Source organism: Convolutriloba macropyga, chromosome 12 (genome assembly GCF_964194025.1).
Source record: "Convolutriloba macropyga chromosome 12, txConMacr16.3, whole genome shotgun sequence".
Lineage (NCBI taxonomy): Eukaryota > Metazoa > Xenacoelomorpha > Acoela > Convolutidae > Convolutriloba > Convolutriloba macropyga.
The window spans coordinates 44,897,381-45,041,559 of record NC_134479.1 but is presented as its reverse complement, the minus strand read 5'-3'; the positions used below and the strand labels follow the sequence as shown (position 1 = coordinate 45,041,559).

Below are 144,179 nucleotides of genomic sequence, written 5' to 3'. Positions count from 1 at the left end.
AAGCTGTGTAAAGCTCTCCACTGAAGTTGTCACGCGGTGTGCACAACGTCTTTTATGTCACGAAGGCTTCCTTCAAATGTTGAACACTAGCCCCATCTCAGGTCCAAAAACACACGAACAGTTTCGGATGTTGTTTGCCTGAAACAGTTGTCACAGATGTCGTTTGCCTGAAACCCAAGCAGAGCTCGATTCTATTGAAACAATAAAATTTCCTAATTGTTCTTTTCTGATAGCACCGTTGCAGTTATGAAAAGTTAACAATGTTTTTTCGGGTGAAATTAAACATCTTTAATACTTCTTTTCTCAGGCTGTGGAAAGCTCTCCACCGAAGTTGTCACGCGGTGTGCACAACGTCCTTTATGTCACGAAGGCTTCCTTCAAATGTTGAACACTAGCCAAATCTCAGGTCCAAAAACACACGAACAGTTTCGGATCATCACATTCTGTTGACCGTCTCTTCGATTATAATCTGTCTGTCAGTGTTTCACAAAAAGTGGTTTTTAGAAGTAGATGGCGTCCATATTCTCTCATTCGGACAACATGAAGCTGTGGGCTATGGAATTGATGATATTGACCGTGAAAACGCAGATGTTGAATGGGTTCACAGCAGTTTCGATTCAAATCCATTTTTGAGTTCCGCTCCACAATGGAATCATAATTTTGTTTTCTCACAAACATCCTCAAATGCTGCACAAAATTGCTGCTCAGGCAGTTACAGAATCTGATATCGATATTGACTATTTGATCAATTTTAATGCTGGTTATGAAAAAAATTTCCGTGCTAGTAACCCATTTACAAATCTTGAGGCCAAAGAAGCGAGTAGTAGTAAAATTTGAGAGCCTCCGCAAAACTTTTCAAGTTGCTAATGTTAATAATTCTCCCCTTGATTTGCAGTTCTTTGTACTAATTATTAAAAATGCCGTAGTTGAGTGTTCACTTTTGATGTTTAATTTTTTGGAGTTTCGGTGTTTAACATGGAACAATTTTTTTCCTTGGATCAACCTAGCTTTCTACAAAATTTTTCCGTGTTAATTTAAATTCTGTTGATAAGTTCGAGTTTCTTGACTTTGTCTGCAATATTTGTCATATGTTTGGGTTTAACGTGACGTGAAGAAAAATGTGTTTCTTTTAATATTTTACTGTCGGCAATATTGCATTACTCTAAAAAAATCTTTATTATTTTCAAACGAATGGAAAGCTGACAAACACAGAAAGAGAAGAGGCTGAAGTTTTGTAACAGTTCTTTAGTTTTGACTTCATCAAAGGAAAACAAGATAGCCGAAAACTTGAAGAGATAATCGAATCAGAAAATGACGACAACATCATGCTCAACATTTAAAAACCCTGACGTTTTGACCCAACTTGATACAAAGAAATCTCATGTTGCGGATGTAATATCTTTGAATAACTGATATAAACTAGACAAAAAATAACCAAAGCTTCTAGACAAAAAATAACCAAAATTAGACAAAAAAATAACCAAATAACCAATGAATGGACAAAATCCGTGGACAAAGGAAACGAAACGGATGTAAACTACTTATACGTCAGTTAATCTACTTCGAAATATAAGTTGTCAGCGTTTCTAAGCGTAGATAATTTTAACTTGGCGTTCCTAAGACTAGATTTTACTCAAATCTCAAAATTGTGTGCAAATTTAATACTTGTTTCAGTATTACATAATATTTTAAACCCCCAAAAATTTTGAGTTTGCACAATTCAGTGTTCAAAAACTTCAAGAATCATTTTACAATTCAAATAGGGCTTGTTATCAAATTACCGTTGCTAATAAAGGCCAATCTGTGTCAGAGTTTTTTTGCAGACATGGACATTGGGTTTACAAAACTCTTATACCCGTGCCCGGATCGAGGTGTCACCGCCATTCAACGCAAAATATGTAAGATAGGCGGTGAATGCGGAAAATTTTGTAAGGTAAGCGGCAAATGCTGTGAAATTACATAAATAAGGCGGTGAATGCGGTGAAAAAAACTTTATCGCCTGCCACCGCTTTGAAAAAAAGTGTCCAATTTATGTAAGATAAGCGGTGAATGCAATGAAATTACATAAATTCACCGCTTAAGTTAGTGGACTTACATAAATTCACCGCTCAGAAAAAGTGTTAAAATTGTGCGAGCACAGAAGTGAAAGCGGTAAAATTACAGAAATTCACCACTTAGAGAAAAGTTTTAAAATTTTGTGAGAACAGCAGTTAATATGGTGAAATTACATAAATTTACCGATTAACTTAGTGGTGAAATTACATAAACTCACCGCTTAAAACAAGTGCTAAAATTTTGTGAGATCAGCAGTGAATGCAATGAAATTACACAAATTCAATTCACAGCTTAACGTAGTGGTTAAAAAACATAAATTCACCGCTTAGAAAACTCTTAGAATTATTTTTTGTTCAACTAAGTTAAGATACATTTATTAAAAGAGGCACGGAAAATTTACCCTCGAATGATCATAAATCTTTTTAAAACTTTTTCAGGCGGTAAATTTATATAATTTCACCACTAGTGTAAGCGGTGAACTCAAAAAGAATCACCACATTTCACCGTTAGAATTTGTAATTTCACTGCTAATCTTTCGAACGATTAATGAGGAGTGGCACAGTGGAAGAAGAAGTGGCTAACATGCTGGAGGTCAGAGGTTCGAATTCGCGCAAGAACGGTATCTTGTAGTAAGCGGTGAAATGTGCTGCAATTTTGTAAGTTCACCGCGCACACACATTCACCGCATTTCACTGCAGAATTATGTACGAAATTTGCGGTGAAGAAAAACAACTTTTCACCGCTTATCTTACACATTTTTCCATTTTTTTCGACCCAGGTATAAATTTAACACAATTCAGCTAACAAAATAAGAAAATAGTTGGAGCTAATGCCTACTTTATGTGCAGAAATCAATTTATGCGATCACTTCTGCGGCCCATCTAAGCTCTTCACTGAAAAGATTTAGGAATAAAACACCGAACATGAACCTAACAACAAGTACGTTTTCTGTCTCCAAATGCAGTAAGAAAATCTTTTTTTGTTTTGATTGTGCGTGTACTGTTGAGAAATGAACTAAAAAGTACTGTTGTTGATTGTTCACAGGTTATGATATCTCGGTTTGTAGCCGGAATGGTCCCCTGGTACGTTAAATCCGTTTTAATTCGAACTTATAGAACTATTAAATTCAAACTAATGGAACACTGACAATCACAGGAAAAGAAAAGGCTGAAATTTTGTCACATTTCTTTTGTTTTCACCCAAGAAACAGGAGATATCCGGAAACTTAACGAGACAATCGAAATTGAAACTGACAACAACATTAACCGCAACATTGAGAAACCCTGAGTTTTTGTTCCAACTAGTTACAACGAAATCTCCTGTTGATGTAATACACCCTCAAGTATTGAAAAAAATTAGCCAAAATACAACTGAAGCTTTGAACAACATCTTTATTTAATGATTTTATTCGGGTGAAAGTCCCCACGATTTGAAACGGACTGACTTAAACAACTATCACCCTGTCGGCTTGACATTAGTATGCCGTAAAATTATGAGAACTGAAATAACGCAAAAAAATTGTTGATTACAAAGGAGAAAAGAGAATAAAGAGCAACCGTCAATTTGTTCTTCTAAAACTACGTGAATTCTTCTACAGCTTTTGAAGGTTGTATGTATGATGGTAGAGGAGCCCTGGACGAAGGAAACGAAACGGACTTAATCTTTTCAGACCTCAAAAAGCATTCGCGCCTGCTCCTCACAACAAACTGATCAACTTTTTGAAACAATACGACCTTGCCGGCAAGATCCTGCTTTTGATCCAAAACTTTGTGAAAAGAAAAGATTATAGAGTAATAGATATTGGATCAAAGTCAATCTGGATGGAGGTGAAAAATGAATCTCTCAGGATCAATTCTTGTTCTGTTCTCTTTACTCCCTAGATCAATTGCATAAGTCAACTCACACAATCTGCGCTATTCTTCTTCGCCGAAGACGCCAAATTGTATCTGACAACCTGCGGACCAAACGACATAAAATGCCTTCAGATGAATTTAGATCTTTTTGAGAGATTGGATAAGAGATAGTCAAATTGAATTAATCCGAAAGAGATGCATCCAAATTACCATCACAAAGAGAAGGGCTAGGGAAGAACCAAATTCATACAATCTCAATGGTGAAAAACTAGAGAAAAAAAGCATTCGAAAAATATCATGGTATGATAAATGACAAAAATCTTATGTTCAACCAATATTTTGCACCAAACGTGAAAAAGGCGAAGATTGTACCGGCAGCTATGAAGAAAACGTTCAAAAAACCAAACCAGTAATGTCTAATCTTTCTTAAGGGCTCTTCAGACCACATTTAAAATATTGCGATCAAATTTGCAGACAACATTTTGTGAGACAGAAGAAACTGAAGGATAATTGACAGGGCAGAGCAATGCCATCGATACAGTCGCCTAGTATCTTACACGGAATGACTTAAAGTCGCTTGAGTACAAAAAAGGGCTTGGAGCGATGATTGAAACGTTCAAATTTTTGACAATGATTTATGATACATCTGCTTATGGAGAAATTTTTTAACTCAGCAAAAGAGAACATCGGGGTAACAACTTAGATTAAATTCCCCAGATCGGAGTAGAGTGTTACAAAGTTGTGTGGCGGTGCGTAATCGACTACCTGATTGTAGTTATGAGTGAATCTAAAACTCGACAAATCTTGGATACACCAGAAGTTTGTCTCAACGTACACAGGCACAGGAAAGGCCCAAAATTGATGAGCTGGTCATGAGAGGCTATCCCGCCTGTCAACCAGAAATAACTCAAAAAACAATTATTACAAACTCCATTTGTTTCATAATTGTTTTTGAAAAAAGTTTTGCAAGGCTGCCATCTTCATTTTGTGGCAAACCGTGTTTTTCACAAGTTATTTAAAAATTCTTATTTCCTTTGTAATGAATCTTTAGCTTCTATATTTATAAACAATCCTTGTCTGTTTAGATAGCAGGCCTGAATTTATCGATGTCAGAACATCAAAACACATTGCTCAAAATGATCGTCATATTGGAGTAGAATCTAGTGCTTTAGTGTTTTTAGGGGGGCGGGGGGAGGGGCACATGCACAAGTCAATATAGTGATTTGACCATCTTCAAAAATCATTGCATCTCCCTAATGCTGCATGGGCTTTTTTGGAGAAATTTTTGCAGAATGTTTGACTTTTTTGTGGCCAAAACACTCCCTTCACCTGAGTCAAATCTGGCGGACACCCTTAACTTCATCTTCGCTGAAACACTTGTAACCAATCCGTTGAAGAAGGCGGCTGAATTTGTAGAATCAGATTTACTCATCTAACTCTTACTATGCGAGATCAAGAAACTACTGAGATAAATCTTATTACTATTACCAATTATAAAGTGAATGAACATCAAGCTTTTGACGATCAAACATTAGCAAGTAGTATATGGAGTGCCTTAAGACGACTATCTGAAGAAAAGGGAATTCCGTTTAAGTGCTGTTTTATAAAAAAAAGAGGTTTGGTGTGATTAATTGTGGTTTCTGCGTAATCGCAGCGGAACAGCATTAGGCCTACAGTAGCCTGTTTTCAGCTGCCCTTTTTCTGATTATTCCCCACATTTCAGACTGATCTTTTTATGAGCAGCATTGCTCTTTTTTTGGTGACTATAGCCACTTTTTTTTGCGTCTGAAACTTTAACGTGGTACCATCATTGCAGCCAACATTGGTCAGGCTATGGTCAACCTGACGCTATGGCTAAGTAAGAGCTCAACCTCACACAGACAGCTTCACGGAGGCAGGGGATTGAACTCTCAATCATTGCCGTGTGAACCACACACCTTACCTCTCGGCTATTACTTGCCTTAATTGCCTGCTTTATCCGACTGTTAGCATTCATTGCTCTCAAGAATAATTACAAACTCCAATCTCAAACTCACTAACAAGTAAATTACCCGTCTAAGTCTTTCGGTTCGATGTGTTTTTTGTTTCTTATACTGTTTTATAAGGCTTGCCATTTAAGGGTACGTTCTATGTGATCCAGATCCAGTCCAGTTGGTTTAGGTGAGACGTTAAAGAGAATAATTAGTACAATTTCTTCAAAATCTGTAAAAGCTGATCTCTAAATTTTTACCGGAAATATTAAACCATGCTTGGGAAAAATGTCTTATTAATTATACGGATGTAAAGCATGTCTTTTTATAGTACGTTCTAAGTGTTCCAGATCTAGTCCAGTTTGTTTAGCTGAGAAGTTAAGGAGAATATTTAGTCGAATTTCTTCAAATACTGTAAAGGCTGATCTCTAATTTTTTACCCCGAAATAAAACTATGCTTGGAAAAATTGTCTTGTTAAGCATCCATTTTATGCGCCTGTGTCCTTGTTTTCACGAAAACCATTCGGAAGATGTTTTCTGTATCGATGAAAAGAATCCACCTCAAAAATTTGTCGACAAAACGCCGACCTGACAAATTCTGCCAGTCACTTTATACGTTAATCAGGAACTCTTATAAAACAACCTGAGAAAATGTCATTTAGAAAAAGTAGTCAGTAGACATTGAAAATTGTGTTAGATCAAATCATTTCGAAAAGGTTCGCTGCTTCAAAGTAATTAAGTGTAATCTCATAATGATAAAATCAGTGCAGAAATAATTCAAGTGAAAGTCCTAGCTCTGCCATTGGCTCCGATGAGTCGCGTGAAAAGTTCGTTAAAGTTAAACTAAAAATCTATCCAAATCATAATGAACGAAAAGTTTGAAATTTCCTTGAAATACGTCCCAGGTGCAGGTGCCAGACGGAAGTGACCTCTGATCAGAGAGCCAAGTCCAACGCACACGGTGTGTTTCTAGACCAAAATTACAGGGTCTGGGATTTGGTTCGATCTCAAAATAGTATGATCAGAGGTCACTTCGGTGTGGGGATGTTCTGATCACAGGCGGATTCAAGAGCACATTTGTCTGATCAGAGAAGATTTCGAGCGCAATTGGGTCTGATCAGCTATAATTTCGAGCGCAATTTTTGGCATTCGATTTTAGTGTTTTTTTTTACTGAAATATGTTAGCTCTGCCAAGAGGCAATAAAATAGCAGCATTCTGATCAGAGACAATCCGGAGTCTGATGGCTCTGATCAGAACAAAAAGAGTTCAGCCGATAAAAAATGCCGGTCCCGTTAAGGGGAAAGTTTTATTAACACTATTATTATGTACAATCAATTGCAATAAATTTAAAGGATCACTAAAAGTTTGATTTCGGAATGATGAGTTAGTTTTCCTTTTTTTTACATTTTTTCCTTAAACCAGTTGATTGCTCTTGTTACTGGGAGCCAATTCGAACGCCGAGGACGGCTTCTGCTGGCTCTGCTTGCTTTAAATCTTATTCCATGTGTTCTTTCTAGCCTCGTAGTTTTTCCATGCGTGTTAAGATAACATATAATATTTTTTTAGTCATAAGAAAAAAATTTTATATTGAGCTTAATAATTCAAGAGGTAAGGGATGACAAGAAGTTATAAATAGAAAGTGAATGAAGAGAAAAAAACGAAAAAAGGGCTGTGCTCGTGGTGGTGATTGAACTACTGCGCCCCGTTTGATCAAAGGATTAGAGCACTCCGCTACAACTCGATGCTTTAGTAGTAAAAAGTGTAATGATGTTTATGAAGTTAAGCGTTAAGACACGTTAAAATAATTTCAAGGAAAGCAGTGCAACAGTCAATGACTGAACTTAAAGAAAAAAAAAGTAACAATCAGAAAAATAAATAAATTAGAGCAGGAAGTATAAAAAGCAATTAAAAGTCCCATACTAACAAATACCTTAATACCACTGACAAAATCTGCGCATAGCACTAAACGATGTCGATTGTTGTATATTTATAACTTAAATGTGGTAAAGATAGAAATTGAGTGAATGTGAAAAACAAAAAAGTTGTCTCGGTTGAAAATGATGCCAACCGATTAATTTTTGAATATTTTTGATGTTGAGATTTACCAATAGATAAAAGCTGTGTAACCTGCTGGTGTTTTCCCACGTGTTTCTCCCAGCTAAGCCCCGAATTAATAGGTGAGCGGCTGGTATAGCTGCAGGATTAGGACAGGACTTGGTTTTTGTTTGATTCTTTACCCCGAATAAACTAAGCAAGCAGCAAGCAATAATTCATTGGTTGATAGACAATTAGGAACTGGAATAAAGACAAAAAAATACGAACACAAGACTGCAAGCTATTGTTCTGACTCGAACCACCTTCCACTGCTTCATTCGTTTCGTTCAAAAACTGGTAACCGCTTGGCCAACGTACTCTGACACTTGTTGATATTGGCAGTGTTTTGTCATCAGTAGTATGTATAGCAATCATGTCAGAACTTAATGTAAAGATTAAAAATGATGGAATCAGGGGGCTGCTTTCGCTGTGACTCAAAATATCGCTTTATATGTCATGTCAGTTATTGCACTAGCTTGTCCTAGCTACTGACCCAATATGTATTTTTTGGAGTTCCTTGCGTGGCCGCTTCTGATCTGTCCTAAATTGGCGGAACACATGGTCCAGTGTGCTTTGTTAATTTTTTTCGGACATTTCCTCGTTTTCTAGATGTGTTCAATTACTGATTTGATCTCGTTTTTTTTGCGGGATTCAGGTAATCATTTGCTAATCTGAGCTGAATGTCTTTTACAACAGGTATATTGGCCTCTTCATGGAGTTTTCGACAATGTACTAGTGCGGTTTTCTCATAAAAATTCTTAATGCTCTTTGGTGGTTATTTTTATGTTATTTTTATGTTGTGATAATTGAACTAAATTGGTCAATCCAGCAGGCATTCGCAAAGAGAAATAGAGGTCGAACCCATGATCTATACAGAGTCAGCAAGCACTCGTAATCAATGTTGATCTGACTGAGCCGCCACAGTTTGTAGATTCTTCATTTTGCTCTTGCCAGAATACATTTTCAGCGTTCCTTCCAGTTTAGATGTGGGGTAAGGGTTGCGCCAAGAATACTGATTGAGCTTGCGCCTTTAATTATTTTACCATCGAAGAAAAGATCTAAACTGGAAGCGTTTTTTTAACGTGAAAAACATGTAGTTTGTTTTGCAAAAATTTATTCTTATTTACAGTTTTTTGCTCTATTTGATCAATCTGTCTAGTGAATATTGAACTTTCTCTTGAATTCATCTACTGTAGCGCTACTTGTAGTAAGGGGCAAATTCATTACTATATTGAGAAATTTGTGCAGGTATATTAGGAGTGCCACTGACATAAACCAGGAAGAGTATTTGTGCAATGACGCTGCCCTGAGGTAATTCAGCTAGTGTTGATAATGTGCTACCTTTTGAGTTACTGATTTTACAGCGATTCTTTTCTGAGGGAGGAAAAAATTAAACCAGTTTTATGCACAACAATTGCTTGCAGTTTGTTTTCAAGTCCTAGTCTCTACACTGCATCAAACGCTTTTTCAACATCTAGGCAGACAAGTAACACCATTTGGAAAAATTGAAAGGCTTCGCTAAAATGCTTAGTTAGTTTGAGCAGGTTATTAGTTGTGCAGCGGTTCCTTCTATACGCATATTGCATTTAACCGAAGACACCATTGTTTTTACATTGAGTTAGGACATTATTCTTTTCTACAGTTTCACAAATTTTTTCAATGCAATTAATTAGGCTGATTGGTCGGTAGTTTTCTGCATCTCTTTTTAGTAACATGTTGACTTGTGATTCTTTCCATGTAGTTAGAGCATAATAAACGTTCATAGAGCTAGGTATCAGGATGCAAATATTTGTTTTTGAGGCACTTAGTTTAATTTCAGGATGTTACAGCTGATTTTGTTTCAGCTGGTCACGGACTTCATCTAATTGTTTTGTTCAGAGTTTCATCATATTGGTTTACACAGTAGTTAGTTGGTTTATTATCTTTGTTTTGGAGAAACAAAATTGTCTCATTTTTGAACTTCTGGAAGTGCTAACTCAGTTCCAAGCTTTTGTATTTATAATTATTTAATGTACACTGTAGAAGAGTTTTCAACAGTTTGGGTTCTTCATTGTCTTTTGCTGCTCTGAGTTGTTTATAAACCATTTCAACACTTTGCTCAGTCTCAGTTGGTTTTGTCGGATCACCAAATAATGCTTCAACTGCTCTCTAAAAGCTTTCGTTTACCTTATTTTGGCCGCTTGTGGTCAATGTTGATTGTTTAATTTTTTTCCCATTGTTTCACTGATCTCTTTATTTCTTTTTGAAGGAATTTTTTTGTTTTTTCAAGGTTTCGTAATGTTCTACGTTTAGTCATTTTAGCTCTCCTCTTTTTTCTTTTTCTGGCGGATAAGAAGAGTGGTTAAGAGTGGTTTCATGTCCAAATGGAAATTTTTTGTAAGATACACAATTTCTCTAGCGAGAATTGAATGATCTCTACGAGTATTTGAATAAATTGATTCAGTTTCGCTGATTTTGGATAGATTGGGGTATTGAGCACTGCGTTCTCTTTTTCCTCTTTTACAATCTGTTTGAATTTTTTGAGGTTAATTTTTGCCTTTAAATCGAATCTGTTCCGCATTACTATAATCAATGTTTTAATGGTTGAGATGTGATCGCTACCAAAGTCATCGGAAACAAAAAATGCGACTCAAAATTTGAAGACAGATTGATGAATGACGTGTGATGTGATTCTTGATGTGATTGATGTGTGAAAACCATTGTTTAAAAGCTTAAAAGTTCCCGTTTCAATCGTGTCAAGGAAATTTTCATAAACTGTAGACCACAAGGTTTCTTACGGCAAGCTGTCTGAGTTGATCCATTGAGACTGAAACATGCTTTCACTGTGTACTAATTCTTTTTTTCTCAGCTGTTGGGTTTTTGTTTCATTAGCAATACTTTTAGAATTGGTTTTTCTTTAGATGAATTAAATGCTGCAAACATCAATTTTTATGAAATGAATATATTTTAACAAATTAAGGTAATTCGTTCATGGCGAAAAACATTGATTGATCACAGACGAAATCGAGCGCACAATAGTCTGATCAGGGGTTACTTTCGAGAGCACAATAGTCCGATCAGAAGTAAATTTGAGCAAATAATTGTCTGGACAATGGTCTCATTTTGATCTGATCAGAGGCCCTTTCCGTTTGACAAGGTCTGATCAGAGGCAACGATTGCACTCCAAGCGCAAACGGTGTTTTGAGCGCACTTCGGTCTGATAAGTAGACACTTTGGTCTGGGATGGTCTGATCAGAGTTTACATTTGTCTGGCATGGTCTGATCAAAGGGCACATCCAGATAGCACCTCAAACTGGGGTTCAACAAATGCACATCTTTGCCGAGTTAACCATCACAAAATCATTAAAGTTATTAAATGCTGAGAACGTAATGAAAACATATTTTTCAGCTAACGTTGAATTGTCTATCTGATAGGAAACTGCTAGTGCGGGGTGTAAAATTGCTCTGAAGATTGAAAAAGACATCAACAGAGAGTTGCTTGATATGAAGAAGAGCTCTTTATTAAGCGAAGAAGTCTGGCGAAACTTGCGTTCAACTGGAGCACAACCCGCGAGAATTTATGGCCTAGCAAAACTGCACAAGTATGGATTTCCTTTACGCCCAGTGTTGTCTATACCGGGAAGTAGTTTTTACAATTTGAATGAATTCCTCACGCCACTTTTTGATATAGTACCTGGTGCTAAAGTTGAGACGTCAACGCTCGATGCACGGAGAAAATTAGAATCCACAAAACTGGAGCCTGAAGAGAACATCGTTTCTTTGGATGTGAAGAGCCTATATACAAATGTCCCTGTTAATTACGCAATTGATATAGACTTGAGGAGCCTGTACTCCAGTGACAACGCCCCTGAGATGTCAAGATCAACTTTGAAAACATCTTGAAGCTAGCTGTGACAAATGTTTAGTTTAAATGCAATGAAAGATGGTTTTTTGTCAGGTGGATGGCTTAGCAAAAGGAGCAGCACTTGCAGTAACTCTGGCTAACATTTAGATAAAATCCTTTAAACATCAGATCAAGTCAACGAAGGAGATCATCAATAAGATCCCTGAAAATGATCTTGACGCTTACTCTGAATGCAACCGTAGAGGAAAAGGAGTCGAATGTGAGAAATGTGAGAATGGATTCCTTTGCCAGAAGATTAACAAATTAGATAGTGAACCGGAAACTGAAAGACAATTTTTCGAAAGATATTTAGACGATATTATATGCACGGTAAATGATGAAACGGACATTTTGCTCAGAAAAGTCAACACCCCTCAAATGAAATTGGATTTCACAATGGCAAGCCCTGACGAAAAAGCTATTTTAGTCTTTTAGACTTGAAAATTCAGGTAATTAGCTGTAAAGAAATTAATTGCGAGTGGTACAAGAAACCAACCGATACGAGGGTTGTCTTGAATTTCTGTAGCTCTGCACTAATCCAACGTAGGAAGAATATTGTAGAGGGGACCGTTCACCGCGTTTTTACAAGTACTAGCACATGGCGAATATTTGACAAAGTTCTGAAGGAAAATTAAAGTATTTGGCTAAAAATTCAATACCCTGAAGGTTGGACTTCCGGATTATCAACGATGCTTTACAGAAAAATATAAGCCAACCTCAATTGAAAACTGAAGGCGAGAAAGTACAACTGAGGGTACAAAAAAGCCAGCGAAAGATGTTAAACCATTATTTTTCCTGAAAAATCGAGGTAGCATCAGCCTGCAATTGAAGCAATATTTGGGAAAAACATGCGAATTGACAACCATATTCACAACGCTAAAACTACTTACTTGCCTATCATACCTGAATTCTAGTTTTGATAGCAATCTCAAGTCTCATGTAGTCTACGAACTCAGTTGTTGTTGATGCAATTCCACCTATGTCGGTCAAACGTGTCGACATATGTCCACGAGAATTTCTGAGCATAGACAACCTATTCACCGGTGGGACAAAATGTAGTGGAACACTGTGGGGCTCTAACAGCTTTTAATTATAAGATAATTGATCAGTGCCAGGATAGCGAAGAACTTATGACCATAGAAGCTCTACACATTAGTAGACGCAAGCCACATCTGAATACGCGTGACGAGTACAAAAGTAGGGAACTAAAGCTGAAAAATTAAGTGCAGAAAGCATGTTCGGCCTAAAAATTTTCGAATTGCCATGCAAGCCACATTATTTTGTGGATGAAAACGAAACTCTCCTATTCAAAACTCATGCAGAAAAAGACTCATATTAAAAGTTTTAAGGTTCTATTTACATTTTAACAAACTTTAAGGCTGAAACCTGTAGGAACCTTAGAAAAATTCAAAAATATAAGTAGATAACCAAGACACGTTGCTTTAAATAATCACTCATCAAATTTTAAACTCCTGACGATGCAAGTTATTGCGAAAACGTCCGAGTAACCTAACAATTTTATATCGTGTATTAAGACTTTTTAGAATGTTTTTGTTAGAGTTGATTTTAGAATCGTTCAATGAAAACAATAGGATTATTTTTGCTCTGGTGGAAGAAATATAGATTACCTTATTTTTCTACTACATTATAACAGGCAAACAAATATAAGAAATTGATTGTTATCCACGCCACCTTTTGATTCTGGAGTTATGGACTCAAAAATTATGTAAGTTTACCGTAAAAATTTTGCTTATGCAATGATTTACTAGGAAGCGACATTGGAATAAAGAAGTGTTGTTAGCTCACAGCTCCTACCTCAACGAGATTGAATTTTTATCTAATCTAGGGAGAATTTGATGGTGGAACCCACTGGGACGGATGTGAACCCAATAAAATCTCATCAATTCGAGCATGGGGAGAAGTTCTGAATGTAATTCAAGATCCACATTGTCGTGTGCTGTTATTCAGGACGACCCTCGAGATACTTTTTTCAACATCATCAATCAAGATATATATAATAATAATAATATTAATAATGCCACAGGCTTTAGAGACAATCAATGGTTTTCAACATTTTGCAGTATTTCAATTTTTTTATCTTGTTCAGAAAGTTACAGTTGGCACATCAGCATATAACGCTCCAGGTACATTTATTTCTTCAGAGTTTTTTTTTCTTCTTTGGAGAATTCATTATACGAGATTTCAACAACTGAAGTTCGCCTTGGTTGTTTTGTTGAGTTGTTCAACTAACTGATGTCAAAATTGAGCCATGTCTCAAATCTAATGGATTAATTCACTACCGCTCCAGCAACACCTTCCTTGATCGTATGTTTCTACGATTAGACCAATGGATAACGTGGTACATAGTTTCCCTGTTTGATGAAGCAAAAGCTATCCAGTAAACTATGAGCAGAACAAAAGCAACACGATCTGTTGATGAACACAAAGAATGGGATAAATACAAGTCAACAGGAAAATTTTGCAACACCATTGGAAACTTTACTGAAGAAGCGATGGGTGGTGTCCTTTCTTTAACTGCCAAAGTTGACATGAGAACAGTCTTTGGTGTCTTACGCGACAGACATCAAGGTCCATGCCAAACAATTTTGAGTTATCTAGTGGGCAATGATATCCAAAGTTGTTGCCATACAATCAGTCCATATTTGAAAACATTAATGCCTCAAGGGTCAGAAAATTCACCAAGAAGACGCATAGAAACCCCGGCCCTTCCTGCCTGGATACAACAAATAGCGAAGGTTTCTGACATCTTTAAAGGCGTCTTTGACTGATCTATGCAAAACGAGAGCTAAACTGGCAATATGCATTGCAACTTTTTTGTTGACTATAGTTCTGCGTTGAATTTTATGTACGTTGATAGCTCTTAATAAGTATTCCGGTGTACGATCATTGAAAATTGAGGAATTATTAGGGCCAATTATCGGATGAACTATTGTCATCTGTGTTAAAACCATGCTTAAGATAATTAGCGGTGATCAACAACTATGTATATGTAAAATGGGAGGAATATAAATGCATTTGTTTTTTGATTTGCATTTAAAAACACAGATTGAGTAGCGATTTGCAATAGTTTCAACCGTCATCTTGCTCTAAGAGACATCGAGAAATTATGCCTTTGTCACTATCATTCCAGTTGCAGTTCATATCGTGAGGAATCAAATTTGTGTATTAACAAAAAACATACTGTCTCAAAAAGGTGTAACCAGTGTTACGGTCTTGCAATTTCATTTTATGGAATCACCTTTATTAAACTTAATAAATTGAATCTGTACAAATTTACAAACTGTAAATCTTCAGATAAAATTGAGCTAGGGACTTGAACAAAACATATGTGCCTGCATTGGTTCCAAAGGATTATATTCCCAGGATCCGTCGTTCATAGCTTGACGGGAACTTATTGTTGCTGTGTATTCTCAAATGTGTTATCCCGTTCTCAAGAGTTCGAGCTCAAAAAACATAATTCTCGGAGACTCCCAAATTCCTTCTTTCCTTTCTCTGTCGTCGGTGCCAGTATTGGTTCCATAGACACCTAGCCTTTTCATCTACTTAAGCCGTCGGTGCCATAATTGGCTCCATAGGCTACTTGTTAAATAAAATCACTTGCTAAGCTTGCCGTCGGTGCCAGCATTGGTTCCAAATACTCCTTAAATTTTTGATTTCCATTCTTCATCACACTTCTTCTTTTCAACGTCTTTGGTGCCAGAATTGGTCCCATAGACACTACCAGTTTGTATACTTTGGTAAATTTATAGTTGATGTCTGCCGGTTGTGCCAGTATTGGTCCAATAGGCTGTACATTGCAAAAAAAGCGTTGTCCCTCTCTATTTTACTATGTTCACTGCAAACCCCAAAAACTTAAACAGTGCTTACCCAAAAATGTCAACCAGAGAATCACAATTTTGTAAATCCTGCAACGAAAAACTGAAAAAGCTTAAATTCACGTGCTTTTTTGTCACAAAGTTGTGCATATGTTTTCCAAATGCACGGGTTTCATTAAGACCGACATTGACGTCCTGATCAAATTAAATAAAAAATTCCTTCACATCTGCAATGACTGCAACGATAACAAAGACAATGCCATTGAAAACAAGACCTCTAAAAATGACGATCACCTCTTTGAAATCAAAGAACAAAAGAAAATCTTTGCACAAGGTATCGAAAAAATCAAACCAAATGATAGAGACCGTAAAAATTGACCTTGCTGAACTGAAAAAAACCCAAAAAGTTAAGCCCAGTTCCTCGGAAATGTAACAAAAGTTTTGGCTAAAACAGTATTTTTTATCACAAAATCAAATGACGGCTCGGTACTCGCGTCTGTGGAGTACCTGAGCTCACGTCAAAATCCGCCGATGAAAGAATTCACGTTGAAATAGCGGCTGTAGAAGAGATGACAGACTTTCTCAACATCGAAGACAAGAACCGAAGCAAAATTCACCGCATTGGAAGATATGAGTCCACAAAGACAGTCCCACGCACCCTTTTGATACATCTAGATAACCCATTCAGTAACGACCTAGCTAGTACCTAAATCTGCTTATTGCTTAAAGGATTTCAACAAGCAAGTCTTCGTAAGCCCTGAGTTGTCACCAGTCAATGCTAGAAAAGAAACGAATATCTGAAAACCCGCTGAAAGCCAATAGAAGAAAAAAAACTTGATCGCAAAGAAATTCGCATTCGAAATCTAACAGTTGAAGTAAAGTTAAATGGTGCATGGATGACCAACACCGATTCCAAGATTCTGTTCTTCAACACTCGAGATTCTTCTTCCGAAGATGAAGATGTGTCTTAACTAACCTCAATCAAAAAGCTAACATTTAACGTCTGAAGGCTTCTAGGCCTAGAAAGACGAATAGCTTTCTCAAACGCAATGGCAACTTTGAAATGCAATCTCCTTTGTCTCACAGAAACTTGACTCACACCACACGTGCCAAACACTGCATTGTTCTTGCCAATTCATAGCAAATATCGATAAGATAGAGATCCTGATATTTTCACTTCTGAACATGGCGTTGTTGTAATAGGAATCCGAAATTCGATTGAACATGGGCAAGTAAATCTAAGCATAGTACATGCAAGTTATGTGGCAATCAAAATCTTCATCAAACCAAAACCTATACTATTTTGTTTTGTCTACAATCCACCGCCCGGAAGTCCATTTATATGGTCATCTGGACAGCTATCAAACTTACTTAATGAAATTCAATTAAAACGCTTAAATCAGATCTGTGAAAACTTGATGATGGCGGGAGACTTAAACTTTTTCAAAACTGAATGGGAATCAATGAGCTCAAGTGATGATTATTAGAATGCATCCATTGAAAAGTTTTTTGAATGATATTTTTCAAACCCTGCTGAGAGACAACTTGATGTAGTCCTAGTCAACACACGCAACCCCATTATAAGCTGCGACTTAGACAATAATCTTTTTTCTAAATACTTCACAAATCAAAAACTTTGCTCAGATCACATTCCAATCTGCACTTACTTGAGCACGTTCATCCACCCCCACGCCTCTTCTGATGATATAAAATTGGCTTTCAAAAGAGCAATCTGGGAGCAACAAATTGAGCAAAAAACTAAATCACTTTTTGTTCCGTACTGCTACACCAATGTGAACGTCCTGGTTCAAGAATGGTACCAATGGTTGAACAAGATCCTCGAAGCAAACATTCCTAAAGTCACGCGGTGTCGAGCCTCACTTCCCTCGTGGGTAGCACCATCAACATCCCATCTATTCAAGAAACACGAAACTGAAAAAAACAGCGGCAGACAATGAATCTGAGCAGGAGCCCTAAAAAAGGAAACTTGAGAAACAAATATCAATTGAAATGGAGAACGATCAGTAAAAATTTGAATCCGAAATTTTTGCGGGGCGACGGTTCAGTAATATAGAGGAAACTTCTTAGGGCAATAAGAAAGAATACTTCCTTACCATCCGTTGTAAACGGTGCCAATACGAGCACTAGAACCGTTCAACACAAAACAGAACCTTTTAACTCATTCATCTAAAAAGTGAACAGTAACAAAATTGATTACGAACCAGCAGTATCGAGGGGAAAACTTAATTCTCTGCATATAACAGAAAAATTAATAACAACTATATCAAGTAAACTACAACTCAACAAGTCAAACGGACCCGATAACATTGGTAACATAATTTTTCAATTTTGTTCAGCAACTTTGAGCAAGTCACTCATAGTTCTTTTTCAAACAATGACCAATAAAAAATCCTTCTTTCTGGAATTAAGTCAGATAACTCCCAGCTATAAGGAGGGAAGCAAAGCAGAAGTGAATTGCTACAGACCCATAAGTCTACTCTGTTGTGTGTACAATATTTTTGAGAAAGTGATTTTTGACGGAATATATTCACATTGTCCTCACAGATTAAACGAAAGTCAATTCCGCTTTCGAAAGAACAGATGGGCGACCAATCAGCTTCTACTATTTCTCGACACACCATGTCAAAACTTTGACACAATTTCATCGGACGATATTAGTATCCTCTTTTTAGATTTTGCAAACGCTTTTGATAAAGTACCACATCACCTTCTCATTAGGAAATTCAAAAATTTTGGAGTAGGAGAGAAAATATTATTACTTTTTTACTCATACTTAGAAGATAGAAAACAATTTGTCAAAATTGTAAACTGTTGTTAGAGTGTGGAGAACGTTAGTGGGGTCCCTAAAAGTTCCACACTTGGACCACTATTGGTCTTAATTTTTATCAATGACTTGCCAAATGCAAACCCCGATATTGAAGACTTTGGATATGCAGACGACTATAAGGTCATTGTTCATGTACATGCAAAACAGGACAGAAGCGCAAAAAATATTGAAGAGTGGTGGCGAGAGAATGGAATGGATTTAAAAGCGAACAAATGCAATTGTTAAGTGTTAGGGGTAAGCTCACGACATCTATGTGTGGCGAGGAAATAAAATCAATTAAATTCTAGAGAGACTTTGGTATAATAACTACATAAAACCTCTCATGGCAAGGCAACTGCAACCACAGAATGCAAAAAACGCTAGTGCTTTTTTCCAAATGAAACGAAATATATCAGCAATCAGCTCAACGTCAAAAAAAAGAACTGTTATACGGTTTTTATTGTTCCAATTCTGACGTGCTGCTCACAAGCATGATTTCCAAACCGCACCAACAAGTAAAAAATTTAAAAAGTGCAGATCCTGGCCACTAATTGGATTCTAGGGAATTCACTTCAAACTTACAAAGAACGTCTTATTAGCCTAAAACTCTTCCCATACTGTCACTACGCTGAACTGCATGATCTCTTTTTCCTCCTAGCTATTCCACGTAATGAATTTGATTTTCCCAAATATTTTAAAACCCTTCAGAGGACAGAGCAACACTGTTGAGATGAAGTGATCATTGAAAATCTTTGAAAAACCCGACTAGTCAAATCCGACGAAAACTTCTTCCAACGAACGAAACAACTGTACAACGTTGTAAATTGAAATATTCAAAGATTTGGAGGCAAATTAAAGAAAAACACTATGACTAAAGAACACTGGCACTTTTTCACAACTCATTTAAGCCTAACAAGCAAATGCTCTTGGCGTATATTTTGCAAATGTGATAATTGTAACACTTGAAAAAAAAACTTGACAAACGGAATTAGAGAGACACAGGGGCACAAATTGAAAACCCGCGAAAACTTACCGAATACTCTTCTACTACTACTATTACTACTACTACTACTACTACTACTACTACTACTACTACTACTACCACTACTACTACTACTACTACTACTACTACTACTATTACTACTACTACTACTACTACTACTACTACTACTGCTACTACTACTACTACTACTACTACTACTACTACTACTACTACTACTACATTATGCCCTATATTAAAATTCTTGACAATTGTTTCATATTTAAATTTTATTCTGGCGATAGTAACGACGTCGGCTCACTTAACAACCTGAAAACTCTTTTTGACTCATTGCAAAAACCTAGTTCTGGTTTCAGTTATCATCTTACCAAGTACCATGAAATTACCAGATAATATCTCTTCGAAACTCAGATTAGAAACTCTCAGATTTTTGTTCACGAAGAAGGGGAAACAGTTGCTGGTTTTTCAGTACTTGGTCTGTTGATAGAGAAGAATTATGTAGATATCGCTAACACAGCAAAATTTGTTAACAAATAATGGCCTTTCAAGCCAATGTTTCTCGTAAAAATGCTTAGAAGTCGTTCTTTTTGTTAGTTCAAATTAAATTAATCTTCTTGGCTCAAACAATATCTAATTTCGAAGACCTGTTAATAGAAAGTGAGAAATCAACCAATGATGAGCTAATAACTATTCTACTAGCTAATTCTCTTTAGCCACAATGAAGAAAACCGAATATCTTCTCGTTGCCCATAAGGGAGGGTTACCTGAACATCCTCAAATTTGAAGACAACTTTAAGGAATATGAACGATCAGTTCGACTGTCAAGTGCTTTATTCTATCTCTACCCGAAGCCGAACTAAAGCAACAACAAATCATACATGAAAAAAATTGCAAGAAATCGATATCAAATCGGAAAGGACGATATTTAAGTGCGAGTTTAAAAGAACGAGATTAGTTCACTTGAATTAGCTGGTGAAAATGGAGCATCAATTTGGCGGAGCGCTATGCCAATGAAGCGATATCACTCTGAACTAACGCGATTTTTGTGAAGGCATTTCCCTTCACAGTGGTTGTGACCCAGTAGGGATGCCGTCATTATGCGAATAAAAAGAAAACTTCAATGCGGCTCATGCCCCTCACTGTCTCCGAAATGAGGATACACCAACATGAGACATAATGAACTTCGTGGGTACTTTGGGAATTTGTTGAGTAATGTCTTTCATGATGTTTTAGGTCTACGACAACTGACGGTGATGATGCAAGTTAGATATCAAGGCCAACGGACTTTGGGAATTTAGGTCCAACAAAGCATATTTTGGTGTACAAAATTTGTGAAAGCGACATTTTGTATACCTGTCTTTGCATGCACAGCTGGAGCTTGGCCCATCAGCTTCAAAACCGCTGAAAAATTTGGCGTGGAAGCTTTGCGCAAAAAGAGGGCAGCTACGCTGAGTTCGGCAGTATTATCGGAAATGAAGACGATTTCATAAATCTGATTGCTCTAAGAACCCGAATTACAAAGCTCATGAAAAATCGCCAAAAGATGTTGTCAGAGTGAAACGTCTGTTCTTGGCAGCTGGCATGTGATTGCTACCTATGCCGAGATCAGTGGTCAAGATTCTTATCCAACAACAGCGAGAAATCACCTCAGAACAACCTGAAAATCGACAACAACAACAACAGTATCCTATCTAAGGATAAAAGTCAGCTTTAATCTCCTCTTCCAAGAAGATCCATCCTCTGCATGCGAGGCTCAAGGACATTTATGTGGAGCGAATTTAATGATGCTTCAATGGGAGCTGTGGTTGAAGACGGAAGATGTTAGATTGGCTCATCTAATTTCGCAATTAGTTGTTTTTGTTCTAACGCTGTAGTAGTAAGAGTAGTAGTATCAGTAGTAGATAAGGAATTTGAGCAATCAACTCAAGGGTTTGCACCATTTACAAGATCCAAATTAATTTAGTTTTATCGAGTGCATTGCCGTGTCCACATCTGCACATGATTTTCCATCTGCACTTGTTGTCTACGTTGAAGAATTTTTCAAATAAACAATTGTAGATTCTTTTCAGTGTAATTTCATTCAGGATGGTTCCGTAGTCCTTGTACACTCGCAAGACGTAGCTGAACTGTATTTTGGTTCGTCGAAAAAGTTGTCGTTGGTTCTACGGAGTTGACTTTTCGGAACTTTGAATTCCCCTCTCTGCGCTTTTCGCGTCGTTTCAGCAGATTCATTAGATTCAAGTTGAAATCTTAAAAATTCCTGAAAAATGGAGGCCAGTAAAAATTTCCTGAAAGATGCAGAAATGAAATACATAAAAAGTTTGGACAGACTTGGTCAATTTGCTCTTACCTCTCCCCAGAATGCCTATGCATGTTTGACGAAGGGGGATAAACTGAAGTTGAGCTTCCTCTCGCGTACTACACCCTCCATGGACGGGGTTCTGGACAAGGTAGAGGAGCGGCTGGGCCGAGTCATACCGAATATCGTCGGCAAAGAAATAATCCAAGAGGAAAGAGAACTTTTTTCTCTCCTTGAGAAATCAATTGAACTCTCAACTCCGTTGGCGTCATTAAATAATGATTCATTCAAAATTCAACAATGTGAATTAGAACAGACCAAGATCAGTCTCGGAAAGAAACTAGACATGCAACGTGAACTCATCTCGAAAAAATCCAGAATCGAAAACAATCTACCAGAAATGAAGTATATCATCCAGCTGGCTTCGGAGAAAGGAGAATCTAGCTGTCTTAACTTGCTTCCATTATCAAAATATGGTTTCGACCTCCCGAAGACTGAGTTCCGTGTTGGAATAGCACTTCGCTACACATGGGAAGCAACAAACACGCCAGCTATATGCCCATGCGGGAAAGAATTTAGCCTCACCCATGCCCTTCATTGCGCCAAAGGGGGTATACGCACCTACGGCACAACGGAATCAGAGATGGGTTTGCAAACCTGATGGATGACGTTTGCCACGATGTCAAGATAGAGCCAAAACTTCAGTCGCCCGATGGAGAAATTTTCTGGAGTAATTCCACTACTACTGATGATGACGCTCGACTGGACATCAAGGCAAACGGACTGTGGGGCTCCCGCTTTAATCGCACTTTCTTCGATGTGAAGATTTTCAACCCTCACGCGAAGAGCTGCCCTAGGACCATAAAAGATGCATACAATTATCACTAGAGCATGAAGCGAATTAAGTACTAAGAGCGAATCCGCGAAACCGAACACAGGAATTTCAACGCAGTGGTTTTTGCTTGCTCGGGGGTGCTGGGCCATCAGCATCGCGCGTTATGAAACAACTCGCAACTAAGATCAGCGAAAAACTCGGAGAGCCGTACGCCGACACTATAAGCTACAACCTAACGAAAATGAGCTTCGCACTTCTGAGGAGCTGTGTTCTCTGCTTGAGGGGATGTCGCGCCCTCAAGCCTCGTGTTCTCAGTGAGACTTCGATTAGCGCCGCCGGGAAGGCTGCACAGAGTGTATGGCTGCTTAACTTTATTCCTTTGCTCCTTCCTTGATATCCTATTTTTATTTTAATCCTTCCTTCCCAGTTATGTGTGCTATTTATATATATATATATATATATATATATATATATATATATATATATATATATATATATATATATATATATTGGTGCTTTCCTCTCCACTTGTTTGTTATTTTTGTGACTGGGCCGTCTTTACACTGTTTGGAGGGGAACAGCTTGGAGTGCAGCATCCGGCTAAGTGCTACTCATCATCCCTTATGTTCCGACCTACATCCATCGTTGCCGGATGTTGTACACGGTCCTTTTTATATTTTTTTCGTAACAATAAAAAAAATGAATTCTTACGTCATACTGGTTTCTGAGGTGCGCCAGTAAGAAAAATAAGTCGTGCATTTCGATGTAAAGACAGAGGGGGAGTAAATTAAGCTCTAGGAGTCGGTCTTTGTATGCTGCATTTGTATCCAAGATCCATTTGGTTGCCACTTTTTGGATATGTTCAATTTCCTGAAGGTTTTGCCTGTTTGGGCACCACGCTTGAGAGGCATAGGTAACAATTGGAACGATGTAGCCAGTGTATGCGTCGGGTTTTGTTTTAACGGCTATAATGGTAGATTTTAAAATCTTACCGCTGTTAGGCCCATTTACTTGAGATAAAAGACAATTGCACCAAAGAAGATGAGACTTCAATTGCTTCGAGCATGTTTGTAAGTTTTGCTGTCGCGATAAGTTTGATCTGAAGGTCCACGAGACCGTCATTTGTCCCCAACATTGGTTATTTGCGAATTTACCATCCCCGTTTGCATTGCTGTGCAAACCTTATTCTCGTTTTAACACTTTTCCTTGGATGTGCCCAGAGAGCAATTTTATAAGCAATTTTTTCCCTTTTAGATCACGTAATGCACAACTTGTAGCTCGATGCACATGACGACACTCGATATTTATCCTTTCGTATAGCAGCTCATCCGTTAGTTGGAAATAACGATATCCCAATGCTTATATAAGATGTAATTTAACGTCATATCTTGATTTTTGTTCTGATTTTGTCCTTGTTTGGTATAATTAATCTATTTGAGACCAGCTTTTTGATTATTTTGATGGCAACAACCACACACTGCGTAATTATTATATCATTACGTTACAGCCATTGTTTTTGAAATGACGTCAATCGTGTGAAACTTAATTGGTTACCATTATAATCATACTATTTCTATATGGCATATATATCGTGCCTTTGCAACCAAGTCCGAACATTAATCTCTAATAATCCGAAATTTAGAAGCTAGAATTTATTACTTTGAAGTTCTTTCCATTGATGGTTAACTTTTCTCTCAAATTTGTGAACCTTCTCTAATAGAACAAGGTTATAGTGTACAGCTTGACGTCAGTTTGTGCGTTTTATTATTAATAATAGTTAAGCTTGAGCACAAATGTGCTTCGTAATCTGAATGGTGAGACGTTTAACTTGTAAAAACAGATATAGACTTCTATGTACTAAATACAGTCATTTGCAGACATTTCTTGGTGAAGCAGTTCTCACAAACTGAAACTCATACATACCTTTGTGTTGATTCAGTCAACATAAGATTGTTATTATCAATTAACGACAAAAAATTTGAATTAAACGTCTGATTTGGCAAGTTCCAGTAATTGCCGAAATCAATCTCAGCTGCCAATCTTTGTAGCATTCATGCTCAGAGATTCAACAGAGATATTTGAAATCAAAGACAAAAACCTTATTTGATTTCCGGGATCATTACTAATTCAATTATTTCCTTAACAAATACTTGAAGCGCCTTAGAAATAACTCGCGGCATCGGCTGTTTACACACTTGTACAGTTGCTTGATTTATTTTTTTATCAAGAGCACGCTGTTTACCTTTTCCAACGTTGAGATATAGTTACTAGTCTGAAAAAGATTGCAACGTCTAGTTGTATCTTTTCACGCTTGACCTGATTTCACCTCGAGTATAGTTAGTGCTTCTGGTTTATTACCTCATTATTACTAATATTACCGTCATTTCTACCCGCAGTATCGTGCAGATTGTACTTTCCCTATAACACGGTTATAGTTATACGTACAACTGCTGCTGATTTTATTGTTGCTGAGAAAGAAAAAAAGGAAGGCGATAAACCGGATTTTATCGATTTTTGTTATTTTTGCGTTGAAGTGTGTGTTATTTTATAACTCGGTGTGAAATAAAATGGCACAAATGGGCAGTTTCTCGCCTGGAACTGCGAACCCACAGAGTGATGTGGAAATCAGTATATCATGCAGGTATGTAACATTAAATAACAGTTGCACTACTCGTGTATATCATTCTACTGATTGTGGACGTATCAAATTGAAACAAGGCCTTAAATTTTATTAATTTACAAATATGCTTGAATTTTGTATCTGTTAATACACCAGTACTACGAGCAAAGTGGTCATTTATACAGACAATTATGTTAAAAATCCAATAATGTACGTGCCTGTTACGTATCTGTCCAATAATGCTCGCTATTACGTGAACTGTCCAATGATAGGTAGTGTTAATAGAACAGTCGACGTATTTTTTAGTATCAATGAACAGTTTTGTTCGTAGTACAACTTCATTAGAGCATGTATAAATCGCTCACATCGTAAATCAAGCACATTAAGGTACACCAACACTCGCTATGTGAGAACGTCTGAGTATTTATCGAGATGCCTAGTCAGAATTTCGAAGACTTCTGCTGAGTCACGTAATCTTGCTTAATCGAGAAAAATTGTCTTGTAACCCCTTATCTTAAATGAAGTCTATTAGAACTCATTGTGTAATAGAAAGAAATTAATGTCAGTTCTCATTAAATGATGAGTTATTGTTAGTTAGATTTGTCACCGGTCTCGGGGTTCTTGGACATCGATTGTTTGCATTGCTGTTATCCCTGCTTATGCGAGGGCGTGAACAGACTGTAGAGTTAATTAATAAAAGAAGATGCTCGGTAATGTGCGTTTGCAGATATTGTTCCAACCCCGCTAATCCCTACTTTTGGCTCAATTGTCTACCAAATGAGGAAGAGATAGGAAACTGGTCGAAAGTTCAAATATTATTCAAAAATATTTGGTGTATGAATAAAAATTTCTGTCACTGAAATCATTAAGTTGAATAATGCCACATTAGAAGGCCGATGATACCTGCTCTTACTGAGACTACGAAACAAACATCAAAATAAAATAACAACAAACATTATTTACATCCAAAATTCAATGTGTTTTAAAAAGAAACTAAATAAATGAGTCAATACAGCGTCAAAGAGAACCTAAGCTAAAATAATATACTTCACTAAAACATAGGACCAGTCCTTGATGCGACTCGGTAACAAGTGGTCACGAAAGAACGAAAATAGCGATCTTAAAAATTGCATTCTGAAAACAAATAATTTAAAATAATGAAAACCATTAGATGCCAACTGAAATCCTTTAAAAATTTTATGTTCGTTCATACGTCCATACGAAAACATTAAAACCTGTAGTTATCCAGTGAAAGACATACATATGCAAAAGCAAACAAAAAATATTGACGAAAAAAAATTCAATTAAATTTTTCGAGAACACAAATTTGTGTCGGAGACGTTGAAACCATAATCTATTCATTAAAAAATGATAATCTAATGCGCCTTCTTTGAACACCAATATTGTGATATCTAACCACTGTATAACGAGCTGGCTGAAAAAGCGCCACAAAAACAAAAAATATGTTAAAAAATACATTTCAATGTTAAAAACACAAAAAAATTCAATGTCAAAAACATTATCTATATACTGAAATTATTAAATAGATTCATTTTTTTCTCCAAATAAAGCCATTGAAATGCTATTATTCAGAATATGCCATTATTCAGAATGTGCGCTTTTTTTACAAAAAGAAGACAAGATTTAAATTAATTTTTTGCAAAAAAACCTGTGTCGAAGCCTTTAAGCAATTCACTGAAATCTGACATGTTTAATTGTGCATTTCCTCACAAATAATGGGATATGCGATCTGTAACTAACGGGACTAGGTAAAAAGTGGATGAAGGGGAACAGCAAAATGAAAAGTTCGTTTAGTTTAAACATCTGATTCCTTAGCCTGCTTAACCTTCAAGTTGACCAAAATAAAGAAAAAGTGGCAAAGCTCAATAATCCTTTGTTTATTTTGAAAAGAAGGGATTTCAAAAGTCAAAACGACCATATGCTTTTGACTATAATAAAAATAGATAGATTTCTTTGAAACTCCCTGGGAAATCAATTGGACTTGTTATTAATAAGTCTTGGTTTGAATTGTTGTGTTCTTGAATTAAATAAAGGAGCAAAAAAATGCAAATTTTAAAAAAAGACAGTATAATTAATTGCTCTCAAACGAAGTTTGTAGCAATTATATTAGTCCTGTCGGTCTTTTTTTATGCGATTTTTCGCTTGACCAATTTTTCGTCTGACGCTTTTGACTTTTCGTCCTCAAAAACGGGATAAACAGGTAGCGCCCAGCGGGCATTAAGTGCTCTTAGAGCCTTTCAGCTCTGTTTCAGCTCAAACTGTTCTGGAGACTTATACTTATACTTATAGTGTGAAGGGCGGATCTTAGAGGTTGAGACACCCCCCCCCCCCCCCTGTTGACCCCCCACCCCACTATTGCCCCCCCCACCGCGCTGTTGCCCCCCAACCCAGTGTTGCCCCCCATAAGCCCCCCGGTGCACCCCCGTGGCTAGCTACTGACGAAGCCAACCGCTCGCCGGTCGTTTGAGAGCAATTCGCCCGACGTTAGTCGGTTATGTTCTGAGTTATTCTTGGACTGTAAAATTAACTATTAGACAAAAGCTAGCCTTGCTATTGCTGTTCGTCGATTATAGGTACACTTATTTGTTCTGAATACGAGGATATGGCTGGTTCTGAATACTATAGATATGGATACTTTGACAAAAAGGTCAATATATCAAAAATGAGTGATGCATTTTGTGTAGTTTTCGAATTAAATTAGCAAATTTTTAATTCTTGAAAACTCCCAAAAGGAAGCGCAATTAAAATTAGCGCTCGTTGGAGTTAACGAAAATTGTGTCAGCAATTGTTTTAGGCAAATTTAAGGAAATTAGACTAAAGAAGCTTATTTTGTGCCGTTTTTGATGAAAAACGTCTTTCTATTTTTAGAGGTAAAACCAACAACACTATTGTTAACAATTTTTCAGCATAGTTGGCGAAAAAATTGAGTAAAAGTACGGAAATTGTGAGCAAAAACGACGAAAATCAGTCAAATACTCACAAAACTTTGAACCTCTAACTCTTTGAAACAGACGAAATTCAAAAAATTCTAAATTCTACACTGGACGAGTTTTCTAATGATACCACTCAAAACCCTCTACAATACATCGACCGGCCTACTTAAGTGGGTCGGAACATTATTGGAGAAGTGTATTGTGAGAAGTGTCTAAATAAGGATCTCTGATGTCACGTTATTTCTAATTCTTGATGCTAAAATGGTTTTTATGAAAGATAGGAGCGCTGTTTGGTTGTAGCAAAAATGAAGGATTAGTCTTCTCATTGAAGCAACTGTATCTCAAAAGTCTCGATAGGTATTCATTAGAATAATAAAATTGTCAGGAGTTTTCAAAAGTCGTGGACTGTCCTGTCCGTTGATCATTCTGATAAACTACCTCAAAGACTTGCACTTCTTTCACGAGAATCTAAATCCCAAATTTTATGTCGCTACCCAATGATTTTTCTATCCTCTATGATACAGTATCCACAACAGGAGATAATTGAAACAAATAACCTCCCGTGTAGTTGGAGATTAATTTAAAAAGTTTATCGCTGCTGCCCTGAGGCTCAAAGTTGAGCTGGATAAATCATGAATGGCGTCATTCTATGATGACTCTATACTCAATTCACAAGAAAGAGCGTATTGTGATTTCTTTCAACAGCAAGATAATTTTTTGGAACTTTTCTGAAAAATGGGCTATCATTTCAACGATAGATATTCTGCATGTCGAGGTGACATCAACGACAATGATCTTGCCTTTGTTTTCAGTTCTCGCGTTGATAGTATTTTTGAACTTGAATCGTTTCAGGAACCTCAAAGATGCAGACTTGTTCTCAAAGTCCGATCCAATGGTTGTCGTGTTTGTCCAGGAGTTTGGGAAAGAATCTTGGCGAGAGGTAAATATACCCTAACGAAGATTTTTCGTAATTAACAAAAAATTTAAAAATCGTTACAAAAATTCAGTTTCTTGTTTGACCAAGGCTAGTAGTGTGGCATGCCGGGTGCTAGGAATTTTGAAACAGTGAATTGGACAGGAAATAATGTAATTGATCAGATCAAAGTTTTTATACTAGTCTCGTTGGCTAAGTTCTGACATCGGTCCAGAACACTGTCCCATCGCTATTTGATTACATTAATTTAAATTGTATTTTCTTAGTCTCATTAATAGCGGCCGTCAGCCTCTCAGCGGCTATTATTCAGGCGCTCTCCTTTGTTTTTTAATTCGCTTTGCCTTTTGATCATGTTTTTGTTTTACATAGGTCGCAATTTTCAAATTTGACTTCTGACTTACTTCACTCACTGTTTTTAATGAATGCATTTTTACGCATTGATTTAGACAATGTGGTGAATACGGTCAATGTGAAAAGAGGAAAATCAAAAGAGACAGGATAAACCGATAAAGTCCGGTCATTAAGTCACAGTGCATTAGGTTATCAAAGTGCATTAAAGCGATTGCTAGCTGGCGTTAGTATTATGCTTTATAGCGTACAGTTTAGAAGCTGGATAAAGTGTAATTTTAGAGTTTTTCCGGATTTGCTCACCAAATAAAAAAAATGACACTTTGAAAAGTTCGGTCAATTTCTATCTCTATTTTAGCAATTATATTAGTCCTGTCGGACTTTATGCGATTTTTCGCTTGACCGATTATTCGTCTGACTCATTTGATTTTTCGTCCTCAAAACAGGATAAACAGATAGCGCCCAGCGTGCATTAAGTGGTCTTAGAGCCTTTCAGCCGACTAGTCTCCAAGTATGCGATTACAGAAACTGTTTTGGTGACTTATACGTATGGTGTGAATTCTTTGTAATTCATCCCACACTTCCACCCACCGCCCCCATCTCAGTCCATCCAATCCACTTCTGCACCCCGCTGCGGTGCACCCCCGCTGCGCTCACCTTACGCCCCTTTAATTAAGCTAAAGCTGGCCTCACTAAACCGTGGCTAGCTACTCACAAAGCCAGCCGGTCGTTTGAGAGCGTTTCGCCCGACGTTATTCGGTTTTGTTTAATAGCCGCCCTTATCTTCTCAGCCGGCTATTATAGCGCTCCTGTATATTTTTTCGTCGTCGAACTTCTTTTTCGCTTACCCATTTTGCCGCTTTTTCGACATTTTGCGTGAAATCTTTTTGACTTCTCTAGGCTAGTTTCACTCTTCTGTCATTCTGCTCAAAGTCTTTGTAAACATAAGCTGCTCAGCAAAGCAAAAGACCCTGTAGCTTCTCACTGGGAGACAGGAGTATGTTCAATTACGAAATGACGTCAAAATGCACTTAAATGTTTTTATACAAAAATCAATTTTTGTTGATATTTTTTAGAGTTATGGGAATCAACGGCGGCTATTTTCCGGCAATTAGCCGGCTATGTTTAGCTTTGCGTTTTAACTTTGAGTAAGATCGAGTACTGTTTAATTGCTCTCAAGTGAAGTTTGTAGCAATTATGTTAGTCCTGCGGTCTTTTTATGACTCGAAGAGGAGTATTGGAATTCTATTTTTTTAAAGCTGAAGCAAGTTCGTTCGTGGCATGATTTTTGACATATTTGTTTTCAAACAATGACTCTGTTTTAGAACGTTGACTTCTTTTTTCGAAATTGGACTTAATCAGTAGCTTGGTTTCTAATATTTAGTAATTAGGAAGTGCTAGTTAGATTCAAGGTGGAAAGGTCATTTTGAGAAGTTTTCTTCCCATAATAGTCCTCCTCCCTATTAAACTACAGACGCCCCCCCCCCACCAACCTGGCGGCCCTACTTATCCCCCCCCAACCTATGACCTACCCATGCCCCAGCTGCGCAACCACCCTCTCCACCCACCAACATCCCCTCTCCCCCACCACCGCACCTAGGCTCCTGTATCCCGTTTCCGGCATTTTACCGGCTATATTTATGCGATTTCGACTGGTTTTTCTCTTGACTGATTTTTCGTCTGACAATTATGTCTTTTCGTCCTCATAAACGTTATAAAGAGGTAACGCTGGAGGGCATTTCTCTTATAACCTTTCGGCTTTCAAGTTGCTAAACTCTATGTGATTCACAAAACTGTTTTGGAGAAGTAAATGCATGATGTGAAGGGCTGATCTTAGAGTTTGACCCCTTCCCCCACATCAACGCCCCTTTCACTCCCATCCTCACCTGCACATTGTTCCACGCGCGCTTGACTCCGCCCGCCGTTTAGAGCAATTAGCTGGACATTAGTTGGTTATGTTTTAATTTTACTGTCCTATTTGTAAAGCAGTTAGCTAGCTGTTCGTCCCGGCAACTGTTCACCACCAGCCGTGAAGTTCACACACCGTGAATTTCACTGCGCCAGTATGCGGCCTGACTTGTCAGCTAAAATCAAACAACTCATCCTTCTGGCTTAGATAGTATTGTTTTAGCTGGGTCGAACGGAACGTATTGACAACAACCTCAATCCAGACTTCGTCAGAAAGTTCCAGATGACATACTATTTTGAGCAACGCCAGAACCTGAAATTTGAAGTGTAGGTATATGTTCAGACAATTAAATTACACCAGTAAATAAACCGTGTTCCTTACAATCGTGTCTTAGCCATTAAAAGAACACTGTCATGCTTAATAGATTTTCTATAGAAAACTTGAGCGAAAAAGAACGGGTCAACAGAAAGAGCCAAATTTGAGAACAGAAAACTAGTTATTATTATAATTTGCGCTCCAGATCGCAAGTTAAGCGAGACTTTTTCAAACAAAGTATTAAGGTTGTGTTGCAATCGATCCCTGCCCCCCCCCCCATTTTAGGCTTTAGGTTTTTTGCAGTTCCTTTTCTACCGCCGAGATGTTAAAATCGGTTTGTGTTGTAACCCTTTCAAACCAATTTGACCATTTACTGGACAATTGATCGGGCAGTTTAGTTAACTTTTTGGATAAGTTGGTTGTAAATTTTTTGATGTCTCTATTAACTATGGCTTGTTGTGTACCAATTAATGTGGTGATTTTTTAATGTTCCAGGTACGACATTGATTCCAATAGCCGAAAATTATCTGATCACGTAAGTTTTATTAAATTACTTTTCTAATCAAATTCTCGGCGCAATCTGGAATCTGCTTCCATCAATTGGTCTTGGAGCTATTGAAACCGAGATTTTTAACAGCTGGAATTTAATTGAAAAGGGGGTTTCTAAATGTGTATTTACTTTACGTTCTTTTGATGCGAGCTTAGAAACTTCATGCTTAGCTTTGTATGCGAAAAAGCTCAAGCTGCTCTAAGATAAGATGTTAGCACAAGCGTCTTGAAGTGTATAATTGTGCTGTAGTCAATTTCTCAGGGCAGTTCCCGAATCCTCTATATCCTACCTCGGACGGTGTTTTAGGATTTTGCAGGGAAAGCAGAGTTCCTCTTAGGGGAAATTCTGGCGTCCCCGGGTAGCATCATGCAGAAGAAACTGAGGTTTGTAACACAATGTCATAAAAGTTATCAGAAGAAAAAGTACATTTGATAGTTGTGCTGTGATCCTTCATTCCTTCTTTTCCCTTTATGTGTAGTGTGTCCTGAAAAAGTTGCAGCCAAAGCAAGCTTTTGAAAAACTCTATGAACATGATCATCAATGCTTTTTCTGTTCGGCTTCCTTCGACGGAATGCTAAATTTGTACAAGTGTGCATTGGACTGCTACATTATGACGAATCAAATTATTAGCGCAATGAAACGAAGCTACTTGAGTGAAATCGTGAATGAAGATTTTGAACACGAAGTTTGAAGCTATTATTGTTATGCGTGTCTTTTTGATGCAAAGTTTTTGCTCGACAGTTTTGCAGTTTTGATTAAGAATATTTTTTTTGCTCGCATGAGCATTTGACCTTTCATTGCGAGATAAACTGGGAAAGCCCGAGAACATTAAGCTGTTCTGTAGCTCTCTTTAAGTTTTAAGCAACATCCTGATGTGAAGGGTTTTTGATTACTCTCAATAGATGTTGGTAGAAGTAATATCAGTCATGCTGGTCTTTTATATGTAATTTTTTGTACTGCCAATTTTTCTTCTGACCTGGTTTTCTATCCTACGAAGGCTCTAAGTCTACGTTTCATCAAAGCTCCTATTTATCGAAGCTCCCCGCTATCATTTTAATGGTATCACAAGAGTTGCTGTCTTGATAACTTGAAAAACTCATTCATTTTTCTTTGTCATTTTTGTATTTTTTAGCATGCAGGTCACAGATGGAGCTCAATGAACATGAAGTATAATGCCATAAAACGGAATTAAAATTACAAATTTTCCTTTGTTCTGGTTGGTCAAATTTAAACGTATTACGTCTAAGGCAGTTTTCGTCCTACAAAATGCTGTTAGAACGCAACGAAGTTCTATCCAGAATCGCAACCTCTTCAACCCGTCAGGATTGAGGAAAACAACTTGGCAAAAACAAATGTCCATCGGACGAATTGCTCTCGAAAAACAAACGAGGGGACGGGTAATCTATTTTAGGCCGGGTTTGGTTTTAGCTATTTTAGGCAAAAGGAGGCAAACTGCAATGGGTAAGGCTGCAGAAATGGGGATAAAGACGCTTCTGAGGGGATGAAAGAAGCAGGTGTGCGGGGGAGTGATTCATATCTACCAAAATACAAAAAATGTAAAAAAAGTCTGGTGAATTGCTCTCAAGCGATTGGCGAGTTGAAGGATTCGATGGGGTTTGAAGGCTTCCATAGCTTAGGGGCGTTTAAACCCCCCTAAGCTGCAGCCAGCTACTGATGATGTCAACAGCTCGCCTTTCGTTTGAGAGCAATTTGCCCAATGTTAGTCGTTTTTTTTGTAAATATGAATCACTCCCTTCACACATCTGCTTCTTTAACCCCCCTCAGTTGCGTCTCTATCCACCATTTCTGCAGCCTTACCCATTTCGGCTTGCCTCCTTTAGCTTAAAATAGCTACATCTTAACTCGGCCTTAATTAGCTTACCTGTTCCATCATTTCGAGAGCAATTCCTCCAATGGTTATCTGTTTTTGCCAAATTAGGTTTTCCTAAGTCCTGACGGGTTGAAGAGGTTGCGATTATGGATAGAATTTTGTTGCATTTTAACAGCACTCTGTAAAACAAAAACTGCTTTAAACGTAATATCTTTCTATTTGACTAACCAGAGCACGGGAAAATTTGTGATTTTAGTTCTTTTTAGGGCATTCTTTTTACGCTCATTGAGCTCCATCTGTGTCATGCACGCTAAAGAATACAAAATGACAAACGTCTTAAAATAAGTGGAATATTCAATTCCTTTTTAAGAGTTTGTTAAGACTGCAAATCTTGTGATACCACAAAAATGATAAGTGATCTCTACTTTTGCTGAGCAGTGATAATTTGACATTTGTTATTTCTCTAAATCTACTAGTGTACTTCCAAGATCTTGTTTTCAAAGACATGTTTTCTGCCCTTTTTAGTGCAAGTTTTAGTTCAAGTTATGAATTGTCAGCGCACTGATTGTGAAAATTATAGAAAAAGCGAATCCAGTTGTGTGATTTGAAAGTAAACCGCTGATTTTCAAAAATTACCGTTTTAGAACTGATTTTTTGTCTATTTTTGCAGAGAACAATTTTGGCCTGCGTGGATGCTGAGGGATTGAAAAAGCGTGAAATTACGTTTTCGATAAAAAAAAGCAATAAACTGCAGCGATAAAATTATTAATTAAAGCATGTTGCCAATGCATCGATATTAGATTTCTTTAATGCACGGGTTTTTTAGATATTCCATTAGTATCGCTTAAAGTTGACCAATTGTAGGAAGCTTGCTAATTACGAACTTGAGCCGAATTAATGAAGTTGTATGCATGTAGTTGTTTTTGATTAAGTGCTGGTAATGAAAAATTTGTTCATGTTTTTGGCACATTTCGCCTTTTGATTTCGTCTCATGTTTCGAAATCACTACTCTTAGTTGTCGAACTTACTTATTCTAGTACTCTAGAATAATTTTTGTTCTCCGAGGTCTTTCGTTCTGCTACCTATACATGTGTTCTTGTTTCGGTGATTCGGCTTCTCGAATGACTTTTCACGCCTGTATTATTGATCTGTGTTGATCTGAAATAGTCTTGGAGTTTTCATGAGGCCAAAATCTGCCGTGGGCACTAATTTGCGGTCCAACAATTCCGGAAATTTTTTGTTCGCTGAGCTTGTGTTGCAACTTTATGGACATTCTATACCATGCAAGCTAACTTTGATAGTTTTTTAATTGGCAAATTGTTAAGAATTTGAATTATCATACTAAGGAATGCACCAAAGTAGTATTGATCAAATCTTGGTTCTGTCTTTCAGAACCAGGTAGTTATGCAATGAGAGCCCCACTCGCCAAAAAGTCAATATGGACTAATTCTTAACTTGTCATATTGCGAACATCTCATTATCGTCATCATTCTTTGTCTTAAAATTTCCAAAAATTGACATGTTGGTGATAGAAACTTAAATAGCCTGAAGTTGCCTATTTTGTCCCCTTTGTTTGTTCCCAACAAGATGTTCTGATTAATTTGCTGAAATGTATGAACGAAAAAGCATAGACTGTTAATGGTTAATGAAAAAAACCTGGTTCATTTTGATTGAGCATGAATTTTTGTGTGAGCAGTGATTGATAGTTATTGTCTTAAGCTGCGCGCTGTCAAGTTTTGATGTTTGTAGATTTAATTCTGTCTCCCCAAAACTTATCGTATTTTGTATAAGTTTGTGATCAGGATTCTGTCATAACCAAATAGTTGATGACTTAAAATCTAGTGGTACTTTAAAGTCATTGGTAAAGTTTATTTAAACTTCACAGAATGAAAATTGTTTGTTTGTTTTACGGGTCACCTATCGAAACAAAAATGATAAATATAAAAAAATTCTTTTAAAGGTCGGAGTTTTCCGCAAAAATATCCAACCCACGGATGTACGCAATGTATGTACTTGATTCAAACAGATTTAGTTAGTTGAATTTTAATGGTTATGACAGAGTCGTGGGTATAGAAGGGATGTACAAACCTCAGTTGCTTCTGCTGTGCCTCGGGGGAACCCCTTTCAACGATTAAGAGAAATCCTTCAAGAAAATTAATAATTTTTTATAACAATAATTGTTCGCATTCTATCATAGTGATTTAGAAAAATGCATGCTTTGAGGTAAGGCAACTTCAAAATATTCAAATTGCTGAGAGTGAAACTTACGTAATTTTTTAAATTCAAAGTTTGCTGCCCTTTTTCTATATATCTATCTTAGCTGGTTCCTAGGATTTCCTGGGTCGCGCCTATACGGATCTAGGACAGATAGTGACTAACACGAAAGGATGGACCATGCTCAAACTTGGGTTAGTATCGCAATTTCAGAAAGATGTTATGGTTGCCATCTCGGAATCATTGCGCTATTTGAAAACCAAATATGCTAAAAATCAACCAATGCTAAGTTAGTTTTGTTTGATTCTTATAATGAAAGCGAAGTGATTTGAACCGATAACCATTAATTTGGAATCCAATGTTTTCGTGTGACCGTTCATCCGGCAAAGTGTCTTTTTCTCTTATTTCTTTCGAAACTGTAAGAGCACAAGCGTTTCAGTTTGTAAAGCTACCTGCTGTGAAATCTGAATATGCGAGTGGTTGTGATTGTTCTGTTCTTTTTTAGTATCTAAAGCGTAAATCGGTGATATAAAGCCACGCAAAAGAGCATGATTTCAAAAATTATAAAAGTTTTCTTTATTACATCAATGAAAATTTTTCCGATTTTACGTTTTCGTCTAACTTTATAATTTTTGCGTGTTAAACTACTCTCATTCAGAATTTAAATAGGCCTATCTTAATGGATGGAAATTTTCTACTAAAAATCAAGTGGAAAGTGCACCGAAAATGTTTTCTCAATTTATTCGATCTTTTAATCAAGTTCTCAATCTTTTAATGTAATAAAATTTGCACCATTAAAAATATTTTCAAACCTTTAGGTTATGGCCCTGCTGCTGAAGAAGTATTTAAGCACTCTCAAACAAACTTTGTGGCAAATATATTGGACCGGTTGGTCTTTTTATGCAATGTTGACTGATTCATTTGTGGTCTGATTACTTGATTTTTCGAGTGTCCTTTCGCACTTGACTTCTTTGCTTAGGCATGATAAATAGCCGCCGACAGCATCTCAATGGCTATTATTTAGATGCTCTGCTTCCATTCTGTAGGATCTGTTCTCACTTTTTTCGTCTTTTTCATGTCAATGAAATGTCAAGAGCTGATTTTAATCACCTGAGAGTAGTTGAGGAAACGAAAAAACGAGAATATCTGAAGCGTGATTTAAAAAAAAATTGCTTAAAATTAGAGATAGAAATTGGTTTTTGAACAAATCATCGGTTTTGTTGCAATTTGATTTCTATTTTTCTGTTTTTTTTTTTTTGATTTTATAACTGATAGTCCCAAGAGGTCATGCATGTGTTATGATAATGCATAGTTGTTTTTTAAATTCATCACAGGACATAATGAATGGTTTATTTGACCATAATGGTTTGTGTTTATTTTAATAATATATTTTGTTGTTCTGTTTCGTAGTATCTCCAATGACTAATCTCATTGGTAAACTAATGCAGCGTAATAGAGGCTAAGTAATAGTCTCTGTAGTAACCACTTTTCGAAAAAGAAATATAACTCTTTTGACTTTTGCCCAGTCTCCTAATTCTTTGTTTAATAGCCGCGAAGCGGAAGCGGCTATTATTGGAGACATCGTGGTTTTTACAATTCAAAGAATTTGAATTGTATTGGGGAGCTGTGTTTTTTTTAAGATGTGTTTACACATTTTACAATGACTTTGATCTTTCAAAATGGGATAAACAAGTAAAGCCCAGCAGGCATTAAGTTTCATTAGAGGCCCAAAGTGGACGTTGGTAGTCCTTCAAGTGCTTAGAGTGTTGCAGCTGCTGGGATGGCCTCAATTCAAGGTTAAAAGGTCATTTTTAGGAGTTTTTGGGCTCAAAATGGTGCAATTCTTCATGTTCTTTGTAATTTTTTGCTTGATTAGTCTGAGGTTGAAGTTTTTAAAAGTTGATGAAGGCCTTTTGCCAAAGAAAAGTGCCTGTTATGGCCATTTTATGAGCTATATGTTTTGGTACTACAAACACAGACACACAAAATGATACTAGTTTTTCCAATTTTTTTAAGTTTTTTGAAAATTTGTCATTTTTTGCGTTTTTGCAGCTTCAGGTTACAGGGAATCTCATTTAAGGTTTGATTATAGGGCACTGTATGGTGTCTAGTAATAATGGAGTTGTTTTCAACATTTTAATCTCTCGAACTATAGCATTTTTTTTGGTAAAATCTGCAATTTTTTTGAGGTGTCCTAAAGTTTTTGTCATTTTTTGATATTTGTCCACTCTCAAGTGCCAGGAAACCTATTCCTGAGTCTGAAAAACTTTACTGCATAGTTGTTAGTTTCAGAAACAAAATTTGGTTTTGAACATTTTTTTGAAATATGTATATTTAAAGGGATCAAATTTTGCCTTAGGTCAAAGTTTTATCAATGATTGTATATTTGTTTAGTTTGTTTGTTTGTTTCTCAATTTTTGGAGATGATTTTGTTTGTGTTTTGGTTGGCATCGTTGAATTGACTTGCTGGTCAGGTAGAGTATTTCTAAGTTTTCCATTCAATTCTTTGAATTGTATTTCAGAACTTGTCCTGCTATGTTTTTATAATTCGTCGTCACCATCGATGATTCTTGCGACTTGACTTCTTGGATTTGACTTTTTCAATTTCTGACTTCTACTGCTTTGCAGTTAAAATTTGTGTATGTGACGTCATTTGTTCTGCTTTTAGATCAAATGCGTGACTTACCTCACTCAAAAAATTGACTTTCGAAATCACTTGAATAACTTTAAATTTTATGAACATTTACTAGTTAAAGATCAATAGTGTGCATCCAAATAGTGCCAAAGTATATGCCCTAATTCGTGAGTATTAGAGTCTTGAGTTTTGATTTTGAATAATAATTTTGAAAAAGCTCTTAAGGTTTTTTTCCTTGTAGAGCGTATGTGTCTCATAAAAATGACAGTCTGAATCTAATCAAAAAAGTCTAGTGGTCTATTTAAGGACTGGTGGTGAATCTGTCTATCTTCTTTTAGTTGTTTCAATTCCGTGGAAGGTCACAAGCGTCTATCGCGGCTATTTTCCGGCAATCTGCTGGTTATGTTCCCTTGTTACCAAGAATCTTTAATGACAGATCTCTTCGTTTGCTGTAGAAGCGCAAATGAATCTAATTAATGTTTTGAGGTCATATTTAGTGTTTTCTTAATTTTGACAAAATTTGTATCCAAAAGCTTTTAGCAATTTATTGGGTTTTTCTAGTATTTTTTAAAACTATTTGTTGTCTTATCTTTCAATCTCATTAACGACAGGTCATATCAGTTCCTAATTAAGTTAAATTAATTGAAATAATTGCCCGAGTTCATAGTTTTCTGAATTTGACACATTGTTTTTAAAAACTAATTGCAATTTTAGTTTTTGACCTATTGTATTGCTCATTTAAGCCGTCTAACAACTTAGTCTCACTAATTACAAGTATCATCGGTTGCTAATGAGGCTTGAATGAATGTTAGTAATAAGTTTAGTCCATAATGGTGATTTTTTTAAAAAAAATTTTAATCTATTCTTTTCGTACTCGTTGATTTTTTTTAGTCTTGCTTGTTTTGTTGCTTTTTTGTAGTCTTATCGCTTAGTGTCAAAAATAAAGTTATCATAGGCCTTCTAGTTTGGCCTAGTTGTCACCTTGTTCGCTTCAGTTTTTAGCTATTGGTTTTATTGGCTTGTATGTCATTTGTTTATTTTGTGAAGGTTTTTGTGAATTGCTGAGTGTTGCCTTATCTGTTGTTCTTCTTGTCATTGTTTCACCTAACGGAATTTCAAACGGTTGTTTTATAGATTTTAAATTTATTTTGCTGTGATTGAGGATTTTAATGTTTAGTTCTGGTTTTTTCTTACGTAACACTTTTGATTTCGAAAAGTTGTTGTGTGCACTCATTCTAAGGACGCGTAATGTCATTTTTTTAAAGTTTTGTTATTTTTTATTGTTTTTCGAACTCCAGTTCTTTTGCATAGAAAATTTATAAATTCTTTAGATTTTTTGTTTTTGCATATAGGATCATGTGCTTTGTTGATTTTCATGATTTCTTGTTGCTTGGAAAACATCAATTGTTCATTAGTTGATTCAATTCTTTAAATTATAATTCAGAACTCGTCCTGCTTTTCAAGTTTTTTTTAATTGGTTCAACCTTTTGATCACGTTTTTCGTTTTACGTAAGTCACGACTTTCACGTTTGACTTCCGACCTACCACTCTGTTTGGAATTTAATTTTTTCCACTCACGGAATTCAGCAATTTAGTGAATACGGTTAACGTTAGAAGTGCGCAAAATCAAAAGAAATGGGTTAAACCAATAGATCTCGGTCATTAAGTCATAGTGCATTAGTTTGTCGAAATTTATTAGAGCGATTGCTAGGTTCTTTAGTATCCAGCTGATTAACCTTCTTTAAAGCCGAATTAATTGTAATTTCCGATTATATCTGACAATGCTCGCAAAATTCTAACACTGTCTAAGGCTTAGAAAAGAATTCTGCCAATTTCGGTATCGTTTTCTGTTGCGACCCGTCTTTGGGTGCTCACCGAGAACCGCGAATGGCGCAAGTTTTTAAGCCATTGATTGAAAGTTACTTCTGCATAGTCACCCAACCTTGATTAAAAGACATCCGCGCACGTTATAAAATGCCAATAATCAGCAATGCGAGAAGTCACAATGTCAGAAATTGCTAAATACATAGCCAGAAGTCAGCCTTCTTGATTTTAAAATGATCAGGTTGCGTGTTTTAAGCAAGGTTAACATAACTCTGTAAAAGTCACTTCAAAATTCTAGCTGAACATCTCTGGTACGCGGGTCCCGATAAACGCCAGATGTTTTCAGTGACTTCGCAAGGTCACGTATCCTTTAGATAAAACACGCAACTTCTCAATATGTATATAGCAGTTTCTGGCACTGCCGACTTGTGGCATTTTATAACGTGCACGTGCGTGTTTTAAGAATAATTAAAGTGAAGGCCTTAAAACTCTGTAAAATTGCTTAATTTGAGAAAAAAATGTAATCGGTGCAATATCCCTAGCATTCTGTCAATCAATGAATTTTGTTTTTTTTATGTTAATGTATTTAATCCAATTCAATGAAGCTGAATTTGCTCCAATATTTCCTTTCAATAAATATAGTTTTAAATGTAAATTTAAGTTGTTAAGGAAAATGTCGAAGTGCAGCTTTTTGTTTCAGAACACGTTTAGAAAATTTTATTCAAGATTTTTTATAAAAAAATGAAATTTGCTAATTGTAATATTCTATTTTTGCGTTCGCTCTGATTTTGACAATAGTTATGAATTACGAAAATGTATTAACATGCAGTAGTCTCTTAAAAAAAATGTGGATAATTTGTTTTGAAAAACGTGTTCCGTTAATTTTGTGTGCAAACTTTTCTGAACTGTAGGTGTTCATGATAATCAAGAGTTTTGAAAAATACGGAAAATCTATTAGCCAAATATATTCAACGGATGTACGATTTGTGGAGTAAAAAAGCGATTGATGTTAGCATTTAAAAACTGACCTTTATTTCAACGGAACACAACTTCTGCTCAATCATCTAGGCAAGTTTTTAGCTCAAATTGAATCCTTAACTCAAAGAAGAAGCGAGGAATAGTCAAGTCTCCCCATGGACTTTTCAGTCAGAAATTAATTTCGGTTTTATAACTTGAGTATATTGGTTAGCGGTTTGATCAAGATAAGTGTTTAATAGCCGCGTCCTCAATTCCAGGCGGCTATTATAGCGCTCCTAATTTTTTTTAACAATTCAAAGAATTTGAATTGTATTGGGGCGCTGTTTTTTTTAATAGCCGCACAGCGATAGCTGGGGCTATTATTGGCCTTCTCTTGGTTTTTTTATTTTGTCGTCGCGATTTTTGTTACAATCATAGGAGGTCACAACCACTTCAAATCTGCTTCAAATCTAGAGTGCGTGCGTGACATCATTTGTTGCTCTTAGTGGAGCGAGTTTTTTTCTTCATTCGCATGGTTAAATTTTTAGTCACACTTGACTTACCTCACTCTCAAAAATGACTTCCTCACTTTGAAATTGACTTTTTACTTTTATTCAAAGAGATAAGGTCAAATGGGTGTGTGTCACTCTAAATGAAGGTTATTTGAGATCAGCTAATAGAGGCAGCAATAACTTATACAGATTTTTAATCAAAATATAACAGATCAGCCTTCAATGAAAAGACGAATTTTTTTGGTCTGTCTTTACTGTTTTTTTGAGACTGCAGATCTACGAATCTATTGTGGCTATTTTCTGGCAATCTGCCAGCTACGTTAGTTTTATTGTAAGCGTTAGTTCCGAGCTGGCTTCCATAATTTTATCAATTTTCTGCCATCTTAAATAGCTGATTAACCTTTGATTTAACTCTGTTGATAGTTTCTCCGACGTGCAGCAGAAGCAACCAACTATAAATGACCTAAGCTACTTTTTGTAAGTCTTATCTTTATTATGAACTCAATGTTGTCTTGTCATGTCCGACTGTATAGCTCTGCATGCGTAACTGTGATTGTCTTGTGTTGTCAGAGTAGTAGTTCTTACAACTGCAATGCAAGATTTTGTGACATACATAAACCGAAAGTATCTAATTTGAAATCAGGAAATTTAATTCCAAATGAATTTCTGATAATGGCTTGGGTTAAAAGTACTGAATTTTAGCTAGTATAAATTCAGATTCAGATGCCTTTAGTTATTGTGTTGCAGAACTTTGCTTTGATACTAGAAATATTGCATGTTGCAAACTTCACATCCCCCCTATGCTGGAATATAAATTTGACATATTTGACATATGTATACTGTAGAGGGATATGTATCAATTGGTATTGCTAGATGCACCTGTTAAATGGCTATTTAGACCACTTTTAATCAAAAAAGATTAGTTTTACGTATTTTTTAATGGGGAAAAGAAACAGTTCCATGTTTCTTAATGTTGAAGGGTTTCTAAAATTCTAAATTCTTAAAAGTCTTCTCATTAACCAGTGTCATTGAAGCCGAGTATTGTGCGCCAGTGCTTCGAGCTCAGACCCAATTTTCCCTCTTGGGTCGGTTTTCAGCGAGTGCGTTGTTGTCTACTCTTTTGCACCACGACCGGATTATCAATTATGGAGTTTGTGAATATCATCCATTTTTATACTAGTCAACACAAAAGATCAAATTTTTCCACAAATAATAAAAATACTGGTGTTCCTATTGTTTTTAATTGCTCTCGAACGAAGTTCAGTTCAATTTCGATTTCTGTTCTTGAGTGACTTGATGAATCGATGAACATACACCGCCCATGTGGCGCAGAGGACCCCTCCCCGGTCTGAAATTTTTGCACCATAGAAATTTCTCTAGCATGTGAACGCTTCTAAATTGTTTGCCTCGCCAGTCGTTCGTGAGCAATTCGTCCGACATAAGTCGGGTTGTTGTTTATTAATTGGTCTCAAACGAAGTTTGCAGCAATTATATTAGTCCTGTGGTTTTTGTGCGATTTTTTTGCTTGACCGATTTGTCGTTTGACGCATTATGACTTTTCGTCCTCAAAAACGGGATAAACTCGTAGCTTTCAGAGGGCATTAAGTGGCCGCGCCGCTCTTTTAGAGCCCTACGCCTTACTAGTCTCTAAGTATCCGATTCACCGAAACTGTTTCGAGGAGAACAATTTCCGGGTGTGAGGTGGCGGTTCTTAGTCATAAAAGTTCCACCCCCCCCCCCCCAACCGCTCACCCGTCATTTGGGAGCATTTCGCCGTTATGTTTCTTTTTTCTCCATTTTCAGTGGTTTTCTTGGTATCTTTTTGTGCTAGTATTTTGTTTTAGACAGTGTTTAATTTCTCATAACTGATGTCTTCATTCGTGTTGATAATTGAGGTAACTGTCTGGTGATCACAATGTTTCTCTCGTTTTCTTTCATAGCTTCTGTGCAGTTGTTAAACCCTTCGATCTTTCGTGCCGTCTTGCAGCATTTTGCTGGATACCCAAGAAGTATTTTGCTCTAAATTTTGGCTCAGCGTTTGATTCTGTCGAGATTTCATTTCTTATTTGATAATTCGAATGGTCCAAGTTGGTGATCTTGATGTCATTTCTTATTCAATTGTTCATTTGTCTTTTATTTTCTAAATTTGGTGATTTTTGAGGATTGATATATCTTGCTAGATTTTTTTTGGAATTTGTGATAAAAAAATTTTAGAAGCTGCTGAGTCTTCAATTCTTTTCCGGAGGTCATCAGAATGATATCTAGTTATTCTGCGTCGGCAGTTATGTTACGAATATTTGATTACGCATCAGAAGATGATGGCAGAAAATTTTCGGTGACCTTTATAACTCAGCATCTGCATTTGCTTGCGTCAGCTGTTATATTCCTTGGCGTGAGCTTTTAGTTTACTTTTAAAATAATTATTTGATCCTACTTTTAATTGCTCTTGAGCGAACTTCATAGCAATTATTGTAAACGTGTGTCTTTTTTATGCAAAATTTTCGCTTGACAAATTTGACTTTTCGAGTGAATTTTACGCCCTTGACTTTTTTGCGTTTCGCTTGATCTAAAATTCTCTCTCAAGCACAATTTCAAGCAGCTGAACTCAATTGGCGGCAATTCAATACTAAAAGTCAAATGAAAAATGCGCCGAAATTGGTGCCATTTTTTACTTTAAATCTTAATAGTGGTACCTCTGATGTGGTAATTTGAAGCGCACTATTGAACTTCTTAGTCTAATTTGGGCTCCCCTCCCCTCCCCCCCGGACTGAAGCAGGCTGCAATTCATTAGAGCTCCCACTAGTCGTTCGAGAGCAATTCTTCCGACGTTTAGTTGGTTATGTTTATCTTACCGCTTTGAAAGTGACTTATGCTTTCACTTAATGAGCTTAAATTTAAAATATAATCTCTAATTAAAACCAAAAGGGTGCGTGTTATCTCTAAAGGGTTATAAAGCTTGTTTACTTGACAGCTTTAAATATTAAAGAAGTGTTTTCAAAAATTGACAACAGATTTGAACATCAGTTTAATTTTTTGTGCAGCGCGGTGGTTTATTTGTGTTCTCTCAATTAGGGTGGTGTAGTTCATTTTTTTGCTATTAAGTTTTAATTTACTGTATATGTGTTCTGTACGCATCAAAATTTCGTGCTACTGGTATGATTGAAAAGCTTTTCGTTGTTATGTTTTTATGCCATTTCATGCAATTTTTCTTTGTATGGGAAAAGATATTTAAAACAAGGTTTTTTTCTGCTGAAAACAACCGTTCGGATGCTTTCAAGCGAGAAAGTGGTCTGACAGTAGTCGAATTGGTTGATGAAAATTCTGAATTTGAGAGCTGATTTGGAAATCAGAATTTCAGTTTTTTTGTAATACTAATTAAATTGCGTGTGGCGTCTCTCTTAACGATGGTAATCTATGTGACGGCTTTCCTCCAATATGTTTTTTGTCACAATTTATTATATTTGACTCTTTTTAATTGCTCTCGTAGAGAAGCAATTATTGTAAACGTGTGTCTTTTTTTGGAAAATTTTTGCTGGACCGCTTTGACTTTTCGAGTGACTTTTACGCCCTTGAGTTTTTGCGTTTCTTGTGATCTGAAATTCTCTCTCAATCACAATTTCAAGCAGCTGAACTCAATTGGCGGCAATTTAATACTAAAAGTCAAATGAAAAGTGCGCAGAAACTGGTGCCATTTTTCACTTTAAATCTTAATAGTGGTATATGTTAACCTCTGTGGTTATTTGAAGCCCACTATTGAAATTCTTAGTCCCATTTACCCCCCCCCCCCCCAGTGAAGCAGGCTGCAATTGGTTAGAGCTCCCACTAGTCGTTCGAGAGCAATTCCTCTGTCGTGTAGTCAGTTATGTTTGTCTCTGTGCAAATTTCTATTGGGCTGCAAAGGAAGAGTTGTGGTGAGTGGAGACATTTTTTGCGCATTTTGAGAGCGAATCTTTTTTTTTACTTTTTACTGTTTGAACGGGCCTCGGGTATTTTTTGAACGAGCTCAGCATGCATGTGATACATAATAATATATATGAGTGGAAAAGTTTGACATTTACGGCGATCTCATTTTGACCTTTTTTCTTCTAAACAGTCGAAGTGGTGCCGGTCGACAGCAAAGGTTTCATAAATGGCTTTGAACAACTATAATATTTTTATTTGTGGAAAAATTGTACCCTTTACAATGATAATTTCACTTAACTGTTTTCATACTCACTAACTTGATTGCTTTGCTTGTTATGGTCGTCTTGTTCTGATTAATGACACCTGAAAGATCTGTGTTCCATTTGAGAATTTTCATCTTCGTCTCCGCTGTTACGTGGCAATGGTATTATTATAAAGGGTGGTGGGCTGGGGAGAGGGGGGGGGGTGGTGTGAAAGCTTCGGGTTGTGTGAAAGTGAAGAATTAGTGCCTTCAGACACCTAATTCTTTACTACTTGAGTGAACACATTTTGTGGACATTTTGTGTGAACACATTCGTATCAAATCAGAGCCTATCACCCCACCATTACAAAAATATCTTGCAACAACTCTATTCAAACTTGATAAGTAATTTTTATTTTGGCTCTGCAATGTTTTAGTGGTCCTGGAGTTTCGCAAGGTACGATCATGATCAGGGCGGAGGAAGTTAGTGCGTGTAAAGATGTCTGCTTCATCGATGCCTGTGCAAAAGGACTGGACAAAATGGACTGGTTCTTGTCCAAAAGTGACCCGTACTTAGAATTCTCCAGGTGTAATGAAGACAACTCGTACGTATAATTTATCACGGGAAATTTTATTTTTTTTTCGAAAAAGAGATACTTTATTGGTCCGTGAAAGATTTGTCGTTTTTTTCATTCAAAAATTTTTTGATTTGGAGCGTGTATGAAGGTGCATGTTTTTGTTTTCGAAATGATTTAACAAGCAAAATAAAAGAAAACAAGGTTATTGTCATAATCATCGATTTTATTTCAGAAAGCTATGTTTACTTTATAGTTAGGTTTTTTCAATTACACACACTTTAGGAGAGGAAACCTATATCCCCTCCAATGTTGTGTCAGAGACACGTGCAATATTCAAAACTCAACTTGTTGAAACCAAAGCATAAGGTTGATTTCTGTGTACAAATTAAGGTTCGGAAATGGTTTTTTCACGGTAGCAACAGATTTCGACGAAAATCTCAAAAAATTGTGCCAAAGGAAATATTATGCGAGCCTTTTGTAAGCACCACCAACACTGGCGTCAGTGAAAACAGCTGATTATCTTTGTTTTCTGACGTCCAATTTCAGGCAGCAACACCATCACACATTTAAAATTGACCGAAGGTGGAAAACCGCACGAATTCTTGCTTCTGAATCGTTTTCGATATTCATTGGCACCGATTATTTCATTCAAGAATTTTCAGCAGTGACGTAATATCTTTGTTTAGATTCACTGTAGTGCACAGGACAGAGGTTAAAAAGAACACTTTGAACCCAAATTGGGCGCCTTTTGAAGTCAAAAGCCAGACACTGTGTAACGGGGACATTGACAGAACTGTGAAGGTTGTGTGCTTGGACTGGAACCTCAATGGAAAGTGAGTATTTGATAGTTAGATTATGGCATTCTTTGAGCCTTACGCATAAATATTGTCCTTAAGGCAGCTATTTTAAACTTGACGAAATCCCATTATGTGCTTCAAATGGAAAGTTGCTATTGAAAACTCTTTGATGATTTTCTCAAGAAGTTGGGGATTTTTTTTGCCTGGGGTTGAATAATATCTGCGGTTTAAGGTCATGCTTGTCAAAGAAATCAACAAACTGAATAAAAAATGTCTCTTCCTCGCGACTAATGCGAATTAGCAGTCACTGAAAAAAGTTAAAATTTTGCCTTCATCGACAAGCCATTCCTCATAACTTTGCCTAAAATTCTGAGGAAAAGGTTTGTCCACAAAGTAATTGCAATCCAATTGCACATATGTAACCATTATTTAATTCATCGCGAGCGAAGCTTGAAATTATTGTAGTTTTTAATACATTTTTGCTGTTTTGAGGAGACATAAATTCAAGGCGTGAAAGACAGGTCTCAATCCTAGAGTTTGAGCCCCCACCACTTCAACCTTCCACCCTCCTCCTGTCAATTTGGATGCTACTCAAAATCAGATCGAAAATATACCGAAATTGTTTTTTTTTTCAATTTAAATCACTCTCGTGGTCTCTAGGAGGCTCTATTGACGTTCGAAGCCCTCAGTGGAGTTATTTGATATCTCTTTCGGCTGAAGTAAATGAAATCGGCTTCCTTTCTAGACCAATTGGTTCGAAGTTAATTGGCTTTTTGTTGCTGTTGTACAGAGTTATTCCTAGGATCTTTTATTCGTTGTACCTAATTTCTATATAAGAAAGGACGCTATGGTCGGATATACGCCAAAGAATGGTCTTCTGTGGTCCCATTTCCAGAGGCTGCTAATAGTGGGTTATAGAAATATCTCGAATCCTTATTAATTGCTCTTGAACGCAGCTCATAGCAATTATTGTAAACGTGTGTCTTTTTTATGCAAATTTTTTGCTTGACAATCTTGCGCTTTTCTTCTAGAACATTCTTTGACTTCTCAAGTGACTTTTTTACGCTTTCGTTCATCATTTTTGAGTGATCTCTAGTGCTCCGAAGTAAAGCTTGTTGCTAATATAAGGTCGGTTGCAGCATAAGAAAGTTAAGTGACTCGTAGCGCAGTGGTTATTGCAGGTGGCCATGGAGCGGGAGGTCAGTGGTGCGAATCCCGGTGGGGTTGAGGTTTTTTGCACCCATAAAGAAAAATTAATCTAGACTAAAGACCATGAATTAAATTGCCTCATCTGTCGTTCAAGAGCAATTCTTCGGACATTTGTCGGTTTATGTTTCAAATGATTCCTCATAAAGTTGGACTTGTCATTTCTTCCCAAGTTTGAATGGCAATTTGGTGTTTTCTTAACGTGGGAGGAGTCATTTACATTTCAAGCAAAACTTCCACGAAGTGTTTTTAAAAACTTCCTACAATTTCTCCAGGATTTTTACTCAGACTTGAACCCGTATCGAGCCAAGAGATAAATTTACGGATTATTTACGAATTATACATTATATCCGAATAAAATAAAACGGGTTGTGATGCCATTCCTTAAAAAGATCACTTCTTGACGCGAAGTTGTGCCAATTTTCCCACCTATTTGTATTTTGAGATACGTTTTGAATGTTCCTCATCTTATGAAGACTTTAGATCGCATCATGGAACAATTATTATTTAAAGTATCAGAGCTTAAATTCCACAGAATTTACCATGCTTTGTTTTCAATACTCGCTGTTATTTGGACAAATGGAATTGTGTATAGTATCTAATTTGAGGTCTCTATTCAGCTTTTGATATAGTCAATAGTGATTTAAACATAAAAATTAATCAAAATAGTTGGTGTAAAATTCGTTTTACCGCAACTTATTCCGAATTATCTGTCGAATCGCTCTCAAACTTTTTTGTTGATAGTTGGCACTCCAGTGAGTTGAGAATATCAGATTGGTTTTAGTTTGCTACTTTTCTCATGCCATTTGTTACCATTGGCAGATAAATTGAGAATTGATGTTTAATTGCTCTCAAATGAAGTTTGTTGTTGATTGCTCTCAAACAAAATTTGTAGCATTTATATTAGTCCTGTTGGTCTTTTTTATGCAATTTTTCATTTGACCGATTTTTCGTCTGACCCATTTGACTTTTCGTCCTTAAAACGGGATAAACAGGTAGCGCCCAGCAGGCATTAAGTTTCATTAGAGGCCCTTAGCCGCGTTTAGTAGCCCTTCATGGTCATTAGTCAAGTTTTTCTGACCCAGGGGCCAGAAAACCTCCTTAAGGGTTTGATAATAATTTACTGAAAGTTTTTTATTGGCCATCGAATAGTTGTCGACTTTTTAATATCGCAAATTAAGCACTTTTTTTTTTATAAAACTTGCATTTTTTTTTCAAGTTTTTTTGAAATTTTTTTTATTTTTTTAGGTTTATGCAGTCTCAAGATACAAGGAACCTCCTCTAGGGTCTGATAATACGTTACTGCATAGTTTCTAGATGTATTGGAATGTTTTTCAAGATTTTAATATCACGAAGTTAAGCAATTTTTAAAAATGTAATTTTTTTCAAGTTTTTTTGAAATTTTGTCATTTTTCAGGTTTCTCTAGTCTTAAGAGCCAAGGAACCTCCTCTAGTGTTTGGTAATAGGTTACTGCATAGTTTTCAGATGGAATGGAATGTTCTTCGAGATTTTAATATCACGAATTTCTGCAATTTTTCAAAAAATATTTGCAATATTTTTTTCCTGCACCAGGGGCCCAGGGACCTCCTCTGAGGTTTGATAATCAGCTGCTGCTTAGTATTTTGAGTTAATGGTTCTCAATATTTTAATGACTCGAGTTACCAATTTTCTGATAAAATTTTTTTTTTTCAAATTTTCGGAAAAATTATTTTTCCTAGTTTATGGATCTTTGAGCCAGTGAAACTCGAATGAGGCTCGAATTAGGCAAACTGAATAGTCTCTTGAGACAATGAAATGGTTCTGAAGATATTGTTATCACGAATTTTTTTAAGATTTTGTGAAGATTTGCTATTGTTTTTTTAAAAAAATTTTGAATATTTTCTTTTCTGAGTTTAACGATCATTACTGGCCAACGAAACTTTTTAAGTCTTGCAGATGGGTTACATGACAGAACTCATGAGACAAAGAATGGTTTTGAACTTTTTTCACTGGAAAATGTGGAAACTTCTTTTGAATTTTGCGCTTCGCTTTTTTGATATGGTTTAATTACTAACAAGGCTAGAAAACGAGACGTTGCAGAGTCTAATATCATCATGGAATATTTCTAGCTGTCTTTCTCTCTCCGCTGGTTGGGGTTTCTCTCATTCTCTTTCTCGTTCACGTTTTATCTCTCGCACACTATTTCTCTTTCCGTAACTCTTTTGTTGATGCCGCACTTCAGCTGCTGTTATGTGGCGTGATGTCATCTATTGCCCTCACCTCAAGCCTCTTCAATTGCGATTAAGCTAGACAACCGAAGCGAACCGCTCGCCGGTCGTTTGAGAGCAATTCACGCGACGTTTGTTGGTTATGTTAATCGTTAACTGATATTGAGGTTACCCGAATCTCAATATCAGTTAAGCTTATCCGAATCAATTCAATTTTTTCGAGCACTCACTACTGCGTACTTAAAACATATTCAGTTCGGAGTCGAGTCGAAATCTTTGATAGAGTCGCTTAAAGTACCATTCGGCAGTGTATGCGATAGTATTCTCTGAAGTATTTCATTTTGTTAAAATTTGCTATTGTTTTTTAAAAATTTTGAATATTTCCTTTTCTAAGTTTAACGATCATTACTGGCCAACGAAAATTTTTAAGTCTTGCAGATGGGTTACATGACAGAACTCATGAGACAAAGAATGGTTTTGAACTTTTTTCACTGCAAAACGTGGAAACTTTTCTTTTGAATTTTGCGCTTCGCTTTTTTGATATGGTTTAATTACTAACAAGGCTAGAAAACGAGAAGTTGCAGAGTCGAATCTCATCATGGAAAATTTCTAGCTCTCTTTCTCTCTCTGTTGGTTGGGGTTTCTTTCATTCTCTTTCTCGTTCACGTTATATCTCTCCCAGACTATTTCTCTTTCCGTAACTCTTTTGTTGATGCCGCACTTCAGCTGCTGTTATGTGGCGTGATGTCATCATCTATTGCCCTCACCTCAAGCCTCTTCAATTGCGATAAAGCTAAACAACCGAAGCGAACCGCTCGCCGGTCGTTTGAGAGCACTTCACGCGACGTTTGTTGGTTATGTTAATCGTTAACTGATATTGAGGTTACCCGAATCTCAATATCAGTTAAGCTTAACCGAATCAATTCCATTTTTTCGAGCCCTCACTACTGCGTACCTAAAACATATTCAGTTGGGAGTCGAGTCGAAATCTTTGATAGAGTGGCTTAAAGTACCATTCGGCAGTGTATGCGATAGTATTCTGAAGTATTTCATTTTGTTAAAATTTGCTATTGTTTTTTAAAAATTTTGAATATTTCCTTTTCTAAGTTTAACGATCATTACTGGCCAACGAAAATTTTTAAGTCTTGCAGATGGGTTACATGACAGAACTCATGAGACAAAGAATGGTTTGGAACTTTTTTCACTGCAAAATGTGGAAACTTTTTTGAATTTTGCGCTTCGCTTTTTTGATATGGTTTAATTACTAACAAGGCTAGAAAACGAGAAGTTGCAGAGTCGAATCTCATCATGGAATATTTCTAGCTCTCTTTCTTTCTCTGTTGGTTGGGGTTTCATCATTCTCTTTCTCGTTCACGTTTTATCTCTCGCACACTATTTCTCTTTCCGTAACTCTTTTGTTGATGCCGCACTTCAGCTGCTGTTATGTGGCGTGATGTCATCATCTATTGCCCTCACCTCAAGCCTCTTCAATTCCGATAAAGCTAGACAACTGAAGCGAACCGCTCGCCGGTCGTTTGAGAGCAATTCACGCGACGTTTGTTGGTTATGTCAATCGTTAACTGATACTGAGGTTACCCGAATCTCAATATCAGTTAAGCTTAACAGAATCAATTCCATTTTTTCGAGCCCTCACTACTGCGTACCTAAAACATATTCAGTTCGAGGTCGAATCGAAATCTTTGATAGAGTCGCCTAAAGTACCATTCGGCAGTCTATGCGATAGTATTCTCTGAAGTATTTCATTTTGTTAAAATTTGCTATGGTTTTTTAAAAATTTTGAATATTTCCTTTTCTTAGTTTAACGATCATTACTGGCCAACGAAAATTTTTAAGTCTTGCAGATGGGTTACATGACAGAACTCATGAGACAAAGAATGGTTTTGAACTTTTTTCACTGCAAAACGTGGAAACTTTTCTTTTGAATTTTGCGCTTCGCTTTTTTGATATGGTTTAATTACTAACAAGGCTAGAAAACGAGAAGTTGCAGAGTCGAATCTCATCATGGAAAATTTCTAGCTCTCTTTCTCTCTCTGTTGGTTGGGGTTTCTTTCATTCTCCTTCTCGTTCACGTTATATCTCTCGCAGACTATTTCTCTTTCCGTAACTCTTTTGTTGATGCCGCACTTCAGCTGCTGTTATGTGGCGTGATGTCATCATCTATTGCCCTCACCTCAAGCCTCTTCAATTGCGATAAAGCTAAACAACCGAAGCGAACCGCTCGCCAGTCGTTTGAGAGCAATTCACGCGATGTTTGTTGGTTATGTTAATCGTTAACTGATATTGAGGTTACCCGAATCTCAATATCAGTTAAGCTTAACCGAATCAATTCCATTTTTTCGAGCCCTCAATACTGCGTACCTAAAACATATTCAGTTGGGAGTCGAGTCGAAATCTTTGATAGAGTGGCTTAAAGTACCATTCGGCAGTGTATGCGATAGTATTCTCTGAAGTATTTCATTTTGTTAAAATTTGCTATTGTTTTTTAAAAATTTTGAATATTTCCTTTTCTAAGTTTAACGATCATTACTGGCCAACGAAAATTTTTAAGTCTTGCAGATGGGTTACATGACAGAACTCATGAGACAAAGAATGGTTTGGAACTTTTTTCACTGCAAAATGTGGAAACTTTTTTGAATTTTGCGCTGCGCTTTTTTGATATGGTTTAATTACTAACAAGGCTAGAAAACGAGAAGTTGCAGAGTCGAATCTCATCATGGAATATTTCTAGCTCTCTTTCTTTCTCTGTTGGTTGGGGTTTCATCATTCTCTTTCTCGTTCACGTTTTATCTCTCGCACACTATTTCTCTTTCCGTAACTCTTTTGTTGATGCCGCACTTCAGCTGCTGTTATGTGGCGTGATGTCATCATCTATTGCCCTCACCTCAAGCCTCTTCAATTCCGATAAAGCTAGACAACTGAAGCGAACCGCTCGCCGGTCGTTTGAGAGCAATTCACGCGACGTTTGTTGGTTATGTCAATCGTTAACTGATACTGAGGTTACCCGAATCTCAATATCAGTTAAGCTTAACCGAATCAATTCCATTTTTTCGAGCCCTCACTACTGCGTACCTAAAACATATTCAGTTCGAGGTCGAATCGAAATCTTTGATAGAGTCGCCTAAAGTACCATTCGGCAGTGTATGCGATAGTATTCTCTGAAGTATTTCATTTTGTTAAAATTTGCTATGGTTTTTTAAAAATTTTGAATATTTTCTTTTCTAAGTTTAACGATCATTACTGGCCAACGAAAATTTGTAAGTCTTGCAGATGGGTTACATGACATAACTCATGAGACAAAGAATGGTTTGGAACTTTTTTCACTGCAAAATGTGGAAACTTTTTTGAATTTTGCGCTTCGCTTTTTTGATATGGTTTTATTACTAACAAGGCTAGAAAACGAGAAGTTGCAGAGTCGAATCTCATCATGGAATATTTCTAGCTCTCTTTCTTTCTCTGTTGGTTGGGGTTTCATCATTCTCTTTCTCGTTCACGTTTTATCTCTCGCACACTATTTCTCTTTCCGTAACTCTTTTGTTGATGCCGCACTTCAGCTGCTGTTATGTGGCGTGATGTCATCATCTATTGCCCTCACCTCAAGCCTCTTCAATTCCGATAAAGCTAGACAACTGAAGCGAACCGCTCGCCGGTCGTTTGAGAGCAATTCACGCGACGTTTGTTGGTTATGTCAATCGTTAACTGATACTGAGGTTACCCGAATCTCAATATCAGTTAAGCTTAACCGAATCAATTCCATTTTTTCGAGCCCTCACTACTGCGTACCTAAAACATATTCAGTTCGAGGTCGAATCGAAATCTTTGATAGAGTCGCCTAAAGTACCATTCGGCAGTGTATGCGATAGTATTCTCTGAAGTATTTCATTTTGTTAAAATTTGCTATGGTTTAAAAATTTTGAATATTTTCTTTTCTAAGTTTAACGATCATTACTGGCCAACGAAAATTTGTAAGTCTTGCAGATGGGTTACATGACATAACTCATGTGACAAAGAATGGTTTGGAACTTTTTTCACTGCAAAATGTGGAAACTTTTTTGAATTTTGCGCTTCGCTTTTTTGATATGGTTTTATTACTAACAAGGCTAGAAAACGAGAAGTTGCAGAGTCGAATCTCATCATGGAATATTTCTAGCTCTCTTTCTTTCTCTGTTGGTTGGGGCTTCATCATTCTCTTTCTCGTTCACGTTTTATCTCTCGCACACTATTTCTCTTTCCGTAACTCTTTTGTTGATGCCGCACTTCAGCTGCTGTTATGTGGCGTGATGTCATCATCTATTGCCCTCACCTCAAGCCTCTTCAATTCCGATAAAGCTAGACAACTGAAGCGAACCGCTCGCCGGTCGTTTGAGAGCAATTCACGCGACGTTTGTTGGTTATGTCAATCGTTAACTGATACTGAGGTTACCCGAATCTCAATATCAGTTAAGCTTAACCGAATCAATTCCATTTTTTCGAGCCCTCACTACTGTCTACCTAAAACATATTCAGTTCGAGGTCGAACCGAAATCTTTGATAGAGTCGCCTAAAGTACCATTCGGCAGTGTATGCGATAGTATTCTCTGAAGTATTTCATTTTGTTAAAATTTGCTATGGTTTTTTAAAAATTTTGAATATTTTCTTTTCTAAGTTTAACGATCATTACTGGCCAACGAAAATTTTTAAGTCTTGCAGATGGGTTACATGACATAACTCATGAGACAAAGAATGGTTTGGAACTTTTTTCACTGCAAAATGTGGAAACTTTTTTGAATTTTGCGCTTCGCTTTTTTGATATGGTTTTATTACTAACAAGGCTAGAAAACGAGAAGTTGCAGAGTCGAATCTCATCATGGAATATTTCTAGCTCTCTTTCTTTCTCGGTTGGTTGGGTTTTCATCATTCTCTTTCTCGTTCACGTTTTATCTCTCGCACACTATTTCTCTTTCCGTAACTCTTTTGTTGATGCCGCACTTCAGCTGCTGTTATGTGGCGGGATATCATCTATTGCCCTCACCTCAAGCCTCTTCAATTGCGATAAAGCTAGACAACTGAAGCGAACCGCTCGCCGGTCGTTTGAGAGCAATTTACGCGACGTTTGTTGGTTATGTTAATCGTTAACTGATATTGAGGTTACCCGAATCTCAATATCAGTTAAGCTTAACCGAATCAATTCCATTTTTTCGAGCCCTCACTACTGCGTACCTAAAACATATTCAGTTGGGAGTCGAGTCGAAATCTTTGATAGAGTGGCTTAAAGTACCATTCGGCAGTGTATGCGATAGTATTCTCTGAAGTATTTCATTTTGTTAAAATTTGCTATTGTTTTTTAAAAATTTTGAATATTTCCTTTTCTAAGTTTAACGATCATTACTGGCCAACGAAAATTTTTAAGTCTTGCAAATGGGTTACATGACAGAACTCATGAGACAAAGAATGGTTTGGAACTTTTTTCACTGCAAAATGTGGAAACTTTTTTGAATTTTGCGCTTCGCTTTTTTGATATGGTTTAATTACTAACAAGGCTAGAAAACGAGAAGTTGCAGAGTCGAATCTCATCATGGAATATTTCTAGCTCTTTCTTTCTCTGTTGGTTGGGGTTTCATCATTCTCTTTCTCGTTCACGTTTTATCTCTCGCACACTATTTCTCTTTCCGTAACTCTTTTGTTGATGCCGCACTTCAGCTGCTGTTATGTGGCGTGATGTCATCATCTATTGCCCTCACCTCAAGCCTCTTCAATTCCGATAAAGCTAGACAACTGAAGCGAACCGCTCGCCGGTCGTTTGAGAGCAATTCACGCGACGTTTGTTGGTTATGTCAATCGTTAACTGATACTGAGGTTACCCGAATCTCAATATCAGTTAAGCTTAACCGAATCAATTCCATTTTTTCGAGCCCTCACTACTGCGTACCTAAAACATATTCAGTTCGAGGTCGAATCGAAATCTTTGATAGAGTCGCCTAAAGTACCATTCGGCAGTGTATGCGATAGTATTCTCTGAAGTATTTCATTTTGTTAAAATTTGCTATGGTTTTTTAAAAATTTTGAATATTTTCTTTTCTAAGTTTAACGATCATTACTGGCCAACGAAAATTTTTAAGTCTTGCAGATGGGTTACATGACAGAAGTCATGAGACAAAGAATGGTTTGGAACTTTTTTCACTGCAAAATGTGGAAACTTTTTTGAATTTTGCGCTTCGCTTTTTTAATATGGTTTAATTACTAACAAGGCTAGAAAACGAGAAGTTGCAGAGTCGAATCTCATCATGGAATATTTCTAGCTCTCTTTCTCTCTCTGTTGGTTGGGGTTTCTTTCATTCTCTTTCTCGTTCTCGTTTTATCTCTCGCACACTATTTCTCTTTCCGTAACTCTTTTGTTGATGCCGCACTTCAGCTGCTGTTATGTGGCGTGATGTCATCATCTATTGCCCTCACCTCAAGCCTCTTCAATTGCGATAAAGCTAGACAACCGAAGCGAACCGCTCGCCGGTCGTTTGAGAGCAATTCACGCGACGTTTGTTGGTTATGTTAATCGTTAACTGATATTGAGGTTACCCGAATCTCAATATCAGTTAAGCTTAACCGAATCAATTCCATTTTTTCGAGCCCTCACTACTGCGTACCTAAAACATATTCAGTGCGAGGTCGAATCGAAATTTTTTATAGAGTCGCCTGAAGTACCATTCGGCAGTGTATGCGATAGTATTCTCTGAAGTATTTCATTTTGTTAAAATTTGCTATGGTTTTTTAAAAATTTTGAATATTTTCTTTTCTAAGTTTAACGATCATTACTGGCCAACGAAAATTTTTAAGTCTTGCAGATGGGTTACATGACAGAACTCATGAGACAAAGAATGGTTATGAACTTTTTTCACTGCAAAACGGAAACTTTTCTTTTGAATTTTGCGCTTCGCTTTTTTGATATGGTTTAATTACTAACAAGGCTAGAAAACGAGAAGTTGCAGAGTCGAATCTCATCATGGAAAATTTCTAGTTCTCTTTCTCTCTCTGTTGGTTGGGGTTTCTTTCATTCTCTTTCTCGTTCTCGTTTTATCTCTCGCACACTATTTCTCTTTCCGTAACTCTTTTGTTGATGCCGCACTTCAGCTGCTGTTATGTGGCGTGATGTCATCATCTATTGCCCTCACCTCAAGCCTCTTCAATTGCGCTAAAGCTATACAACCGAAGCGAACCGCTCGCCGGTCGATTGAGAGCAATTCACGCGACGTTTGTTGGTTATGTTAATCGTTAACTGATATTGAGGTTACCCGAATCTCAATATCAGTTAAGCTTAACCGAATCAATTCCATTTTTTCGAGCCCTCTCTACTGCGTACCTAAAACATATTCAGTTCGAAGTCGAGTCGAAATCTTTGATAGAGTCGCTTAAAGTACCATTAGGCAGTGTATGCGATAGTATTCTCTGAAGTATTTCATTTTGTTAAAATTTGCTATTGTTTTTTTGAAAAATTTTGAGTATTTTCTTTTCTAATTTTAACGATCATTACTGGCCAACGAAAATTTTTAAGTCTTGCAGATGGGTTACATGACAGAACTCATGAGACAACGAATGGTTTTGAACTTTTTTCACTGCAAAATGTGGAAACTTTTCTTTTGAATTTTGCGCTTCGCTTTTTTGATATGGTTTAATTACTAACAAGGCTAGAAAACGAGAAGTTGCTGAGTCGAATCTCATCATGGAATATTTCTAGCTCTCTTTTTTTTTCTCTGTTGGTTGGGGTTTCATCATTCTCTTTCTCGTTCACGTTTTATCTCGCACACTATTTCTCTTTCCGTAACTCTTTTGTTGATGCCGCACTTCAGCTGCTGTTATGTGGCGTGATGTCATCATCTATTGCCCTCACCTCAAGCCTCTTCAATTGCGATAAAGCTAGACAACTGAAGCGAACTGCTCGCCGGTCGTTTGAGAGCAATTCACGTGACGTTTGTTGGTTATGTTAATCGTTAACTGATATTGAGTTTACCCGAATCTCAATATCAGTTAAGCTTAACCGAATCAATTCCATTTTTTCGAGCCCTCACTACTGCGTACCTACAACATATTCAGTTCGAGGTTGAATCGAAATCTTTGATAGAGTCGCCTAAAGTACCATTCGGCAGTGTATGCGATAGTATTCTCTGAAGTATTTCATTTTGTTAAAATTTGCTATGGTTTTTTAAAAATTTTGAATATTTTCTTTATCTAAGTTTAACGATCATTACTGGCCAACGAAAATTTTTAAGTCTTGCAGATGGGTTACATGACAGAACTCATGAGACAACGAATGGTTTTGAACTTTTTTTCACTGCAAAATGTGGAAACTTTTCTTTTGAATTTTGCGCTTCGCTTTTTTGATATGGTTTAATTACTAACAAGGCTAGAAAACGAGAAGTTGCAGAGTCGAATCTCATCATGGAATATTTCTAGCTCTCTTTTTTTTCTCTGTTGGTTGGGGTTTCATCATTCTCTTTCTCGTTCACGTTTTATCTCTCGCACACTATTTCTCTTTCCGTAACTCTTTTGTTGATGCCGCACTTCAGCTGCTGTTATGTGGCGTGATGTCATCATCTATTGCCCTCACCTCAAGCCTCTTCAATTGCGATAAAGCTAGACAACCGAAGCGAACCGCTCGCTGGTCGTTTGAGAGCAATTCACGCGACGTTTGTTGGTTATGTTAATCGTTAACTGATATTGAGTTTACCCGAATCTCAATATCAGTTAAGCTTAACCGAATCAATTCCATTTTTTCGAGCCCTCACTACTGCGTACCTTAAACATATTCAGTTCGAGGTCGAATCGAAATCTTTGATAGAGTCGCTTAAAGTACCATTCCATTCGGCAGTGTATGCGATAGTATTCTCTGAAGTATTTCATTTTGTCAAAATTTGCTATTGTTTTTTAAAAATTTTGAATATTTCCTTTTCTAAGTTTAACGATCATTACTGGCCAACGAAAATTTTTAAGTCTTGCAGATGGGTTACATGAGGGAACTCATGAGACAAAGAATGGTTTTGAACTTTTTTCACTGCAAAACGGAAACTTTTCGTTTGAATTTTGCGCTTCGCTTTTTTGATATGGTTTAATTACTAACAAGGCTAGAAAACGGGAAGTAGCAGAGTCGAATCTCATCATGGAGTATTTCTAGCTCTCTTTTTTTCTCTGTTGGTTGGGGTTTCATCATTCTCTTTCTCGTTCACGTTTTATCTCTCGCACACTATTTCTCTTTCCGTAACTCTTTTGTTGATGCCGCACTTCAGCTGCTGTTATGTGGCGTGATGTCATCATCTATTGCCCTCATCTCAAGCCTCTTCAATTGAGATAAAGCTAGACAACCGAAGCGAACCGCTCGCCGGTCGTTTGAGAGCAATTCACGCACGTTTGTTGGTTATGTTAATCGTTAACTGATATTGAGTTTACCCGAATCTCAATATCAGTTAAGCTTAACCGAATCAATTCCATTTTTTCGAGCCCTCACTACTGCGTACCTACAACATATTCAGTTCGAGGTCGAATCGAAATCTTTGATAGAGTCGCCTAAAGTACCATTCGGCAGTGTATGCGATAGTATTCTCTGAAGTATTTCGTTTTGTTAAAATTTGCTATTGTTTTTTTTTTAAAAAATTTTGAGTATTTTCTTTTCTAAGTTTAACGATCATTACTGGCCAACGAAAATTTTTAAGTCTTGCAGATGGGTTACATGACAGAACTCATGAGACAAAGAATGGTTTTGAACTTTTTTCACTGCAAAACGGAAACTTTTCTTTTGAATTTTGCGCTTCGCTTTTTTGATATGGTTTAATTACTAACAAGGCTAGAAAACGAGAAGTTGCAGAGTCGAATCTCATCATGGAAAATTTCTAGCTCTCTTTCTCTCTCTGTTGGTTGGGGTTTCTTTCATTCTCTTTCTCGTTCTCGTTTTATCTCTCGCACACTATTTCTCTTTCCGTAACTCTTTTGTTGATGCCGCACTTCAGCTGCTGTCATGTGGCGTGATGTCATCATCTATTGCCCTCACCTCAAGCCTCTTCAATTTTGATAAAGCTAGACAACCGAAGCGAACCGCTCGCCGGTCGTTTGAGAGCAATTCACGCGACGTTTGTTGGATATGTTAATCGTTAACTGATATTGAGGTTACCCGAATCTCAATATCAGTTAAGCTTAACCGAATCAATTCCATTTTTTCGAGCCCTCACTACTGCGTACCTAAAACATATTCAGTTCGAGGTCGAATCGAAATCTTTGATAGAGTCGCTTAAAGTACCATTCGGCAGTGTATGCGATAGTATTCTCTGAAGTATTTCATTTTGTTAAAATTTGCTATTGTTTTTTAAAAATTTTGAATATTTCCTTTTCTAAGTTTAACGATCATTACTGGCCAACGAAAATTTTTAAGTCTTGCAGATGGGTTACATGAGGGAACTCATGAGACAAAGAATGGTTTTGAACTTTTTTCACTGCAAAACGGAAACTTTTCTTTTGAATTTTGCGCTTCGCTTTTTTGATATGGTTTAATTACTAACAAGGCTAGAAAACGAGAAGTTTTTCGGAAAAATTATTATGTTCCTTGTTTATGGATCTTTGAGCCAGTGAAACTCTTTGGGGCTCGAATTAGGCAAACTGAATAGTCTCTTGAGACAATGAAATGGTTCTGAAGATATTGTTATCACGAATTTTTTTTAAGATTTTGTGAAGATTTGCTATTGTTTTTTTTTAAAAAAATTTGAATATTTCCTTTTCTAAGTTTAACGATCATTACTGGCCAACGAAAATTTTTAAGTCTTGCAGATGGGTTACATGGGGGAACTCATGAGACAAAGAATGGTTTTGAACTTTTTTCACTGCAAAACGGAAACTTTTCTTTTGAATTTTGCGCTTCGCTTTTTTGATATGGTTTAATTACTAACAAGGCTAGAAAACGAGAAGTTTTTCGGAAAAATTATTATGTTCCTTGTTTATGGATCTTTGAGCCAGTGAAAATCTTTGAGGCTCGAATTAGGCAAACTGAATAGTCTCTTGAGACAATGAAATGGTTCTGAAGATATTGTTATCACGAATTTTTTTAAGATTTTGTGAAGATTTGCTATTGTTTTTTTTAAAAAAATTTTGAATATTTTCTTTTCTGAGTTTAACGATCATTACTGGCCAACGAAACTTTTTAAGTCTTGCAGATGGGTTACATGGCAGAACTCATGAGACAACGAATGGTTTTGAACTTTTTTCACTGCAAAATGTGGAAACTTTTCTTCTGAATTTTGCGCTTCGCTTTTTTGATATGGTTTAATTACTAACAAGGCTAGAAAACGAGAAGTTGCAGAGTCGAATCTCATCATGGAAAATTTCTAGCTCTCTTTCTCTCTCTGTTGGTTGGGGTTTCTTTCATTCTCTTTCTCGTTCTCGTTTTATCTCTCGCACACTATTTCTCTTTCCGTAACTCTTTTGTTGATGCCGCACTTCAGCTGCTGTTATGTGGCGTGATGTCATCATCTATTGCCCTCACCTCAAGCCTCTTCAATTTTGATAAAGCTAGACAACCGAAGCGAACCGCTCGCCGGTCGATTGAGAGCAATTCACGCGACGTTTGTTGGATATGTTAATCGTTAACTGATATTGAGGTTACCCGAATCTCAATATCAGTTAAGCTTAACCGAATCAATTCCATTTTTTCGAGCCCTCACTACTGCGTACCTAAAACATATTCAGTTCGAGGTCGAATCGAAATCTTTGATAGAGTCGCTTAAAGTACCATTCGGCAGTGTATGCGATAGTATTCTCTGAAGTATTTCATTTTGTTAAAATTTGCTATTGTTTTTTAAAAATTTTGAATATTTCCTTTTCTAAGTTTAACGATCATTACTGGCCAACGAAATTTTTTAAGTCTTGCAGATGGGTTACATGAGGGAACTCATGAGACAAAGAATGGTTTTGAACTTTTTTCACTGCAAAACGGAAACTTTTCTTTTGAATTTTGCGCTTCGCTTTTTTGATATGGTTTAATTACTAACAAGGCTAGAAAACGAGAAGTTTTTCGGAAAAATTATTATGTTCCTTGTTTATGGATCTTTGAGCCAGTGAAACTCTTTGAGGCTCGAATTAGGCAAACTGAATAGTCTCTTGAGACAATGAAATGGTTCTGAAGATATTGTTATCACGAATTTTTTTAAGATTTTGTGAAGATTTGCTATTGTTTTTTTTAAAAAAATTTTGAATATTTTCTTTTCTGAGTTTAACGATCATTACTGGCCAACGAAACTTTATAAGTCTTGCAGATGGGTTACATGACAGAACTCATGAGACAACGAATGGTTTTGAACTTTTTTCACTGCAAAATGTGGAAACTTTTCTTCTGAATTTTGCGCTTCGCTTTTTTGATATGGTTTAATTACTAACAAGGCTAGAAAACGAGAAGTTGCAGAGTCGAATCTCATCATGGAAAATTTCTAGCTCTCTTTCTCTCTCTGTTGGTTGGGGTTTCTTTCATTCTCTTTCTCGTTCTCGTTTTATCTCTCGCACACTATTTCTCTTTCCGTAACTCTTTTGTTGATGCCGCACTTCAGCTGCTGTTATGTGGCGTGATGTCATCATCTATTGCCCTCACCTCAAGCCTCTTCAATTGCGCTAAAGCTAGACAACCGAAGCGAACCGCTCGCCGGTCGATTGAGAGCAATTCACGCGACGTTTGTTGGTTATGTTAATCGTTAACTGATATTGAGGTTACCCGAATCTCAATATCAGTTAAGCTTAACCGAATCAATTCCATTTTTTCGAGCCCTCTCTACTGCGTACCTAAAACATATTCAGTTCGAAGTCGAGTCGAAATCTTTGATAGAGTCGCTTAAAGTACCATTAGGCAGTGTATGCGATAGTATTCTCTGAAGTGTTTCATTTTGTTAAAATTTGCTATTGTTTTTAAAAATTTTGAGTATTTTCTTTTCTAAGTTTAACGATCATTACTGGCCAACGAAAATTTTTAAGTCTTGCAGATGGGTTACATGACAGAACTCATGAGACAAAGAATGGTTTTGAACTTTTTTCACTGCAAAATGTGGAAACTTTTCTTTTGAATTTTGCGCTTCGCTTTTTTGATATGGTTTAATTACTAACAAGGCTAGAAAACGAGAAGTTGCAGAGTCGAATCTCATCATGGAAAATTTCTAGCGCTCTTTCTTTCTCTGTTGGTTGGGGTTTCATCATTCTCTTTCTCGTTCACGTTTTATCTCTCGCACACTATTTCTCTTTCCGTAACTCTTTTGTTGATGCCGCACTTCAGCTGCTGTTATGTGGCGTGATGTCATCATCTATTGCCCTCACCTCAAGCCTCTTCAATTGCGATAAAGCTAGACAACCGAAGCGAACCCCTCGCCGGTCGTTTGAGAGCAATTCACGCGACGTTTGTTGGTTATGTTAATCGTTAACTGATATTGAGGTTACCCGAATCTCAATATCAGTTAAGCTTAACCGAATCAATTTCATTTTTTCGAGCCCTCACTACTGCGTACCTAAGACATATTCAGTTCGAGGTCGAATCGAAATCTCTGATAGAGTCGCCTAAAGTACCATTCGGGAGTGTATGCGATAGTATTCTCTGAAGTATTTCATTTTGTTAAAATTTGCTATGGTTTTTTAAAAATTTTGAGTATTTTCTTTTCTAAGTTTAATGATCATTACTGGCCAACGAAAATTTTTAAGTCTTGCAGATGGGTTACATGACAGAACTCATGAGACAAAGAATGGTTTTAAACTTTTTTCACTGCAAAACGGAAACTTTTCTTTTGAATTTTGCGCTTCGCTTTTTTGATATGGTTTAATTACTAACAAGGCTAGAAAACGAGAAGTTGCAGAGTCGAATCTCATCATGGAATATTTCTAGCTCTCTTTCTCTCTCTGTTGGTTGGGGTTTCTTTCATTCTCTTTCTCGTTCACGTTTTATCTCTCGCACACTATTTCTCTTTCCGTAACTCTTTTGTTGATGCCGCACTTCAGCTGCTGTTATGTGGCGTGATGGCATCATCTATTGCCCTCACCTCAAGCCTCTTCAATTGCGATAAAGCTAGACAACCGAATCGAACCGCTCGCCGGTCGTTTGAGAGCAATTCACGCGACGTTTGTTGGTTATGTTAATCGTTAACTGATATTGAGGTTACCCGAATCTCAATATCAGTTAAGCTTAACCGAATCAATTCCATTTTTTCGAGCCCTCTCTACTGCGTACCTAAAACATATTCAGTTCGAAGTCGAGTCGAAATCTTTGATAGAGTCGCTTAAAGTACCATTAGGCAGTGTATGCGATAGTATTCTCTGAAGTGTTTCATTTTGTTAAAATTTGCTTTTGTTTTTAAAAATTTTGAGTATTTTCTTTTCTAAGTTTAACGATCATTACTGGCCAACGAAAATTTTTAAGTCTTGCAGATGGGTTACATGACAGAACTCATGAGACAAAGAATGGTTTTGAACTTTTTTCACTGCAAAATGTGGAAACTTTTCTTTTGAATTTTGCGCTTCGCTTTTTTGATATGGTTTAATTACTAACAAGGCTAGAAAACGAGAAGTTGCAGAGTCGAATCTCATCATGGAATATTTCTAGCGCTCTTTCTTTCTCTGTTGGTTGGGGTTTCATCATTCTCTTTCTCGTTCACGTTTTATCTCTCGCACACTATTTCTCTTTCCGTAACTCTTTTGTTGATGCCGCACTTCAGCTGCTGTTATGTGGCGTGATGTCATCATCTATTGCCCTCACCTCAAGCCTCTTCAATTGCGATAAAGCTAGACAACCGAAGCGAACCCCTCGCCGGTCGTTTGAGAGCAATTCACGCGACGTTTGTTGGTTATGTTAATCGTTAACTGATATTGAGGTTACCCGAATCTCAATATCAGTTAAGCTTAACCGAATCAATTTCATTTTTTCGAGCCCTCACTACTGCGTACCTAAGACATATTCAGTTCGAGGTCGAATCGAAATCTCTGATAGAGTCGCCTAAAGTACCATTCGGGAGTGTATGCGATAGTATTCTCTGAAGTATTTCATTTTGTTAAAATTTGCTATGGTTTTTTAAAAATTTTGAGTATTTTCTTTTCTAAGTTTAATGATCATTACTGGCCAACGAAAATTTTTAAGTCTTGCAGATGGGTTACATGACAGAACTCATGACAAAGAATGGTTTTAAACTTTTTTCACTGCAAAACGGAAACTTTTCTTTTGAATTTTGCGCTTCGCTTTTTTGATACGGTTTAATTACTAACAAGGCTAGAAAACGAGAAGTTGCAGAGTCGAATCTCATCATGGAATATTTCTAGCTCTCTTTCTCTCTCTGTTGGTTGGGGTTTCTTTCATTCTCTTTCTCGTTCACGTTTTATCTCTCGCACACTATTTCTCTTTCCGTAACTCTTTTGTTGATGCCGCACTTCAGCTGCTGTTATGTGGCGTGATGGCATCATCTATTGCCCTCACCTCAAGCCTCTTCAATTGCGATAAAGCTAGACAACCGAAGCGAACCGCTCGCCGGTCGTTTGAGAGCAATTCACGCGACGTTTGTTGGTTATGTTAATCGTTAACTGATATTGAGGTTACCCGAATCTCAATATCAGTTAAGATTAACCGAATCAATTCCATTTTTTCGAGCCCTCACTACTGCGTACCTAAAACATATTCAGTTCGAGGTCGCATCGAAATCTTTGATAGAGTCGCCTAAAGTACCATTCGGCAGTGTATGCGATAGTATTCTCTGAAGTATTTCATTTTGTTAAAATTTGCTATTGTTTTTTAAAAATTTTGAATATTTTCTTTTCCAAGTTTAACGATCATTACTGGCCAACGAAAATTTTTAAGTCTTGCAGATGGGTTACATGACAGAACTCATGAGACAAAGAATGGTTTTGAACTTTTTTCACTGCAAAACGGAAACTTTTCTTTTGAAATTTGCGCTTCGCTTTTTTGATATGGTTTAATTACTAACAAGGCTAGAAAACGAGAAGTTGCAGAGTCGAATCTCATCATGGAAAATTTCTAGCTCTCTTTCTCTCTCTGTTGGTTGGGGTTTCTTTCATTCTCTTTCTCGTTCTCGTTTTATCTCTCGCACACTATTTCTCTTTCCGTAACTCTTTTGTTGATGCCGCACTTCAGCTGCTGTTATGTGGCGTGATGTCATCATCTATTGCCCTCACCTCAAGCCTCTTCAATTGCGATAAAGCTAGACAACCGAAGCGAACCGCTCGCCGGTCGTTTGAGAGCAATTCACGCGACGTTTGTTGGTTATGCTAATCGTTAACTGATATTGAGGTTACCCGAATCTCAATATCAGTTAAGCTTAACCGAATCAATTCCATTTTTTCGAGCCCTCACTACTGCGTACCTAAAACATATTCAGTTCGAGGTCGAATCGAAATCTTTGATAGAGTCGCCTAAAGTACCATTTGGCAGTGTATGCGATAGTATTCTCTGAAGTATTTCATTTTGTTAAAATTTGCTATTGTTTTTTAAAAATTTTGAATATTTTCTTTTCCAAGTTTAACGATCATTACTGGCCAACGAAAATTTTTAAGTCTTGCAGATGGGTTACATGACAGAACTCATGAGACAAAGAATGGTTTTGAACTTTTTTCACTGCAAAACGGAAACTTTTCTTTTGATTTTTGCGCTTCGCTTTTTTGCAGAGTCGAATCTCATCATGGAAAATTTCTAGCTCTTTCTCTCTCTGTTGGTTGGGGTTTCTTTCATTCTCTTTCTCGTTCTCGTTTTATCTCTCGCGCACTATTTCTCTTTCCGTAACTCTTTTGTTGATGCCGCACTTCAGCTGCTGTTATGTGGCGTGATGTCATCATCTATTGCCCTCACCTCAAGCCTCTTCAATTGCGATAAAGCTAGACAACCGAAGCGAACCGCTCGCCGGTCGTTTGAGAGCAATTCACGCGACGTTTGTTGGTTATGCTAATCGTTAACTGATATTGAGGTTACCCGAATCTCAATATCAGTTAAGCTTAACCGAATCAATTCCATTTTTTCGAGCCCTCACTACTGCGTACCTAAAACATATTCAGTTCGAGGTTGAATCGAAATCTTTGATAGAGTCGCCTAAAGTACCATTTGGCAGTGTATGCGATAGTATTCTCTGAAGTATTTCATTTTGTTAAAATTTGCTATTGTTTTTTAAAAATTTTGAATATTTCCTTTTCTAAGTTTAACGATCATTACTGGCCAAAGAAAATTTTTAAGTCTTGCAGGTGGGTTACATGACAGAACTCATGAGACAAAGAATGGTTTTGAACTTTTTTCACTGCAAAACGGAAACTTTTCTTTTGAAATTTGCGCTTCGCTTTTTTGATATGGTTTAATTACTAACAAGGCTAGAAAACGAGAAGTTGCAGAGTCGAATCTCATCATGGAAAATTTCTAGCTCTCTTTCTCTCTCTGTTGGTTGGGGTTTCTTTCATTCTCTTTCTCGTTCTCGTTTTATCTCTCGCACACTATTTCTCTTTCCGTAACTCTTTTGTTGATGCCGCACTTCAGCTGCTGTTATGTGGCGTGATGTCATCATCTATTGCCCTCACCTCAAGCCTCTTCAATTGCGATAAAGCTAGACAACCGAAGCGAACCGCTCGCCGGTCGTTTGAGAGCAATTCACGCGACGTTTGTTGGTTATGCTAATCGTTAACTGATATTGAGGTTACCCGAATCTCAATATCAGTTAAGCTTAACCGAATCAATTCCATTTTTTCGAGCCCTCACTACTGCGTACCTAAAACATATTCAGTTCGAGGTCGAATCGAAATCTTTGATAGAGTCGCCTAAAGTACCATTTGGCAGTGTATGCGATAGTATTCTCTGAAGTATTTCATTTTGTTAAAATTTGCTATTGTTTTTTAAAAATTTTGAATATTTTCTTTTCCAAGTTTAACGATCATTATTGGCCAACGAAAATTTTTAAGTCTTGCAGATGGGTTACATGACAGAACTCATGAGACAAAGAATGGTTTTGAACTTTTTTCACTGCAAAACGGAAACTTTTCTTTTGAATTTTGCGCTTCGCTTTTTTGCAGAGTCGAATCTCATCATGGAAAATTTCTGGCTCTCTTTCTCTCTCTGTTGGTTGGGGTTTCTTTCATTCTCTTTCTCGTTCTCGTTTTATCTCTCGCACACTATTTCTCTTTCCGTAACTCTTTTGTTGATGCCGCACTTCAGCTGCTGTTATGTGGCGTGATGTCATCATCTATTGCCCTCACCTCAAGCCTCTTCAATTGCGATAAAGCTAGACAACCGAAGCGAACCGCTCGCCGGTCGTTTGAGAGCAATTCACGCGACGTTTGTTGGTTATGCTAATCGTTAACTGATATTGAGGTTACCCGAATCTCAATATCAGTTAAGCTTAACCGAATCAATTCCATTTTTTCGAGCCCTCACTACTGCGTACCTAAAACATATTCAGTTCGAGGTTGAATCGAAATCTTTGATAGAGTCGCCTAAAGTACCATTTGGCAGTGTATGCGATAGTATTCTCTGAAGTATTTCATTTTGTTAAAATTTGCTATTGTTTTTTAAAAATTTTGAATATTTCCTTTTCTAAGTTTAACGATCATTACTGGCCAAAGAAAATTTTTAAGTCTTGCAGGTGGGTTACATGACAGAACTCATGAGACAACGAATGGTTTTGAACTTTTTTCACTGCAAAATGTGGAAACTTTTCTTTTGAATTTTGCGCTTCGCTTTTTTGATATGGTTTAATTACTAACAAGGCTAGAAAACGAGAAGTTGCAGAGTCGAATCTCATCATGGAAAATTTCTAGCTCTCTTTCTCTCTCTGTTGGTTGGGGTTTCTTTCATTCTCTTTCTCGTTCTCGTTTTATCTCTCGCACACTATTTCTCTTTCCGTAACTCTTTTGTTGATGCCGCACTTCAGCTGCTGTTATGTGGCGTGATGTCATCATCTATTGCCCTCACCTCAAGCCTCTTCAATTGCGATAAAGCTAGACAACCGAAGCGAACCGCTCGCCGGTCGTTTGAGAGCAATTCACGCGACGTTTGTTGGTTATGTTAATCGTTAACTGATATTGAGGTTACCCGAATCTCAATATCAGTTAAGCTTAACCGAATCAATTCCATTTTTTCGAGCCCTCACTACTGCGTACCTAAAACATATTCAGTTCGAGGTCGAATCGAAATCTTTGATAGAGTCGCTTAAAGTACCATTCGGCAGTGTATGCGATAGTATTCTCTGAAGTATTTCATTTTAATAAAATTTGCTATTGTTTTTTAAAAATTTTGAATATTTCCTTTTCTAAGTTTAACCATCATTACTGGCCAACGAAAACTTTTAAGTCTTGCAGATGGGTTACATGACAGAACTCATGAGACAAAGAATGGTTTGGAACTTTTTTCACTGCAAAACGGAAACTTTTCTTTTGAATTTTGCGCTTCGCTTTTTTGATATGGTTTAATTACTAACAAGGCTAGAAAACGAGAAGTTGCAGAGTCGAATCTCATCATGGAAAATTTCTAGCTCTCTTTCTCTCTCTGTTGGTTGGGGTTTCTTTCATTCTCTTTCTCGTTCTCGTTTTATCTCTCGCACACTATTTCTCTTTCCGTAACTCTTTTGTTGATGCCGCACTTCAGCTGCTGTTATGTGGCGTGATGTCATCATCTATTGCCCTCACCTCAAGCCTCTTCAATTGCGATAAAGCTAGACAACCGAAGCGAACCGCTCGCCGGTCGTTTGAGAGCAATTCACGCGACGTTTGTTGGTTATGCTAATCGTTAACTGATATTGAGGTTACCCGAATCTCAATATCAGTTAAGCTTAACCGAATCAATTCCATTTTTTCGAGCCCTCACTACTGCGTACCTAAAACATATTCAGTTCGAGGTCGAATCGAAATCTTTGATAGAGTCGCTTAAAGTACCATTCGGCAGTGTATGCGATAGTATTCTCTGAAGTATTTCATTTTAATAAAATTTGCTATTGTTTTTTAAAAATTTTGAATATTTCCTTTTCTAAGTTTAACCATCATTACTGGCCAACGAAAACTTTTAAGTCTTGCAGATGGGTTACATGACAGAACTCATGAGACAAAGAATGGTTTGGAACTTTTTTCACTGCAAAACGGAAACTTTTCTTTTGAATTTTGCGCTTCGCTTTTTTGATATGGTTTAATTACTAACAAGGCTAGAAAACGAGAAGTTGCAGAGTCGAATCTCATCATGGAAAATTTCTAGCTCTCTTTCTCTCTCTGTTGGTTGGGGTTTCTTTCATTCTCTTTCTCGTTCTCGTTTTATCTCTCGCACACTATTTCTCTTTCCGTAACTCTTTTGTTGATGCCGCACTTCAGCTGCTGTTATGTGGCGTGATGTCATCATCTATTGCCCTCACCTCAAGCCTCTTCAATTGCGATAAAGCTAGACAACCGAAGCGAACCGCTCGCCGGTCGTTTGAGAGCAATTCACGCGACGTTTGTTGGTTATGTTAATCGTTAACTGATATTGAGGTTACCCGAATCTCAATATCAGTTAAGCTTAACCGAATCAATTCCATTTTTTCGAGCCCTCACTACTGCGTACCTAAAACATATTCAGTTCGAGGTCGAATCGAAATCTTTGATAGAGTCGCCTAAAGTACCATTTGGCAGTGTATGCGATAGTATTCTCTGAAGTATTTCATTTTGTTAAAATTTGCTATTGTTTTTTAAAAATTTTGAATATTTTCTTTTCCAAGTTTAACGATCATTACTGGCCAACGAAAATTTTTAAGTCTTGCAGATGGGTTACATGACAGAACTCATGAGACAAAGAATGGTTTTGAACTTTTTTCACTGCAAAACGGAAACTTTTCTTTTGAATTTTGCGCTTCGCTTTTTTGCAGAGTCGAATCTCATCATGGAAAATTTCTAGCTCTCTTTCTCTCTCTGTTGGTTGGGGTTTCTTTCATTCTCTTTCTCGTTCTCGTTTTATCTCTCGCACACTATTTCTCTTTCCGTAACTCTTTTGTTGATGCCGCACTTCAGCTGCTGTTATGTGGCGTGATGTCATCATCTATTGCCCTCACCTCAAGCCTCTTCAATTGCGATAAAGCTAGACAACCGAAGCGAACCGCTCGCCGGTCGTTTGAGAGCAATTCACGCGACGTTTGTTGGTTATGCTAATCGTTAACTGATATTGAGGTTACCCGAATCTCAATATCAGTTAAGCTTAACCGAATCAATTCCATTTTTTCGAGCCCTCACTACTGCGTACCTAAAACATATTCAGTTCGAGGTTGAATCGAAATCTTTGATAGAGTCGCCTAAAGTACCATTTGGCAGTGTATGCGATAGTATTCTCTGAAGTATTTCATTTTGTTAAAATTTGCTATTGTTTTTTAAAAATTTTGAATATTTCCTTTTCTAAGTTTAACGATCATTACTGGCCAAAGAAAATTTTTAAGTCTTGCAGGTGGGTTACATGACAGAACTCATGAGACAACGAATGGTTTTGAACTTTTTTCACTGCAAAATGTGGAAACTTTTCTTTTGAATTTTGCGCTTCGCTTTTTTGATATGGTTTAATTACTAACAAGGCTAGAAAACGAGAAGTTGCAGAGTCGAATCTCATCATGGAAAATTTCTAGCTCTCTTTCTCTCTCTGTTGGTTGGGGTTTCTTTCATTCTCTTTCTCGTTCTCGTTTTATCTCTCGCACACTATTTCTCTTTCCGTAACTCTTTTGTTGATGCCGCACTTCAGCTGCTGTTATGTGGCGTGATGTCATCATCTATTGCCCTCACCTCAAGCCTCTTCAATTGCGATAAAGCTAGACAACCGAAGCGAACCGCTCGCCGGTCGTTTGAGAGCAATTCACGCGACGTTTGTTGGTTATGTTAATCGTTAACTGATATTGAGGTTACCCGAATCTCAATATCAGTTAAGCTTAACCGAATCAATTCCATTTTTTCGAGCCCTCACTACTGCGTACCTAAAACATATTCAGTTCGAGGTCGAATCGAAATCTTTGATAGAGTCGCTTAAAGTACCATTCGGCAGTGTATGCGATAGTATTCTCTGAAGTATTTCATTTTAATAAAATTTGCTATTGTTTTTTAAAAATTTTGAATATTTCCTTTTCTAAGTTTAACCATCATTACTGGCCAACGAAAATTTTTAAGTCTTGCAGATGGGTTACATGACAGAACTCATGAGACAAAGAATGGTTTGGAACTTTTTTCACTGCAAAACGGAAACTTTTCTTTTGAATTTTGCGCTTCGCTTTTTTGATATGGTTTAATTACTAACAAGGCTAGAAAACGAGAAGTTGCAGAGTCGAATCTCATCATGGAAAATTTCTAGCTCTCTTTCTCTCTCTGTTGGTTGGGGTTTCTTTCATTCTCTTTCTCGTTCTCGTTTTATCTCTCGCACACTATTTCTCTTTCCGTAACTCTTTTGTTGATGCCGCACTTCAGCTGCTGTTATGTGGCGTGATGTCATCATCTATTGCCCTCACCTCAAGCCTCTTCAATTGCGATAAAGCTAGACAACCGAAGCGAACCGCTCGCCGGTCGTTTGAGAGCAATTCACGCGACGTTTGTTGGTTATGTTAATCGTTAACTGATATTGAGGTTACCCGAATCTCAATATCAGTTAAGCTTAACCGAATCAATTCCATTTTTTCGAGCCCTCACTACTGCGTACCTAAAACATATTCAGTTCGAGGTCGAATCGAAATCTTTGATAGAGTCGCCTAAAGTACCATTTGGCAGTGTATGCGATAGTATTCTCTGAAGTATTTCATTTTGTTAAAATTTGCTATGGTTTTTTAAAAATTTTGAGTATTTTCTTTTCTAAGTTTAATGATCATTACTGGCCAACGAAAATTTTTAAGTCTTGCAGGTGGGTTACATGACAGAACTCATGAGACAACGAATGGTTTTTAACTTTTTTCACTGCAAAATGTGGAAACTTTTCTTTTGAATTTTGCGCTTCGCTTTTTTGATATGGTTTAATTACTAACAAGGCTAGAAAACGAGAAGTTGCAGAGTCGAATCTCATCATGGAAAATTTCTAGCTCTCTTTCTCTCTCTGTTGGTTGGGGTTTCTTTCATTCTCTTTCTCGTTCTCGTTTTATCTCTCGCACACTATTTCTCTTTCCGTAACTCTTTTGTTGATGCCGCACTTCAGCTGCTGTTATGTGGCGTGATGTCATCATCTATTGCCCTCACCTCAAGCCTCTTCAATTGCGATAAAGCTAGACAACCGAAGCGAACCGCTCGCCGGTCGTTTGAGAGCAATTCACGCGACGTTTGTTGGTTATGTTAATCGTTAACTGATATTGAGGTTACCCGAATCTCAATATCAGTTAAGCTTAACCGAATCAATTCCATTTTTTCGAGCCCTCACTACTGCGTACCTAAAACATATTCAGTTCGAGGTCGAATCGAAATCTTTGATAGAGTCGCCTAAAGTACCATTTGGCAGTGTATGCGATAGTATTCTCTGAAGTATTTCATTTTGTTAAAATTTGCTATGGTTTTTTAAAAATTTTGAGTATTTTCTTTTCTAAGTTTAATGATCATTACTGGCCAACGAAAATTTTTAAGTCTTGCAGGTGGGTTACATGACAGAACTCATGAGACAACGAATGGTTTTGAACTTTTTTCACTGCAAAATGTGGAAACTTTTCTTTTGAATTTTGCGCTTCGCTTTTTTGATATGGTTTAATTACTAACAAGGCTAGAAAACGAGAAGTTGCAGAGTCGAATCTCATCATGGAATATTTCTAGCTCTCTTTCTTTCTCTGTTGGTTGGGGTTTCATCATTCTCTTTCTCGTTCACGTTTTATCTCGCACACTATTTCTCTTTCCGTAACTCTTTTGTTGATGCCGCACTTCAGCTACTGTTATGTGGCGTGATGTCATCATCTATTGCCCTCACCTCAAGCCTCTTCAATTGAGATAAAGCTAGACAACCGAAGCGAACCGCTCGCCGGTCGTTTGAGAGCAATTCACGCGACGTTTGTTGGTTATGTTAATCGTTAACTGATATTGAGGTTACTCGAATCTCAATATCAGTTAAGCTTAACCGAATCAATTCCATTTTTTCGAGCCCTCACTACTGCGTACCTAAAACATATTCAGTTCGAGGTCGAATCGAAATCTTTGATAGAGTCGCCTAAAGTACCATTCGGCAGTGTATGCGATAGTATTCTCTGAAGTATTTCATTTTGTTAAAATTTGCTATTGTTTTTTTAAAATTTTGAATATTTTCTTTTCTAAGTTTAACGATCATTACTGGCCAACGAAAATTTTTATGTCTTGCAGATGGGTTACATGACAGAACTCATGAGACAAAGAATGGTTTTGAACTTTTTTCACTGCAAAACGGAAACTTTTCTTTTGAATTTTGCGCTTCGCTTTTTTGATATGGTTTAATTACTAACAAGGCTAGAAAACGAGAAGTTGCAGAGTCGAATCTCATCATGGAAAATTTCTAGCTCTCTTTCTTTCTCTGTTGGTTGGGGTTTCATCATTCTCTTTCTCGTTCACGTTTTATCTCTCGCACACTATTTCTCTTTCCGTAACTCTTTTGTTGATGCCGCACTTCAGCTGCTGTTATGTGGCGTGATGTCATCTTCTATTGCCCTCACCTCAAGCCTCTTCAATTGCGATAAAGCTAGACAACCGAAGCGAACCGCTCGCCGGTCGTTTGAGAGCAATTCACGCGACGTCTGTTGGTTATGCTAATCGTTAACTGATATTGAGGTTACCCGAATCTCAATATCAGTTAAGCTTAACCGAATCAATTCCATTTTTTCGAGCCCTCACTACTGCGTACCTAAAACATATTCAGTTCGAGGTCGAATCGAAATCTTTGATAGAGTCGCTTAAAGTACCATTCGGCAGTGTTTGCGATAGTATTCTCTGAAGTAGTTCATTTTGTTAAAATTTGCTATTGTTTTTTAAAAATTTTGAATATTTCCTTTTCTAAGTTTAACGATCATTTTTGGCCAACGAAAATTTTTAAGTCTTGCAGATGGGTTACATGACAGAACTCATGAGACAAAGAATGGTTTGGAACTTTTTTTCACTGCAAAATGTGGAAACTTTTTTGAATTTTGCGCTTCGCTTTTTTGATATGGTTTAATTACTAACAAGGCTAGAAAACGAGAAGTTGCAGAGTTCAGCTGCTGTTGTGGCGTGCTGTCATCATCTATTGCCCTCACCTCAAGCCTCTTCAATTTTGATAAAGCTAGACAACCGAAGCGAACCGCTCGCCGGTCGTTTGAGAGCAATTCACGCGACGTTTGTTGGTTATGTTAATCGTTAACTGATATTGAGGTTACCCGAATCTCAATATAAGTTAAGCTTAACCGAATCAATTCCATTTTTTCGAGCCCTCACTACTGCGTACCTAAAACATATTCAGTTCGAGATCGAATCGAAATCTTTGATAGATTCGCTTAAAGTACCATTCGGCAGTGTATGCGATAGTATTCTCTGAAGTATTTCATTTTGTTAAAATTTGCTATTGTTTTTTAAAAATTTTGAATATTTCCTTTTCTAAGTTTAACGATCATTACTGGCCAACGAAAATTTTTAAGTCTTGCAGATGGGTTACGTGACAGAACTCATGAGACAAAGAATGGTTTGGAACTTTTTTCACTGCAAAATGTGGAAACTTTTTTGAATTTTGCGCTTCGCTTTTTTGATATGGTTTAATTACTAACAAGGCTAGAAAACGAGAAGTTGCAGAGTCGAATCTCATCATGGAATATTTCTAGCTCTCTTTCTGTCTCTGTTGGTTGGGGTTTCATCATTCTCTTTCTCGTTCACGTTCTATCTCTCGCACACTATTTCTCTTTCCGTAACTCTTTTTTAGATGCCGCACTTCAGCTGCTGTTGTGGCGTGCTGTCATCATCTATTGCCCTCACCTCAAGCCTCTTCAATTTTGATAAAGCTAGACAACCGAAGCGAACCGCTCGCCGGTCGTTTGAGAGCAATTCACGCGACGTTTGTTGGTGATGTTAATCGTTAACTGATATTGAGGTTACCCGAATCTCAATATCAGTTAAGCTTAACCGAATCAATTCCATTTTTTCGAGCCCTCACTACTGCGTACCTAAAACATATTCAGTTCAGAGGTCGAATCGAAATCTTTGATAGAGTTGCTTAAAGTACCATTCGGCAGTGTATGCGATAGTATTCTCTGAAGTATTTCATTTTAATAAAATTTGCTATTGTTTTTTAAAAATTTTGAATATTTCCTTTTCTAAGTTTAACGATCATTACTGGCCAACGAAAATTTTTACGTCTTGCAGATGGGTTACATGACAGAACTCATGAGACAAAGAATGGTTTTGAACTTTTTTCACTGCAAAATGTGGAAACTTTTCTTTTGAATTTTGCGCTTCGCTTTTTTGATATGGTTTAATTACTAACAAGGCTAGAAAACGAGAAGTTGCAGAGTCGAATCTCATCATGGAAAATTTTTAGCTCTCTTTCTCTCTCTGTTGGTTGGGGTTTCTTTCATTCTCTTTCTCGTTCTCGTTTTATCTCTCGCACACTATTTCTCTTTCCGTAACTCTTTTGTTGATGCCGCACTTCAGCTGCTGTTATGTGGCGTGATGTCATCATCTATTGCCCTCACCTCAAGCCTCTTCAATTGCGATAAAGCTAGACAACCGAAGCGAACCGCTCGCCGGTCGTTTGAGAGCAATTCACGCGACGTTTGTTGGTGATGTTAATCGTTAACTGATATTGAGGTTACCCGAATCTCAATATCAGTTAAGCTTAACCGAATCAATTCCATTTTTTCGAGCCCTCACTACTGCGTACCTAAAACATATTCAGTTCAGAGGTCGAATCGAAATCTTTGATAGAGTCGCTTAAAGTACCATTCGGCAGTGTATGCGATAGTATTCTCTGAAGTATTTCATTTTAATAAAATTTGCTATTGTTTTTTAAAAATTTTGAATATTTCCTTTTCTAAGTTTAACGATCATTACTGGCCACCGAAAATTTTTACGTCTTGCAGATGGGTTACATGACAGAACTCATGAGACAAAGAATGGTTTGGAACTTTTTTCACTGCAAAACGGAAACTTTTCTTTTGAATTTTGCGCTTCGCTTTTTTGATATGGTTTAATTACTAACAAGGCTAGAAAACGAGAAGTTGCAGAGTCGAATCTCATCATGGAATATTTCTAGCTCTCTTTCTTTCTCTGTTGGTTGGGGTTTCATCATTCTCTTTCTCGTTCACGTTTTATCTCTCGCACACTGTTTCTCTTTCCGTAACTCTTTTGTTGATGCCGCACTTCAGCTGCTGTTATGTGGCGTGATGTCATTATCTATTGCCCTCACCTCAAGCCTCCTCAATTGCGATAAAGCTAGACAACCGAAGCGAACCGCTCGCCGGTCGTTTGAGAGCAATTCACGCGACGTTTGTTGGTTATGTTAATCGTTAACTGATATTGAGGTTACCCGAATCTCAATATCAGTTAAGCTTAACCGAATCAATTCCATTTTTTCGAGCCCTCACTACTGCGTACCTAAAACATATTCAGTTCGAGGTCGAATCGAAATCTTTGATAGAGTCGCCTAAAGTACCCTTCGGCAGTGTATGCGATAGTATTCTCTGAAGTATTTCATTTTGTTAAAATTTGCTATGGTTTTTTAAAAATTTTGAGTATTTTCTTTTCTAAGTTTAACTATCATTACTGGCCAACGAAAATTTTTAAGTCTTGCAGATGGGTTACATGACAGAACTCATGAGACAACGAATGGTTTTTAACTTTTTTCACTGCAAAATGTGGAAACTTTTCTTTTGAATTTTGCGCTTTGCTTTTTTGATATGGTTTAATTACTAACAAGGCTAGAAAACGAGAAGTTGCAGAGTCGAATCTCATCATGGAATATTTCTAGCTCTCTTTCTTTCTCTGTTGGTTGGGGTTTCATCATTCTCTTTCTCGTTCACGTTTTATCTCTCGCACACTATTTCTCTTTCCGTAACTCTTTTGTTGATGCCGCACTTCAGCTGCTGTTATGTGGCGTGATGTCATGATCTATTGCCCTCACCTCAAGCCTCCTCAATTGCGATAAAGCTAGACAACCGAAGCGAACCGCTCGCCGGTCGTTTGAGAGCAATTCACGCGACGTTTGTTGGTTATTTTAATCGTTAACTGATATTGAGGTTACCCGAATCTCAATATCAGTTAAGCTTAACCGAATCAATTCCATTTTTTCGAGCCCTCACTACTGCGTACCTAAAACATAATCAGTTCGAGGTCGAATCGAAATCTTTGATAGAGTCGCCTAAAGTACCATTCGGCAGTGTATGCGATAGTATTCTCTGAAGTATTTCATTTTGTTAAAATTTGCTATGGTTTTTTAAAAATTTTGAGTATTTTCTTTACTAAGTTTAACGATCATTACTGGCCAACGACAATTTTTAAGTCTTGCAGATGGGTTACATGACAGAACTCATGAGACAACGAATGGTTTTGAACTTTTTTCACTGCAAAATGTGGAAACTTTTCTTTTGAATTTTGCGCTTTGCTTTTTTGATATGGTTTAATTACTAACAAGGCTAGAAAACGAGAAGTTGCAGAGTCGAATCTCATCATGGAATATTTCTAGCTCTCTTTCTTTCTCTGTTGGTTGGGGTTTCATCATTCTCTTTCTCGTTCACGTTTTATCTCTCGCACACTATTTCTCTTTCCGTAACTCTTTTGTTGATGCCGCACTTCAGCTGCTGTTATGTGGCGTGATGTCATGATCTATTGCCCTCACCTCAAGCCTCCTCAATTGCGATAAAGCTAGACAACCGAAGCGAACCGCTCGCCGGTCGTTTGAGAGCAATTCACGCGACGTTTGTTGGTTATGTTAATCGTTAACTGATATTGAGGTTACCCGAATCTCAATATCAGTTAAGCTTAACCGAATCAGTTCCATTTTTTCGAGCCCTCACTACTGCGTACCTAAAACATAATCAGTTCGAGGTCGAATCGAAATCTTTGATAGAGTCGCCTAAAGTACCATTCGGCAGTGTATGCGATAGTATTCTCTGAAGTATTTCATTTTGTTAAAATTTGCTATGGTTTTTTAAAAATTTTGAGTATTTTCTTTACTAAGTTTAACGATCATTACTGGCCAACGAAAATTTTTAAGTCTTGCAGATGGGTTACATGACAGAACTCATGAGACAACGAATGGTTTTGAACTTTTTTCACTGCAAAATGTGGAAACTTTTCTTTTGAATTTTGCGCTTCGCTTTTTTGACATGGTTTAATTACTAACAAGGCTGGAAAACGAGAAGTTGCAGAGTCGAATCTCATCATCGAATATTTCTAGCTCTCTTTCTTTATCTGTTGGTTGGGGTTTCATCATTCTCTTTCTCGTTCACGTTTTTTCTCTCGCACACTATTTCTCTTTCCGTAACTCTTTTGTTGATGCCGCACTTCAGCTGCTGTTATGTGGCGTGATGTCATCATCTATTGCCCTCACCTCAAGCCTCTTCAATTGCGATAAAGCTAGACAACCGAATCGAACCGCTCGCCGGTCGTTTGAGAGCAATTCACGCGACGTTTGTTGGTTATGTTAATCGTTAACTGATATTGAGGTTACCCGAATCTCAATATCAGTTAAGCTTAACCGAATCAATTCCATTTTTTCGAGCCCTCACTACTGCGTACCTAAAACATATTCAGTTCGAGGTCGAATCGAAATCTTTGATAGAGTCGCCTAAAGTACCATTCGGCAGTGTATGCGATAGTATTATCTGAAGTATTTCATTTTGTTAAAATTTGCTATGGTTTTTTAAAAATTTTGAGTATTTTCTTTTCTAAGTTTAACGATCATTACTGGCCAACGAAAATTTTTAAGTCTTGCAGATGGGTTACATGACAGAACTCATGAGACAAAGAATGGTTTGGAACTTTTTTCACTGCAAAATGTGGAAACTTTTTTGAATTTTGCGCTTCGCTTTTTTGATATGGTTTAATTACTAACAAGGCTAGAAAACGAGAAGTTGCAGAGTCGAATCTCATCATGGAATATTTCTAGCTCTCTTTCTTTCTCTGTTGGTTGGGGTTTCATCATTCTCTTTCTCGTTCACGTTTTATCTCTCGCACACTATTTCTCTTTCCGTAACTCTTTTGTTGATGCCGCACTTCAGCTGCTGTTATGTGGCGTGATGTCATCATCTATTGCCCTCACCTCAAGCCTCTTCAATTGCGATTAAGCTAGACAACCGAATCGAACCGCTCGCCGGTCGTTTGAGAGCAATTCACGCGACGTTTGTTGGTTATGTTAATCGTTAACTGATATTGAGGTTACCCGAATCTCAATATCAGTTAAGCTTAACCGAATCAATTCCATTTTTTCGAGCCCTCACTACTGCGTACCTAAAACATATTCAGTTCGAGGTCGAATCGAAATCTTTGATAGAGTCGCCTAAAGTACCATTCGGCAGTGTATGCGATAGTATTCTCTGAAGTATTTCATTTTGTTAAAATTTGCTATGGTTTTTTAAAACTTTTGAGTATTTTCTTTTCTAAGTTTAACGATCATTACTGGCCAACGAAAATTTTTAAGTCTTGCAGATGGGTTACATGACAGAACTCATGAGACAACGAATGGTTTTGAACTTTTTTCACTGCAAAATGTGGAAACTTTTCTTTTGAATTTTGCGCTTCGCTTTTTTGATATGGTTTAATTACTAACAAGGCTGGAAAACGAGAAGTTGCAGAGTCGAATCTCATCAAGAAATATTTCTAGCTCTCTTTCTTTCTCTGTTGGTTGGGGTTTCATCATTCTCTTTCTCGTTCACGTTTTATCTCTCGCACACTATTTCTCTTTCCGTAACTCTTTTGTTGATGCCGCACTTCAGCTGCTGTTATGTGGCGTGATGTCATCATCTATTGCCCTCACCTCAAGCCTCTTCAATTGCGATAAAGCTAGACAACCGAAGCGAACCGCTCGCCGGTCGTTTGAGAGCAATTCACGCGACGTTTGTTGGTTATGTTAATTGTTAACTGATATTGAGGTTACCCGAATCTCAATATCAGTTAAGCTTAACCGAATCAATTCCATTTTTTCGAGCCCTCACTACTGCGTACCTAAAACATATTCAGTTCGAGGTCGAATCGAAATCTTTGATAGAGTCGCCTAAAGTACCATTCGGCAGTGTATGCGATAGTATTCTCTGAAGTATTTCATTTTGTTAAAATTTGCTATGGTTTTTTAAGAATTTTGAATATTTTCTTTTCTGAGTTTAACGATCATTACTGGCCAACGAAAATTTTTAAGTCTTGCAGATGGGTTACATGACAGAACTCATGAGACAACGAATGGTTTTGAACTTTTTTCACTGCAAAATGTGGAAACTTTTCTTTTGAATTTTGCGCTTCGCTTTTTTGATATGGTTTAATTACTAACAAGGCTGGAAAACGAGAAGTTGCAGAGTCGAATCTCATCATGAAATATTTCTAGCTCTCTTTCTTTCTCTGTTGGTTGGGGTTTCATCATTCTCTTTCTCGTTCACGTTTTATCTCTCGCACACTATTTCTCTTTCCGTAACTCTTTTATTGATGCCGCACTTCAGCTGCTGTTATGTGGCGTGATGTCATCATCTATTGCCCTCACTTCAAGCCTCTTCAATTGCGCTAAAGCTGGACAACCGAAGCGAACCGCTCGCCGGTCGTTTGAGAGCAACTCACGCGACGTTTGTTGGTTATGTTAATCGTTAACTGATATTGAGGTTACCCGAATCTCAATATCAGTTAAGCTTAACCGAATCAATTCCATTTTTTCGAGCCCTCACTACTGCGTACCTAAAACATATTCAGTTCGAAGTCGAGTCGAAATCTTTGATAGAGTCGCTTAAAGTACCATTCGGCAGTGTATGCGATAGTATTCTCTGAAGTATTTCATTTTGTTAAAATTTGCTATTGTTTTTTAAAAATTTTGAATATTTCCTTTTCTAAGTTTAACGATCATTACTGGCCAACGAAAATTTTTACGTCTTGCAGATGGGTTACATGACAGAACTCATGAGACAACGAATGGTTTTGAACTTTCTTCACTGCAAAATGTGGAAACTTTTCTTTTGAATTTTGCGCTTCGCTTTTTTGATATGGTTTAATTACTAACAAGGCTAGAAAACGAGAAGTTGCAGAGTCGAATCTCATCATGAAATATTTCTAGCTCTCTTTCTTTCTCTGTTGGTTGGGGTTTCATCATTCTCTTTCTCGTTCACGTTTTATCTCTCGCACACTATTTCTCTTTCCGTAACTCTTTTGTTGATGCCGCACTTCAGCTGCTGTTATGTGGCGTGATGTCATCATCTATTGCCCTCACCTCAAGCCTCTTCAATTGTGATGAAGCTAGACAACCAAAGCGAACCGCGCGTCGGTCGTTTGAGAGCAATTCACGCGACGTTTGTTGGTTATGTTAATCGTAAACTGATATTGAGGTTACCCGAATCTCAATATCAGTTAAGCTTTACCGAATCAATTCCATTTTTTCGAGCCCTCACTACTGCGTACCTAAAACATATTCAGTTCGAGGTCGAATCGAAATCTTTGATAGAGTCGCTTAAAGTACCATTCGGCAGTGTATGCGATAGTATTCTCTGAAGTGTTTCATTTTGTTAAAATTTGCTATTGTTTTTAAAAATTTTGAGTATTTTCTTTTCTAAGTTTAACGATCATTACTGGCCAACGAAAATTTTTAAGTCTTGCAGATGGGTTACATGACAGAACTCATGAGACAAAGAATGGTTTGGAACTTTTTTCACTGCAAAATGTGCAAACTTTTTTGAATTTTGCGCTTGGCTTTTTTGATATGGTTTAATTACTAACAAGGCTAGAAAACGAGAAGTTGCAGAGTCGAATCTCATCATAGAATTTTTCTAGCTCTCTTTCTTTCTCTGTTGGTTGGGGTTTCATCATTCTCTTTCTCGTTCACGTTTTATCTCTCGCACACTATTTCTCTTTCCGTAACTCTTTTGTTGATGCCGCACTTCAGCTGCTGTTATGTGGCGTGATGTCATCATCTATTGCCCTCACCTCAAGCCTCTTCAATTGTGATGAAGCTAGACAACCAAAGCGAACCGCGCGTCGGTCGTTTGAGAGCAATTCACGCGACGTTTGTTGGTTATGTTAATCGTAAACTGATATTGAGGTTACCCGAATCTCAATATCAGTTAAGCTTTACCGAATCAATTCCATTTTTTCGAGCCCTCACTACTGCGTACCTAAAACATATTCAGTTCGAGGTCGAATCGAAATCTTTGATAGAGTCGCTTAAAGTACCATTCGGCAGTGTATGCGATAGTATTCTCTGAAGTATTTCATTTTGTTAAAATTTGCTATTGTTTTTTAAAAATTTTGAATATTTCCTTTTCTAAGTTTAACGATCATTACTCGCCAACGAAAATTTTTAAGTCTTGCAGATGGGTTACATAACAGAACTCATGAGACAAAGAATGGTTTTGAACTTTTTTCACTGCAAAATGTGGAAACTTTTTTGAATTTTGCGCTTCGCTTTTTTGATATGGTTTAATTACTAACAAGGCTAGAAAACGAGAAGTTGCAGAGTCGAATCTCATCATGGATTATTTCTAGCTCTCTTTCTTTCTCTGTTGGTTGGGGTTTCATCATTCTCTTTCTCGTTCACGTTTTATCTCTCGCACACTATTTCTCTTTCCGTAACTCTTTTGTTGATGCCGCACTTCAGCTGCTGTTATGTGGCGTGATGTCATCATCTATTGCCCTCACCTCAAGCCTCTTCAATTGCGATAAAGCTAGACAACCGAAGCGAACCGCTCGCCGGTCGTTTGAGAGCAATTCACGCGACGTTTGTTGGTTATGTTAATCGTTAACTGATATTGAGGTTACCCGAATCTCAATATCAGTTAAGATTAACCGAATCAATTCCATTTTTTCGAGCCCTCACTACTGCGTACCTAAAACATATTCAGTTCGAGGTTGAATCGAAATCTTTGATAGAGTCGCTTAAAGTACCATTCGGCAGTGTATGCGATAGTATTCTCTGAAGTATTTCATTTTGTTAAAATTTGCTATTGTTTTTTAAAAATTTTGAATATTTCCTTTTCTAAGTTTAACGATCATTACTGGCCAACGAAAATTTTTAAGTCTTGCAGATGGGTTACATGACAGAGCTCATGAGACAAAGAATGGTTTGGAACTTTTTTCACTGCAAAATGTGGAAACTTTTTTGGATTTTTCGCTTCGCTTTTTTGATATGGTTTAATTACTAACAAGGCTAGAAAACGAGAAGTTGCAGAGTCGAATCTCATCATGGAATATTTCTAGCTCTCTTTCTTTCTCTGTTGTTTGGGGTTTCATCATTCTCTTTCTCGTTCACGTTTTATCTCTCGCACACTATTTCTCTTTCCGTAACTCTTTTGTTGATGCCGCACTTCAGCTGCTGTTATGTGGCGTGATGTCATGATCTATTGCCCTCACCTCAAGCCTCCTCAATTGCGATAAAGCTAGACAACCGAAGCGAACCGCTCGCCGGTCGTTTGAGAGCAATTCACGCGACGTTTGTTGGTTATGTTAATCGTTAACTGATATTGAGGTTACCCGAATCTCAATATCAGTTAAGCTTAACCGAATCAATTCCATTTTTTCGAGCCCTCACTACTGCGTACCTAAAACATATTCATGTCGAGGTCGAATCGAAATCTTTGATAGAGTCGCTTAAAGTACCATTCGGCAGTGTATGCGATAGTATTCTCTGAAGTATTTCATTTTGTTAAAATTTGCTATTGTTTTTTTAAAAATTTTGAATATTTCCTTTTCTAAGTTTAACGATCATTACTGGCCAACGAAAATTTTTAAGTCTTGCAGATGGGTTACATGACAGAGCTCGTGAGACAAAGAATGGTTTGGAACTTTTTTCACTGCAAATTGTGGAAACTTTTTGAATTTTTCGCTTCGCTTTTTTGATATGGTTTAATTACTAACAAGGCTAGAAAACGAGAAGTTGCAGAGTCGAATCTCATCATGGAATATTTCTAGCTCTCTTTCTTTCTCTGTTGTTTGGGGTTTCATCATTCTCTTTGTCGTTCACGTTTTATCTCTCGCAAACTATTTCTCTTTCCGTAACTCTTTTGTTGATGCCGCACTTCAGCTGCTGTTATGTGGCGTGATGTCATCATCTATTGCCCTCACCTCAAGCCTCTTCAATTGCGATAAAGCTAGACAACCGAAGCGAACCGCTCGCCGGTCGTTTGAGAGCAATTCACGCGACGTTTGTTGGTTATGTTGATCGTTAACTGATATTGAGGTTACCCGAATCTCAATATCAGTTAAGCTTAACCGAATCAATTCCATTTTTTCGAGCCCTCACTACTGCGTACCTAAAACATATTCAGTTCGAGGTCGAATCGAAATTTTTGATAGAGTTGCCTAAAGTACCATTCGGCAGTGTATGCGATAGTATTCTCTGAAGTATTTCATTTTGTTAAAATTTGCTATGGTTTTTAAAAATTTTGAATATTTCCTTTTCTAAGTTTAACGATCATTACTGGCCAACGAAAATTTTTAAGTCTTGCAGATGGGTTACATGACAGAGCTCGTGAGACAAAGAATGGTTTGGAACTTTTTTCACTGCAAATTGTGGAAACTTTTTTGAATTTTTCGCTTCGCTTTTTTGATATGGTTTAATTACTAACACGGCTAGAAAACGAGAAGTTGCAGAGTCGAATCTCATCATGGAATATTTCTAGCTCTCTTTCTTTCTCTGTTGTTTGGGGTTTCATCATTCTCTTTGTCGTTCACGTTTTATCTCTCGCACACTATTTCTCTTTCCGTAACTCTTTTGTTGATGCCGCACTTCAGCTGCTGTTATGTGGCGTGATGTCATCATCTATTGCCCTCACCTCAAGCCTCTTCAATTGCGCTAAAGCTATACAACCGAAGCGAACCGCTCGCCGGTCGTTTGAGAGCAATTCACGCGACGTTTGTTGGTTATGTTAATCGTTAACTGATATTGAGGTTACCCGAATCTCAATATCAGTTAAGCTTAACCGAATCAATTCCATTTTTTCGAGCCCTCACTACTGCGTACCTAAAACATATTCATTTCGAGGTCGAATCGAAATCTTTGATAGAGTCGCTTAAAGTACCATTCGGCAGTGTATGCGATAGTATTCTCTGAAGTATTTCATTTTGTTAAAATTTGCTATTGTTTTTTAAAAATTTTGAATATTTCCTTTTCTAAGTTTAACGATCATTACTGGCCAACGAAAATTTTTAAGTCTTGCAGATGGGTTACATGACAGAGCTCGTGAGACAAAGAATGGTTTGGAACTTTTTTCACTGCAAATTGTGGAAACTTTTTTGAATTTTTCGCTTCGCTTTTTTGATATGGTTTAATTACTAACAAGGCTAGAAAACGAGAAGTTGCAGAGTCGAATCTCATCATGGAATATTTCTAGCTCTCTTTCTTTCTCTGTTGTTTGGGGTTTCATCATTCTCTTTGTCGTTCACGTTTTATCTCTCGCAAACTATTTCTCTTTCCGTAACTCTTTTGTTGATGCCGCACTTCAGCTGCTGTTATGTGGCGTGATGTCATCATCTATTGCCCTCACCTCAAGCCTCTTCAATTGCGATAAAGCTAGACAACCGAAGCGAACCGCTCGCCGGTCGTTTGAGAGCAATTCACGCGACGTTTGTTGGTTATGTTAATCGTTAACTGATATTGAGGTTACCCGAATCTCAATATCAGTTAAGCTTAACCGAATCAATTCCATTTTTTGAGCCCTCACTACTGCGTACCTAAAACATATTCAGTTCGAGGTCGAATCGAAATCTTTGATAGAGTAGCCTAAAGTACCATTCGGCAGTGTATGCGATAGTATTCTCTGAAGTATTTCATTTTGTTAAAATTTGCTATGGTTTTTTTTTTTAAAAATTTTGAATATTTTCTTTTCTAAGTTTAACGATCATTACTGGCCAACGAAAATTTTTAAGTCTTGTAGATGGGTTACACGACAGTACTCATGAGACAAAGAATGGTTTTGAACTTTTTTCACTGCAAAACGGAAACTTTTCTGTTGAATTTTGCGCTTCGCTTTTTTGATATGGTTTAATTACTAACAAGGCTAGAAAACGAGAAGGTGCAGAGTCGAGTCTCATCATGGAAAATTTCTAGCTCTCTTTCTCTCTCTGTTGGTTGGGGTTTCTTTCATTCTCTTTCTCGTTCTCGTTTTATCTCTCGCACACTATTTCTCTTTCCGTAACTCTTTTGTTGATGCCGCACTTCAGCTGCTGTTATGTGGCGTGATGTCATCATCTATTACCCTCACCTCAAGCCTCTTCAATCGCGCTAAAGCTAGACAACCGAAGCGAACCGCTCGCCGGTCGATTGAGAGCAATTCACGCGACGTTTGTTGTTTATGTTAATCGTTAACTGATATTGAGGTTATCCGAATCTCAATATCAGTTAAGCTTAACCGAATCAATTCCATTTTTTCGAGCCCTCTCTACTGCGTACCTAAAACATATTCAGTTCGAAGTCGAGTCGAAATCTTTCATAGAGTCGCTTAAAGTACCATTAGGCAGTGTATGCGATAGTATTCTCTGAAGTATTTCATTTTAATAAAATTTGCTATTGTTTTTTAAAAATTTTGAATATTTCCTTTTCTAAGTTTAACGATCATTACTGGCCGACGAAAATTTTTAAGTCTTGCAGATGGGTTACATGACAGAACTCATGAGACAACGAATGGTTTTGAACTTTTTTCACTGCAAAATGTGGAAACTTTTCTTTTGAATTTTGCGCTTCGCTTTTTTGATATGGTTTAATTACTAACAAGGCTAGAAAACGAGAAGTTGCAGAGTCGAATCTCATCATGGAATATTTCTAGCTCTTTCTCTCTCTTTTGGTTGGGGTTTCTTTCATTCTCATTCTCGTTCACGTTTTATCTCTCGCACACTATTTCTCTTTCCGTAACTCTTTTGTTGATGCCGCACTTCAGCTGCTGTTATGTGGCGTGATATCATCTATTGCCCTCACCTCAAGCCTCTTCAATTGCGCTAAAGCTAGACAACCGAAGCGAACCGCTCGCCGGTCGGTTGAGAGCAATTCACGCGATGTTTGTTGGTTATGTTAATCGTTAACTGATATTGAGGTTATCCGAATCTCAATATCAGTTAAGCTTAACCGAATCAATTCCATTTTTTCGAGCCCTCTCTACTGCGTACCTAAAACATATTCAGTTCGAAGTCGAGTCGAAATCTTTGATAGAGTCGCTTAAAGTACCATTAGGCAGTGTATGCGATAGTATTCTCTGAAGTATTTCATTTTGTTAAAATGTGCTATGGTTTTTTAAAAATTTTGAATATTTTCTTTATCTAAGTTTAACGATCATTACTGGCCAACGAAAATTTTTATGTCTTGCAGATGGGTTACATGACAGAACTCATGAGACAACGAATGGTTTTGAACTTTTTTCACTGCAAAATGTGGAAACTTTTCTTTTGAATTTTGCGCTTCGCTTTTTTGATATGGTTTAATTACTAACAAGGCTAGAAAACGAAAAGTTGCAGAGTCGAATCTCATCATGGAATATTTCTAGCCCTCTTTTTTTTCTCTGTTGGTTGGGGTTTCATCATTCTCTTTCTCGTTCACGTTTTATCTCTCGCACACTATTTCTCTTTCCGTAACTCTTTTGTTGATGCCGCACTTCAGCTGCTTTTATGTGGCGTGATGTCATCATCTATTGCCCTCACCTCAAGCCTCTTCAATTGCACTAAAGCTGGACAACCGAAGCGAACCGCTCGCCGGTCGTTTGAGAGCAATTCACGCGACGTTTGTTGGTTATGTTAATCGTTAACTGATATTGAGGTTATCCGAATCTCAATATCAGTTAAGCTTAACCGAATCAATTCCATTTTTTCGAGCCCTCTCTACTGCGTACCTAAAACATTCAGTTCGAAGTCGAGTCGAAATCTTTGATAGAGTCGCTTAAAGTACCATTAGGCAGTGTATGCGATAGTATTCTCTGAAGTATTTCATTTTGTTAAAATTTGCTATTGTTTTTTAAAAATTTTTGAGTATTTTCTTTTCTAAGTTTAACGATCATTAGTGGGCAACGAAAATTTTTAAGTCTTGCAGATGGGTTACATGACAGAACTCATGAGACAACGAATGGTTTTTAACTTTTTTCACTGCAAAATGTGGAAACTTTTCTTTTGAATTTTGCGCTTCGCTTTTTTGATATGGTTTAATTACTAACAAGGCTAGAAAACGAGAAGTTGCAGAGTCGAATCTCATCATGGAATATTTCTAGCTCTCTTTCTCTCTCTTTTGGTTGGGGTTTCTTTCATTCTCTTTCTCGTTCACGTTTTATCTCTCGCACACTATTTCTCTTTCCGTAACTCTTTTGTTGATGCCGCACTTCAGCTGCTGTTATGTGGCGTGATATCATCTATTGCCCTCACCTCAAGCCTCTTCAATTGCGCTAAAGCTAGACAACCGAAGCGAACTGCTCGCCGGTCGGTTGAGAGCAATTCACGCGATGTTTGTTGGTTATGTTAATCGTTAACTGATATTGAGGTTATCCGAATCTCAATATCAGTTAAGCTTAACCGAATCAATTCCATTTTTTCGAGCCCTCTCTACTGCGTACCTAAAACATATTCAGTTCGAAGTCGAGTCGAAATCTTTGATAGAGTCGCTTAAAGTACCATTAGGCAGTGTATGCGATAGTATTCTCTGAAGTATTTCATTTTGTTAAAATGTGCTATGGTTTTTTAAAAATTTTGAATATTTTCTTTATCTAAGTTTAACGATCATTACTGGCCAACGAAAATTTTTATGTCTTGCAGATGGGTTACATGACAGAACTCATGAGACAACGAATGGTTTTGAACTTTTTTCACTGCAAAATGTGGAAACTTTTCTTTTGAATTTTGCGCTTCGCTTTTTTGATATGGTTTAATTACTAACAAGGCTAGAAAACGAAAAGTTGCAGAGTCGAATCTCATCATGGAATATTTCTAGCCCTCTTTTTTTTCTCTGTTGGTTGGGGTTTCATCATTCTCTTTCTCGTTCACGTTTTATCTCTCGCACACTATTTCTCTTTCCGTAACTCTTTTGTTGATGCCGCACTTCAGCTGCTGTTATGTGGCGTGATGTCATCATCTATTGCCCTCACCTCAAGCCTCTTCAATTGCACTAAAGCTGGACAACCGAAGCGAACCGCTCGCCGGTCGTTTGAGAGCAATTCACGCGACGTTTGTTGGTTATGTTAATCGTTAACTGATATTGAGGTTATCCGAATCTCAATATCAGTTAAGCTTAACCGAATCAATTCCATTTTTTCGAGCCCTCTCTACTGCGTACCTAAAACATTCAGTTCGAAGTCGAGTCGAAATCTTTGATAGAGTCGCTTAAAGTACCATTAGGCAGTGTATGCGATAGTATTCTCTGAAGTATTTCATTTTGTTAAAATTTGCTATTGTTTTTTAAAAATTTTTGAGTATTTTCTTTTCTAAGTTTAACGATCATTACTGGGCAACGAAAATTTTTAAGTCTTGCAGATGGGTTACATGACAGAACTCATGAGACAACGAATGGTTTTTAACTTTTTTCACTGCAAAATGTGGAAACTTTTCTTTTGAATTTTGCGCTTCGCTTTTTTGATATGGTTTAATTACTAACAAGGCTAGAAAACGAGAAGTTGCAGAGTCGAATCTCATCATGGAATATTTCTAGCTCTCTTTCTCTCTCTTTTGGTTGGGGTTTCTTTCATTCTCTTTCTCGTTCACGTTTTATCTCTCGCACACTATTTCTCTTTCCGTAACTCTTTTGTTGATGCCGCACTTCAGCTGCTGTTATGTGGCGTGATATCATCTATTGCCCTCACCTCAAGCCTCTTCAATTGCGCTAAAGCTAGACAACCGAAGCGAACCGCTCGCCGGTCGTTTGAGAGCAATTCACGCGACGTTTGTTGGTTATGTTAATCGTTAACTGATATTGAGGTTACCCGAATCTCAATATCAGTTAAGCTTAACCGAATCAATTCCATTTTTTCGAGCCCTCACTACTGCGTACCTAAAACTTATTCAGTTTGGAGTCGAATCGAAATCTTTGATAGAGTCGCTTAAAGTACCATTCGGCATTGTATGCGATAGTATTCTCTGAAGTATTTCATTTTGTTAAAATTTGCTATTGTTTTTAAAAATTTTGAATATTTCCTTTTCTAAGTTTAACGATCATTACTGGCCAACGAAAATTTTCAAGTCTTGCAGATGGGTTACATGACAGAACTCATGAGACAACGAATGGTTTGGAACTTTTTTCACTGCAAAATGTGGAAACTTTTCTTTTGAATTTTGCGCTTCGCTTTCTTGATATGGTTTAATTACTAACAAGGCTAGAAAACGAGAAGTTGCAGAGTCGAATCTCATCATGGAATATTTCTAGCTCTGTTTCTCTCTCTGTTGGTTGGGGTTTCTTTCATTCTCTTTCTCGTTCACGTTTTATCTCTCGCACACTATTTCTCTTTCCGTAACTCTTTTATTGATGCCGCACTTCAGCTGCTGTTATGTGGCGTGATGTCATCATCTATTGCCCTCACCTCAAGCCTCTTCAATTGCGCTAAAGCTAGACAACCGAAGCGAACCGCTCGCCCTTCGTTTGAGAGCAATTCACGCGACGTTTGTTGGTTATGTTAATCGTTAACTGATATTGAGGTTACCCGAATCTCAATATCAGTTAAGCTTAACCGAATCAATTCCATTTTTTCGAGCCCTCTCTACTGCGTACCTAAAACATATTCATGTCGAGGTCGAATCGAAATCTTTGATAGAGTCGCTTAAAGTACCATTCGGCAGTGTATGCGAGAGTATTCTCTGAAGTATTTCATTCAAGAAGTTTTATAACTTTTTTTTCGAATAAGTTTCGATGCGTACCAGTTTTTCATCGCTTCACTAAGATATAATACATCACTCAACGAGAAAATTTTTCTCCATACCTGTTCGTTGGACATCAGTGGTCTTTTTCAACGTTTGAAAGTTTCAGTCAAAGTGGGCTACGTAATTGCAAACAATCTAAAATTTGAGAGTGGTGTCGTTTTTAGTTGTGACTACATGGGAGAGTTTGAAACTTCAGTTCGCAGAATAGCACAAGGAGTATCCGAAAACACATACGAGGTAAAGTTATATTTTATTAAAAACAATTTGTAAATACATGTCTTAATAAAATCAAGACAATAGAGTGGTCAATTTCTGGTAAAAAAGTGACTATTTGGTATTTTTTACCTATTATTGAGCATTTTAACTGTTTTACAAACTTTTTTCAGGTAATCAATAAGGACAAGAAGAAGAAAAAGAAGAGCTATAAAAACTCAGGAACTGTGAGTCATAATATTTCAAGTTTAACCTTTCAAAACCAATAAGTTTTGAAATTGAGTTTAATCGTCCGTATTTACAGGTTCAATTTACCAGATGTGGAGTTAAAAAAGTGCACTCTTTTCTCGACTACATTGCAGGAGGGTTAGTCTGTTAATTTCATTGTTTTTGGGTTACCATGTTTGGGTTCGAAAAAAATATATTGATTTCTTTCCCAAAGAACTAGTTTCAAAATAATATTTGAAGTACATTTTCTGTGAGAATTTTTCAAAAACGGTGAGCTTGTGCTTATCAATGAATAAGACTTGATTTTAAAGCTGTTTATTGTAAATCTGGAATACAACGGGATTTATTTCTGGCGTAGATGATAAAATATAATTGAGTACCGATTCAGCAAAACTATTTCATGCTATATGCATCAATGTTGATGTTTTCCCACCATGGAGTATAATAATTTTTAATCGCTCTTTCAGTACTCAAATCTCGTTTGTGGTGGCAATTGACTTCACAGCGAGTAACGGAGACCCCAGGTCGTATCAGAGTCTTCACTACATCGATCCTGTCAGACCCAATCACTACGCTACAGCTCTTCTCAGTGTAGGACAAGTCGTGGAACAATATGACACGTTAGTATCTAGGTACTAAGTATCTACTAAGGTACTAGTATGCAACTAAGGTACCAGTTAAAAACGGCAATAAGTGCCGGTATCCCGCCAAAATTTAGATCGTCAATTTTGTCAATCCCGCCAAAATTGTCAATTTAGATCGGTGTCAGCTATTTTGAGATTTAGTTATTAATCGCTCTCGAACGATGTTTAAAGCAATTATTGTGCCCATGTTGGTATTTTTATACAAAATTTTTGCTTGACCGATGCTACTGTTCGAGTGAGTTTTACGTCCTTGACTTTTTCGTTTTGTGTGATATAAATTTAGCTCGCATGCACAAGTGTCAGGAGCTGAACTCAAGTTGCGGCAGTTCACTACTAAAAGTCAAATGGAAAGTGAAAGTGCTCCGAAATTTGAAGCAATTATTAATAGCCGCCTCAGCTTCTCAGCCGGCTATTATAGCGCTTTACCTTAGTTCACAGCTTGTTCAACATTTTGCGTGAAATCGTTTTGACTTCTCTAGGCTAGTTTGAATTTTCTCTCATTCTGCTAAAAAGTGTTTTTAGACAGCAGTTGCTCAGCAAAGCAATTCAAAATGAACAGTGTCAGTATCAGAAAAAGAAATCAGAAATAGAAACGGGATTAACCCATAAAACCCAATTTTAGATGCCGGTTACTCAAACTGTGTTCTTAGTTACCATCTCGAATGCTTATCGGTATTGATGCTAGCCCCTGTTTCGTCTGACTACGAAACAGGATTATGTTCAGCTCCAAAATGACAAAATAGTTCGCTTTTTAAAATTGAATCAATTTGTTAATTTTTCTCTTTTTTTCTCTAATTTTTCTCTTTCATCATGGTTATGGGAATCAACGGCAGCTATCGGGTATGTTTGTGAACGATCGTGTGCCTTTTTTGTAGAATTTTCGCATGACAGTTTTGAGCTTTTAATTTTGAACATTCTTCCGCTTTTGAGTGACTTCTTCACACATGATTTTTGCGTGATCTGATTCTGAATATAGTTGTAAGTTTGAAAGTACTAATAAATAGCAAAGCTGGTTTAGAGTGGTAACTGTCTGAGACTCCGTCCTGGAGGTCGCTTGTTTCGTAAAAAATTTTGTTAAAACTTTCGAGTAGCAAAAACTACAGGAAACCAAACTGAATGAATTAAATCTTTTACCTAATGTTTTCTCTCAGAGTTTTAATATAATGATACGGAAAACTGAAAGACATCAAATTTTTCTATCTTTTTATCTTGTGAGTTAATGTTTTGGGTTAATGTTGTAAGTTAAGGGTTTAACTGCACAAAAATTGTAGACAAAAAGATTCAAGACGCCTGAACCCAATATATATTCGACCCCTACGAATGGCTTCCATTTTTTGAAGAATTTAATTTAATGAATTGTTTGAACTCTACACAAACTTCAAGATATTTTGATTCTAATTAATAAATTGATTCTAAACAGAGGTCAATTTTAAAGTAGGAAAACATCAGAAAAGAGTATGTTCAACCTAAAAATTGTTTGAATGTTATTTTATTGTTCAAATTGATTAAATTTTAAGCTTAGCAGGTCAAATAAGGATATTCCTAACAAGAACAAAAAAACAGGTTTTTTGAAAAAGAAACGAATTTTTTTCTATTCATTTCTATGTTCTCTGCGTTGTTATCGACTCCTAATTCATTCGAAATATTAGTTTTTGCAATTGATCCTGACTTCGATTCAGTTCATAACAGAAATTTTATCAGCATGAGAAACTCGATATAGAGAAAATTTCGGCCCGAAAAATTAAATCTTTCAACTTCATACTTTTTTCAATGCATTTAAAGAATCAAATTTTATCTTTTAACCTATTGTTTTATAGTTTTGGTTTCTTGAAAAAGAAAGTCTATGACAAAGCTTCTAGTGAAAAGAAAAAATCTTTAACTCCAAAATTTAATAATGGATCTTCTGATGATTTTTTTGTAAAATGGCTCCAGTAGCTCTTGATTTTAATTGAGTAGTATAATTTGCATGTATTGGATGATTAAAGTAACAAGTAAACCATCCAACGAGAATTTAAAAAAAATTCAAATTTATCTTTGTCCTGTCTGATATTTGTTTGCATGTTTGAGTGCGTAAGTTCTCAGCAAAAAGATATTTTTTGCAATTTAAGTGACTGCTGTTTACGCAATAGTCTTTCAACGTTTTGCTGAAGTAGTGCTTGTTTCGGCTATTTAACTTTTTGTTGAGATTTTTTGCGTTAAAGACCTTTTTTGCAAAATAAATGACAATGCATTTTGTCTGAATCTGGTAAAATAAATAGTATTGAGTGTCTGGAAAGTTTGTGGTTGGTTTGTCTCTTGCATTATTAAAGAAAATCGAACTAAGATTTTCTAGATATATAATCAAGAGTTTTCCCCTCAAAACAAAGAGGAGATTTTGGCCAACATGAGACTTTGAGACGAATGTTGGAACATTCTGTGCTTAATGACTCGCTCGCCGCCTGTTTCACATGTACCGCTCGACAATCTTGGAGGTTACAAAGATATCTAATTCTTGTGAACATTAAACAGTGTTAAAGTACTGCAAAATTTGATTAATATTCGCCAATTTGCTACGTGCGTGCAAAGCTTTAAGCAGAAAGTTGCCAGTCATTTTGCGATTTTAAATTGTCTGTTTCGTGGGCATCTTACCACACTATACACAACTATTTCAGTGTTCTCTCGGCTTGTTAGGTGAAATGTTTGATTGATAAGACAAAAAGCGGCCATGCAAAAAATTGCATTTAACAACAAATTGATAACAGGAGGCTCGTTAATGTGCGTTTGCACAGGAAGTTCCGACCCGAGCTGATCTACATTTTTGACTTAATTGTCAACCAAATGAAGAGATAACCAAAAATAGATGTTTGAGTTTTAAAATATAGTTTCACACCTAATTTACTAATTGAATTGCATAATACCATGCCTCATTACAGCGCTCACAAGATCTGCCAATAAAAAGGCTACGAGAAAACAGACAAAATAAGCAAAACTAAAAAAAATAACGGCAAAAACTCTATCTTAATGTCAAAGCACCTAGTAAATAACGTCAAAATGCAATCAGATAAAACCTTAACTGCATAAATTTTCTTAACTATGCTGCAGATGGGAATTTTCCTTAATGAGATTAGGCAACAAGTAAAAAGAAAAATAATGAGGCGAAATTCCAAAATCTATCAACACTTTTCAAAACCAAATAATTTCAAACGTCTTAAAAATCATTAGCTTTTGACAAAATAGTTCTGGATAAATTTACTAAAAAGTTATTGCGAAACTGATAGTACCTGTTTTCTGTTAGACTAAACCATGGAAACGGACTACAGATGCAGAACAGCTCAAGAAATTAAAACAATCTGCAAAAACACCAAATATTGAAGCCATTAAAATGTTAAGCTATTATCTAATAATTAATTTTTTAAAATTTTAATTGTTATCTATAAATATTGAGCTAAATTTATACTGAACGATTAAATAAGTTCACTTGGGCCTCATTTGAAAATGATTGGGCTCTGTTTTTACGCGAATGTGGTAAAAGAAGAGGAAAAAAAACACAAATATTGAGCACTCACAAAACATTCATGAAAACGCATATTGTTCAACAAACAAAACATCAAAAACGATAAAAAAAAAATCAATAGCAAGTTTAGTTTTTGAATTACAAGGAGTTGGCTGGGACCTCTCAATGGTGAGAATCAGTTATAATTTGACGGAAAAAAAAACAACAAAAACTATACAAAAAAACTATACAAATAGCCAAAAACGAAAAAATACTAATTGAAAACGAATATTATCATAACTCTAAAACTATTTGCTATGAACTGACAGCATAGAGTAATATCATTCTTTCAATACTCGCTTAGAAGCTTATGAGAGCTCTCAGCTTTTTACGACTACATATAGACTAAAAGAACAGCAAATTCTAAAAAGTGTCGAAGTCATTAAAATATGAGCTTTTCAGTACAAACATTTCTATTTTCACTTGAATTGTTAACAACAATAGGATTTTTTCTTCAACTACAAGACTTCAAAACATCAACATATGTGAACAAATATTTTAAAATCACATAAGCTTTGAGAAAACCCGTAGTATCAACGACATTAAATTCAGTGGCTTTCTTCGGAAGCCAATAAGTACGCTACGTTATGCCTCAAATGAAAGAAAATGATGTTTATTGTTGACCAGTTATCAATAAGACATCAGTCAAAACACAAGTTATGACCATAAAAACAAATACAAAAACCAAAATTTCTTTAGAGAAGAAAGTGTTGAAGCCATTTAATCCACAAGCTTTTCTCTGAAAATTTATCCATGATTCTTTTAACGTCTTCTCTGAGCCAACTGGAACTATCAATTTTTGGATAATTTGATAAGATTCCAAAAGGAAACAATAATGAAAAAAATATCTCAGAAATATCTATGAAACTCGTCGCATCGAAGTTATAAAGCCTATAATTGAAGACAAAACAGGTTACCACATTAATATTTGTTGCAGTAAAGAAAAGGGTCGTGTCATTACTGGGACTGACTTAGAGTTCGCAAAACTGGCTAGCGTTCAAAAAAATTTTTTTTTCAAAAAATTATTTTTGGTCTTAACAGCCATTAGCTGTCAACTCAAAGCACTGGATACGTTCACTTAATGCTCCTTAGGAAGGCTATTGCACTTTTAGTCAACGTATCTGTGGCATAGGACTTCAAATATTCAGTAAATTTTTGAAAAGAATCAAAATTTCTTTAAAAACAAACACTCAAAGTCGATGCCAAAAAAATATGAGCGATTCCTAGAAAGCTTATCTTCTGTTCATTGGGCATAATTGGACTGAGACATTAGACCTCAATAACTCCTCTAAAAAACGAAATTCAGAAATCTTTTGAAATTTCGAATTCCACGATGAACGAGCTTTTTAATGATACCACTCACATTTCTCTACGAACGATGAATATATCGATCGGCCAAAGTTGTCTGAACAAAAAAAACCCATTTGAGTATATAGTTCCTCCTCCCACAAGTGGGGTCGCAACAATAAAATATTTGTAACCTGCATCATTTAAAGCAGTGAAACATGATTTGTTTATTGAAAAACCTTTTTGGGTTTCAATTGTCTGTGATTTATTAGCCGATTTTTTTAAAAAAGAAAAATCTGAAGTCTCTTAAACAGTCTCTTAAAAAGCTTGCTATTTACAAAGAATATTTGTACGAAGTAAGCTCCTTGGTTTTAAAAAAGTTGTCATCTATTTAATTAATTGTCAATTTGAACAAACAAATTTACGCTCCTGAAGTTTATCAAGTCCCCTCATCTTAGCGGTATGTACGGTCGCAAAATCGGGAGGTTTCTTTTAGCTGACCTCGCAGAGAGCGTATCTATGTTTGTCTTTGTCGTTCCCGCTGTATTCGCAATCGACGTATAGTTTCAAACCCCAATCGTTTCCCTCAAAGTTGGCACTGACACAAGATTCAACCCCTCGCACGTTGTTTGGCTCGCCTTCTTTCCACGATAGGTTGTCAGGCATTGATAATGTGGAATTACTTACCTAAAAATATGTTCATGCAACTATTTTTTATTCATCGATTCGCTTTTGTGACCTTCACCTAATCTATAATAAAATACGTTCAACAAAGATTCTCAACAATAATTTTTCGAATTATTAACTTTGATTACAAATGGGGCGCGCCAACTCCGTTTATTAAGCGCGTTAAAAATGAGCCACAGCTATACTCTTTCTATCATACTGACCATCAGTCTATCCATTTTGTTAGTCGAAAAGTGTCCCATGTATGAATCAGATCCTCGACGGACATAGAGCTTTCGAATTTGGTGATCTTAAAACCGTTCTTTTTAATTGCTCTCAAAGAAAGTATGTAGCAATTAAATTAGTATTTTTTTGCAAATTTTTGCTTGAGCGATTTTGCATATTGACAGTTTTGACTTCCCTTTCCTCAAAAACGGGATAAACAGGTAACGCCTGGAGGGCATCAAGTGTTATTCACCGAAACTGTTTAGGGTGACATAATTCAATGGCGTGAAGGGCAGTTCTAGAGTTTGACCACTCCCACTTCAACACCCTCCCCCCACCATCACCACTTCCTCCTCCTCTCCTCATTCCACCCGTGACCCCAAACACTCGCCCCCACCCACGCACGCACATCCCCTCCTCCTCCCTCAACCCGCAATTCGCCCTCCCAATTAAACTAAAGCTAGCCTTTCTATGTCACCAAGCTAGCTACTGATGAAGCCAACCGCTCGCCAGTTGTTTGAGATCAATTTGTCCGGCGTTAATCTGTTGTTTTCTTGATTCATTGCAAAGTATCAAGGAGACCAAGCTCGTCTTGATTTTTTCAACCTTCTGGCAATGAATATCTTGATCGGTGATTGCTCGAATTGTGGATGTTGTTTGGATGCTATTAATTGTTCTCAAACGAAGTTTGTAGCAATCGTATTATTCCGGCTGGTCTTTTTGTGTAATTTTTCGCTTGACCGATTTTTTGTCTGACTTCTCACTTTTCGTCCTCAAAAAGGGATAAACAGGTAGCGCTCCGAGGGCATTACGTGCTTTTGGAGCCTTACGGCTCCTTAGTCTCTAAGTAGCGACTCATCGAAACTGTTTGAGATATAATTTCATGGTGTAAAGGGGGTTCTGAGAATTTGATACCCGCCCTTACCCCCCGTCCACTGACCCTCCCCCATCCACTTACCCCCCCCCCCCCCACTTCCTCGCCTACCACATCTTTAGCCCCTTTCCCTCCACAATCCGCCTCATTCCACCGGTGGTAACATCTCATACTCGCCCCACCAGTGCTCACCACTCCCTCCACCCTCACCCATGCTCATCCCATCCCACCACCAAGTAAACTAAACCTAGCATGCAACCGCTCGCCAGTCATTGGAGAGCAATTCTTCCGACGTTAGACAGTTACGTTTGCTTATACTGCCACTATTGTCGTTTGTTTAATTGCTCTCGTGCAAAATTTGAAGCATTATCGCAGTTGTCTGTTGTCAATATTTTGGCTCTGTCAGTTTTTAAAAGAACCAGACCAGAGACAAATTTGAATTATTCAGCACCCAAAAAAATGCAAATTTAAAAATTTCTTTCGTTTTCCCCAAACACTTGAAAGTTTGAAACGATAGTCCCAAGGCCACTGTGACATTCTTTCCGGACATTTTTTCCAGCATTTAACAATTTCCTGACAAACTGTTTATTGGCCAGCTTTTATCTCAGGACCTAGTGTTGGGGACACAATTTCTGCTTTTAGTGTTCCAGTTTTCTTGCTCATTAAAATTGTCTTTCAGAAGCACACTCTTCGAGGTAATAAATTTGAATTCGAAATATTGAAATAGAAAAGAAAAAGCGAAACAAAAAAGTTGAAAATCCTCTCTGTATGTGACACCAAGGTACTTTTCAAGGCTTTACCCAGCAGCTTAACACAAAACGAAATAAAATTAAAACTGTAGTTTCTTTTTTCCAGAAAACTTGAAAAAGTTTTCTATATTTACTGCATTTTTCAAATACAATATAATTTTTCAAATACAATATAATTTAATTGCAATTCTTTTTTTTCTTCCAAACATGTAAATTAATAATATAACCGAAATTCTGTTAGTCTTGAGGTCTTTTTATGCGATTTTAAAGTTTGCATCCCCTCCCCCTCATTCAGAATCCCTCTCACACACCTCCCCTGACTCTCCGCTTCCACCCTACCCCCCCCCCCCCCCAACGCTCGACACCACCTCCCCTCTAATGCTAGCATCCCTAAGCCTCATTTGACTATTTTTGTTCATCAGTTGGCTGTTTTTATATCAACAATTTGCGTTTTCTCGTTCGTTTTCTCTCAATAGTTACAAGCATTTTTTATCCTGTCTATATAACTATAGACTTTTTATTACTGACTGTACAAAAAATTGTTATCACTGTTTCCGAACATTGTAAAAGAAATCAAGTATAGAGAATTTTTCTTACAATGATAATTACAATGATAAACTTAAAATAAATTTTGAAGAAATATGAAAAATTCTCCTCAGTTGGGTTATCAAAACACTTGTTTCTTATGGCATCGTGATGATTGAGATGTGTAAACATACAATACTTTTTACTCATACTCGTGCAGTGACAATTCAAAAATTGAGATTTGCGTTTTCTCTAGCCAAATAAGCTTTTTTAAAATCTTGAAACTTTACTATAGAATTTATGGATCTTTTCCGTTTGTGCCCCCCCCCCAGCACGTTTTGCGCCCCCAGATACAGAGCAAGTGCCATTACATAGTAAATCATGTAAGAATATGGCACGTGCCGTTGGGGGTGCAAATATTATGCACTCACTAGGCCGGGGGGGCACAAACGGAAAAGATCCAAATTTATTATTAAGCCCAGTGCACCAAAATATCGTGCTTGAGAACTTTATATTCTAATTTTGGAGTATCAATTTGATATGAAATTAGTGTGGCATTCATCAAAGCATTTGATTTTAAGCCATCTGTAATCTTTAAACTTATACTACATTTTACTGCGGGTATTCGCGAGGTGAAAATGCATTAACTGAACTCAATCTTCAACAATTGATTATCAACATATCCGAGGTAAAAAAAATGCCCGGCTGGAACTTGTGATGGAAATCTTCAAATTTTTATTTTGTCAAAAGAATTTAACCGTTTCATCTAATATGTAGCTAATGCTAGTTACTCTGCAGTTATCAAAATTTTTAGCGTTTAAGCGTTTCAGCGCCGCAGCCCATTTGCATTTTTTCAGCTATTTCTTATTCAATGTTTTCTTTCGCAATTTTTTGTTTGATAATTTTATTCTCATAATACAGGATAGACTTGAAAACCCCCCGGAAAATTAAGTCTCTGTTCCCTGCATTTAGATCTATAATGCAAAAGAGCATTATAGTGCTATGATTGGATTGACCCCATAATCGTAATGGTGGTCATTCGTTTGCAATTCCTTGAATAGACAAAAATCAAGCTTAGTTAGATATCATGGGAAATGGATCTATTGTCTCCCCCCCCCAGTGTTTTTATGACCCCCCAGTTAGAAATTATGTGTTGTTATATAGCACGTTACTATGTAAAAATAATACACGTGCGCCTGGGGGTCATAAAACGGATCTTTTCCGCCCCCTCCCCAGCTTAGTGGGCGCATTTTATGCACCCCCAGACACACGTGCCATATTTTTTACATAATGATTTACTATGTAATGACATGTGCTCTGTAATTGGGGGGGGGGGGGGGGCGCATAACGTACTGGGGGGGGGGGAGCACAAACGGCAAAGATCCCATGAAACATATATTCCTCCTAAGCTTGGGGAGGGGGGGGGGGCAGAATAGATTCCAGGAAAGAACAAATTAAAGCACGCACGTACCGCTCCCCATTTTTCGACTCCTACGAATCCATTTTCATCAAATGGGTAGTTGTAACCAACCAATACATTCCGCATTCTAGCCCAACCTGTCCAAAGGGTGTCGCCCGTTTTCCTCAGATTGTGTTGGTACTTGTTGTGAATTGCAGCCATCTCTTGTGCCGTCTGAGGTTATAGAGTTGTAAACAGAGGTTTATAGACAAACTAAAGGTGGGAAAACGCCACCTACCCCATCCCACATAAATAAGGCAATTTAGGGATCTTTTTCGTTGTGCCCCCCCCCCCCCCCCCCCCATTATGGTATATATACCATGATTTGGAGGGGGGCTGAAAAATGTCTGTCTGGTAAGCTGGGGGGGGGGGGGGGGGGGGGCTATAATGGGAAAGACCCTTGTTTCGGGCTCTGCTTAGTCAGTCTAGAATTTTTGCGCCCTACCCCCAGGTGCACATGCTGTTTTTAACATTATAACATGCTACATTACAAGGGTCTTCCCCATTATAGCCCCCCCCCCCCCCATGAAATTATAGCCCCCCATTATGGTATAATTATCATGAGGGGGGGGGGGCTATAGGTTATCTGACCACTAAGCTGGGGGGCTATAATGGGAAAGACCCCGAAACTGGATCCGTTTTTGTCTACCTCTGGAAGCCATAATTTTGATGTACTTCTTGCCGCACAGTAATCCTGGGCGTCAAACAGCGGACCATAACTTCCGTTGCTCATGTGGAAACACTTGGCGGCAATCTTATTTGATATAGAGATCTGTCAAGTTTACTCGTTAGATATACTTAGCTCCACTGAGTTCTACAAAAATTGACGCCCTCCTTTTTGAGTGCTAAAAAAATTGGACCTCTCTTGTAATGGGCCTATTTTCCAGTCACAATGTTTACTTGGATCTTTTCCGTTTGCCCCCAGCTTAGTGGGTGCATATTAATTGCACGCCCCAGCGACACGTTCCATATTTTTACATACCCATTTACTGTGTAATGGTACGTGCTCTGTAACTGGGGGTGCATAAAGTACGGGGGGGGGGCACAAACGGAGAAGATCCAAGTAAACACTGGGACCGTTTAATACCAACGTTGCTGAGATCGGGCTTGTGCTTGAAAATGGGTAGTTGAGATTAAAGGAAGTAGCCTAAATAGTTCAACAGATCCCTGAATGAACTCGTTTGGACATTGGAGTCCCTGAGATTTATCGGCGCTCAAAAGCACTATAAAGAAAAATGAATGGATTAATAGAATTGATGCCATATGTTAATGCTATTTTTTGCAACGTTAGGATGAAATTTGTCTGCTCAAAAAACAATTCTGATTTGATAAGTGTGATGCGCACACGTCTGACTGTTACCTTGTACATTAGACGCACGTGCAAAAATTATGTGCTCGTTCAAAATTGGATCTATTTTTTCGTCTCCCAGTGTTTTTTGACCCTCTTTTAGAAATTATGAGTTGTTATATAGCACTTTCTGCTATGCAAACTCACTCAGCTCGGGGTCCAAATAGATCCCACCCAATTTTTTTTGCTCTATCTATTCTGTTCAGTAAGCCGAAGCGTAGTGAATACATCTTTTACGCGCCCGTGCTATTTTTTCATAGTAACGTGCAAGCATAACAACACGTAATCTATAATGGGGAACATAAAAACCCTGAGGAGACAGAATAGATGCGTTTTTAATTGCTCTTGAACGAATTTCATAGCAGTTATTGTAAACGTGTGTCTTTTTTATGCAAAATTTTCGCTTGACAATTTTGACTTTTCGAGTGACTTTTACGCCCTTGACTTTTTGCGTTTCGCGTGATATAAAATTCTCTCTCAATCACAATTTCAAGCAGCTGTACTCAATTGGCGGCAGTTTAAAACTAAAAGTTAACTGAAAAGTGCACCGAAACTGGTGCCATTTTTCACTTTAAATCTTAATAGTGGTATATGTTAACCTCTAATGTTTTTTGAAGCCCACTATTGAACTTCTTAGTCCCATTTAGGCTCCCATTAGGCTATTTCACTGCTCGTTTACTTCTGTTATGTGCGTGGAATGATTTGCTAAATTGATTGATGGTGAGTTTTAGCTAAGCTGTGTGATAATTTTTGTTATTTTAACTGACTTAACTCACTCCCTAAATGACTTCCAACTTTATTTAGGTCACTTGAGATTACTCTAACCTCTTTCAAGGTCAATATAGGACTCCTATATAATGATCAATATCAATAATGAAGCGTGGTGACCAAAATAAGATAACGTATTGGCTTTTTTGAACCGAACCTTCTAGTATGAAAACGTTTCATTCGATCTTTAAAAATGTTGCCAAAAGCATCAACTCAATTCTGTATTTGTTGCTATCTATGCTCTACGTCTTGAAAGTCTGTTCCGCGGCTATTTCGGTAATCTGTTAGCTTTGTCTGGACAGTTGAATAATTGGACTTTTTGTCGTGAATGACTGTAAATTGTGTTCATTAAATACGAAACCCTGGTCAGATGTTTTTGTTTCCATAATTTTTGTTATCTAAGCTGCAGTCCCTGAATTAAATTGCCTTACCTGTCGTTTGAGTGCAATTTGTCCGACGTTTGTTGTTTTATTATAGCTGCGAAGCTGTAAGTTGAGCGGAGCTATATTGCGGTGCTCTTGGTTTTTTTTATCATTTCAAAGAATTTGAATTGTTTTGGGGCTCTTTCTTTCATACATTTCAAGGATCTGTTTACACCTTTTTTGTGATTTTTGAAGTCAAATTGGAGTAGTGATTGTGGTCACGCCGAAACAGGAAGTGGAGCGAAAATGGCAGTGGTTTTGCGGCGTGAAATATTTTCACTCTAATTTCGAAGTAGAGTGAGAAATGGTTTTCCAACAAAAATTCGCTTTCTCGCTTGTGATTTTTTGTTCACATGCGGCAATTTCACTCTGATGTTTACTGTTTTTCGATTATTTTGGATCGGATTTTTTTAAAAATGGTTTTCCCAACCCATTCATATTCAATCTGGGCCTAGTTTTTTGTTTGAACCAAGTTTACATTTCTCGCTAGTGGTTTTTTGTTCATAAGTGGCATTTTTATATTGATTTTGTTTTTTTGTTTTCTGATTTTTTTTAAATTTATTTTTTCCAGTTCACTCATAAACCGTTCTAGGTCTAGTTTTTTGCTTAGTCAATGAAAATTCTTTGAATTGTACGTGAGGACTTGTCCTATGTTTTTTTTGTTTCGTCGTCTGACGCTCTTTTTCGTTTTACATTTGTTCACTTAGCAAAGCTGAAAGTCAAATTTTCCGAATGAATTCGTCCTCTCACTAACGGCGTTTGCGCGTGTGACGTCATTTGTCACTCTCTTTTGCAAAAGTTTTTTGCGTGATTAGATTTTGATCTGTTTAATTTGATTTTGTTCAAGGTCAAAAGAACTCATATGTACAGTAAAGGTCCCTAATAAGAGGCTTCTTCGAGATGAATTTTAGCAATCTTTATTAATTTATCGCTAAATGTTTTTTACCTAGTGTTTTGAGTGGCGTCGATTTTTTTTTAATTTAGATCTGTCTCTGTTTCTATCTCTATTATACGGCACGCAGTCCTATTCTTTCGCAGCTATTCCGGCAGTCTGCCGGCTTTTTTTATTTCAAATCTTGTTTACTTGCTTTCAAGCGTAGTTTGTTGCAACTAATGTAGCCCTACTCATCTTTTTTATGCGAGTTTTTAGCTACCAATTATTTTGGTCTGACCTAAAAGTTTTGACAGAATTTTTGTAAAGCTTGGTGACAGAAACTTCGAGAAATTCTCGAGGAGAATTAATTTTCTAACTTTATAAGTCAGCGAAAATTCTGAGGAAACATATTTTTATGGTATCCTCTGTGTCCTCACTCAATGATAGTAGACTCCGTAAGTTTAAGCTAGCGACTCCCAAAAAGCAGCCTCTCGGTTATCGTTTGAGAGCAGAACAACCATGAGGTGAATTATGAGGTGAAAGTGCTGCTTCCTGTTTTAACCACCTATTCTTCTGAGAAACATCGAAAAACTGTTCAGCAATGTAGTGACCATTTTCTCAAGCGAAGTTTGTCTCACAATTTGACTGAATCTTAGAACAATTACCTGTCTATTTGAAAATTCAAATGTTGCTGTCGCCTTAATTTGAAAATCGTTAAGTTAGCAAGCTTGTTTCCCTAATTGTATTAAACAAATTACGGGCATGCATAGGGAAAATTTTTGAGGTATAACTTGTAGAAAAGTCTTTGATTTCAAATTTTGGTCAAAAATTTTGCCGACAGGTCTTGAAAGTCTCATTTATTTTTTTGTCGAATTTCATGCGTTGCAAAAAACATTATTGTTAATTAAAAAATTAATATTTTTTACTGTAAACTTGCACCAATAGTACCAACTGTAAACTTTTGTGTTGGTATGATCAACTGAACAAAGTTTTTTTCTCGGTTGCATGAGAATTTACCCAATGCCCTTGCACCCAATGCTCTTTAATCTTTTCGTTCAATTATCCGATGTTCGATTGTTATAGTTTCATATCAAGTCCCACGGGCCATTTAATTATATAGTCTGCTTAAGATTCGTTCTGTTAATTTTAACAATAGGGTAAATTAAAGTTGGCATTGTGTAAAATGGCATCGGGTAAAATGGAATGGGGTAAGTTGTCTTGGCACCTTTTCTTTCATAGCTTATCTGACCGAATTAAGAAAATTTTTCGTAATGTCCGCATGTGTGTGGTACTAAAGCTTGAACTTAAGATAAACCATTATGAGTGTCAAAAACTATATATTATAGAAGTTAATATTCTACTCTAGGTGAAGGCAATAGATTAGCAAGTTTGTTGTTTCAGAGATAAGCTGTTTCCAGTGTATGGCTTTGGGGCCAGATTACCACCCCACGGAGCAGTGTCACACGATTTTGCAGTGGTAAGTTGAAACTGCTAAAATTTTGTATATCTGCTTGCCAGACCATCTTTTAAAATTCCTATCTATCAACAAGGTCTTGCTTGCTGTAAGTTATCTCTGCAATTTTGAATTGAGATTATCGTAGAATTTGTACAGTGCTTCTTGACAATCGTCAGAATAGTCTTTGTTGGTTTCTTTTTTGCATTCAGTTTTAACCGGGTTTTGATTACGCTAATGAAAATCTATTTTTTTTAACTATTATAGTCAATTATCATCGTTTGTCAAAATAGCGTAAATTCTCGCGTTTGAATCTGTTTCTGTTCACTCTTTCTGACTGTTAATAAATTTCGTGGGAACCTGCCTCAATGCTTCTAAAACTGCAATCGTTGTGGATCCATTGATACTGTGTAGGAATTTTTCTGAATTTATTAAAATCTGAATAATCCTAGAACTCAACTATCAATTTTCAAAAACGTTTCTCATATAAAGATAATTCCAAAGGGCGTATGTATTAGTCAAATATAATAATGTATTAAACGTTCTCAATACCAGAGGAGTTTAACAGATTTCGAGGCATCTCTGATCTGTTGATAGAAGTTTCGTGGGAATGAGTTGGTTGAGAAAGAGAGTGCGATTATGTAATTGTTGCGCAATAGACTCACAGCAACACATCCCTTGTCTGATCTGAAAGTGGCAGTGTTTATGTTGTTCCCTTGCACGAAGCCAAAATATTCTCCGCCTGAAATTAAAGCATAAAAAGCTCAAAATTGCAGTGAATTGAAATGTATTTGCATTTGATACTTTTTTGTTATGGCCACTGGCGGAAGAATTTTGAGAAAATTTTGTTGTGCTACCGCTAGATGGATTAGATCTCAGCTAAATTTTATAGCGAGCTATAGGTTATCTATCTGACCACTAGGCTGGGTGGAGGGCTACGATGGGAAAGACCCTAAATTGTAACTGATGTGTCCTGTCCAGATTTTTTGGTTTCAAAATTATACTGCGACCTATATCTGACCTTCTCTGACGAATTAGGAAAACTTCGTCCCATAATTCTTAACTGCTTATTTCGCTAAATTATGTACCGACTCTTTCCAGACTACACTGTACTTTATTTGCCAAAAAGTTATTTCAAACCAGGATTGAAGTTGGAGTAGGACTCGAGATATTCAGTGCTTGCCGTTTCCTCTTTAAATTTTGGATTAGCGATCTTTTGAAAGTACAGATTTTTAAGAAGTGTTTTTCCGTGGTATGTTTACCCAATGTGATTCCGGTGCTCCGAATGAGGAACTGGTTTTTGACACCATTGATGACTTTCTGGGTTTCTGCCTCTTGTACGGGTGCAATGGGTAATTGAGTGGTTTCTGAAATTAGTTGAAATCTGAACGAAGCATCGGAAAGAAAATTCTGTTTGTTCATGAAAAGTTTGACTTGATTATAAACAGCAGTCTTTGTTCTGAAAACAGCTTTTTCGTTGCCTGAGCTAAATTTGTTACTGAAGCTAATATACGGTGAAATTGAAAAATCCGTTTTTCCTTTGATGACAGTCCAGGATATTGAATCTGGGTCCTTTTTAGTTACCTGGATTTGATCCTCCATCTTCTGTAGGTGATTGTTGTTTGACAGTTTGTGCCCAAATTTTTCCAGATAGATCTCCGATGACCCACATGTCGACCTCTGAGTAACTATTGACTAAGTTGTCACTCCAGACCTTCCAGCTTAGGTTTTCGTGTATCTCAGTCATGATGAAAGGAACCTGTCTCAGATAACAAATGTTGTGATAAAAACGCGTTACGTGAACAGAGCTCTATAATGAACAAATGTTACTATTGAGAAATTTTTTCTTTTGTGCTTTGTGATTTTTCTGAAGTTTTTGTAGTTGCCTTTGAATAAAAAACTAATCGGTATGCAACCAAACTTTACTCCTAAAACTTCCCGAACCTATTTATAGTTCCGAATATACATATGCGAGGCTGGCTTTTCTCTTCAGTCAAATTTTGATTTTTTTTTGTTTAAGCATCGCAGAGAAAGGAGAAAAATCATTTTGTAGCTCTTAAAGTCTATTTTTGATATAATTTTAGTTCTAGACAATTGCTTGTTAAAGCAGTATTAAACTTTAATCTTTTTTCAAAATTAATCAGTCTGGGGAACCAATTGTTCTTTTTAATAGCCGCACAGCGATAGCTGGGGCTATTATTGGCCTTCTCTTGGTTTTTTACAATTCAAAGAATTTGAATTGTATTGGGGCGCTGTCTTTTTTTTTTAAGATCTGTTCACACATTTTCATGATTTTTGAAGTCAAATTGGAGTAGTGATTTTGGTCACGCCGAAACAGTAAGTGGAGCGAAAAAGCGAGTGGTTTTGCGGCGTGAATTTTTTCGCTCTAATTTTAAAGTAGAGTGAGAAAACGGTGTTTGAACAAAAATTCGATTTCTCGGTAGTGATTTTTTGTTCACATGCGGCAATTTCACTCTGATTTTTACGGTTTTTTGATTTTTTGGATCGGATTTTTTTCTAAATGGTTTTCCCAATCCATTCACAGCTCTTTCTAGGCCTAGTTTTTTGTTTGAATTAAATTTTAATTTCTCGACAGTAGTTTTTTTTGTTCACATGCGGCATTTTGACATTGATTTTTTGTTTTTTTTTTGTTTTTTTTATCTGATTTTTTTAAATGGTTTTCTCAATTCACTGATATTCCATTCTAGGTCTAGTTTTTTTTGTTTAGTCAATGAAAATTCTTTGAATTGTACGTCAGGACTTGCCCTGCTATGTTTTTTATTTCGTCGTCATGATTTTTGTTACGACCATATGACGTCACAGCCACTTTTTGTTCATTCGTTCATGCAATTTCAATTGAATTGCATGTGTGACGTCATTTTTTGCTTTTAGTGGAGCGAGTTTTTTTGTTCATGCGCGTGATTAAATTTTTGGTCACACTTGACTTACCTCACTCTCAAAAATGACTTCCTCACTTTGAAATTGACTTTTATTTACTTTAATTCAAAGAGATAAGGTCAAATGGGTGTGTGTCACTCTAAATGAAGGTTATTTGAGATCAGCTAATAGAGGCAGCAATAACTTATACAGATTTTCAATCAAATTATAACAGATCAGCCTTCAATGAAAAGACGAATTTTTTTGGTCTGTTTTTTTAGACTGCCGATCTACGTATCTATTGCGGCTATTTTCTGGCAATCTGCCAGCTATGTTTCGTATTGGTATCTCTAAGAAAATTTTGCTGACACCCAAAAAAACTACGAAAACACTTCAAACGAATTTCTAAAACTCTAGACATCAAAATGAGTTAGCAATTTTTGTTCCTTTTTGTATAACATATTTTTGTCGCAAGTAAGCAGAAGTTGAAAAAAATTGTAAAAATTGGACAGAAAAATTTACTTTTTTTTCGTTTTTCTGATTTCACGCAACGCTTGGACGTTATAGGCGCTGTCCGGCGTCAGTAGCAAAAAAATTTGGAAAGTATGAGTATTATAATTAGAGACGATTATGAAGTATCAATCCAAATCAAAGTGACAAATTAAAGAAAAAATGCTCAAAGTTATGATCATGAAGCGAAGAAATTAAACTATGGAGTCGGTTCTCATCAAAAAATTACTGAAAGGAATGAATATCTAATTCGAGATAGTTTTTAAAGATTAAAATATTCGCCAAAATGTTGTTCAAAATATTTATCAGAATGGTTAGAAACGCGAAAAGGGTAGTGGAAACCGAAAATGTCTAAATGCTGGAAAAAGCTCTTCAGGTATCGTCCTGGTGGTATAATTTCTCGGAGAAATAACTGTGAAAATGCCGCGTGTGAAAATTATTCAAATTTTGGTTGCTTTTCTTATTTTTTTCTCATACTTGATTAACAACTCTAGCAAAGTCCTTTGTTTTGTAGCATTTCCCGTTTTTTTATACATCTGCAAAAATACTCTATTTTCTGCTCAGTTTCGAACCGATTCCGATGTATTTTTCTGTGAAAGTCAAAATTTCTTGGCCCAGCAGGTGATTTAAAAATTTCAATTTTCTAATTGTTTGTAGACAACTGTTAAATTTAAGAAAAAAGAACTAGTTTTTGTCTGGCTGACACAATTGAGGCATTCGTTAAGTTAAACTACACCGGCTTTATTGTTTGTGTTCTTGTTAGTTAAAAGTTAAAATGAAACAAACCTGAACCTTTTCCTTGCTACTCGCTTGCTTTGAAGGCATTTTCTATCAGTTTTGAGAAACCAAAATAAAGAGATGACAATAACTAATAATAATTGAGCGCTAGACAGCTAAATACAAGTGCTTCGACTTCTGAATGAATAAAGTGCGTGAATTTATGCTTTTGTGATTTGATTTGCGCAGTTTAGATTTATCAACTGCTGTGACTGAAGAATTTCAAATATAAAGATTACTGTTGTTTTGACCACTATAAATAGTTTTTGTTATGGGGACTTTATACATTATAATGAAGTACATACCTGTGTTTTAGTGGCCAGTTTTGTTCACGTGCTCTTTTTATCTCTTAAACGTATTGTATATTTTTGAAAAATAGTTGATCGTTAGTTTTGCTAAGCTGGAGCGCTCAATAAATACTGTTTCCGCCTCGCTCGATCGTTAATATGAACTCTTCTTCGCGAATTTTCTGTAAAAAAAGTTATCATGCAATATAAATAATCTGCGTTGGTTGAAAGTTGAATTAGATGTGGTGATACATTTTGAAGAATGCTTTAGGTTAAATGAAGAATTTTTTCTTATTGTTGCAGAAACCACTCAATAAATGAGAGATTATGATATGATTCGTGTTTTCCCATACTGTTATTAGCCGTCTTGTCTCTAAAATTAGCAATAATTTTTCGTTGCGCAGACAGTAATACAATAGTCTTGGCCTGTAATGGTTTCTTGAGCTTTATAGATGATCAGTGCAAAATTGACGGCCATTTTGTCACTTGATATAAATAGCCGATTGAAGAAATTCAGCGACCTGCAGTCGTATGGTTTGTCCATGCTTGTTGGTGTGAAAAGGAAGGTTGAACAAAAATCACTTGGTGGCCATCTTTGATATTTTTGAGTGGTTTATCAAAGCCGTTTTTAGCATCATAGACTATCAGGTTGCACGAGAGATATAACTACGTGAAAGGTTTATAACGTCGCCATCAGCATTAATTTTGTTGATCTTGTTTATAACTGACATAAAAATCAACAATGAGGCTCGCTACTGTGATTGAGAGCATCTTGTTTCAACCCCTCCTTGTTTACACCTACCTTGGACTTTCGGCACAAAATTGAGAGCAAAAATGTAAAAAATAAAGATACAGGCACCCAATATCTGTAACAGGACAAAATATACCTTTTGCTTTCATTGAACATCTCGAAACGTAATTGCTGAACTTTATCCACTTAACTACATAAAGTGATATTTTCCGAATAAATCTTCATCAGAAAATAATTAACCTTGAATACTGAAAAAGGACGAAATTTTAAAAGAAGAAGAGACACTCCTATTGATAATATTTTGGTGTTTTCGTAGCCTTTTAAAATGAAAGCTCCAAAAAGTTGTGTGAAACTTCTAAACACACAGAAACACACACAAGGAAAATTGGTAATGTTACTTTGCACATAATGCTCCAACCCTTGAATAATAATCTATTTATAGTTATTAATAAATTGCAGTCTAGCCTCGCCATCAATTTCAATCTTATTAAAGTTTGCACAATTGAATCCTACAGCTCGGGTTGTTGTCAGGTAGCTGTACACTAATTTGACGATCTACTTGTTTACAGAATGATTCTGGTGGGCTGTCTTCAAAAACAACCGACAAAAGGTTTCATTTAAATCGCAATGTTTCTCGAATTGTCCTTTGCTGCAAGTTATACTTCAAGGACTTTTCGTTTTTACTAAACGAAAGAAATAAACATTCGTAAAAATTAGTGTTATATTCAGAATAAATGAAAAACAAAGCGCCTTGAAAGAGCGAGGAAACAAGATTTTGTGGCAATTTTCAATTGCTCTCAAACTAAGTTTGTAGGAATTATATTAATCCTGTTGGTCTTTTTTATGCGATTTTTCGCTTGACCGATTTTTTGTCTCACCCATTTGACTTTTCGTCCTCAAAAATGGGATAAACAGGTAGCGAGCAGCGGGCATTAAATGCTCTCACAGCCTTTCAGCTCTATTTCAGCTCAAACTGTTTTTCAGACGTATACTTATGGTGTGAATAGTGGACGCCATCCCACTATTGCCCCCACACCACGCGATGTTGCCCTCACCTCCAAAACTTCCTATAGGGTTGGATGATGAGTAACTGAAAAGTTGTTTGGTCACGGATTTGTGTTTTTGGCCATGAACTATTTAATATCAAATTTTAGCAATTTTTTTAAATGAAATTTGTCAATATTTTAAGTTTTTTGCTCTAGCCTCAAGAGCCAAGGAAACCCCTCCAGAGTTTGATAATAGGTTACTGCTTAGTGTCTAGATGTTATGAAATGTTTTTCAAGGTTTTAATATCACGAATTAAATCAATTTTTAAAATTATTTGCATTTTTTCGTGTTATTTTTTATTGATTTATTCGGCACCAGGGTCTCAGGGACCTCCTCCAAGGTTTTATAATAAGCTGCTGCATAGTTTCTAAAGGTAATGGAGTGTTTATCAATATTTTAAGCTCTCAGGGTTGAGCAATTTTTAGTTAAATTTATTTTTAATTTTCGTAAAATCATTTTCATTGTCAAAGTTTATGGATCTTTGAGCCATTGAAACTATTCAAGGCTTGAAATAGTGACATTGGACAGTCTCTAGAGACAATGGATTGGTTTTGAAGATATTAATATTTTGAATTTAAGCAAGATTGTGTTAAAATTTGCAATTATTTTCAAAATTTTTGAAAATTTTTGTCCTTTTCTGAATCTAACGATAATTACTGGCCAACGAAACTTTTTAAATCTTGCAGATGGGTTACTTCACAGCACGCCGGAATTGTCTTGAACATTTTTTTTCATTGCGAATTGTGGAAAATTCTCTTGTAAATTTTTTACTTATCCATTTTTCTCTTTGGTTTATTTACTAACAAGGCTAGAAAACTGAAAGTTACAGAGTCGAATCCCGTCATGGTAATTATTCCTAGCGCTCTCTCTCTCCCTCTCTCTCGGTTGGCTTGGGTTTCTTTCCTTATTTTCTCGTTCACGTTTTGTCCCTCACACTCTGTCTCTCTCTCTCTCCTTAACTCTTTTTGTTTATGCCGCACTTCAGCTGATGTTATGTGGCGTGATGTTATCATCTGGTATCCTCATTAATACTGAGTTATATTTGAAATGTTTTATCATAAATGACTTAACTGACACTTTAGGAAATCATGGTTATGTGCTCTCAAACGCAGTTTGTAGCAAAAATTAATCCTGTTTTTTATGCAGTTTTTGGCTTGACTGATTTTTCGTCTTGACCATTTGACTTTTCGTCCTCAGAATGGGGATAAAGAGGTAGCGCCCAGTTGGAATTAAGTTCCCAACCGTTCAGCCCACTAGTGTTCAAGTATGCGATTTGCAGATACTGTTTTGTAGACTTATACTTATGGTATGAAGGGCGGTTCTTAGAAATTGATCCCACACCACCCACCGCCCCATCAGTTCCCCCCAATCCAATCCACTGATGCATCCCACACCGCTGCGGTGCGCCCACGCTGCGCTCACGTTACGCCTCTTCAATTAAGCTAAAGCTAGCTACTGACGAAGCCAACAGCTCGCCGGTCGTTTGAGAGCAATTTGCCCGACGTTAGTCGGTTATGTTTTAAGCCCCAATTTCTCACGAATTAATTTGATACATCTCCCATCTGCAAGCTGTTTTGTCTAGTTTTCGGATGAGATTTTGGCAGAATTAATAGTAAGCAGTTAACGTTTCCCTCAAAGATATTTCGTGCAAACTAAGTCCAGTGGAAAAATTTTATTGAAAATTATATTGAAAAAATTGAAAAGATTTTTAATCCTGTGTTGTTGTCAACCAAAATATTTCACGTACTTAGAACGTGTCCTCATTTTCACACATCCTAAACGTTTGCAATAAATGATCCTAAACGTTTACCAATGACAGTGTAAATTTTATTAATTGCTCTCAAATGAAGTTTGCAGTAATGATTTTATTCTTGTGATTTTTCGCCTAAACGATTTTTTTGTATGATCCTTTTAATTTTTGGTCATCAAAAAGGGGGATAAACAGGAAAAGTCCGGAGGGAATTAAATGGCTGAGCAGCCTTTCTAGTCTCTAAGTATGCGATTGACCAAAACTGTTGACAATTTCATGGTGTGAAGGGCGGTTCTTAATCTTTAATGTTTGAACCCCGTAATCGGGTTATGTTTGTTGTTAGAATGCACATTTGCTCTCTAGACAACGGCAAAGCAGATTTTTTGTGAATAATTGAACATGATTTTTCTGGCATTGATTTTGATTGTTTTCTAGCAGTTCCTTTCTTTCAGAATTTCAACCCAAGCAATCCCTACGTGGCTGGTCTGGATGGGATCCTGAATGCATATCACAGTTGTATCCAAAGTATACAGCTCTATGGTCCAACCAATTTCGCTCCAATCATCAACAAAGTGGCAAAGTGAGTCGTTAACCTCAAGGCATGAAATAAAACCTCAACCCATTCTTGCCCTCTGTTTAATTGCTCTGGAACGGAGCAATTATTGTAAACGTGTTGGTCTTTCTTATCCAAAATTATTGCTTGACCGTTTTGACTTTTCGAGTTACTTTTGCGCCCTTGATTTTTTCGTTCAAAAGTGTCAGCAGCTGATCTCAAGTGGCGGCAGTTCACTACTAAAAGTCAAATGAAAAAGGCGTCAAATTTTTGTTATTTTTTTAATTTTAAATTTTATTAGTGATGACAGTTGTTTATGATAACCTCTAATGACGTCATTTGAAGACCCCTTAGTGATTTTAGTTACAACCCCCATGCTCACCCTCGACTGAAGCAGGTTGTAATAGATTAGAGCTGCCACTAGTCGTTCGAGAGCAATTCTTCCGACGTTAGTCGGTTATGTTATTATCCAGGGACCAGATTAATTGGTGTGAGAAAACGAAACTTTTTGGTGCACAACCAAGCCTTTCAGTTCATTAAAGTGCATGAATCTACCTAATTTAGTGGATATGAGTTGGTTTACGTTTTCATTTGAGAGATTTTAATCGCCAAACTTTCATTCTTGAGAGAACATATCATTTTTAACTTTATCTGTTCATTAGATTAAATTTTCTTTATAGCATTCAGGGGTAAGCTGTAGATCTTCTGTAAAACTTCAAATGAATTGCGCTTATTAGAATCTGTCTTCACTCCATATTTATATAATAGACACTCCTTATTCTTAAATGTTTTCCAAAAGTCTGAAAGATTTTGGTCAAATTTAATTTTTCGTGCTCTTAAAGTTTAACTATTCATCTAATTTTTTGTGCCGAAATTTCTATTTCTCTCTACGGGGGCTCTATTTTTTGTCATTCGAGCCATCGGCACATTTGGTGCTTAAAAAGAAGTATGCACTGCATGTTATTTACTGTTAGATTTTGTTAAATTCACTCAGCTATACATCAGTCTCTTCAGAATTCACTCAAGCGTTAAAGTTCTTTGCAGAACACACAATTATGGTGCATTTTTTTCTTTAAATGTTTTTCTGTTTTGTTTTATGCTCTCTCGACTTCGTAGTTTTTCTTGGTCTGACCGTTTGACTTCTCTTCCTCAAAACGCTATAGGCAGTCGCTGAGCATTTCTCTCTTAGAGCCTTACTAGTATCTGAGTACGCGAGATAATTCCCAGTCAACCGTCCACCCTCTTTCACCTCACTTTACCACATGCCACCTCCCCTCTTCCCCGTCCGCTCTCCACCTCAGTACGCCCGTAACCCGCGCGCGCTCCACTACCACTATCAATTAGGGCTTTCCGATGCCGCAATTAGCTATAGACGAAGCTAAACGCCCGCCAGTAGGTTGACAGCAATTCGCCACGTCACGGATTGAGACTATTTAGTTTTTAATAGCCGCCCTCATCTTCTCAGCCGGCTATTATTGCGCTCGTTTTTTTTACAATTCAAAGAATTTGAATTGTATTGGGGCGCTGTCTTTTTTACGACTCGAAGAGGAGTATTGGAGAAGTCCTTTTTTTTTAATCAATTTTATTGGAGTGATTTTTAAAGCGGGAAATGAAACGCGTGAAAAAATTTGGAGTGGTTTTTGTGCTGAACAAAATTGAAGAGTGGAGCGAAAAGAGAGTGGTTTTTGTTCATACCGCTGTTTTTGAGAGAGCGATAAATTGATGTGTGAAAAAATTTTCTCTAAGCGAGCGAAATTTTTTTGTTCACATGCGGCTTTTTAAAACCGTTTTTTTGTTTTTTGGTTTAGAGGTCTGATTATGATATTGTGTGATGCTTAGGGTTGTTTTAATAGTGGTTCGCAATTTTTTGGTCATTAATAAGATTTTTATACCATTTTGCTGGTTTTTCAGCTATTTTGCTGAATTTTAGGCGATATTTAGCAATTTTTTGCGTTTTGTTTTGTTATAATGCTTTGTAATGGCTTTGAATAGACGCATGTTAGTAACTGAGTTCTTAGATACCAAGTGATTACATTCTCTTAGGTTGGAAACGATTTTTTTGTTCAGAAAAATGACAATAAACTGAAAAATTTGTAATTATTTTTCTTAATTTTTTGCTGTTTTTCGTTTTTTTTCTAAACTTAGAAAAATTTTTCAGCCTCTTCGACTTTCCTATTGTTTTCGAAGTCTTCCAGTACTAATTCGCTCCAATTAACGTTTTTTGGGTCTATGTGCTCCCGTGAAATTAAAAAAAACTCAATTTTTTCTATGATATTTTTTTTTCAATTTTTTTTAAATGCCCTTTGTGTTCTTCAATTTTTTATAGCATTTGGGGATGCCTATAGTCCAAATTAGTTGTCCTTGATGCGTGTTGATGATTTTGATTTCAGTTTTGAATCATTTTGTTAAAGATAATTGAGTAACTTTTATGAAGAGTTCCGCAAATTTTCGTGTTTTTTTGGAGTTTTTGCTGAGTTCTTCTGATTGTCTGCTTTTTGCCAGTTTTTAGTGGTCTAGCTTTTGATAGGAATTTTTCTAGAGGTTTTGTTGAAATATATTTAGTGCATTTTTCAATGACAAATATCACTAACTTTTCTTAAACACTAACTTTTTTTCTATTTTTTTCGTTCTTCGTTTTTACTCATATAAATAAACGATGATTTGGATTGGTGGACACTTGACCAGAGGTAGTATTAAAAGTTTTTTGAAATATTGATTTGATTTCAGCATAATGGTATTTTATTCATTATTTGTGGCCAATTTTTTTTTGTTTTTACAGAAAATATTTTTGGTTTTGTTTTTCATTTCCTTTCTTTTACCTTCGTTTATTCTACTTGAAATTTGTGTTTGGTTTTTGTCTCAAATAGCAGTGATTCAACAAAATTAAACTAAACCTATTTCACGGGTTTTCGCCAAAAGTTGTTTTTAAACTTGCAACTCAATGTAAAATTTTTATCACGTGCTTTATCGTCTTTTCTGGTCAGTTATTTTTTCATTGTTCTTTTTCTTTTTCACGGATTGAGACTATTTAGTTTTTAATAGCCGCCCTCATCTTCTCAGCCGGCTATTATTGCGCTCGTTTTTTTTACAATTCAAAGAATTTGAATTGTATTGGGGCGCTGTCTTTTTTACGACTCGAAGAGGAGTATTGGAGAAGTCCTTTTTTTTTAATCAATTTTATTGGAGTGATTTTTAAAGCGGGAAATGAAACGCGTGAAAAAATTTGGAGTGGTTTTTGTGCTGAACAAAATTGAAGAGTGGAGCGAAAAAAGAGTGGTTTTTGTTCATACCGCTGTTTTTGAGAGAGCGATAAATTGATGTGTGAAAAAATTTTCTCTAAGCGAGCGAAATTTTTTTGTTCACATGCGGCTTTTTAAAACCGTTTTTTTTTGTTTTTTGGTTTAGAGGTCTGATTATGATATTGTGTGATGCTTAGGGTTGTTTTAATAGTGGTTCGCAATTTTTTGGTCATTAATAAGATTTTTATACCATTTTGCTGGTTTTTCAGCTATTTTGCTGAATTTTAGGCGATATTTAGCAATTTTTTGCGTTTTGTTTTGTTATAATGCTTTGTAATGGCTTTGAATAGACGCATGTTAGTAACTGAGTTCTTAGATACCAAGTGATTACATTCTCTTAGGTTGGAAACGATTTTTTTGTTCAGAAAAATGACAATAAACTGAAACATTTGTAATTATTTTTCTTCATTTTTTGCTGTTTTTCGTTTTTTTTCTAAACTTAGAAAAATTTTTCAGCCTCTTCGACTTTCCTATTGTTTTCGAAGTCTTCCAGTACTAATTCGCTCCAATTAACGTTTTTTGGGTCTATGTACTCCCGTGAAATTAAAAAAAACTCAATTTTTTCTATATTTTTTTTCAATTTTTTTTAAATGCCCTTTGTGTTCTTCAATTTTTTATAGCATTTGGGGATGCCTATAGTCCAAATTAGTTGTCCTTGATGCGTGTTGATGATTTTGATTTCAGTTTTGAATCATTTTGTTAAAGATAATTGAGTAACTTTTATGAAGAGTTCCGCAAATTTTCGTGTTTTTTTGGAGTTTTTGCTGAGTTCTTCTGATTGTCTGCTTTTTGCCAGTTTTTAGTGGTCTAGCTTTTGATAGGAATTTTTCTAGAGGTTTTGTTGAAATATATTTAGTGGATTTTTCAATGACAAATATCACTAACTTTTCTTAAACACTAACTTTTTTTCTATTTTTTTCGTTCTTCGTTTTTACTCATATAAATAAACGATGATTTGGATTGGTGGACACTTGACCAGAGGTAGTATTAAAAGTTTTTTGAAATATTGATTTGATTTCAGCATAATGGTATTTTATTCATTATTTGTGGCCAATTTTTTTTGTTTTTACAGAAAATATTTTTGGTTTTGTTTTTCATTTCCTTTCTTTTACCTTCGTTTATTCTACTTGAAATTTGTGTTTGGTTTTTGTCTCAAATAGCAGTGATTCAACAAAATTAAACTAAACCTATTTCACGGGTTTTCGCCAAAAGTTGTTTTTAGACTTGCAACTCAATGTAAAATTTTTATCACGTGCTTTATCGTCTTTTCTGGTCAGTTATTTTTTCATTGTTCTTTTTCTTTTTTTTTGTTTTAAAGTGACAAGTGTTATTCAGTAGGATAAGCATTATGTTAGTTATTTTGGTCAATCAGTAGAATAAGTTTTATGTTTGTTAGGGGCGTTCGTTTTTTCCTTCGAGTCGTTTCCGGAATTCTTCCGGCTATGTTTTTTTTTTAAGATCTGTTCACACATTTTCATGATTTTTGAAGTCAAATTGGAAGAGTGATTTTGGTCACGCCGAAACAGGAAGTGGAGCGAAAAAGCGAGTGGTTTTGCGGCGTGAAATTTTTTCGCTCTAATTTTCAATTAGAGTGAGAATACGGTGTTTGAACAAAAATTCGCTTTATCGGTAGTGGTTTTTTGTTCACATGCGGCAATTTCACTTTGATTTTTACTGTTTTTTCGATTTTTTGGATCGGATTTTTTTCTAAATGGTTTTTCCAATCCATTCATAGTCCGTTTTAGGTCTAGTTTTCTGTTTAGTCAATGAAAATTCTTTGAATTGTACGTCAGGACTTGTCCTGCTATGTTTTTTTACTTCGTCAAACTTTTCTTCGCTTTACCATTTTGCCGCTTTTTCGACATTTTGCGTGAAATCTTTGTGACTTCTCTAAGCTAGTTTCTCTCTTCTCTCATTCTGCTAAAAGTGAATTTGAACATCAGTTGCTAAGCAAAGCAATTCAAAATGAACAGAGTCGGTATAAAAAATTGAAGTCAGAAATAGAAACGGGATAAACCCATAAAGCCCAATTTTAGATGCCCGCTATTTGAACGTCGTTCCTATAAGTCTTAGTTACCACCTCTAATGCTTATTGGTGTTGATAGTAGCCCCTGTAGCCTCTCTCTAAGAAACAGAAGTATGTTCAACTAAGAAATGCCATCAAAATAAATCGGACTTAAAAAATATTTTTGTACAAAAATCTTTTTTTTTTCAATATATTCTATTCGTTCAATCCCAATCATGCTTATTGGAATCAACGGCGGCTATTTTCCGGCAATCTGCCGGGTTTGTTTACTGTTAAATTTTGATTTGGTGGAGTTGGGTTTTTTGTCGTTGGGATAGCTGATAAGTTATCAAAAGCCCACGTTGCTAACATCAATAGCAAGGGCGGCAATGGTGCACAAAGTGGATTCTCGCAATACTCGCAAAAAGTGGATGCAAGCTCTTTTGTCTAATATTGAATTTTGCGTCGTGAAATTCAGAGTGAGATTTTACTGTGATATTCAGTATATTTCATTCTAATGTACTTGAAATTTCATTTTTTGTCAATTGACTTTTGAATTAGCCTATAGATTTTTTTAATAGCCGCGAAGCGATAGCTGAGGTTATTATTGGCCTCCTCTTTGTTTTTTTTAATCTATTTCGTCGTCAAGATTTTTGTTACGACCATATGACGTCACAACCACTTCAAATCTGCTTTTTCATTGGTTCATGCAATTTCAACTGACTTGCGTGCGTGACGTCATTTTTCGCTCTTAGTTGAGCTGGTTTTTAGTTCATTCGAGTGATTGAAATTTTGGTCACACGTGACTTACCTCACTCCTCACTCTTAAAAATGAATTCCTCACTCTGAAATTGACTTTTCTGTGCTTTAATTCAAAGAGATAAGGTCAAATGAGTGCTTGTCACTCTAATTGAAGGTTATTTAAGAGCAGCTAATAGAAACAGCAATAAGTTATACAGATTTTTAATCAAAATTTAACATCTCAGCTCTTGATGAAAAGAATAATTTTTTTTGGTCTGTCTTTTTTGCCTTCTTTATGAGACTACAGATCTATAAAGCTATTGCGGCTATTTTCTGGCAATTTGCCGGCTATGTTATTAAGTTTTGTTAAAAATTGTGTGTTTTGGTTGCAATTTGTAATTGTAAATTTTAAGTGCAAGAGTGAATGGTTTATGTGGGCTCTGAATATCAGAGCTGAACTGAAAACTTTTCAAATAAACAATGACAAGAATTAATAATGAGGTGATATGTAGAGGAGATTCTGTGACAAACATCTTGTGACAATTAATAAAGCTATGCATACGTAGCATTCTTTTGAAACACTCTTATTATTATGAATAAGATTTCAAACCGTTGCAATCACTTATGTAACTGTATTGCGGCTAGCCGCAAGAGACAGATTTATATTTATATTTATGCCCAAGAGTTCGTTAATTATCAATTTTTTTCGCATTTGACTTAAGTTGACGAAAATGTTGGGGCAATATGCGGATAAGTATGTTTACTATCTAAATTCTAACCCTTCAATGGTATCATGTCCGCGTATCCGCGAATAATATTCATTCCTGATTCTGTTTTCCCGTAAAGCGTAGAAATTTTTGCCCACAATGAAAATTTTTGGTGAATGTATGAAGAGATTTATCAGATTTGGATGAGAAACTGCTGATTAATTGTTACAGGCATTCTACTTTGAAAAATAAGTTTATGGTCAATGATGCTGGAAAATTTAGTGCCTCTCAATTTAAACAGATGAAATCATAGCAAACGTTGATATTAAATGTATTGTTTCAGTCAAGCGCGTGAAGTGAGACCGGGCGAGGATTATGTGATTCTGCTCATAATAACAGACGGAGAAATCACAGACATGGAGAACACAAAACACGCCATAGTTCAGGTAGGAATAAAATTATGGAAAAACACACAAGTTTGTACAAACCTGCACAAGTTTGTAACGTGAACTATATCAGATGTAATATGTTTAACTCCGTTGATAGTTTTTTCATTGACCTATGTTTTCAAATCTCGATATCTCCTCGAACCGAACAAAGACAAATGAATTTAAAAATTTTTGATTAAAAGATTCTGTTTGCTGAATTATTTGATTGATATCACTTACAACAATCACTTATATAGACATCTATATCTGACAAATTTGACGGAGCTAGCAGAACCCAGCTAAGCGTATAGTGTCCTTCCTACCTTCCTAAAGTCAGGATTAGTGCAATCATTGTACATCTCGTAATGTTTTATTGCTCTTGTTATGCAAAATTTTTTGTTCGCGGTTTTGACTTTTCGAGACTTTTGCAGTTTTAACTTTTTCGTTTTGCGTGATCTAAATTTCTCTCTCATTAACAATGCGCAGGTGAACTCAAATGGCGGCAGTTCACTACTAAAATTCAAACGACGAAGATTGCAGAGAAATTGGTGTAATTTGTTACTTTTAATTTATAGTGGTATATAATCTCATCTTAAGATGTTATTTGAAGCCCACACTAGGGAATTTAGTTACTCTCCCCTCACTGAAGCAGGTTGTAATAGATTTGAGCTCCCACTAGTCTTTCGAGAGCAATTCTTCTGACGTTACTTCTTCAGACGTCTGCAAAGTATTTGAGTCGCGACATAGACCACAAGCTGAGTTTCAAGGAGCATGCAAATCAGTTGCTGAAAAAAGTGCCAAAAATGTTCCGTTGCTGTATCAACTCAAAAAGTTTTTGCCTTCTTCTATTGTTTAGAGCATATAATTCCTTTATTCAGCCAGTCTATCAGTACGGAATACTGGTTTTACGGTATTGCTGATAAAAAGTAATAGAAAAAATCGAACATAACAGAAACTGTTGATCCAAATTATTTTTAAAAAAAGAAAGTTCGAATCGACACTCAGATTGCGATCAAAATGCAAAATACCCCTAGTGAAGTAACTTCATGTCTACGAGCTTTTGAAGCTTCTGGCAACTGTTTTAAGACAAGCACATGCCCTCCAGAGGTCAATAGCTGCATAAGCCCCAAAGAAATTCACATTTTTTGAACTGGAGAAAAGAAATAAACTTTTGAAAACTGAAATAAGACTTACAAAACAAAATAAAAAGTCCATTAAAATCCGCGTCAGGATCGTCTGAAATGTTTTAGCGAAGTTTGACATAAGTGTATTAAAAATATTCTACTACTTGACAAAAAAACGACTAGACTCTTATTTGCACAGAATTAGAGATGTCTACATATATGGGAATCCAGAGTTACTCGCTATCTTTTGGTAACAGAGATGCTCTCAAAATATATCAAGACACCTGAGAACGGACAGTAATAGTCTAATGGCGCTCTTACAAACTGATAATAACTTACTGATTGAATGTTTATTCTGTCATTTGGTATCAGTTTGAGAACGAATTTATTATTATATTATATAGTATTGTTAGTCGGTTATGTTTTGTGAACTTGGGGTCAGAGACAGCACGCATATGTGGGGACGCCTTTTCCCAAGCCGAAATTGTCATCATGTCCATTCTAGAGGCCAATTATAGTCAGCAAGCTCTACATGGTGTATCGGTATTATGGGTCAGAAATATGGGTGTTTAGGCGGCCTCCCTTCCCCTCTCAATCATCATTGTGGGTGTGGGAAATGCTTCCTTCGATGCCATGAACGAGTTGGATGGAGATGACGTCAGACTGTCCTCAAGGGGAAGATACGCAGAGAGAGACATTGTACAGGTCAGTTAACATTAATTTGGTATCTTTGAACGAATCCAAAAATCAATAAAAACTAAGTGCTCAACAAATTTTAATGGGCTTTACTGTTCGCCAATGAACGTATACGGAGGCTGTGGCGCGATTTCGTGCATTAGCTGCCAAACTTCGTCTATGTTGTCGATGGTTGCATGACAAAATACCCAATGTGCCAAATTACCCAATGCCATTATACCCAATTTATTCCGTTTGATGATTTCGTTTATTAATTCGATTACAAATTAGCCCTCGGTATTACAAGCATGTTTTCTCATAACTAAGCTGATAATTTAATAACATGTTTGGTTGTGATAGTTTCATATCAAGTCTACCGCGCCGCTGAGACATGGCCATGACCCACAAGGCATGGCCAGATGCACTGGTTAAATATTATGCCAAACAATCGTTCTGGTAGTTTCAACATTAGTATAACATATTGGGTATATTTTTGGTATTTTGTCACATTGGGTATTTTGTCCTGACGCCGTTGTCAATAAAAAGCACAGACATAACCAACAGGTGGAAGCATTAATCTCATCTGTGTATCTCTCGCTCTTCTCAAATGAACTGTTGGTTTGAACCAAATCACAACATTTAAACAGTTCATATTTTTCATAACTAGCTTTAAAAATTAAAGTGAGAATCAACGTTAATAGTCAATTTCAGTATCAGAATGTCACTGATTTGATTCAGAGTGTCACTCATCTCAGATAGAGGTAGCTAAAGTGTCCAATATTTTGTCAACACTCGCCCCTTGGTGTAGACGAGGACCTTGATATGGATGAGCTCAAATATCCACTAAAACGGGTTCAAAGTCAAATCTCTTAGGGTGTCCTAGAGGGTTATGTCCTTTGCACGCGGTGTTCTCTTGCAATGTCCAATCAAAAACTGATTGTTGGTCGTGTGTAGGCCCACTGATCGCAATCATTTGCATCTTTCCGATCATTTCTGAATTGGTCATTTTCATGTCGGTTGCACCGTGGCACCTGTTCAAACGTTAAGCTAGCATTTCTATGTTCACCAGTTTAGAACATGTAATTTGAAGTGGATTTTCTCTTTTAAACTGTTAGTTTGTCAGCATTAAAAGAAATTGAAAAAGTTTGATAACGTCTGTTAGCTTTTAACAGTGCTTAGTTTACAAAACGACATGTTTTCGAGGGAATTTGAAAAATAAGTTGAAGTTGTTTAATTTTGGTACTTAAAATGTATTTTCAGGCCGACAAGCAAAATTGCACTTTCGATAGTTTTGTGTAGGTAAACGATGAAAAATATTTGAAATCCAAAATCTTGTCTTTTTAATAGCCGCACAGCGATAGCTGAGGCTATTATTGGCCTTCTCTTGGTTTTTTTACGACTCGAAGAGGAGTATTGGTTTTCTTAAGGTTTTTTTTTTTTACCGGAAGTACTATTCGTTCAGACGATGTTTTGACCTAAATCGAAAGCGAGTAAAGTTGCAGTGTGAACTAATTTTTTCTGAGCGAGAGAAGTTTTTTGATCATGCGCTGAGTTTAGTGAATGACTTTTTGATATTGAAAAGTAGTTTTTGACTGAATGGCACATTTAGATAACCGTTTTTAGCCGTTTTTCGTCTAAGTGGCCTAGTTTTTTTGCTTGTAATTTGGTTTTTTGTATAAATAATTTTTAATCGATGCTATGTTGAAATGTAAACCCCGGAAATTGATAGCACAGTATTTTGCATAGCCTGAAATTGCGTTTCAAATGCGAAATTGGCACATATTTCTTGATTTTTTAGTTAATTTTTGGCTTTTTTTTCTATTAATTTCTTCATTTTTGGATCTTTTATCTGTTTTTTGTCAAAAATCAGTTAATTTGGCAACTTCCCTTTGATAATTCATATACTCAATGCCTCTTTCTACCTCGATGTAATTTTGTTTCATAAAATTGTACATTTGCTAATCCGATTTTCGTAGTTTTTTGCCAATTTTTTCAGTTTAGTGTTTGTATTTTGCTTTTAATTACTAGAAATAGTATTTTGGGGAACATGAGGGACTTTAATTTCGTTTCAAAAAAAATGCAATCATTTTTCGGTGTCAAGTTTTTGAAAAAACGGATAAATTTTTTTCATAAATGCAGTCTTAAATATTTTTTGACCACTTTTTTGCAAAAGGTTTCAATTTTTCGCATGTCTGAATATTGCTTTTTCTTGTTTTATTCTCTTGAGCAAGTTGGATTTTTGTCTCGAATGACTCATTGTCTTTTCTATGTCTCGAATGCTGATCAATGAAATGTACTCGTTTTTCTTGATTTTTTTAAATTTGATTTTTAACTTTCAAAAATCAAGAATTGGTTTTTTTGTTACGGTGTTCCTAACATTGTGTCCATATTCTTCAAATTCTCGTTTGTATCACTCTAGTTTTGTCCTGGCACCTACTTTTATATTCGTTTTATTGATTTTTTCAGTTGTTAAAAAATTGAATGAATTCAGCTTTTTCTTAGATCTTGGTTTCTTCGGTTTGCAATTGATTTAATTCAAAATAAAGCAGTACTGGGAGTTTGCTAGAAAGTCTTTTCCAACATTTCTACTTATTCCTATACATTGCAATTTTCTTGCGGGCTTGGTATTGTTTTTAGACGATTTTTTGCCTTTGAATATTATTCTGTTGCTTTTGTTTTTCTATGATTAATTTAATTTTTGAATTAGTATGAAATCATGTTGTCTAGCATATATACAACAAGGAAGACTCATGTATTAATTTTGTCTTAATTGCCGTGATTAGAAATCTAATTGTAGTGGTTCTCTGATTCTTAAGTTTGAGCACTCTTTTTTGAATTATTTGGACTTTCCTGTCTTTTTTGAAAAGTTTTTATCTGACGTTTGCTTTCGCGATCTTTTTGAGATTAGAATCAATAATTATCTGAGGGCAATTGATGGCCCTGTCAGCTTTGTCAAGCTATCAGCTTTTCGACCATGCTAAAAATTTCAAGACTTTTTTAACGATACCAAACGTTTTCAATAATAAAATTTTGCTGCATTTTCTTTCTCTTGGTGACAGTGGTTTAAATTTCACCGATTTTTAGATCAGACCCGGGGAGGTAATGAGTTAATGGATTAATATAAAAGGTAATGGCTTCAGCTTTTTGTGAAGTTTTGGTGATTCGAGTCGCTTCCGGAATTCTTCCGGCTATGTTTTTTATTTCGTCGTCATGATTTTTGTTACGACCATATGACGTCACAGCCATTTTTTGTTCATTCGTTCATGCAATTTCAATTGAATTGCATGTGTGACGTCATTTTTCGCTCTTAGTGGAGCGAGTTTTTTTGTTCATGCGCGTGATTAAATTTTTGGTCACACTTGACTTACCTCACTCTCAAAAGTGACTTCCTCACTTTGAAATTGACTTTTATTTACTTTAATTCAAAGAGATAAGGTCAAATGGGTGTGTATCACTCTAAATGAAGGTTATTGGCGATCAGCTAATAGAGGCAGCAATAACTTATACAGATTTTTAATCAAAATATAACAGATCAGCCTTCAATGAAAAGATAAATTTTTTTGGTCTGTCTTTTTTACTGTTTTTTTTAGACTGCCGATCTACGAATCTATTGCGGCTATTTTCTGGCAATCTGCCAGCTATGTTATTAAAATATAAATTGAATTATGTAGATCAGTCGATTTTTCTTTTCTAAGAAAGTTTTAGAATGTTGAACATGTTAGCATTTTGGGTATGTTTGTACATTAAGCATGTTATTAAGATTCGTACCTTGCACCCTCGGAAGCAATTTGATAAGTTCCATTGAGTGGGTTTAATTCACACCGGGCACTGATGCCATTCTCAGCGCTGTATCCCAAAGGAGTGCAGTTACAAGCTGCGTAGGGGTCATTTTGGAAGTCATTGTAGCGCATCAGAGCTGTTGTTAATCGTTCATTCGATCAGTTTCCATTACAAAATAAAGTTATGAATGGTTGTTGAGTTTCAGAAAGTTGCTCTTGTGCATGATTGGTTATTCATGCATGGATTGATTGGTGTTCTATGCGGGATATTTTTGAGATACATTTTATTAGAGTTTGAAGATAGCCTTTCTCTGGAAATTTTATACCTAAGATTATGAACTTTTGGTAACTGTTTCTCAGCAATATCTGCGGCAAATTAAATGAAAGATGTGCTTTCTTAATTAAAAAGCTTATTTATAGGAGAAACGCAAGGAAATTGATCCCGATTGTGCTGTTCAAGTCAACAGCTTTAGGCAGGTCGCGTCTGAAAATATTTGCTCTGGGACATTGGTCGTGTGAATAGAACAAACCGTACGCGTTAATATAGGCTGTATAGTTGTTTCTCGCTTGCGTTTCGGGAAAGTAGGGAACATTATAACTGACCCACGCCTTTTCCCCTGTCATCAGAAAACTTGACATGTCTTTCGACATTATAAACCCGGGTAGTTGTTCCAAAACATACAAGGTTCCGGGCTGTATGGTTTGGTTGGGCGTGAATTGTTTGTAATCAACGATCATCCATTGGTTGTTGTAAGTCCCAGAGTTGAATTTGGCAAAGTAATCAACCCATTCTTTTCCTGAGCTACTTAACCGATTTGCAACCGTTACCCGTAGGAAATATGGTACAGTATCCGGTACTATGTAGTCGTACAGGGTTGAGTTTTGGATCCCGTTTGTGGTTTCAAAAACTGCCAAGTTTTGCCCAGTTTGGTAGTAATCATCAACAGAGTTCACGATTCCAGCGTATGAACTTTCTAAAATTGTTGAGCCCGCAATGGTTGCCACGGAACCCTGGCTTGATTTATAAGGCAAGATAAACTTTTTGATAATTCGCAGCATCATAATGTAGTCACCCCAAGTGTCGTGTGAAGCTATGATATCGTAGTCGAGGTTTCGAATTAAAGCACTGCATGAAAATGAGTTGACCTTGATTTCGCCCGCTTCGAACTTTATTGTCAAATCTGACAGTTCGCCCATTTGCCATTGAAACTCCCATAGTGGCCCTAAGATCACGATCGCATATATTGCACTGTATCTAATGACATTTTGACATGATCTCTAGGTTGAAAAATGCAAAGAATTGAGACATATCTTGAAGTGTTTAATTGCTCTCGAACTAACTTTGAAGCAATTATTGTAAACGTGTTTCTTTTTTTAAGTTTATGTTTAGTTTTCAGTTTATGTTATTCGGTTTATGTTTCTTTCAAATTTCTTATTGCCTTTCAAAATTCGCCATAAGTTTTATACTGAAGCGCAACTTCAAAAATGATACATTGGAAATTTGCGCATGGTTGAAAATTCTTGAAAGAATTTATTTGAAAAACTTTTTGGAAAAATCTTACCTGAAGGATCAATATCTTTTGAGACAATGGGTAAGATCCCAAGATAGGCATCTTCAATTCCTTTGATCTGGTACATAATGAGACCCACTTGGTACCAATAGGCCTGGTCTTGCTTTGAGTCGACGTTGGTACTGAGGAACTTATAGTTCTCAGCGATGAAGTTCTTCACCTCGTCATTGAAACCCCAAGTTCCGGCGCCCGTGTTATGGAAGGTTTGGTTGATCTTTGTAGAAGTTATGTATCCTTAAAAAGGGTAGTCATGCATTAAAATAGTTTAATTTATCATAATATACTTTTTGACGCATTTGTATTGATAATTTTTTTGGCTATTTCGCTGGGCATCTCATCCAGCTTTAGAAAGGGTGAAGCTACACCCCTTTCACACCTCTTTTCAGCAGTGGATTAAATCTGCTATCCAGTCACTTCAAAATTGTTTTTTCAAATTTTTAAAGTGGCTGGATAGCACATTTAATCAATCCACTACTCTTCCCGACGTCCGAAAAAAACATGGAAAATAACTAATGGGAAAGTGAATTTTTTGTTTGCGCGGACTGATCTTTAATAGATTATGATTACCTGAATCAAAAGCTAAGTGCCAAAAATTTACTCCTAGTATAATATAAAGTATTTTTCAAAATGCCATGACTACCTTCAAGATATCCAGCGCTGTAAGCTTGAGTTGCATCGTCAAAATCGGAGTTTGTTTCAATTGTGAGATATGAGAATCCTTCTTCCTCGGTTTGGTCACTGAAAGATGCTTTCGCGATCCAATCTTCGCTTTCAATTTTCTCGGCAGATAAGTGAAGTTCGTGGTTTTGATTCCTGGTTACATATCGGGTTTTTGTCGTGATTGCATGTACAAAAAGAGTTAGAGAAATTGATAAACAGAATTTCTCTATTATGAAGTTTGACCATTTTGTATGCTTCATTTTGTCACTAAATCCGACTTTGATTATTTGATTGCAATGGCTCTCGAAATTGTAATCAGATAATCTTTGAACTGCTAATATTTGGCCATAAGTGTACATTATATGCTCACATGATAAATTACAATTGCATCAAATTGTTCCACTTTACTGCTCAATTGAAATAATATATTGAGTTTTGGTTAATGTTTTTGTTTATACTTAGTATTGCCGTTCAAAGCTTGAAAGCATTATTGACAAAAACAATGTTGAGCTCCATGCAAAACATCACCGGGACGTCTTTTGACTTCTCTGCTGGTCTTTTGTCATTGCTTTGACATACATGACTTAAAAATAATGTGTTCGGTAGCAATGCATGAATTGATTTAGGCCAACTTGTTGTTTTTTATCCATTTTTTTCCAGCAACCGATTTCAAAAAATATAGTGATAGGTTCAAAACTGTTTAATTGCTCTCAAAAGAAGTTTGTATCAATTATATTAGTCATTTGGTTTTTTATGCAAATTTTTAGCTCCACCGATTTTCTGTCTAACGTATTGGATCTGAGGGCATTGAGATACTGAGCAGCTGTCTTGAAGCTGAACCTTGAATTTTGACTGTTTTCCAAGCATGTAATTTACCGAAACTGTTGAAGAAGCACAAACGGATAGTGTGAAAGGTGTTTTTATTTTGCTCTTAAACAAAGTTTGTAGCAATTATCTCAGTCATGTGTTTAATAGCCGCCGTCACCCCCTCAAAGGGCTATTATTTAAGCGCTCTCCCTTTTTACAATGCAAAGAATTTGAATTGTATTGGGGCACTGTCTTTTTACGACTCGAAGAGGAGTATTGGAGAAGTGCTTTTTTTAATCAATTTTATCGGAGTGATTTTTGAAGCGGGAAATGAAACGCGTGAAAAAATTTGGAGTGATTTTCGTGCTGAATAAAAGTGAGGAGCAGAGCGAAAAGAGTGGATTTTATTCATACCGCTGTTTAATAGCCGCGTCCTCAATTCTAGGCGGCTATTATAGCGCTCCTAATTTTTTACAATTCAAAGAATTTGAATTGTATTGGGGCGCTGTCTTTTTTTTAAGATCTGTTCACACATTTTCATGATTTTTGAAGTCAAATTGGAGTAGTGATTTTGGTCACGCCGAAACAGGAAATGGAGCGAAAAAGCGAGTGGTTTTGCGGCGTGAAATTTTTCGCTCTAATTTTAAAGTAGAGTGAGAATACGGTGTTTGAACAAAAATTCGCTTTATCGGTAGTGGTTTTTTGTTCACATGCGGCAATTTCACTTTGATTTTTACTGTTTTTTCAATTTTTGGATCGGATTTTTTTCTAAATGGTTTTTCCAATCCATTCATAGTCCGTTCTAGGTCTAGTTTTCTGTTTAGTCAATGAAAATTCTTTGAATTGTACGTCAGGACTTGTCCTACTATATTTTTTTACTTCGTCTAACAGATTTTTGTTTCGTCTTACCGTGACTTCTTGGAATTGACTTTTTCAATGACTTACCTCACTCAAAAAAATGACTTCTGAGCTCACTTATGAAACTTTAAATTTTATGAACATTTACTTTTTAAAGGTCAATAGTGTGCATCTAAGTAGTGCTAAACATATGCCCTAATTCTTGATTATTAGAGTCTTGAGTTATTGATTTCGAATATTAATTTTGGGATCGATCTTTTCCGTTTGTGCCCCCCCAAATGTTGCACGTGCATATGAGGGGTGCAAATAATATGCGCCCGCTAAGCTGAGGGGGCACAAACGGAAAAGATCCTAATTTTGAAAAGCCCTATTAGGGCTTTCTCCTTATAGAGCTTATGTGTCTCATAAAAATGACAGTCCGAAGCTAACACAAAAAGTCTAGTGGACAATTAAAGGACTGGTGGTCAGTCTGTCTATTTATTTCTATAGTTGTTTCGATTCATGTAACGGCACTAGCGTCTATGGTGGCTATTTTCCGGGCATCTGCCGGCTATGTTTTTGAGAGAGCGAGAAATGGATGTGAAATAATTTTCTCTGAGCGAGCGTAATTTTTTGGTTCACGTGCGGCTTTTAAAAGCAGTTTTTTGCAATCTTTGATGGTTATGAGGTTTTATTATGATAGTGTATTAGTTTTAGGCTTGTTTTGATAGGAATTGAAGGTTTCCAGTATTTAATTTGAGTTTAATGCTAATTTGGAGGTTTTTGATCAGTTTTGCTGAATTTTTAAGACGAAATTTAAGGATTTTTGCCTGTTTTGTTTTACTGCTTTAAAAGGGATTTAAATAGAAGCGTGTTACGTAAGGAATTTTCAAATACCAATTGATTAAAGTTTTGTTAGTAAACATATTTTTCTAAGAAAAAATGGCAGAAAAATTGAGAAATTTTAAACCATTTTTCTTATTTTTTTGCAGTTCTTCTTTTTTAATCTTAGACAAGTTTCTTAGCCTATTATGAATTGCCCATTGTTTTGCCAGCTTTTCTTTGCTCTAATTGCAAAGGAACTTTATCTTTCCTTGAACTATTTAAAAAAACGTATTTTTCTAGTTTTTGTTCAATTTGTTTTTGAATGCCGTTTCTATTCTTCCTTTTTTCATGGCATTTGTGGAGCTTTAGGCTTCACAATAGATGTTCTAGTTGTTTAGTCTTAATTTTGGGCAATTTTCTCCTTCGAGTCGTTTTCGGAGTTCTTCCGGCTATGTTTTTTTTAAGATCTGTTCACGCATTTTCATGATTTTTGAAGTCAAATTGGAGTAGCGATTTTGGTCACGCCGAAACAGGGAGTGGAGCGAAAAAGCGCGTTTGTTTTCGCGGCATGAAACTTTTTCGCTCTAATTTTAAAGTACAGTGAGAAAACGGTAATTAAACAAAAATTCGGTTTCTTGCTAGTGGTCTTTTGTTCACATGCGGAAATTTCACATTGATTTTTACTGTTTTTTTTCGATTTTTTGGATTTGTTTTTTTCTAAATGTTTTTCCCAATCCATTCAAAGTTCATTCTAGGCCTAATTTTTTGTTTGAACCAAATTTCCCTTTCTCGCTAGTGGTTTTTTTTTGTTCAAATGCGGAATTTTGACATGGATGTTTTTTTTAAACTTTTTTGATCTGATTCTTTAGAAACGGTTTTCCCATTTCACTGCTAGTCCGTTCTAGGTCTCGTTTTTGTTCAGTCAGTGAAAATTATTTGAATTGTGCGTCAGAACTTGTCCTATGTTTTTTTAATTCGCTTTACCTTTTGATCACGTTTTTAGTTTTACATAAGTCACGATATTCACGTTTTGTCTTCTGACTTACTGCACTCACTGTTGCAACTGAATGGATTCTAAATTCTTTCACGGATTGAATTGCGCAATGTAGTAAATACGGTCAATGTCAAAAGAGCAAAATCACAATCAAAAGAAACGGGGTAAACCGATAAAGCTCATTAAGTCATAAAGCATTAGGTTGTCAAAGTTTATTAGTGCAATTGCTAGCTGAAATTAGTATTAAACTTAAACCCTCCAGTTTAGAAGCTGAAGTAATAATAGGTATAGCATCTAACTGAAACTGTACACTGAATTAGAACAATTTTTGAAACTTAGGAAACATTTTTGTCAATATCTCTTCTTTTTTCATTCTGCTTCAGTCTCGATGTGCGTCTAGTGCGTCAATGGGGGCTATTTTCTGGCGGTCTGCCGGCTATGTGTAAATGCTCTTAAACGAAGTTTGTAGCAATTATATTAGTCCTGTCGGTCTTTTTATGCGATTTTTCGCTTGAACGATTTTTTGTCTAACCCTTCTGACTTTTCGTCATTGAAAACCTGATAAACAGGTAGCACCAAGCGGGCATTAAGTTCTCTTAGAGCCTTTCAGCTCTGTTTCAGCTTCAACTGTTCTGGAGACTTATGCTTATGGTGTGAAGAGCGGTTCTTAGAGGTTGAAGACCCCTTCATTGTTGACCCCCCCACTGTTGCCTCCCAAAAGCCCTCGATTCACCTCCCTTCCTCCTTTTCTAGCTACTGACGAACAACCGCTGGCTAAAAACAAGCAATTTTTTGTATCATTGTGCACAATTTTTTCTTCAAGCGTTTTGTCATTTTTAATAGCCGCCTCATCTTCTCAGCCGGCTATTATAGCGCTCCTATTTTTTTTTACTTCGTCGAATAAAAAAATGTTTCGCTTTACCTCATTTTGCCGCTTTTTCAACATTTTGCGTGATATCTTTTTGACTTCTCTAGACTAGTTTCTCTCTTCTCTCATTCTGCTAGAAGTGATTTTGAACATCAGTTGCTCAGCAAAGCAATTCAAAATGAACAGAGTCAGTATAAAAAATTGAAGTCAGAAGTAGAAACGGGATAAACCCATAAAGCCCAATTTTAGATGCCCGCTATTTGAACGTCGTTCCTATAAGTCTTAGTTACCATCTCTAATGCTTATTGGTATTGATATTAGCCCCTGTAGCCTGTCTCTAAGAAACAGAAGTACGTTATCTTCAACTACGAAATGCCATCAAAATAAATCGCACTTAAAAAATGTTTTTGTACAAAAATCTTTTTTTTTTCAATATTTTCTATTCTTTCAATCCCAATCATGCTTATTGGAATCAACGGCGGCTATTTTCCGGCAATCTGCCGGGTATGTTTTGATGTTTTTAGCCCTAGATGTCAAGGAACCTCCTCTAGGCTTTAATAAAATGTTACTGCTTAGTTTCTAGTGGTAATGGAAGAAAACCCAGGGGCCAGAAAACCTTCCTAAGGAGTTTAATATTAAGTTACTGATAAATTTTCATTGGTCATGGAATAGTAGTTCAACTTTTTAATGTCACAAATTTTAGCAATTTTTTATATAAAGATTGCTTTTTTTCAAGTTTTTGAAAATTTGGCGTTTTTTAAAAATTTTTTCAGTTGCAAGAGCCAATGAACCTTCTCTAGGGTTTGAAAATAGGTTACTGTATAATTTCTAGATGTAATGGAATGTCTTGCAAGATTTTAACATCACGAATTTTAGCATTTTTTGACAATTTTTGCCATTTTTTTCAACTTTTATAGTCATTATTCAAGTTCTTTGAGCCTCAAGCGTCAGGAAACCTCCGTAAGAGTTTGATAAAATGTTACTGGAAAAGGTTTGGTCATGGATTAATTTCCAACTTTTTAATATCGCAAGTTTTTGCAATTTTTTAAAAAAAACTTGCATTTTTAAATTCAGTCATTTTTTAGATTTTTCTAGCCTCAAGAGCCACTGAACTTTCTTTAGGGTTTGATAATATGTTACTGCATAGTTTATAGATGTTATGGAATGCTTTTCAGGTTTTAATATCACGAATTTAAGAATTTTAAAAAAAATTTCAATTTCGTGTTTTTGAATTTTTTCCGGCACCAGGGGACCTGGGACCTGCTCCAAGGTTTGATAATAAGCTGTTGCATAGTTTCTAGAGTTAATTAAATGGTTTGCAATGTTTTTATGACTCCAGTTCTTAATTTTTGGATAAAATTTAAAAATTTTTTACAAATTTTTGGAAAATTTTTTATCATGCTCCCAGTGTATGGATCTTCCAAGTGTAGGAAATCATTGTTAATTGCCCTCAAAAGCAATTTGTAGCAAATGTTAATCCTGTTTGTCTATTTTATGCTTTTTCGCGCTGGGCCGATTTTTCGTCTGATCCATTTGACTTTCGTCTCCAGAAACGGGATAAAGAGGTAGCGCCCAGTTTGCATAAAGCTCTTAGAGCCATTTAGCCCACTAGTCTTCAAATATGCAATTAACAGAAACTGTTTTGGAGACTTTTACCTATGGTGTGAAGCGCGGTTCTTAGAAATTGATCCCACACCCCCACCCACCCACCGCCCCCTCATCAGTCCCCCATTCCACTTTTGCACCCCCGCTGCCTTCGCCTTGCGCCCCTTCATTTAATCTAAAGCTGGCCTCACTAAACCGTGTTTAGCTACCGACGAAGCCAACCGCTCGCCGGTCTTTTGAGAGCAATTCGCCCAACGTTAGTCGGTTATGTTCTTTTTATGTGAAGTTTTCGTCTGACCCATTTGAATTTTTATCCTCAAATAGGATAAACTGGTAGCAGCCAGAGGGCTTTATGTTTTCTGAGAGCTTTTGAGCTCATTATTCTCCAAGTATGCGATTCACAGAAACTGTTCTGGAAAAATATAATCATGGTGTGAAGGACGGTTCTTAGAGTTTGACCCCCACACATCTGTTTAATTTTACGCCTCAAAAACGGGATAAACAGGTAGCGCTCGGAGGGCATTAAGTGGCGAGCAGTTCTCTTAGAGCCCTGCGCCTTTTTAGTCTCTAGGTATGCGTTTTTAAAGACCATTTCATGGTATGAATGGCGGTTCTTAATCTTAATAGTTTGACCCCCGTAGTAAGCCCAACTTTCTCCCTCAACACTCCTCCCGTCCTTCCTCCAGCTTGATATTTGACACCCCCCAAAGAAAAGTAATTTTTTGCTTGACGTATTTTGCTCTTTTGTTTTAGAACTTTTTTTCGGTTTCACATCACGAGTGAGCTTTTCACGCTTGACTTTCCGTTTTTCTGTGTGACATAAATTGCTCGAATTCAGAACTTGAGTCTGTTGCTAAAACAAAATCAATTGTAAGATATTCGAGCACATGGGACTGTTAGGCGAGTGGCTATTGCTTCAGTCTGGAACTCTGAAAGTTGCGGGTCCGAATCCTTACCTGGTCGGATTACTGAATCATATCGAAAAATTTATCTAGGCTAGAGCCCGCCTGTGAATCAAATTGCCCCACCTGTCCAAGAGCAATTTGTCCGACATTTGTCGGTTTATGTTTTTAATTCATTAGGCTTGAGTTATTTAGCCGTGATAGCGTTACTGGAGGCATTTAACGCTGAACTGTGTTCTCTGAACATGACGTATGACGAAATAGACGAATACTGAAAAAATTGTGAAAGCCGTTTTTTTAGCTTTTTATAGTTCTCAACTGGCGAACAGCTATTCTGGCATTCTTCCCGCTATATTTTTTCGGCATTTGTGTCCGACTGTTTTTAAAGCTTTCTTAAGTTAAATCTTTTAGTTAATTTGAGGCCTTCCTCAGCTTAATTTTGTGGGCAATGTCGTTTTTCGCTGTCGATAGAAATGTTTTGTTGAAATTGATATATTTTTGGTCACGCAAGGCTTGCTTCATTTTCAAATTGATTTTTAATCACCTTGGTTGGAGAAATTCAGCTCATTTGATGATATCCATTAAACAGCTTTTGATCGAATTTGGAAGCAAATATTGTAGTCATATATGTCTTTGTTATGCAAAATATGTGCTTATCCGATTTGTACCTTAATGAGTTTTGGCGCTTATATTCTTGACATTGTTTTCTCATGCACTGTTTTAAACAGTTAGTTTCATTTGGCGGCTGTTTATAACTAAATTCCAGCCTCTGCGTTGGAGTGCATTTCTTCCGATGTTTGTTAGTTTTTGTTAAGTTAAGGTCAATTTAGACCAACTGAGAAGCAATCAAAATTTTTTTTATATGAGCCAATTAGGTCTTTTTCAGCTTATGACACCTGACACCTCCGAGGTGACATCAGAGTAAATTTTATTAAACTATGCCTGTTTTCGCTAAGTTTCGTCTGACCTGTCGGCAACATTTTTGTTGTCTGCCAAGGAATACGCTTGCCTGGTTATTTTGCGAAAATTCAGTGGACCCATTTGTCTTGATTTTGATTAGCTGTGACTTCTTGGATATTAAAACGCAATTACTCTATTTCAGATATTGACCCAGGTTGTAGCAGGGTTGATGTTTTGGCGTACTCTTGGTTTAGAGGCAGAAAAGCGGTCTTTCTGTGCGGGGAAAAGTTTGTTTTTGAAAATGACTTTTTGAGTGAAGTTGGGGATAGATATTATTCAAAGGCTCTGTTGAAAATCCGTTCGAAGCTATAGAGTAGTCCATTATCATCCTAAAGCTTGCCCTACTTAGTAGTTTGCTTCTAGCTCTAGTGATTTATTGCTATTACATGCAAACATTTCATCTTTGATATGTCAACTCTATTGCTGGGACTTTTTTTAACAACTTATTTGAATTGTAATGAACGATTCTCAAATATAATAAGATAGAAAACTTCAGACAGATCGAAAACTTCAGTTAAATTATAATATTTTCAGTTCGTGCCTTTGCGTGAATACATTGGCAAACATCAGGGAGACCCAATGATGGTCCAGGCGATTCTGGCCAAGGAGGTGTTGGCGGAGGTGCCAGATCAGTTCTTATCCTTCATGACCAAACACGGAATACAGCCCAACCCCCCACGACACCAGGTATGTAAAACTGATAAATCAATACTAGGTATGTAATTCATTAAAACTTCGCTGAGCATCAGTGTTGACACAAATAGACGCGTTTAAGTTCAAAGAAAAGTCTCTACCGATAGTTCTGCCCTTCGAATAAGAGTTAAAATTTATTTACTGACACCGAAACTGAAAAAAAAAACGCCGAAAGAAAATGCATCTGAGAACTCGTATGTGAATAACAAGGAAGGTGCTCGGATCTTAGCTAAAAAGTTGCAAGAAAGTTAATATTTAAAGGCAAAGTGTTTACGGTTAAAGTGACGGTTAAAAACAGGGAAATGTCATTTTTTCAGCCTCCGCCGGCCCCTGGCTCTGTTCCATTCATGCCCTCAATGCAACAACCAGGAGGAGCACCCCCCTCTTACCCTCAGGGCAACACATCCTCTTCCTTCGCATCAGCTCCCCCTCCATCTCAGGGTGACGTCTCTGTTCCGCAATATTCAAATGTTGCGCCACCGCCTTACTACGGATGAACTTAACTTTAATATGACACATAGTTACTCTGTTAAGACATTGGGAAGGTTTCCTTTTCCCCGTGAATTTAAGTTTAGTTTTCATAAATATTTTTGAACAACTCTAACGTGTTTTTGCACTCAATATTTTCAGACTATTTTTCGGAAATTGCTTCTATGCCTAATATGTTATGTAAAAATATGGTTCTTTGTAGATTGCCATATTCTAACGGGGGAAAGGGAAATATTTCCCGAAAACATTAATATAAATTCTGTTTTTTCCCATTATAGCTCATGAAGTTAGACCCCAACCCCCCATTATGGCATAGTTTCAGAAATGGAGAAATGTTTCCAGGTTTTCCTCTTAGTTATCCTGACAGTAATGGGAAACAGTAATTTTTGCTATTCGATTGCACCAAAACGCAAAATTGGTTCATGTAACGGTGTATGTTCCTCTTATGGCTTTCAAAATAGCTGACAGCTCAGAATGCAAAAAAATATCAGAAAGCAAGGGGGGTATAAATAGCCATGGAGGGACCCGATTATATATGTACAGTTTCCCCAATTATACATTTAATTCCGTGTGAAATTGTTGCCCTCCTTTTGGTTACATTTGGAATTTCCTGTACAACGAACTGACTATCTAAATATACTTTCGTTATTCAAGGTGTTCTATTCTGTCGGCTCGAAATTATTAAAGATTATTGGGAAAGTAATTTGGGGATTGAAACATTGTTTCACGTGGGGTTGAAATTGTGTTCAAGATAAGTAAAATATGAGATTTGACTAATTGTTACACAAGCGTGCATAGATATTGTCTGAAGCGATAGATACATTCCTAGTTTTTGAAATAATTATTAAAAATAGTTTAATTTGAGTTTGAATTAATCTTCCTTTGATTTCGTTTGCTTTGCAGAATATCAATCAATCATTTCTAGACTTCATCATTACCTATTTGATACTGAAAGTTTTTCATTCTTTGCTATGCAGAGTTTACTATTTTAAATTGAATGCATTTTTGGGATAGTTGCTGTTTTCATCACAAAAAGCTAGAAACCAGCTGACATTTTTGAAATTAACCAAATGAGGTTTTATGTTCTGGTGGTCAAACTTTGTTTACTGGTACCCTACAAGTAGTTCTCTCCAAATGCGAATGATCAAAAGAAAAATTTATCTTTGTTTAATATATGATAGTTTAACAAGGAGCAATACAGCGAGGTGACCAAAACCACAGAATAGGAGCCAATATTCACCAGTTCCCATATCGGTTATCGGTGTTCAACTACACATGAAATGCTAATTAAAGTCCCTTTACTTCAGGCGTTTCAAGACAGTATTAGAGAATTAGCGACCTCGCATCACGTCATAAGTATGTTAGAACACATATTAGCCGTCCAAGGGACATGTTGCTCTGACACGAGGATGCTTGCGCACAAGCACGGTGCAAATCCAGGGGGCCTAAGATTTATGTTTGAACTCATAGAGAACCAAATGGTAATTAAAAGCTGCCCTCATCTCAGCAGCTATTTTTGTGCTTCTATTTTTTACCATCTTAGAATTGGATTGAATTTTTGTAAGATATTTTACATTTTTCCACGACTTTCGTCTAAAACGGGATAAACAGGTAACACCCAGTGGGCATTAAGTTTCATAAGAGGCCCGTAAGTGGCTTTAGTAATCGTTCAAATGCTTAGAATGGCGAGGCTGGGAATGCCTTAATTCAAGCGTAAAAGATCATTTTTGGGAATTTTCGAGCCCAAAATTGCAGTTTTTGAGGTTTTTCAGCATTTAAGGAGGTTTTTATTGGATCAGACTAGAATTGACATTTGTCGAAGTCAATAAGGTCTTTTGCAAGACAATTTAATTTTTATGGCCGTTTTGTGAGCTATATGTTTAATTGCTCTCAAACGAAGTTTGTAGCAATTATATTAGTCCTGTCGGTCTTTTTTTATGCGTTTTTTCGCTTGACCGGTTTTTCGTCCGACGCTTTTGACTTTTCGTCCTCAAAAACGGGATAAACAGGTAGCGCCCAGCGGGCATTAAGTGCTCTTAGAGCCTATCAGCTGTTTCAGCTCAAACTTTTTTGGAGACTCGTACTTATACTTATGGTGTGAAGGGCGATTCTTAGAGGTTGAAGACACCCCCACTGCTGCCCCCCCCCCCACCCTAGTGTTGCCCCCCATCAGCCCCGGGTGCACCCCCCCCCCCTCCCGTGGCTAGCTACTGACGAACAACCGGTGCTAAAAACGCAAATTTATATTCTGCAATTTTTTTCAAGCTTTTTGAAAATTTTTGACATTTTATTTTTATCAGCCCTATGTGTCAAGGAACCTCCTTTAGGTTTTAAAATAGGTTACTGCGTAGTTTCTTGTGGTAATGTAATGGTTGCAACATTTTATCATCACTAATTTTCGCATTTTTCTGACAAAACGTGCAATTTCAAATTTTTTTGACATTTTTCCTTATCAGGTCTTTACAGACCCAGGGACCAGCAAACATCCTATAGGATTTTTAGATTTTAGATTTCTAGATTTTTAAGATTTTTTCAGCCTTGAGCAGAGGAACCTCCTCTAGGGTTTGAAAATAGGTTTATGAATAATTTTTAGATTAAATGGAATGTCTTGCAAGATTTTAACATCACGAATTTTAGCATAGTTTTTGCCATTTTTTCCAACTTTTTTTAACATTTAGTCATTATTCAGATATTTGAGCCTCAAGGGTCAAAAAAGCCACCGTTAGGGTCTGATAATAAGTTATTGGAGAATTTTTGTTGGTCATGGATTAATTTTCAAATTTTTAATATTAAGTTTCAGCAATTCGTTTTTCAAACTTTCAAAGCTTTTTGATTTTTTTTTCATTTTTTAGGTTTCTCTATTCTCAAGGGCCACGGAACTTCCTCTAGGGTTTGATAATATGTTACTGCATAGTTTATAGAAGTAATGGAATGTTCTTCAAGATTTTAATATCACGAATATAAGCAATTTTTAAAAATATTTGCAATTTTTCATGTTTTTCAATTTTTTCCGGCAACAGAGAACCTGGCACCTCCTCCAAGGTTTGATAATAATCTGCTGCATAGTTTCTAGAGTTAATAGGATGTGATCAACGTTTTTTTACTGCAGTTTTTGTAATATTTAAAATTTTTAAAACTTTTAGTTTTAAAGTAATGAAATTTTAAATTTTTTGTCCTTTTCTGAGTTTAACGACCATTACTGGCCAACGAAAGTTTTTCAAACCGCGGAGATGGGTTACTTGACATAACTTTTCAGACAAAAAATGGTTTTGATTTTTTTATTGCGGAG

At 36.6% G+C, this 144,179-nt stretch overlaps 4 protein-coding genes across 8 annotated transcripts; 1 reads left to right on the top strand and 3 right to left on the bottom strand.

Annotated features, from left to right (window-relative positions):
- The first annotated feature begins 23,883 nt into the window (after positions 1 to 23,883).
- On the top strand, positions 23,884 to 141,903 carry LOC142350976 (copine-8-like). Of its 3 annotated transcripts, XM_075403005.1 has the most exons (19): positions 23,884 to 25,294; positions 29,080 to 29,167; positions 31,641 to 31,744; positions 32,229 to 32,268; positions 36,446 to 36,522; positions 42,680 to 42,733; positions 46,838 to 47,005; positions 47,665 to 47,811; positions 93,267 to 93,339; positions 93,489 to 93,542; positions 93,620 to 93,681; positions 94,011 to 94,163; positions 108,318 to 108,393; positions 116,821 to 116,948; positions 124,017 to 124,119; positions 125,799 to 125,930; positions 140,243 to 140,395; positions 140,719 to 140,946; positions 141,118 to 141,903. In XM_075403005.1, the coding sequence occupies exons 1-18, from the start codon at positions 25,221 to 25,223 to the stop codon at positions 140,896 to 140,898; spliced, it is 1,866 nt and encodes a 621-aa protein (XP_075259120.1). In that variant the 5' UTR covers positions 23,884 to 25,220; the 3' UTR covers positions 140,899 to 140,946; positions 141,118 to 141,903. The 3 variants fall into 3 exon arrangements, with proteins under 3 accessions (XP_075259120.1, XP_075259122.1, XP_075259121.1); XM_075403007.1 differs by lacking the exons at positions 42,680 to 42,733; positions 141,118 to 141,903 and having other exon boundaries at positions 140,719 to 141,009; XM_075403006.1 differs by lacking the exons at positions 36,446 to 36,522; positions 42,680 to 42,733; positions 141,118 to 141,903 and adding an exon at positions 32,590 to 32,666 and having other exon boundaries at positions 140,719 to 141,009.
- LOC142350977 (uncharacterized) lies at positions 99,304 to 105,031 on the bottom strand. 3 transcript variants are annotated; one of them, XM_075403009.1, is made up of 4 exons: positions 104,674 to 105,031; positions 104,154 to 104,248; positions 103,517 to 103,678; positions 99,304 to 99,693 (listed from the first exon to the last, which is right to left on the bottom strand). In XM_075403009.1, exons 1-4 carry the CDS (start codon positions 104,765 to 104,767, stop codon positions 99,499 to 99,501), a joined length of 546 nt encoding a protein of 181 aa, XP_075259124.1. In that variant the 5' UTR covers positions 104,768 to 105,031; the 3' UTR covers positions 99,304 to 99,498. The 3 variants fall into 3 exon arrangements, with proteins under 3 accessions (XP_075259124.1, XP_075259123.1, XP_075259125.1); XM_075403008.1 differs by having other exon boundaries at positions 104,154 to 104,260; positions 104,674 to 105,028; XM_075403010.1 differs by having other exon boundaries at positions 103,517 to 103,686; positions 104,154 to 104,260; positions 104,674 to 105,027.
- LOC142350979 (uncharacterized) lies at positions 108,848 to 112,812 on the bottom strand. The gene is made up of 4 exons (XM_075403011.1): positions 112,543 to 112,812; positions 109,954 to 110,128; positions 109,632 to 109,736; positions 108,848 to 109,111 (listed from the first exon to the last, which is right to left on the bottom strand). Exons 1-4 carry the CDS (start codon positions 112,579 to 112,581, stop codon positions 108,915 to 108,917), a joined length of 516 nt encoding a protein of 171 aa, XP_075259126.1. The 5' UTR covers positions 112,582 to 112,812; the 3' UTR covers positions 108,848 to 108,914.
- Positions 126,495 to 132,380, bottom strand: LOC142350304 (putative phospholipase B-like 2). The gene is made up of 5 exons (XM_075402115.1): positions 131,891 to 132,380; positions 131,242 to 131,484; positions 130,124 to 130,902; positions 129,669 to 129,817; positions 126,495 to 126,931 (listed from the first exon to the last, which is right to left on the bottom strand). Exons 1-5 carry the CDS (start codon positions 132,267 to 132,269, stop codon positions 126,733 to 126,735), a joined length of 1,749 nt encoding a protein of 582 aa, XP_075258230.1. The 5' UTR covers positions 132,270 to 132,380; the 3' UTR covers positions 126,495 to 126,732.
- Positions 141,904 to 144,179: the final 2,276 nt, after the last annotated feature.

Excerpts from the sequence above, each read along its gene's own strand:
- LOC142350976 (XM_075403005.1), top strand. The coding sequence starts at position 25,221 with ATGGCACAAATGGGCAGTTTCTCGCCTGGAACTGCGAACCCACAGAGT. Across the intron at positions 93,682-94,010 it reads CTCGACTACATTGCAGGAGG|TACTCAAATCTCGTTTGTGG; the intron begins GTTAGTCTGTTA and ends TCGCTCTTTCAG. Across the intron at positions 116,949-124,016 it reads ATCATCAACAAAGTGGCAAA|TCAAGCGCGTGAAGTGAGAC; the intron begins GTGAGTCGTTAA and ends GTATTGTTTCAG.
- LOC142350977 (XM_075403008.1), bottom strand. The coding sequence starts at position 104,767 with ATGGCATCAATTCTATTAATCCATTCATTTTTCTTTATAGTGCTTTTG. Across the intron at positions 104,261-104,673 it reads ATGTCCAAACGAGTTCATTC|AGATTGCCGCCAAGTGTTTC; the intron begins AGGGATCTGTTG and ends CTATATCAAATA. Across the intron at positions 103,679-104,153 it reads CAAAATTATGGCTTCCAGAG|ACGGCACAAGAGATGGCTGC; the intron begins GTAGACAAAAAC and ends CTATAACCTCAG.
- LOC142350979 (XM_075403011.1), bottom strand. The coding sequence starts at position 112,581 with ATGCCTTCAAAGCAAGCGAGTAGCAAGGAAAAGGTTCAG. Across the intron at positions 109,737-109,953 it reads AGATGGAGGATCAAATCCAG|AAACCACTCAATTACCCATT; the intron begins GTAACTAAAAAG and ends AACTAATTTCAG. Across the intron at positions 109,112-109,631 it reads GAGCACCGGAATCACATTGG|GCGGAGAATATTTTGGCTTC; the intron begins GTAAACATACCA and ends CTTTAATTTCAG.
- LOC142350304 (XM_075402115.1), bottom strand. The coding sequence starts at position 132,269 with ATGTACACTTATGGCCAAATATTAGCAGTTCAAAGATTATCTGATTAC. Across the intron at positions 131,485-131,890 it reads CAGCGCTGGATATCTTGAAG|GATACATAACTTCTACAAAG; the intron begins GTAGTCATGGCA and ends ACCCTTTTTAAG. Across the intron at positions 130,903-131,241 it reads AAAAGATATTGATCCTTCAG|GGCCACTATGGGAGTTTCAA; the intron begins GTAAGATTTTTC and ends TCGTGATCTTAG.